This window comes from Neophocaena asiaeorientalis, unplaced genomic scaffold (assembly GCF_003031525.2).
Source record: "Neophocaena asiaeorientalis asiaeorientalis breed wild unplaced genomic scaffold, Neophocaena_asiaeorientalis_V1.1 scaffold152, whole genome shotgun sequence".
In the NCBI taxonomy this organism is placed as follows: Eukaryota; Metazoa; Chordata; class Mammalia; order Artiodactyla; family Phocoenidae; genus Neophocaena; species Neophocaena asiaeorientalis.
Window position 1 is genome coordinate 2258239 of NW_020185338.1, and position 144179 is coordinate 2402417.

The window sequence follows — 144179 nt, forward strand, 5'->3', positions numbered from 1 at the left end:
TGATCTCTTTACAAAGACAAGAAAAGCAACAATAAAAGGGGAAAGTGAGCAATTTTGAGTGTCACATTTTTTAAAAAAACATTTTCTTCTAAATATTTATATTCTTCAAAGAACATGATAGAATACATATAAAGGAAAGCTTGAAGATAAGCCCTGCTATTTGAAAAGATTAATGTCCCATAATGACGATATTTCCGTAATTTAAAAATAAAAAGTGAAGACAATTCAAATGGAAAAAAAATTGTGGTGTTGAAAAAAGAAACTATACCTTCTACACTGTAGACTCTCCATAAGTATTGGTTGATTGATTTTCTTGGAACTCAAAAGACCCCTTCACATCCAAGTTCTTCTTTCTACCTCTGTCCTAATTATTGTTCATTCATTCCTTCAATAAACTTTTATTGAGCTCATGGAAATGAAATTCACTAAACACTGTCAATATGAAGATAAATTTGATAGGCCCCGTCCTTGAGGAGCTCACAATTTAGTGAGCTACTTTTCTGACCACCAGAAGTAGCAGGTTTGGTATGGACTAGGACTGAAGTAAACTCAGAGGAATATTTTGTGGCATGCTGATTCACATTAAGATAAACCTGGGATACACTTTACAGTAAACCTAACTTCTTGGTAAATGGGGACTCTCCCTCCAGCATGAAAATAAATGTAAAAGTGACTTTAAAAGCTTAAAGCAGGGCTTCCCTGGTGGCGCAGTGGTTGAGAGTTCGCCTGCCGATGCAGGAAAAAAAAAAAAAAAAAAAAAAAAAAAAAGCTTAAAGCACTACATGCAGAAGCAGGTAAGCCTAAATATAACGACACAGCTATGTTATGGTCTAACTTCTTTGCAGCAGAATCAATTAGAGCTGAAAGGAAATCTGGAAATCATCTAATTCAATCCTCTCATTCGACAGAATAGAAAACTGAGGTCCAGGGAACAGAGGGGCTTAGCCAAGAATTTCCAATTTGTTAGTGGCACAGCCAGAGCTCTTATCTCACATTATGATCTGACTTGACACCAAGAAGTCATGGTACATATTTCCTATGCCATACACATTGCAAAAGAAATATGATGTACTGTTTCTTTGAGTAGGTATTTTTATAATGAGTTGCTCATTTGGAAGTTCAGATATTTGCTCATTTGGTAAACACCTTTAGAGATGACTACTAGCCGCCTACAGAAAGAAAACCACAGGGCTTCCCTGGTGGCGCAGTGGTTGAGACTCTGCCTGCTACTGCAGGGGAGACGGGTTCGAGACCTGGTCTGGGAGGATCCCACATGCTGCGGAGCAACTAGGCCCGTGAGCCACAACTACTAAGCCTGCACGTCTGGAACCTGTGCTCCACAATAAGAGAGGCCGCGATAGTGAGTGGCCCCTGCTTGCCACAACTAGAGAAAGCACTCGCACAGAAACGAAGACCCAACACAGCAAAAATAAATTAATAAACTCCTACCCCCAACATCTTCAAACAAAAAAGAAAACCCCAGCTTTTCTCCTTTTTGATCAAGGCTTTGAGTAAAAGCCTAAGAAGCAGCAATAAACAGCAACTGACAACTATAGCCTTAGATCAGAGAACAACTTTTACACTGGTACAGAGCAGACACCACTACAAGTTGTAAAACCTCAGGAAAGACCATTAATAGCATAATCTTGGAAACAGGAATATACAGTAGTTCAATCACAAAAATCATTAGATCATCCAAGTCATATTGTGTCAAAATCAGAGAGGATAAAATCACATTTAAATGAAATGGCAGTTCTAAGAAATCCAGAGGAATTCATTTTCTTAGCTAGATTCTTACAGGAGTGAGAATAACCAAGTAACATTTCTTCTCTGCTAACTTTCTCTGTAGGACACTAATGGGAAATTATGTTCAGAGACAACGTAGTTCCCTTAATTCCTATACCTTCCTTCAATTATACAATAAAGCTCCCCAAATGCTTGAGCCATCTCACACTACAGCATCAGCTCCAGAAGATGAGGTGTTACTATAGCAGAAAAACACGGGCTTGGGAGACAGACAACCTAGATTCTGTTCTGTGCTCTGCTCCTCAGTTGCTGTGTGACTGCAGGAGGGTCCATTGACCCTCCTGGATCTCAGACTGTTTCACTGTACAGTGAGGGATTAGAGAAACCCAGGCAGACTACACACTAGGCAGACTATGGTACCAGGTCTGGCACGTTTGACAGGTTATTTCACTAAGCCTTCTCCTCCATCTAGGAGAGTCTTTCCTCAGGACACAAGAAGCTCCCCGTCGGTCTACCAGGAGCTAACCATTGGCTCTCAGCTCACTGCCTGTTAAGTTACCCTCGTCTGTCCCGTATCCCCCAGGCCGGCTCCTGGCGCGCCCCCCTCAGGCCCCTCCTGCTCGGCCGCGGCGGAAAACCCGAGCCCGCGGGACCACAGGAGGGAAATGGAAAAGGGCCCTTCTAAAACAAAAGCGCCCACAAGGATGCTTGTCGGGCGGCTGGGCCTCAGCTCGTAAACAGGAAGGGTCGTCTCGGAGGCGGATCGAGTCAGGTTTTGGAGCTAAGGGGAGGTTTTTCTTATTTCACCAGTGGCAACCGTTTCTCACAACGTGCCGGATGAACCGTAACGAGCGCGGCCTCAACAGGCCAGGAGGCAGGGCGAGAGTGGTTTGAGATCGCCCCTCGGAATGCCACGTGCCACGGCAAAGGAACTCAGTATTGTTCTTAAAGCAACTCCTTGCTTCCCGTGCCTCCGAGGGGAAGAGAATAGGCGAGCCTCAAGCCTAAGCTTTTCAAGCGCGCGCGGGCAGGCGGGGCGGGGCGCGGGCCGAGGGCACTATATCTCCCGGCGGAGGAGCACACAGCAGCTCTTGCCTTCCACGCCCCAAAACGCGCTGCTCTGGAGCCGGTTGTTTAGTTGGCGCTGCCGAGGCTGCTTTCCTCATTCAGTTTGACAAGGATGCTCTGATTGGCCAGCGCGACCCTGCAGTAGTTGGCCGGAAAGAGTCGAGGCGCCTGATTGGCCGCGCCGCACCTGCAATGCGTCAAGCCGCAGTGGGCGTGAATGCCCGTGGCTGGAGGGGCAGCCGGCCGCCTTTGGGAGGGAGCGGCTCCGCCTATGGCCGCCATCTTTACTAGTGGCAGCCGGGACGTCCCGGACGCAAAGGGGTTTTACACGGCGCTTTTGGGCCAGTAGAAAAAGGCTTTGCGACAGAAGTTTTGTGGAGGGGGGTTCTTTTCCTTTTTTCCACCGAGGTGGGTTGTGTCGGTTTTGCTCAGGTGCCAGGGAGGTGGTGGGGGTAGAATTCGAGGGCTCACGGCTCAGGGCCGAGTGGCCATCTAGGAAGGAGGGGGTCTGACAGGACGTTTAGCCGCCGCTTCCCGAAGACCGCTGGGTCTGCGTTCTGTCGGCGAGCGCGGGCGCGGGGAGTGTGATTTGACTCCTCTCCATTTCTAGAAGCAAAAGGGAGATTTGCTTCCTGGGCATCTTGCTCGGGCTGGAAAGCAGTTCTGGAAAGCTCTCCCGAATACGTCATGGTTCTTGCTCATGCTGTGCGCCTGCAGGGAATGCGTTTTTTGTGTTTTAGAGCTGGAAGTCCAGTAGCCGTCTTGGAAACTATTTACCGGCTCCAGGGACAGTGGCCTGCAGGAGCAAAACGGAGCTTGCCTGACAGACATGCTACGAGATGTTGGCTGAAAATTATTTTGATCTTATCAGTTTAGTTGCCTTTTTAGGCAGCTAGTGTGTGTGTGTGTACGCGCGCGCGCGCATCCGGCTTTCATTCGTCTCTGATATCCACACCCGCAAAAAAGAGAAAAACCCTCTTATCTTTTACTGCAGCAGAAGTGGTCGTTGTTCAGGACTCTCTTCAGTGGATATGGGTGAAAAGAAAGACTATGTTCCCTGGGTGAATTGGAGCTGGAGAAACGGGAAAAGGCCATGGTTGTCTTGGTTTAGCGGGAGTGATGTCTCTGTTGGTTTTATTTGAGCTGCGTAGGTGCAAATTCGGTGCAGTGTGGGTATCCAAAGGTGAATTCTGGAGCTGCCTTGGTGTGGGTGTTGCCATGGCTACAGGGAGAGGTAGTTGGTGAGTTACGGGGGCCAATAAACCCAGCAAGGCCAGGCCTCTCCCTTGAATGAAACCTTAGTATTAACTATCCAAGTTTATGTATCCTGGCTTTCACCATTCCCATCCCGGTCCAAGATTCCTGGACTGATCGTTACAGGCACACGAGGGTCTTGTATTGATTCCTATATTGACTAATACAGGCGCAGTCACTGCTTTGTATGGGTTTTGTAATTAGAGGCTGCATGCGGGAGCATAGTTTTGGAACCATTGGCCATACAATTTGATGTGTAAGTTATTGCTTCTCTTACCTCATCATACCGAGTTTGAACATTTAATCATTGGCTTTTTATGCCTTTTCCCATAGGCAAACCATCACTTTACTTTAGGGTCCTTTCTGCCTAAAACTTACACTCCATTTTCCTGTGTATCAACATAATACCGGAGCACTGAGTTCATGGACATTGCAAAAGAAAGACAGTTGCAGCTTTGCATAATCGCCATATAGCAACAACCACTCGTGCCTTTGTGGAACACGCAGTAATTCAGTGTTCTTTGTCAGCTGCAGTGCTGGGAGTCCGCCACTTGGCTTGCTGTGTGAGGCAGAGCAAAGGACTACATCTTCCAGAGTCTTGGTTTCTTCTGTAGTATGAAGAGAATCAAGTCTGTTTCCCAGTCCTTGTGACGATTGCATGAGATGGGAATGTGCCAGCACTATGTAAATTGTAGAACTATTGACATAATGATATTCAGTTACTAAAGCATTTATTGAGTGCCAATAACTGTCTGACATTGTGAGAGGAAGATTTTCCTTCAGTATTTTCTGCTTTGTGGGGTGAACAGATTGACAAACTCAGATCTAAAATAAACCTTAAATGGCATAGTTTTTTTCTTAATTGAAGGCATAGTATTATTGTAGCCTTATTAGCATGCAGGCCAGATTTGAGGGCCCTTGGGGTGACTAGCACATCAGTTTGCCTTGGTCTTTCCTGGTTTTAGCATCAAAGGCCCATGTCCTAGAAAGCCCCTCTGTCCCAGGCAAACCAGGACATTTGGTCACCCTTGGACTGTTTTCATTCCCACAAGATGGGAGGATGAACAGAATAGGAAATGAAGATTCCTACTATGTAGAGGCGATTAGGTTTCCCTGCAGCTGGAGGCTACTGGGCTCAAGAAAAGGGATGTCCTTGTGTAAGGTAAGTGTGGGCTGACGCCTGAAACTCAGCATGTCCAAATTCAAACATAACTTTATCCATCTTTATTGTCCTTCCTTCTCTCAGTCCCCACACAGGGCCTGCCTGCCTGCCTGCCTGCCTGCCTGCCTTCCTCTCTTCCTCTGTTTTCTTTCTTTTCTATCTTTCTGTTTCGGAATTTTCTTATTCAGTTCTAATCTTTATCTCTGGTAAAGGCTCTCCTAACGATTTCGTCACTTTGGAGCACAGAAATTCTTTTTTATGCCATGGACCCCTTTGTCAGTCTGATGAAGCCTAATGCTGCTATGGTTCATTGCTGTATTCATAACTGAAGGCAAGCTACATTTCACTTAGAGGTTAGTGAAAAGAGATGTTCTACTTTTCCATCCAAGTTTATGGACCTGAATTGTCTCCATGTAGGCCAGGTTCAGAACCCCACTCCTTCTCCATTGCTCCATTGTAGTTCTCTTTCCACCCTGTCCTCTTTTATTCTCTTTCACCTTTTTTTTTTTTTAAATAAATAAATTTATTTATTTTGGTTTTGTTGCGTCTTCGTTGCTGCGTGCGGGCTTTCTCTAGTCGCGGTGTGCGGGCTTCTCATTGCAGTGTCTTCTCTTTGCTGCAGAGCACGGGCTCTAGGCACGCGGGCTTCAGTAGCTGTGGTGTGTGGGCTCTATAGCGCAGGCTCAGTAGTTGTGGCGCATAGGCTTAGTTGCTGCACGGCATGTGGGATCTTCCTGGACCAGGGCTCGAACCCGTGTCCCCTGCAATGGCAGGCGGATTCTTAACCACTGCACCAGCAGGGAAGTCCTACCTTTACATTCTTGCCATTATATGTCACCACCATAGTTCAAGACACTGTGGCTGTTTTCCTAACTATTGCAAAAATTGTTCTCCCACCCCTAGTTCCATCTTACACCCAGCTGATGGAGTAGTTTTTCTAAAGCACATATATGACTATATAATTTCCCTCCTCAACCTCCCATGGCTTCCTATGGCCTCTAGCCTTAAGTGCAGTTTCCTTAGGAATTCCTTCAGGGCCCTCCATAATCTGATCTTTCAGTCTTAATAATCTGCTACCCTTTGCAACTCCTAAATTTTGGCCGTACGAACTGTTCTTTAATCTTTGTGCTTTTTCCCCTCCATCTTACATTCACATTGCTCTCTGGGCCTCGATTTCTGATTTCCATCATCTCTGCCTAGCAGAGTTCTAACATCCTTAAAGACTTCAAATGCAAAGTTAGCTAAGATAACCTCTTCCTCCGCTGGACTCCCTCAGTGCTTTATTTTACCCTCTTCTGTTCTTACTGTCTACTTTATTATGAGTATTTGATTACTCATTCCATAAATGTTTTTCAAGTATCTGTTGTGAGTGTGGCCCTGTAGTAGGGGCCATGCGGATATAAAATAAAACTGATTCAAACCTTGGTTTTTAAAGGACTTGTATTTTGGGTTGGGAGGTAATGGTGAACCTAAGTAACATTTTTTTCAAGGTAAAAGAAAACAAGTATTTCAGGCATCCAGAGGGAGAACTCACTTTGCTAGAGGGATGAGAGAAAGCTTTGTGGAGGAGGTGGCATCCAAGCTAGCTTGGAGGATCAGCGACTTATATGGATGTACATGGGGAAGGCATTCAACACAGAGGGAATACCAGGAACAAAGCTACCAAGCTGAAAAGAGAAGGGTATGTTAGGGAAGGGGAAGAAGTTTCATCTGTTATTAAGGGGCCTCTTGGGAGACAGGCTGGTGGCAGGTTGGTTAAGGCTAGATAGAGAATGGCCACACATTCCCGGCCAGAAGATAAGATGATGCAGTTGCATGGAATCCATTGAAGAGTTTTGACAAGAGACTGACACAATCGTAGGTGAGTTCAGAATAATTATGTGGCAGCGAAGTGGGAGGTGAATTTTACAGTGATACTGTACACAGGGAGACTAATGAAAGCGATAAGAATGATGGCATATATTTATTGAGCCCTTACAAAATGCCGTGCAATATCCTTCCTTGCAATATCTCATTTATAGCTCACGAAAACCTTATTATTCACTCCTTTTCACAAATAAGGAAATTTAGGTTAGAGAGGAATAACTAACCTCTAAGTTACAAGAGGTTAGTTTTATAAGAATAACTTATCCAACTTCACCCATGGTGACAGAGTTGGAAGTTGAACCCATTTACTGTATGCAGTAGTTGGTCCATGAATTACCCTTAATCTGAAAGTGTTAGCAGTGGAATTAGAGGAGAAGATCCAAGAAATGATATATATATTTTGAATTGTCTTTATTATGTTTTGGCTGCATCAGGTCTTAGCTGTGGCATGCGGGATCTTTTGTTGCGGTGTGGGTTTTCTCTCTCTAGTTGTGGTGTGCAGGCTCCAGGGCACGTGGGCTCTGTACTTTGTGGCACGCGGGCTCTCTTGTTGAGGTGTGCGAGCTCAGTAGTTGTGGTGTGCGGGCTTAGTTGCCCTGCAGCATGTGGGATCTTAGTTCCCCGACCAGGGATCGAACCCGCGTCCCCTGAACTGGAAGGTGGATTCTTCACCACTGGACCACCAGGGAAGTCCCCGATACTTCTTAAACTATAGTATTTTATGTACTTTAAGTTTGAAGTGAAGAATGAAAAAGCAACAAATATCACTGTGGTTGGGCTGAACTCCTGGACTGTCTTGTCCAGCGTTGGTTTCATCATGTATCTCCTACGTATTTTTCTATATGAAGGAAATAAGACCAGTAAGCAAAATATGTTGTTACAGTTTTGCCTCACTTTACAAAAGCTCATGATATCAAAATGGGGAAAGGATATAGATGCTAGTTGGGCTTGGCCTTCTACTTGGACTCCTCAGAAACCTCATAGAGGAAAAGTGCCAACAGCAGTGGCCTGAAGGTGTACCAAGTTATGCTTCCAAATATTCCTGTTGATTGGGCATATTTCTGAATGTGAACTAGAATTTTTCAGTGCATTTGCCTTAGGGTGAAAGACCTTGGGTAGTACCTGCTTAAAGATATTTAATGGTTTCAGAGCACTGGAGGAGTGATTTTCCTATTCTCTGGTCAAGTCAGCATCCCCCTGGACCCCCACCGTGCCCCTCCAAAAAATACACTAGCAATAAGGAGGAAGAGCGTCAAGAACAATTGCCCTTCAAGAACCACTGGATTATTTTGTGTTTCCCTTGGTACCGTCTTCCCAATCACCAAAGACCATAAAAAGAAGAGTATTTATTCCAATCCCTTCTATTCCACCTCTCGCTACCCTTTATACTTCTGGTCTTTTCCTGATTATAGATGGCAAAATTATACGCTGTATATGTAAAAGATCCTTCAAACCTAGGAAAGGCTTTTCATCGTCAGTAGTTCTAGTATACATTTTGTAATACACTGACTACCTTTTTCCCTTTTGCTAATGTTCTTACATCATTTTGTGTGTTTTTTTCATTCTAATTAGATCATAAGTTCCTTAAAAACAGAAATTACCTTAAAAAAAATTCCCATCACCTGCACCGTTGTCCTGCATATAGTAATCACTCAGTCTTGATTTGTCATTTTTCTCCCCTTTTTTTCTGATTTTTCTAGTCAACACTTATCTCTGATGACAGCACTGAAAAGTTTAATGATACTCTAGAAAAAGGATATTCATTCAAGATTCATTCAACAATGTTTATTAAATTCATTCTGGATGTCAGATACCCTTGAATGTGAATGCTTATTACCCTGTCCTGGGGTCATGGTTATTAGTGGTTTGGGGGTCATCAACACCTTTGGGTGTCTAATAAAAGCCATAGAAACCTCCCAGAAAAACATACACAAAATAATTCTGCAACTCTTGTCATAGAGTCTAGACTTTCAGACTCGATCAAAACCAAAACATTTAAAATCTAAAAATCCTCTTCAGTGGGATGTGTTTAGGCCTTACCACTGTATGATCACGTATGATCTATCTATGTAGATAACTATATCCGTAGGCATTCATATGTAGTTTAGTTGATCAACTGTATACGTAGCACTAAGGGAACTATTGCAATACTCGAACTGATTGTTGTTTATAATCATAAGACTTTAAAGCAAAAAATGGCCATCTTTTTGCTACTGGAATTTGGGAGGCAAAATACATTATAGCATTGTTTTTTTCATTAAGGTAAGAGTTGTAATTCGTCACTTATGCAAGCATTTTTCAAATTATAATATGCCATATTGGTAAATCTAGTCTTTGAAGTTTTTAAGTTCTGGTCTCTCATTTGTTTTAAAGTCTGTACAACCTGAAATATATACAATTAAAGTCAGCTAAGACCTGGAGTACGTAAATAAGATTTTTCACAGAACATTTTCCTGTGAGATTTAGTACAATTGATGTTTTTTTTTGTTTGTTTTTTTTTTTTGTGGTACGTGGGCCTCTCACTGCTGTGGCCTCTCCCGTTGCGGAGCACAGGCTCTGGACGCACAGGCTCAGCGGCCATGGCTCACGGGCCCAGCCGCTCCGCAGCATGTGGGATCTTCCCGGACCGGGTCATGAACCCGTGTCCCCTGCATCGGCAGGCGGACTCCCAACCACTGCGCCACCAGGGAAGCCCCAATTGATGTTTTGATCAAAGTTTGTTTATTATCTTGAAAAAGTGTTTTCATTGAAGAGAATGAGTGGTGATTGCCTGAGTTATTTTCAGAACAGTTTACCAGTGGGTTTTTTGGTATTACTTCCCTTGTGCTACTCTTCCTAATTAACATCAGGTTTGCTAAATTTTATTGCAGAAAGACTGATAAAGAGAAACCCTGTCATCTGGAACCTGAGATTTATGAATTTGTGTAAAACTTGTATGTTTAAAAGGTGCAGAGAGGGAACACAAGCTGTCGTTTGAGAGTTCTTCTCTGTGTGAATAATTAATGATGGTATAACTGGATACCAAACAAAATTTACGAGTGTCTACAACTCTTTACCTCTACCTGGAAACTTGTTGCGATGATTATTATTTCAGGAAGACAAAGTTGCTGAGATTTCCCAAAAGGATGCAATTCCAAGTGGCCTTTAGGAATCCAGTATGACAGATTTCTTTGTTGCTGGATGAAGCCTATTTTAAATGGTAAAATGATCTGATTACAACATAAAGAATCTTCTACCCATAAAAAAGATCTATAGGTGGTGCAAGCATCATCAATATCATCAGTGAACATTATTGAGGTTCTTACCTGGGCAAGGCACTCTGGGAGTACCGAGCTTGCAAAGAATTACACATAGCTCTGCCCTTTACATTCTCACAACTAAACTATAACCCACATGCAGGCAGGGACCATAGTTTTATTTAGTTAGTTATTTAGTTAGTTACACTTACGTTTGCTTATACCCTCAATACTTACAACCAAGTCTGGCATATAATAGTTGCTAAATAAATGTATGTTGAACATCTGAATCAATAACTATTAAAATAGTTGGAGAGGAAAAAAGAGTTAAATGAAAGAAGAAAAGCTTCTATTTTGTAATGTAGCTTTTAAAAGGGAAAATACTACATATGTTCTTCTAAAACACCTTTATTATGTGATATTTGATACATATAAAATAATATATATAGTAAATGTAAATTATTAAGCGTATTAAAATAAGCCCCAGTGAATTCACCACCTATTCAAATAATTAGAAAATTACCAATACTGTGGAAAATAACTTGTGTACTTCCCGATGTCATCTTCCTGCCTCTCCCTCAGCCCAAACTGCATTCTCAATTCAGGGGTATTTTAACTTTGAGATGGATAAATCAGAAACAAGGATTTACAGAAGACAAATCTATGTGATTCTTTATTAAGAATTAATACAGGGCTTCCCTGGTGGCGCAGTGGTTGAGAGTCCGCCTGCCGATGCAGGGGACGCGGGTTCGTGCTGCGGTCCGGGAAGATCCCACATGCCGCGGAGTGGCTAGGTCCGTGAGCCATGGTCGCTAAGCCTGCGCGTCCGGAGCCTTAGGCTCCGCAACGGGAGAGGCCACAACAGTGAGAGGCCCGCGTACCGCAAAAAAAAAAAAAGAATTAATACATTCAGTAAGTGATTGAAAAATACATTTGTTAATAATCATATGGAAGATAATTTATTACAGGCTCTTTGAATACCATAAAAAAGTAGTAAGGGTTACTTCTGTGTGCTAAATCCTGGGGACATGAGAACAGCTTACCTATGCACTCAGAGAAGGCATATATTAGAGTTCACTTTTTTGTTTTGTTTGTTTTGCCTTTCCTTCCCTCTTATGGGGTAAAGTAAATTTTGAAATATCATTTTTTGGGGGAAATTTACTTTAAATTGCTTTTCTATTTTTCATGTATGTTTTCTATTTCATAGTCTCAAAACTGTCTTTAATCACTTGGGGTATGTTTTTACATCGATTCTTAGTGAAACTCTTCCTGTGAGTTGTCTGTGAAGAGATTTTAAGTTATAACACTGGTAAAGATTTACTAAAGCAGAACATAAAAGTAAAGAAGCAAGCCACAAACAGAATGGCATTATAGAAACATTTATCTTATCAAATAAGAATCCTTACACCAATGTTTACTAGGAGCATCCTTTTCTACAATACATAGTATAGTGTATTATGTCTAGTATCATAAACTCAAATTCCAGAGAAATATAGTATTGTAAATGAATAGGATTTCTTTCCAGAACAATTTTCCCTTCTCATTAATCTTTCTACATCTGGTTTCCATTGTAGTTCTATATGCAGCCATCAAACAAGTTGTCTTTCTGATTTCTTTTAATTTTTTTACATTAATTAATTTATTTTTGGCTGTATTGGGTCTTCCTTGCTGCCTGCAGGCTTTCTCTATTTGCGGCGAGCGGGGGCTACTCTTTGTTACAGTGCGCGGGCTTCTCATTGCGGTGGCTTCTCTTGTTGTGGAGCACGGGCTCTAGGCGCACAGGCTTCAGTAGTTGCGGCTCACAGGCTCAGTCGTTGTGGTGCACGGGCTTCGTTGCTCCGCGGCATGTGGGATCTTCCCGGACCAGGGCTTGAACCCGTGTTCCCTGCATTGCAGGCGGATTCTTAACCACTGCGCCACCAGGGAAGTCCCTCTTTTAATTTTTTACTTGACATAATTTCAGACTTACAGAAAAGTTCCAAGAATTGTACAAAGAATCCCCATGTACCCTTTATTTCCCAAATGGTAACATTTATCACATTGGCACATTCATACCTGTTCTCTTGTGCTCCCTCTTTCTTGTGGCAGGCATGATAGCCCTTTGTCCCTAAACATTTCAGTGTATAATTCTAGAAATAAGGTCATTCTATTACATGTTGCATAGCTATAGTAAAATTATCAAAATCAGGAAAAGGACATAATAACATTGTCCAATATTGTCCAACCTACAGTCTTCATTCAAAATTTGCAAATTGTCCCACTGCTGTTCTTTATAGAAAAGTAAAATCCCAGATCATGCATTGCATTCAAGTGTCATATCTCTAGTGTCACGTAATCTGGAATCCTTCCTCAGTCTGTCTGTGTTTTTCACAAGATGGACTAGTTTACAGATTTCTAACCCATGAATATGCTGAGAATTTTTAAGGAAGTAAGTATATTTCAAGTAACTGAATTAATCACTGTCAGGATATATAGAAAAAAGGTTTAGGCACTAATTATTTTATGTTACATTCATTAAAAAATTATGCCAAAGAGATGGTAGAGCAAAAGATGAGAAAAAGCAATTTAAAATTCTAGACATTTTCCCCCCTTCCTAATCCAATTCACTCTTTTTTACAGATGAGAAAATAGAAAGCAGACCAAGACAGATTAGGTAATTGGTCAAAAGTCCTCTAGCTCACCTTCTTGGATCTCCGTACTTTTCTCTATAGCATATAATGCTTAATGGAAAAAACTCAGTATAAAACTCTAAAAGTAGTACATTGGTTTATTTTTATTAATTCCGTCTACTGTGTTTGGTTTGCCCATAAGAATTCTGCCAACCAGTTGTCTCTATCTATTAAATATGTATCCCATACGATAGTTGTATAATAGTTGATATTTGATTTCTATTATAATGTTTATAATATAATGTTTTGTCACATAGAAGTTAAATTTATCTTAGGACCATTTACACAGTATTTAGGCAGTAGTGTGATAGTTTGTCTAGGACACAAGTGTAACATGACCTTAGGTACTTCACAGAAGACAGGGTGGGCTCCAGGCTGTGCTCTTAAGGAAAGGAACCTTTTAACCAGGTTCAGTCACCCTTGGTATGTGAGGGGGTTTGGTTCCAGGATCCCTGAGGATGCCAAAATCTGCAGATGCTCGAGTCCCTTATACAAAATGGCGTGATCTTTGCATATGACCTATGCATATCCTCCAATATACTTAAAATCATCTTTCGATTACTTATAGGACCTAATACAATGTAAATGCTGTGTAACTAGTTGCTAGTGCACAGCAAATTCAAGTTTTGCTTTTTTTGAACTTTCTGGAATTTTTTTTTTTTCCCCAAATATTTTCAATCTACAGTTGGTTGAATCCACCGATAACAGAACCTGAGGGCCAACTGTACAGCTGTAAGCTTTTCACCAGAGTATCCCTGACAGGATAGGGAACAGAAGAGATTTATTGCTGCGGGCCTGAGCTAGTCTACCCAATGCTACACATTTTGTTGAAACTTCATGGATTTCATGTTTAAAATGTATACATATTTCATTTCTTTCAATTAAGAAGATGTTGCACCTCCAAAACCTGTCTAAGAGATAGGACTTAACTACTCCCGTAGCTTCAAATACCACTCCATATCACCACACCCCAGTTTGAGAAACACACGAACAAATTTATGAAGAGAGTTGTGGAATTCCATGCTTGGGGGCCAGGCAGAACAGAGTGGTAACTCATGAGAGACGCTTTGACAAGTAAAAGGCAGTCTGTGCAGAAGTGCAGAAGTGGGGTTCGAGAGCAGTGAGATAGGGCAGAGCAGTTATATGGCCTTTGATGCCACCATGAGGAGCTGAAGAAATACAATGAACGTTAGGATTAATGCCAATTGGGGTGAAGAAAACCAGGATTCTGGGTCTCTCTCTGCTATTCCCTATGCCTTGTGACATTGGGCAATCTGGATTCTGGTTTCCTTATATGGAGAAAGGCAAGACTAAAATAGGTGATCGTGAGTTTTCTTCTGGCTGTAGTATTTTGTGATTCATTATGAGCTAATAGAATGCATTAGCTTGTTAATAGTTCCCATGCTTCATAATTTCCAAATTTAATCTGATAGATGCCCTTAATATTATTACTAGCCACACACTGCTGATAATATGCAATATTTATTTCAAGGCAACCAGTATACTTATACTTTTAAGGATATCACTATGAAATCTAGGCCTGCCATGTTATGGATCCTAAATGGTACTACCAAAATACAGGGTGGTATATCTGTTAGTGTCAGATGATTTTTGAACAGATCAAGAGAACACCTACTTATGTATATGTAGCTTACTGCCAAAGGAGTTTATACAGTATTTTGAAATTTATTTTCTTTGATAATTCTTAATTTAACTTCCTAAGAAAGAATCCAAGTAAATCTAAGTATCCCCTACCTCCAATTTTAATTGTTTATTGATCCCAATAATTATTTTCTAGACAGCATTTCATTTTCTAAATGGCTATAGGTAGTTCCTTTGCTTTTGAAATTGTTTGGAACAAGAGAATGGTTCTTTGAAGTGATTGTGGGGAAGTGCTTGCATGCGTATTGTATGAAAGCTGTGATCAGCTACTCCTCCGTGGTTGGGAAGTGTAACAGTCTCCCTTTTTTCTTTTTATATAGCTATAAATTATTAGAGTTGCTGGTTTCACATTGCAGCTAGGCTGAGTGTTTGTGGAATTCACTCCTTCTATCTCCTGCTGATGGACCTTAGCATTTATCTTCTGTCGTGTAAAGGATCCAAAACACAGAACTTTTATCCACAGAGAACATGGGAGAGTTAGTAGGAAACATTTTTCAGCTCTTTCAAAACTGTAACTTTAAAATATTGTAAATAAAAAAACCAAGGAAAAAGGACTGTGCTTCCTAAGTGAATTATGGAATTTGTCTCTAATTAAACTTTCTTTTGTCCAAAACAGATCCAAATAAAATTGTTATGCCTCTCTTCCCACTAACATATTTTGAGACACTGAAAATAGTCTAAGGATTGCTTTTGAAGTCCGTTCTGAAATTTTATCTGGGGCACAAGTCGTAATTCTTCTGTTTAATGTTGCTGATGAAGCTTTTTAAACCACACTCTATTTCCCACTGGTTTTCAATTTATTTTCAGTATGCTTCAGTATTTGTGGAGGTTTTAATCCCTTTCAAGTTGAAACGTGATTATTACAGTATAGAAGGCAGCATTTGAACATGGCTGACAGTACAAGCAATTGCTATAACTAATTTTCATCGGTATGAGTCCTTACAACTGAATCAAACAGCAGCAGCCCCTATCAGTTACAGAGAACAGTAGGGGAGATCTAGCTAAGTCATTTCAGTTTCTCGGGGCTCTCTTTTTTGCTGAATAGAGATGTTGGCTGAGATTACCTTCTTCCTGCTGCCTCTTGGAAGGTAAATGCTTTTGCTAATCATCTCATGATTTAATTATCAGATCTCCTTTCTTTAGAATTTTCTCTCTTGTTTTGACTAAGTCCTATTAATGACTTTCAGGAAAGAGTGTAAATTGTTATTTCCACGTTGAGCCCAATCAGAAGCCTGTGACCTCTGTATTTTTCTGCTTATTTTGGTTATATATTTTGAGATTTTTATGAACATTTAAAATGTTTTAAAATTCTGCTCAAAGTTAAAAGTTTTCTTTTTAGTCTGACTCTAATGGTTTATTTAAAACATATTTGAGAAAGCTTTTGGTTTTTACTTCCAGTTGCTCAATTTATGTCTCAGAATTTCTAAATCATCTATATTTGCTTTTACTCTTAAAATATACTGTCATTATAAAATTAAATGACTATACCACGTGCCAACAATATATTTTATAGAAATGAAATTGTTCACAAAAATGAGTCACTGTAGGAAAGATACCTCACAAATGACTGTTTTGTGAAGTTCAAGTTTCACTAAAAAAGGTAAAGATTGAAAACACTCTAATGCTTAAAGCTGGTTTTGGGGAAAGACTGCAAATGTGTAATGTACATGTTGAAACTTGTGTTAGATTTCAAAATTTAGCTTAATTTTACACCTGCCACAGGAATATTCCAGAGGTCATAAGTGCAAAAATAAATTCATTGCCAATTTTGTGCCTTTCACTTAAATATTCAATTAAGAAATTTTTTAGGCAATTACTTTTGGAAGAATAAGGTACCAGCGTAAAATTTAAATGGAGCCAGCTGGTTTTATAGAGTTCCATGTAATAAGATATATTAAAAAAAGCTTAAGTAGAATTGCTTAGTAATGGAATAATTTGGCTAGAAAAGAAGTAAAATAGATCATTGTTCCCATGAAAACTCAAGCATAAGTTGAGGTCACTGTTGGAAATTTTGTAGAATATATTTTTTCACTGGAGGGAGGTTGGATCAGACATACTCAAAGATCCCTTTTAACTCTAAAAGTCTAAGATTTCAGTAAACTTTAGACTAATCCTTTATATAACTAACGTTAACAATTTCAGAGAGTATGATGGGAGGCATTTTGAGGGGTGTTTAATCATTATTCTGGAAATATATCTGAGTTGAGGCAATGAAGAAAAATCTGTTTCCCTTTTTGCTGCCATTGAAGGCATGTTGACAGTAGAGAAAAAAAAAAAAAAGAACTCCTGTAGCTCTAAAAACGTTTTATAAAAGCAACTATTGGGGCTTCCCTGGTGGTGCAGTGGTTGAGAGTCTGCCTGCCGATGCAGGGGACGTGGGTTCGTGCCCCGGTCCGGGAAGATCCCACATGCCGCGGAGCGGCTGGGTCTGTGAGCCATGGCCGCTGAGCCTGTGCTCCGCAACGGGAGAGGCCACAACAGTGAGAGGCCCGCGTACCACAAAAAAAACCACAACTTTCTCTTCTATTTCTGCTGATCTTCAGCAAATCCTTTTTAATAAAATGTGAGGATCATTTCCTGTCATTATTGGGTTCTAAAGTTTGATCTCCCCAAAAAGCTGACTGTCCTTTGTGAACCGGCTGTGTGTGGTGGCCTGTACCTTGTGGGATCTGGATGTTGATCAATGGTGAAGACTTTTCCATTTTAATTCCAGCAGAAGAAGCTTGCGATCAGAACTCAAGGGCATGAGTCTTCCCTTTTGGGTGAGTCCCTGATACCCGTCCTCTCACTGTCCCCCAGCATCATCTAGTTGAAGAGGAAATGGTTCCCTGACTGCCAAGTGTCAGTGAAGCGCTGTGTTAAAGTTCTCTGGGAAGGGGTCTCGTCGACGCCTGGTGAGTAGTAATCTGGCAGCTTGTTTCTGGCCAATGGTAAACTGACCCTTAACAAAACTGTGACGTAAGAAAGGTTATTTTTTTACACCATTCACCTTGGTTCCCCTCATCAAGTCGCAGCTTCCATCTTCAGACATTCAGAGTCTCCTCGAGCTTACTTTCTGGTAAGGATGTTATTAATATGCTAATGCAAATTTAGGTTAATGTCTTATCTCTCTCAGGGATATGTGCATTTCAAACCTTTCTTCTATGGAATGATAGCATCAGCTGACAGCAGAGGTATTTCGAGGCCCTTCTGGAAATTATTATCATGTTAAACTATCTCCCAGCCTGTCTTCTTTTAAGGTCTTAGCCTCTAGTTCCATCTCCAGCATGCCCCTCTTATCTCTTTCTCTCATTCATTTATTCAACAAATATTTATAGAGCTTCAGTATGTATGATGTACTAGGCTAGGCACAGGGAGTAGCGCAATAAACTAAAGAAAGGCACAGTCCCTACTGCAGTGGACTTTATAGTCTAATGAGAGATTCTGTCAAATAATCATATAAATACACGTCAAGTTGTAACTGTGGTAAGTGCTATGAAGGGGAGAACAGAGTGCTGTGTATATCTAATAGGGACCCTAGCCAGGAGGTCCAGGACATACTCCGTGAGAAAGTCTGATTGAACTGAGTGGGAGTTAATGAGACAGAAGGATTGATAGGATGTATTGGTCTCCTAGGATTGCCATAATAAAGTACCAAAAATTGGATTGCTTAAAACATCGGAAATGTATTATTTCGTGGTCCTGGAGGCTAGAAGTCTGCAGTCAAGGTGTCAGCAGGGCCGTGCTCTCTCTGATGGTTCTAGGAGAGAATCCTTCCTTGTCTTATCTAGCTTCTGGTGTGTGCTGGCAACCCCAGGTGTTCTTTGGCTTGTAGATGTACCTCCCAAGGCATATGACTGCCTTCTCCCTTTGTGTCTTTATATTTCCTTCCCTCTGTACATGTTGGTCTCTGTGCCCAGATGTCCCCTTTGTAGTAAGAACATCAGTCGTATTAGATTAGGACCCACCCTAATGACCTCATTTTGTTTAACTTGATTACCTCTGTAAAGACCCTGTCTTCAAATAAGATCACCTTCTGAGGTACTAGGGGTTGGAGCTTCAACATATCTTTTTGGGGGCCACAATTCAACCCATAACAGGACAAGAAGAAGAGGAGTAGAAGAGTGTTCTATGCAGTGGAAACAGTACATGACATGGTCCTTTGGCGGGAGGAAACATGGCCTCTGTGGAGTAGAAAGTGAGGGGTTGTGTAGCGTGAGAGGAAGCTGGAATGGAAGTAAAGATGCGTGGTTAGGCCTGCGTTAGGGACTTTGGTCATAATGTAAGAGCAATGAAACTTTATTGGAGGATTTCAGCCGGAATAAGACATGATCAGATTTGCACTTTGAAAAAAATCACATGGGTTGGTGACAGCAATAGATGCAGGTATACCATTTAGGAAGCTACTGCAATAGAGCAGGTGAGAGAGGGAGGGACATCAAGGGAATTGGTCACAGAAAGTAAAATAAGTGAGCCTCGATGAGAAATTGGTTGTAAGATGGAGGAGGGAATGGTCAAGAATGATTCATTCCTAGATTTCTGACTCATTTGTCTAAATGCATGAATGAACCATGTTATGGGCAAACTTGTGAGTTTACTTTGGACATGCTGGTCCTGGGGTGCTCCTTTTAGAATCGTCAGATCAGCATTTGTAGATCTGGGGCCTAGAGGGAAGGTCCCAGCTGAAGATGAAAATTAGAATCACTGGCGTGTAAGTGATAATTGAAGGTGTGCACCCTGGTTGAGAGAGTGTCTACAGGGAGAAGAGAAGAGGGCCTAGGGCAATAGCAGAAAATAGGCCCACAAAGGAGATTAAGGCAGAGCAGCCAGAGACAGAAGAGGAAAACTAGGAGAGTGTGGCTTCATAGAAGCCAGGGGAAGAGGGAGTGGTCAAATACACCTCAGAGAGGCAAAGACTGTCCACTGGATGTAGCAATATGGAAGTGATTGGTAACTTAATGGAAAGATTCTTTGGGCTAGTGAAATGGAGGAAGCCAGACTGGAGGGGTGTGATGAGTGGGAGAAGGGCAATGAAGACAGTCTTTATAAACACTGACACTTTCCAGAAATTTGGCTGTGAAATGGTGGAAGAAGTAGTTCCTGGAAGCAGAGTGTAGGACCGTCTTAGCTCGGGCTGCTGTAATGAAGTGCCATAGACTGGGTGGCTTCAACAGCAGACATTTATTTTCTCACAGTTGTGAAGGCTGAAAGTCTAAGATCAAGGTGCCAGCATGGCTGGTTTCTGGAGAGAACTCTCTTCCTGGCTTGTAGTGGTTGCCTCCTTGCTGTGTCCTCACATGGTGGGAAGTGAAAGCGAGAGAGAACGAGAGAGAGCATGCAAGCTCTCTGGTTTCTCTTAGTATAAGGGCAGTAATCCCACCATGAGGGCCCCAACCTCATGACCTCACCTAAATGTAATCACTTCCCAAAAGCTCTGTCTCCAAATGCCATCACATTGGGGGCTTAGGGCTTCAACAAATGGATTTGGGGGGAACAAAATTTAGTCCATAACAAGAGAGTGTGGTTATTTTTCTTTAAATGGGAAGGCCTTCCGCATGCTGAAAAGTTGCAGTTGAGGGGTAAAGATTAAATAATTGAGCAAGAGAAGGGTAATTGAAAGCACGCAGCAAAAGAGGACGGAATAGAAAAAGTGGCCTTAGATAAAAGAGGAGATACTGTCTCACTTAACAGTACTCTGGGATTTCGTCCTTTGGGGGATACCAGCAGGGGTGTGGAATTGCACAGAACCACTTAACCTGTGAGTGTTCTCAGCTGTCAGGATCTCTCTCCTTAGGTTCATCGCTGCCCCACGCTGCTGCATGGAAAAGGAGCAGACTGTCAGTGTCTGCAGGTTTTAATACATTTCAAGTATCAAAGCAAATCATTTTTTCCCTCTTCTCACCCCTGGGCAAGGGTAGGGTGGGAATTGGGAAATAAGGTGACATTTTCTGGGACCAGACCTATAAAAGAAGCTGGTGGGGGCAGTGGCGTTTTCCTCATAACCCACTACATCTATGCTCCCTTCCCTTCTCCTGAGTACTTCCTTCATTAATAGAAATCAGCATCTGAGGAGCAGGGTCCCTTGGAGTGCTCTCCTTAGGACACCTGACAGGTAGGGGAGCCCACCGTCTTCCCTCCCTGAGGCTTCCCCATGCCCCTGCTCTCTCAGACGGCCCTCGGACTGGGCTGATGCTGCAGGCTGGGGCAGGTGCTTTTTATTCCAGTTTAATAGAATCTAATCTGGCACCTGCTATAATAAACATAGGAAGACCCAAAGGTCAAGCCTTTAGTAAATCAGTTTGGTAAGATACACCAGGTGGCAAAAGAGAGAATCATTTCCACTTTAAAAAATAAAACTTTGTGATTCTCGGTCACTTCAAGACACACCTTCTGTATTTTTCTTCTGAGACAGTAAAAAAAAAATTATTTCGTTTTTTTCATGCCATGGTCTAATCAAGTCCAGCCCAGAACAAAATCGGCCTGGCCGTCTCCGTGGGGGTGATGATTCTTTTTGTTGTAGTCATCATTTCTGGCTCCTTTTACTTTTTAAAATTCTGGGTTTAACTCGTCCTTAATATAAGCGTTCCTGGGACTCCTGTGTTTCCTGTTCTGTATTCCATTCTGCATTTCCCAGATTAAGCTTCGAGTCATGGGTAGGAATTTGTGGGCTGGCCTTCAGCTGCACCTGCTGATAAAGACTGAACCCCACTGTCGGGCAAGTCGGGAACATGCTGGCATAAATGGGCTTAGGGTTTCCATGAAAGTCTTCCTTTCTTATATGTTTATTTTTGTCTCTTGACAATATCGAATAAGCATTTCCTGCATTTCTCATTGTAAAAGATTTTTTAAAAATACAAAAGTACTTAGAGCAAAATGTAAAACAGCATCTCTGCCATCTCTCTTTTCCAGCACTCCCCCTGTCAATTCCATTTGTGATTTCTTTAGTGGAATTTGCATCTTTTCAAAACCTTTTCTCGTTACATATACCTAAATACTCTAAATATATACTATATATTATATATGTATATATATGTTTATTTATTTTATATATTTTTATATATGTATAAATACATATATACATATTTTGTATATATTACATTTTATATATAATATATATTATATATACATTATACACATTTATGAGGGTTCTTTTTACATTGACAAGATCAAATCATACATATTATTCTATGACTTGGTTTTTCATTTAATATGTTTTTGCAGTCGTTCTCTTTCCCTTCTCTCCCTCCCCCCTTATTCTTTTTAATCACTGCAAAGTATTCCATAATACAGATTTATCATTATGTAACCAACTTCCTATTGATGTTTTTGCTGATAACTGATAATGCTGCAGTGGTCAGTGCTTCCTTTGCATTTTTGTCCATGTGTGAAAGTATTTCTTTAGGTTAGATTCAAAGAGGTGGTATCCTGGGCATATGCATTCAGACTTTTGGAAAATGTCTGTGACACCCTTTCTGCCTCCACTTGTTCCCTCAGCTGGTGCCGCCCTGGAACTCCCTGTTCTGGTTTGACTGGTCCTCCTGGCTTCTCAGAGAAGGAGACAATGTCGGGGCTGGGGTCTGGGTGGGCAACATGGCCACCGCTGCTGGTATATTCCCTTCAGTCAGAGAACCAAGAAAGTTTAGAACTGTGGCAAAAACAGAGGATCTCAGGAAGTGCCGCCAACACAGGTGCAATCTTGATTTGCTTAAGTGGAAATTAACTTCTTCTAAGGCTTTACCCAATGATATAAGTTGAGATAACAGGCTAACTTGTATTCAGGAAAAAAATTAAGTTTGATTTCTCCTCTACACCATACATCATATGAAGTTTCAGATAAATCAAAAAATTTAGTAACTATCTGCTTTGGGAGGAATTATGACCAATTTTTGTTTTATTATTTTTGATTGTCTCTAGTTTCCGAATAGTTCACATATTTTTTTTTAACATCTTTATTGGGGTATAATTGCTTTACAATGGTGTGTTAGTTTCTGCTTTATAACAAAGTGAATCAGTTATACATATACATATGTTCCCATATCTCTTCCCTCTTGCATCTTCCTCCCTCCCACCCTCCCTATCCCACCCCTTCAGGCGGTCACAAAGCAGCGAGCTGATATCCCTGTGCTATGCGGCTGCTTCCCATTAGCTATCTACCTTACGTTTGGTAGTGTATATATGTCCATGCCTCTCTCTCGCTTTGTCACACACATATTTTAAAAATTATTTTTAAAGAATTTCTTGTTGGGACTTCCCTGGTGGCCCAGTGGTTAAGACTTCACCTTCCAAGGCAGGGGGTGCAGGTTCAATCCCTGCTCAGGGAGGTAAGATCCCACATGCCTCATGGCCAAAAAAACAAAACATAAAACAGAAGCAATATTGTAACAGATTCAATAAAGACTTTAAAAATGGTCCACATCAAAAAAAAATTTTAATTAAAATATAAAAAAAGAATTCATTATTTTCCAAGTACTATTTCTAATTCATTAATCTCTCTTCATCTCTTTATATCTACATATTAGAACATTACCCTCTTTTGTAGAGTCTCCTATTTGAGGGTCATTTTTTGGAAATCTTTAGTGAGTAGAGGTGCCAAGTCTTGCCTTAAAAATATGAAAGAGCAGACCTAGAGATAAGAAAACTTTTGTAACAAAATTGTATTATGATTTAAGACATAGACACATTGTATAATATGTAAATGGCTCACAAACATGCTCCTAGAAATACATTCTGAGTATATTTCTGGCTCATTTTTTACTACGTGTGGATAAATACTGTTGTAGATGGTCAGGAATATAACAAATATTAACACTACTATTTTAACTCCCCCAAATATTTATGGATTCTATTGTGAATTAAGAAAAATGATATCACTTTCAGTTGTTAGCCCTCCTTGAACTGGGAATTAGTTCACTCATGCAATTTATTTTTAATTCACTTGGTTTTACTCAGAATTGTTTTTCTGCAAATTAAAATGCTGCTCTGCTTGCAAAACAATATTACTCAGACACCCTGAACATGCTGACTCGCTCCACCTCTTATTCTCATCTTTGATCATAGCTGCAGGACAGGATAACTAAGCAGAGGAAGATGGTTGGATATCCTCTTCTCAACAAATTTTGTATAGCACCCACCAGGTGCCAGGCACCATGCAGCTCCCCACCCTCATTGCTCTCTCCCTTCATACCTACTATGTGCTGAGTGTGGTGTCAGACCATGAGGATCCCATCCTGAGAGAGGCAAACTTGCTGTCTGTCCTCAGGGGGCTTGCAGTGTAGCAGATACAGGTGAGTTCAAACTGTAGCTATGTGAGAGAAGTATGCTGGGGAAGAGTGAAGGGGAAAAGAGTAAGCTCAGAAAAGGCTGAGGAGAGGAGAGGAGTCTTGCTGGGAAGAAATGAGGAAATGCTTATCGTGAAGGGGAGTTCATCACCCTGGCAGCAATTTGGGAGAAAGAGAAGAGAGGAGCTGGACTAGGGCAGGTGATGATGGGACCCTGGACTAAGGGAACGGCAGTGGAGGAAGAGAGATGGGAGCAGACGCACTATGCGGTGAAGAGACAGAAACACAGTCTTGATGCCTGGCTTTGAGGGGTTAAAAAAAAGGAAAAGCCAAGGAAGACTCCCAAGTCACGAAGCCTTGGAAGTTGCCCGGGAGGGTGGGTATTGGTACTGTCCCAGGACACGACACAGGGACAGGTTTGGTAGAGATGAACAAACAGTTTGAGATTTGTGAGACCCTGGCTGAGTATATATCAGTCTGAAGGCAGTGGAGAGTCTGGACCAGAAATAGATTTCAGAGGCATCTCTACCTAAGAGCTACACTTAACATAACAGCTAGAAAAGAGCCTAATGTTTTAGACTCTTAGACTCCCAGTTTAATTATTATGTTGACAGAGCCACCCTCTCATTTCCATTATTTCAAATTATTTATCCCAAAAAGGAACATTGCCAGCAGTAGATAATCACAGCCCTGTGATGGCTAACTTTGAATTGTATCATCTGGGGAGTTTGAAAATGTAGATTCCTAGATCCTAACCCCAGAGAATGATTCAGTGAGTGAGGCAGAGAGAGACATTTCAGATATCCACCCTCCTCACCTTTTTTCTCAGCTCCTGGAAGTAAACGGGATCACGTGACGGGTTCTGGCCAACAGACTGTGAGTAGATGTGCCAGGAGTCACTTTGGTGGTCTTCTTCACCTGCCACATCAACAGCAAGAGGCTTTATCTCCACGGTGGAGCCACCAGAGAGAAACAGCCTGCGTCCCCAAGCCCCTGCTGAAAAGGAGATGCCCTGGAGGACACTCAGAGCCACAGCGGACTTTGCGTGAGTGAGAAATAAACCTTGCAAGGTGAAATCTCCAAGCTTCTAGGGTGTGTCTCTTACTGCAGCATAGCCTGGCCAATCCTGACCAATGCAGCCTGCCTTCTAGGGGGCCCAGAAACCAGTTTTATAAACAGGCACTATTGGTGATTCTGGGGCAGTGGCCCACTGACCACACTTTGTGATAAGTGACCACACTGACCTTTTGTGATAGTATGGGTCTCATGGGTACCTTAGAATCTTCCTCAACACCCAGAATGTTAGATCTTCCGTAAAGGAGGTTTGGCTAGCAAAGGGTACGCCCTTTGAAATGTTATTGGTGTATATCTTTTAAAGGAAGCATGATTCACCAGCATAATTAATGTATTGATCACTGTTTGTTGAGCATTTACTATGTGCCAGGCACAGCACTAAGTGCTTCACATACATTATCTCATCACCCCCATTGCAAGGCAGACAGGATTGTAGGAAGACATGGGTAGGAAGTGGTAGAGTGGGATTTGAGCCCAGTTCTGTCTGATTCCAAACTTTTGCTCTGACTCATATGCTCTCAATTTGCAGACTCTATCCTCCTGATGTTTTAGAGCTGGGGTCCTGCAGTTGAGGGTGACTTTAGTGCCCCTATCAGAATGACTTGCAAAGGTTGTGGTAATACTAAATGTTGTGTAGTATTAAATAGTAAACAGTTTCTTAAACCTACTTAATGATTTTCAGCTAAGCATTTTTCAGGCTTTTGAGGACAGCTATCTAGCATACTTTCAACTTTCCTAACACTGAATGAAGGTTTTTTGATTTCTAAGGGCTGCAAAGGAAGTTTGCTGTGGGGTTATAGTTCCTTCTCTGGGGATCCCAGACTCTAATGAATTTGCATATCAATAAAGCAAACTGATAACACCAATTGCTTGAAATAAATTCCCTTAACAGGTCTCTATGCATTGACCATATGTCAAAAAGTCTAAAAGATAGTCTCCACAGAGAAAGACAAATACTATATGATCTCACTTATACGTGGAATCTAGAAAACCCAAAGCCATGGAAACAGAGAGTAGATTGGTGGCTGCCAGGAACTGGGGTGTTGGGTGGTGATGAGATATTGGTCAAAGGGTACAAACTTCTAGTCATAACATGAATGAGTTCTAGGGATCTGTTGTGCAGCATGGTGATTATAGTTTACAATATTGTATATTTGAAGGTTACTAAGCGGGTAAGTCTTAAACGTTCTCACCATACACGGTCTCCAGATCAATAGTCTATATAGTTCATCCTCTCTTGATTCTCAACAACTCAAGTCTGCTTAAAAGCAGATCTGTCTCTTCTTATGATACTAGAGTTAAGGTAGGCCCAGTCTTCTCCCAAGTCATACAGTTTTGCGTTTGCTCCTTCCCCTGGACAGGTAACAGGACAAGCCAACTCATGGGCACAAAGAGAACAGTTATGGCCCACTCAAAACCAGAGCTCAGCTAATTCGTGGATGGCAAAGCAGGAGGCGGGAATGTTTAGTAATCATAACAACAACAACAGCAAAAAATACCTCGAAGACTTCTCAGTAAAAGGAACTGTTGTCCCAACAGACCATGGATGTGCTTTTTAAGATCTGTTAAATGTCAAATCAGCTGATAGGGTCCAATGTTGACAAGCATTCAAAAGGGCTTTTTCTTATCAAATAGAGAATCTTGTTGCAAAATCATTACCTACAGTCTACAGTAGTTGGTAATCTTGTTAGGAACGTTGACTAAAAGGCCCTCTGGATTTATTTTTCCCTTAACTTCTCTTCAGAAATGGGTAGCATGGAGGGAGAAGTTACCATGGGATACCATGACTGGGAAAGTGATTTACCCTGTTAGTACTAGAAAGGTTGGTTAGTTCGTTGATACAATTTAATGCCAACTCCCAGAGTAATTAAAAATTAGAAGAGTGATTTGGTGCAAGCTCATGAAATATCTCCAAGCACAATTTGCTCAAGTCCCATTTTCAAACGAAGGGTCCTGGAAGAAAAATGCCCCTACCGTTCCAAAGTGCCCCATCGAAGAACCCACATCTTGCCTGCAGTGCGGAGCCACAGAGGCAGGGATTTGTCCTGGGTGGAAAGTTCACCGAACATGCTGTGCTGACTTGTTGAAAATTACTGGTTCCAAAAGCCGTTCAGAAACCAGTAATTCTATTAGCTTGACTTCTGGAACAGTTGCCTACCTGCAGTAAAAAGTAATTACAGCTGTCCGCCAGCAAATAATCGTTCCAGTGTCTAAACGAATGGCGAATCTTCTCTGGAAGGAATTACTGTTCTTCAATGAGTCAGCTCAGACCATGTCTCCGCTTTGGTTGTGACGGACTGGGCCATCTGCCTAAACCGGTGAGGGAAGGGGAAAGGGCTGAGCGTGCTTTACTTGGTGGAAACAGGCAGGACAGGGACTTCACAAAGCTTATCAGCTGCAAGGCTTTTCTGAGCCAGGCAAAGCCCTTCATGAAGACACGGGCACCCGAGGCAGCTTTCAGGTCAAGGACTTGGCCTCTGACTGTGAAACTGAGTCCCTCTAAAACCGAGTTCCCTTACGGAGTTTATGATTAATGTCTCTATTCAAAACCTCGATCCCTTTCTTGTCTCCTCTGACCTCAATCCTATGCTAACCGAACACGAATCAGAGTCAGATGACAAAGATGGCTGTTCTCGGTAACATTGTTAATACAGTAAAATTGCTATTATGGAGGTCATCATTAACGTAAAGACTCAGAGCAAGATGAGCGCACAGATTCCTGAGCCGTGGACCATCTGGCCAGAGAATCAGAAACCAGAGACATCCTGACTCGCGAAACAACAGTTAAGAAATGTCACCGAAATGTCACAAAATGATTAATCCCAGTTTCTTTGTTCTTCCCCTTTAAAACAGCCCTAACTCAAAGACCAAGATGGAGTGGATCTGAGACTGGTCTCCCACTCCCTTGCTTGGCACCCTGCAAATAAACCCTTATTTTGCTGCAAACACTCACTGTCAGAGTTTGGTTTTCTGCACTGTGGATCTTGCTCTAGGACAGCTGCATCAAAAAACCTCTGATGCTCCAGCCTTTTCCTCCCATTCTTTGCCAGTGCTCACTACATTTACAATGGAAGGGAGCCTAGTAGACAGGAATCCCTGTGCCCACAGCTGGGTAACAATGGCAAGGAGTGTCCAGGTAGACCGTTTCCAGAGGAAAAGAAGGGGAACGGTTTAGCAAGGGCAGGAGGTCAATTTGTAAAAGGAAAATTTCCAGTAAATTGGAACAATGCTTTTCCAATAACACTCAAAGGTCCAGGCGCTCAGGATTCCTGAAGGACTGCAATATCACTTCTGAAAAGCCAGCTCTACTTCGGTTGGCATCCCCTACGTCATAACAGCTGGCAGAACTGGGATACAGCAGAACCTCCTCTGGACTGGAAGAAGATCAGGGTTCGGGCCCAGTTCTTAGATCTTCCAGGCCTCTGTTTCATCACATGTGCAGAGGAGCAGTTATTGTTGAGGGCTCTGACTTGGAAATTCTCTAGATTTGGGGCACAGTTGGGCTGTGTGGTCTGAACACTGGTGGGATGCTATGGGCAGCCAGCTTTGGGGATGACGGCTTTTAAAGGGCTCCTGTGCGTGGAGGTCCAAAGGGCATTGTTAAGCCCTGGGGGGAATTTATAAACTGCTGTTGAATTGGTAGAGAGTAGATGGTCTGGTAGAAGCCAGGCTCCATGGTAGCTCTGTGCCTAGAGGCTGGGTCTTGTGCAGCTGACCAAACTCTCGCAGCCCTGATCCCATCCATTATCCTCTGCAAATGAAGATGAAGCACTGGGGGAATGTTATATTGGTGAGCGCCTTATGAGGGATGGGCCCCGCCTGCCGAGCCACCAGCTTCCTGCTTGGTCTTCCATTTCAGTAACACCTAATTTGGCAACTCACAGTTGCCTGCAGTTGTAGCGTGGTTCTGTGGCTGTGCACCAGCCCCTGTTTTTTGTTCTCTCCAGCTCTAGTTTAATATTAATATTGACTCATGATATTAAACACCTAACTTAACTGCGGACACAGTTTCTCCTTAGAGACCAACAATATTGGTTTAGAATGTGTCGCAAGGAAGACATGAATTCTTTCCTAAATAATTATGCCCGGGGTTAGTTGCATAGGTAACAGTAATTAAGCAAATCCCTGAGATAGTGATTTACAAATTATTAATGCAAAGTGTATTTTGTTTCTCTCCACTGTAGATTTACTTTATCATCACATCCATGAAAAATGTTAATAGAAATATGTATTTTTAATATGCACCTATTAAGGATGTCATTTGACTTTTCATTTGCCGCTTTAAACCACTTTCAACTCCAGTGATTTTATAAATTACAATTTTTGAGGCAAAGACTAGGGAAATAATTCACCTAATTTTTGCAAAGTACTTTGTTCAAAATATTTTGCAGGCAAATTTTAACCTTATGAAACTCCCATTCCCCCATCAGATTATGTTTCGTTTTGAATGTAACATTCCACATTTGTTCGGTAAATATTCAAGTGAGCTCTTTGTGGAGCCCTGGGCTGGGCACCTAAGTGCTGTAGAAATTGAGAATAAACACTTGACTGTTTTTGCTTTTAGTTACCTTGGAGAGCTCGTCCTTTTTCAAGATTTCCAACTCCATGCAGACCTTTCCAGCTCTGTAAACCTCCAGGCCCACATCCCCTCTCAAGTATCCTGTCATCTGAAACCAAACTCCACCTCTAGGCTGGTCTTCGGCTGGGACGTGCCTTTGGCTGGGCCTTGAAGTGTGGAGGTTGAATGGGTGTGCGGAGAGAGGCAGGGGAGGTGTTCTAGGTAGCAAAGCAATTAATTAGGAATAAAACAGGTGTGGTGGCACTGCTCTCAGGCTCCTGTGGACTTGGGGGATGGGAGAGAATTAAAGCAGGTAAACCTTGTGTTCCACTGATGATCAGTGAGGTGGTGTCAGTGCACAGAATGGACTGGAAGGACCCTGGAGGCGGGGGGACCAGCCAGGAGGCTGTTTTACTGTTGCAAGTATACCATAGGACAGTATCGATGACAGTGAGAGACCATTTCCATCCTTTTGGATGAGAGGGTCATGGGCCCTTTGAGAATATAATGAAAGCTGTGGGTGTGATCCCCAGAAAAATATGCACACATGTACCACATATTATGTGTGATTTTGGAGGGTTGGTTCATGGGTCAGTAGGTGATTTGGGATCCCCAAAGGACACAGGAATATTTGCACAGTCTAACTGGTGGGAGTAAATAGGGAGACTCTGGGAAAGAAGGGAACACGTTTAGTTTCGTACAACAGGACAGGTTGAGCGGGGGTGTGCTCTGGACAACTGGACACCTGTCTGGAGCTGTGAGGGAAGGCCAGGCAGCATGGCTGGAGCGGGAGAGCTGAGTCATTTGATTCAATCGCAAGAGTTTATATTTTGAGAATGAATGCGTTTCCTGAATTAACAATAAGCAGAAAGCAATCAAGTATTTCCCAGCATAAATGCTGGGGGCACTATTTATGTGGGTAATCTTCCTAGAAGTGTTTGAGATCACTGTGATAAAAGCCATACATAAAGGAATAGACTCTAGGTGAATCCCTAAGTAAATTAGTTCATTAATATTCATTATGAAGCTTAAAAATTAAATGTAAGGTGTAAGACTCAAGATCAGGATAAAAGATGACCATCTAAAATTATAGTTATTAGGGACTTCCCTGGTAGCCCAGTGGCTAAGACTCTGCGCTCACAATGCAGGGGGCCCAGGTTTGATCCCTGGTCAGGGAACTAGATCCCACGTGACGCAACTAAGAGTTAGCATGCTGCAACTAAAAGATCCCGCATGATGCAACTAAAGATCCCTCATGCAGCAACAAAGATCCTGCATGTAGCAACGACGATCCTGTGTGCCACAACTAAGACCCAGCGCAGCCAAATAAAATAAGTAAGTAAATAAATAAAAATTTTAAAGGGTATAAATGCTTTAAAAAAATAAATAAAATTATAGTTATTAAAATAAGTTTAAGATGAACAGATACATCAAGATGTCTCAGATTTTCAAAATTGCTTTCGCAGTGTCTACAGGCTGCAAGGGAAGCAGTTGTAGGTCAGAATAGCATGCCTCCGCATCCCAGCTTCTCTGCCTACATCACCCCAGCTGGCAGCCAAAGCAGCAGCATCTTTTGACCCTGTAACCTGCACTCAAGGTGGGGCTTTTTGGAGACTGATCTCCTGGGAGCAGTAGGAGTAGAAGTGTGTAGAAGTAGGCTGCTCTCCCAGAAGAGATGAGGGAAGATGATACGGTTCGTTCCCAAAATATCCAGGGCTGCCATCCACTCTCTACAAGAAATCACCACTCTGATATTTGGATTTGGGGAATTCACCAGTTCTAACTGGAGCCAACGAGTCACACCTATTTCAGAGACTAAGGGTGGGACACATCCCTGAATCTTCCCTCAGTCACCCTCCCATGCTGTCACCACCTTCCCAAAAGTTCTGGAGGTCATTGGGCAGGCCATGCAGGGTCCTGAGTGGGTCTCAACTGGCACTGACCACAGTATAGCCATGAGCCACTCTGGCCAAAACTGAGCACATGTCATGACTTTCTTGGAACCTACACCATCTGTTCACTACAACCTATGCTAGGTCTCTCCATACAGGCTCTTCAGATAACCTGAAAGCAGAGACTTTAAAATGGATTTTGTGCACTGTTGGTGGGAATGTAAATTGATACAGCCACTATGGAGAACAGTATGGAGGTTCCTTAAAAAACTAAAAACAGAACTACCATATGACCCAGCAATCCCATTACTGGGCATATACCCTGAGAAAACCATAATTCAAAAAGAGTCATGTACCACAATGTTCATTGCTGCTCTATTTACAATAGCCAGGACATGGAAGCAGCCTAAGTGTCCATCGACAGATGAATGGATAAAGAAGATGTGGCACATATATACAATGGAATATCACTCAGCCATAAAAAGAAACAAAATTGAGTTATTTGTAGTGAGGTGGATGGACCTAGAGTCTGTCATACAGAGTGAAGTAAGTCAGAAAGAGAAAAATACTGTAGGCTAACACATACATATGGAATCTAAAAAAAAAAAAAAAAATACTGGTTCTGAGGAACCTAGGGGCAGGACAGGCATAAAGACACAAACATAGAGAATGGACTTGAGCACACAGGGAGGGGGAAGGGGAAGCTGGGATGAAGTGAGAGAGTGGCATGGACTTATATATACTACCAAATGTAAAATAGATAGCTAGTGGGTAGCAGCCGCATAACGCAGGGAGATCAGCTCCGTGCTTTGTGACCACCTAGAGGGGTGGGATAGGGAGGGTGGGAGGGATATGCAAGAGGGAGGAGATATGGGGATATGTATATACGTATAGCTGATTCACTTTGTTATAAAGCAGAAACTAACACACCATTGTAAAGCAATTGTACTCCAATAAAGACGTTTAAAAAAATGGATTTTGTGGGTACTTCTGGGCAGAGTGATTTACTTGCCAAGATAATTGTGACACTTTCCAGGAGCTACGTAACTTTTGGGATCCATTTGGATGGTTATGGCATAGGAAGTCTAAAAGCCCCCTGATCCCCAGAACTTGCAACAACTGGAATGCTGTTGCTTATTTATTTTTACAGCACTTGTCTCTTATCAGAAAACATCAAATGACCAGAGAGGTGACTCAAGCCAAGGATTCCAGTGTCTGGTCCTATTAGTGGATGAACCATCTTACTGGATGAACTGTAGCTCTGTGCAACCTTCACTGATGTTTGGAATGAGGACCCTGAGATACCTACCATGCTGCATCATTGAGAAATCAGACAAGAAATCCACCAGTTTTTACAGGTGTTATTTACAATAAGTGTTGGTGCAAAATAAGATTTTCTCCTTGACTTCCAAAAGCAACATTTCCAGAACTGCCTTGATCTGCTCAGCTGGAGGAACCAGGGCTGGCTTGGTGGGGACCTGTCCTGGGTAAGGGGCTCCTGGGGGGACTTAGACAGGCTTCATCAAAGAGCTGGGTTTAAATCAAGGAGAAAGCAGAAGACTGTGTTAAGAGCCAGAGAAACCATCCTAAGCATCAGGTACAAGGGTCAGGAAAGGCCATAAGCAGGTCAGACGGATGCTTGTGTGACAGACGGTGACTTGGGACCAGCCCTGTGCTGGAGGAGGCGATGGCCCTGGGGGGCGGGGCGCGGGGTGGGGGGGGACCTATTATAATGGGAGGTGACCAAAGGGATGCGGGCAGATTGACCAACTAAGAGATGCCAGAACAGAATGAGGAACATTCCAGAAAACAGAGGTTATATTTTTGAGACAGGAATAAAATCCTAAAATTAGAGTTCGAAGTCTCCTTGTGTGATGGGTATTTTGCATATCTATGCACAGGACTAATAAATGCTTATTAGTTACATGGCTACCCCTTGTCTCAAGCACAGGCTTCCTTCCGGTGTTTTGTGTGGTCTGGTCTCAAATTGCCTGGGTAAGCAAGGGGCTGCCCAGGCTTCTGGGGTATTTGTGGTGCAGGGTCTTGTCATCAGGCCCATTTTTTTGAGGCGATAACAGGTCTTTCCTCCCTCCCTTTGTCCTTCCTTTTGAATAGTAAAATCCCTCATGCCAGGTGAAAAGCCTCCCTTTCTGTTGGCGCATTTGAAGTTCCTGTAGGTTGAGGGTCATGAGCAGAGTAGGTCAAGCTGGCTGGAAGGAGCCTGGGCCCCATGTGGCTGTGGGCTTTTCACAGGCAGTGGCTTGCCGGTGCTGAGTCTGGACTCCCAGTGAGCCTGTTTGCTGCGCCTGTTGGCTTGTCAACCGCTTCTCCTGGCTTCTCACTGTGCTTCTCGCTCTTTTTTGATTGTGGGAGCAGTTCAGTGAGGCCCCCTCTAGCCTTTCCTCACATTGGCCTCGCCTTGAGTTTTCCAGCTGGGGCCATGTACTACATGGGATGCTCCTCCTGGGAATGACACAGGGTTTTCAAGAGATTAAAACAAACAAACAAAACAAACAAACAAAACAAACCCTGGGGGAATGTCATCCCTGTGTTATGTTCCTTCAGCCCTTAGAGCCCAGGGCAGGGATAGGAATCTTGTCAGTGTTGACTAAAAGAAATATGGAAAGAAGTCAGATGCACGGGACGCATTTAGGTGTTGGCGCAAAGCATAACCATCACTTCTGGCAGTTCTAAAAATTGATAGGACGATACGACATGTCAGTACTTTCAAAATCTCAGCCTCTTGCTAATACGCTGGATCCTAGAGATTCTTGCTTTTTAGTTCTGTGGATGATAATGGTTCGCCATGAACGTTTGCAGTTATTCAAGGGCGGGAGATCAGGTTTTCCTGAACATTCTGATTCTGAAAGCTTCACTTCCGGAAGGTCATTCATAAGCCCACTAACACGGAGCCCAGTGTCGCTGGCTGGCATGTTAGAGATGCTAATTTAGTTTTCTGTCTTTATTACGTGATCCCTTTTAAAAGAAAAACTCCTCCAGTACTATTCATCCAATTGCTCAGTCTCATGCCATGATGTATAAAGTTTTACAGTAATTGAAAAAGCAATGAATAATACCCCAGCCAGTATATAAATCACAAAGTTCATTAATTCAAAGCACTGAACATCAATTTGTAGAAGACTGTAGCACAGTGTAAAATAACATTACCTACAGTGTAAGAATGGGAAAGTGAGAATTAATTTTATTTTAATTTTTAATGCACTTTGCTCAAAAAAGATATTAAACATTAACATAATTTAATATATATGCTGGCATTTATTAAACCACTGATTCATGAACAAATTAAGCAACACATATTTTTTAAGTATTAAAGATTCAATAGTGATAATTAACTTGAATGTCAAAGAGGAAACCATTATCAGCACGTTCTGCAGAATCCCCCAAAGATTATGCAACCCATATGCTGAAGGATTGTGAAAGGTTGCAATCAGCTACCAGATAATCCCAGGAGAGGCTGAAAGACATTATGCTTTCGCTTGTTCTGATGAATCAGTTAGCTAAACGTTTGAGGATGGCAAAAAATCAGGAGATGAATTTCTGTCCTTGATACCAACTTTCCCTCTAACAGAGAAAGATCTATTTCTTCTATTTAGGCAAATCAAGCTGCATTATGGAGGTTCTGTCTACAACGTAACCATCACTAATGATGCAGAAGGGAGGGCTACACTGGGAATGTTGCTTAGTCTGAACGACCATCACCACTAGGTGATTTCACTTTTGAGGTCTTCACATTTGAGGGAGCTGCCTTGAATTTTGATTCTTTAAATACAAAAACTAACTCAAAAGAAGTAGCAAATTGAGATGATTTTTCACTAAAAGGAAAGAGTTGTCACTCTGGGGACTGAATTAGTGGATAAGCCAATCAGGGACTAAACCAACATACACTGTTACGTTGTTTTTTTCCTTGTTGTGAAACTGCACTTTTTTTGTGAAATTCCACTTGGTTGGTGTTGAAATTGTGCGTACGATTCCAAGTTGCTAAAAAAAGGAATCTATTGTCTTTGAAATTTGTCAACGTATTTGTCTATTCTAACAGGGCCTTTTGGCTTAAATTATGTAGTTTGATAGGCTACAATAATCAAGTTGAATGAGTGCCAGTGTCCACAAAACAGACCCATAATTTCTGTTGGTTAATTAACACTTTTTTATGTTCATAATTTTTCTGCAAATGAATCTCTTCCACTCAAGCTTGTAATCTGCCTCGCATCAGTGGCCTCCGCTGGTGCACCCTGTAGAGTCACTTTGGCTCATAGTTTGTAATTATTTATGCAAAAAATTAGCAATCAGAATTTGAAATGTATTTAAATAATCCTGGAAGAAATAAACTTGGGACAGAACCGTCCTTTCGAAAATAACTTTTTTCTCCTTTATTATAAAGGTTAAAATATTCATTTTATATTATTCATAAAAATATAAAATTGAATATGTATCTTTCTCAGAGCTCCGCTATCCAGATGCCACTTTGTTTATGTTGGGGTACATAAACTTTTTTTTGCAAATATACATATATATTTTCCCAAAAGTGTGGTCATACTAAGCCTATTGTTTTAAAACCTGTTAAGAAACATGTCATAGGGAATTTCCTGGCGGCCCAGTGGTTATGACCCTGCGCTTTCACTGCCGAGGGCAGGGGTTCAATCTCTGGTCAGGGAACTAAGATCCCCTAACCTGTAGGGTGCGGCCAAAAAAAAAAAATGTCGTGTATCGTAACAGCTTTCCATGTTAACAAGTATAAATTGGCTTCATCGCTTGTGAGGCTGCATAATATTTTACTTTCTGGACCTCTAGGTTGTTTCCACTTTTCACTATTTGTAATAGACTGAATTGTGTTCCCCCCAAATCCGTATGTTGAAGCCCTAACCGTGAATGTGACTATATTTGGAAATAGGGCTTTTAGAGAGGTAATTAATGTTAAATAAGGGTAGAGCCTTAATCCAATATGACTGGTATCCTTATATGAAAAGGAAACAAAGCCAGAGCAAAGCCACGTGAGGATACAGCGAGAAGGTGGCCATCGGCAAGCCAAGGAGGTCTCAGGAGAAACCAACCCTGCTGACACCTTGACCTAGAAGCATATCTAAGATAAATTTTAAGACAAATTTCATGAAAAGGGCTAGTTCAAAAGTATTCCCTTCAGCATCTCTTCTTCCCCTCAACCTTCTTCCCCTCTATTTTCTCTTCTCCTTTAACTTTTTACACGTATTACCAAATTTCCATCTAGAAGATTTCTACCGAGGTATCTTGCCACCATCAGCATGTAATAATATCTGCTTTCTGCACAAACTGGTATTTTCAGACTTAAAATCTTCACCATCATTTATTGTGGTGAAATTTGCATTTCTTTGACTATTAATAAGAATGCTATCTTTCTACCTGATTATTTGTAAATCTTTTGTGAATTGCATTTTTATTTCATTTTCCCCATTTTATCAGGGAGAGTCACATTTTCCTTATTCATTTATAAGAGCTCTTCATATGTCTTAAGGATATTAGTCCAGATGACCTAGTTTTTTTTTAAAAAAATAATTGCTTCTCTTTTTACATTTGTTTGTGACAGTTTTCTGTAGTTCAGAAGTTTAAAAATTTAATCTAGCAAAAATTATTTTCTTTTTGGAATTTCTAAATTTGGTGTCATGCTTAGAAAGATCTCATTTGACTCAAGATTTTTAAAATACCTATATTTCCTTCTAGTTTTTCATGTGTTTTAAAAATATTTAATCTTTGATACTCCTAGAATTTATTTGCTACTAAGAAGAGCTAGGAATATGATGTAATTTTTCCTCCAAACTAAAATTCATTTCAAGATCATTTATTGAATAATCCATACTTTCTTTACTGATATGAAATACCATATTTATGCTAGATCAAACTCTGTTTCTATACTCTCTATTCTATTATATCTACCTAGTTTTAAACCAGTGTCATATCCATATAAATTACAGTGGATTATTATAGCAATATATTTTAAATCTGGTAGAGTAAGTTTGTTGGACTATTTTAATTTAAATGGCATTCTCAGCTCTTATTACAAGGTTATAAACAATAGTCTGCATGGGATGAAGAAGGGCATTGCTATTACCAATTGAGTCTTTAATTTCATCTCTGCTGCAGTTATACTGAAAAAATATCTCTTTCATTGTCCCACCATGTCATCTTACGAGCATTATCTGCTAATGTTTGTGTTTCCCTTTCTGGATTATGAGATCCTTGAAGGCATCTTGAGTGATATTTCCCTCACTTGGAGTGATAGTTTATCACCAGTATAAAGCATAGTACTTAGCATGCAGTTAAAAGATAGTTTTGCTTTTTATTTTTTAAAATAAAAAACAAGGAGCTTTTTTTTTTTTTTGCAGTATGCGGGCCTACTCACTGTTGTGGCCTCTCCCTTTGCGGAGCACAGGCTCAGACGCGCAGGCTCAGCGGCCATGGCTCACGGGCCCAGCCGCTCCGCGGCATGTGGGATCTTCCCAGACTGGGGCACGAACCCGTGTCCCCTGCATCAGCAGGCGGACTCTCAACCACTGCGCCACCAGGGAAGCCCAGGAGCTATTTTTTGTTCTCCATCTTTTTGATAACTTTTTCATTTCTTTTAGTTGATTTTTTTTTTTTGCATTGAAGCATCATTTCAGTATTACCCCCAAATTCTCATAAGCTGTTTGTAACACAAACATCTGTTTGTAAGTTTTTTGTAAGACTATGGCTTGAATTAGATCATCCTTGCTTAATAAGCCTGCTTTTAGTGACCCTGTTCCAACAGATGTTATTAAACACTTACTATATTCTGTAAAAGGGTCAACCATAGGATCCTGTAGGGTGGACTGCTAGTAGCAGTGTCAAAGGAGACTGAATGAAGAAGAGTGTTTTGTTATGTTTTGGTCAAGGCTGAAGCATGTCTAGCCCTGTGTCTCCTCTCCCGCTTTTAGGTGGGCAACCCAGCGTAGCTTGAGAAAGAGGGCAGTGCAGTGGTAAGGGGATGGATCTGTGTGTGTGTGTGTGTGTGTGTGTGTGTGTGTGAAGGCAGCACCTTTACAATTGTACTTTTTTGATGGCACAGTGGGGTCTGTGTGGGGACTTTCATTCCTGTAGGAGACACTGAGAATTAACTAAAAATTTTCAAAGGGTTGAACCCTAAGAACTTAGCAAAAAAGAAATTGGAAAAATATAACTCCAAAAAAAATCCTCTGTCCTTATACCTAATTCAAGTTAGTGGCTGCCTTTGGGGAGAGGGTGGTTGGGAAGTGGGTTTGGAAGGGTACACAGGGAGTTCAACTTTATAATATTTTATTTCTTTTATTTAAATCAGGATTTTTCAGCCTCAGCATTGACATTTTGGGCCAGATAATTCTTCGCGATGGGGATGGTCCTGTGCATTTTAGGATGTTTAGCAGCGCCTCTGGGCTGTATTCGCTACATGCCAGTAGCATCCCCAATTGTGACAACCAAAAATACCTCTAGACGCCATCCAATGTCCCCTGGGAGTCCCCGCCCCACTGCGGAAAGCCACTGATTTATAATAGAACACAAATAAGCACAAATAGAACTAATTAATAGAAAAGAAGAGAATATTTACACGTGCTAATTGGGGGCAGGGGTAAGCACATAATCATTCGTTGTATTATTCTGTATCTTTAAACTCTTCCTAAAGACTCAAAAGAAAAATGTCTCTTTTTACTCTTTTTTAAAAGATCCAAATCTTTTAGCTTGTGATAATCAAAAGTGATGTTTCCAATAAACTTCTATCTTCATTCCATGATAGGTTGGGCTCATTCTTGCAGAGCCAACCCCGGGGGATGCTGCTCTTTGATCTGCTGCTCCACACAGTTATTTCAGAGATTTTTGGTAATTCATCTTCACTCCTGATTGCTGTATGTTGGCCTAGTTTATTGCTCCTGCCTGATTCCCAGCAATCCATAAAGCCCTCCCTTCATATTTTTCCCTGTCTAATCTACTCTTCATACTGCACAGAGTGATTTTCCTAAGACACAAATATGTGATGTCCCTTTACTTAAAATCCTTCAAAATCAGGTCCAAATTTCTTCCCAGGATGCAACCTTGTAGTGCGATTCCTATGCAGATCACCTGAAGTTTGCAGACTTACAGGTTGAGGGCACTGTCCCTGATAAGACTGCTCTCCTTCAGATTCCAGTCACAAGTTCAGGGGCCCCCAGCCTACCTGCACTTCTGACCAACTGGCTACAAATTCAGGGGTGCCCTCAGCCACCTAGAGCAACTCATAAAACTCTCAAGAAAGTACTATACTTACAACTACAGTTTTATTATAAAGGATGCAAATCAGGACCAGCCAGATGTAGAGCCTCCGTGCACTTTCCTAGTAGACCCAGGATGCACCCTCCTCCTTGCACATTTGATGTATTTGTCGACCAGGAAGCTCACTGGAGTCTTGGGGTCTCGAGTTTTATTGGGGTTTCATTACATAATATGATTGATTGAATTATCAGCCAGGTGATTGAACTCAGCCTCCAGCCTCCTTCCACTCCCTAGAGGTTGGCTGGCTCAAAGCCCCAACCCTCTAATCACATGGTTGATCTTTCCAGCATGACTGGTCTAAGTCATGACAGTCATGCTGGAAAGTCATCGCGTTAGCATAAACACAGGTGTGGTCAGGGGCCACCATGAACAGCAAAGGATCACTCAGTAAATGCCAAGGATTTAGTGTTTACCACGGAGAGACACAAGGACCAGACAAATTCTTTACTGTTCAACACAGGGCATCAGGGTTCTTCAGGACATGACCCCGGCCTCTCTCACTTCACTGCAGCTACACAGCCCTGGTTGAGAGTCCTTGAACACACCTTGCTGTTTTAGAAACTGGACTTCTGCACATGCTATTTCCTCTGTCTACCTGTGTTTTCTCCTTTGTCTAGCCAGGGAATTCCTTCTTATTTGTCAAGACGTAGGTGAGCAGTTCCACCTCTGTGGAGCCCTCCCAGGCAGAGTTAATCCCCACCTCCCCAGCTGCTAGTACTCCTTGTTTGTTTATAGATTATCTTTGCACTTTGTTTGTTGAGATGTCTGTATGTCCTGTTGGCACGTAATGTAGTGACTGCCGAGTGAATGTTTCATGGAGTTTTGCCTACATTATTTGAAGTTATATTTGTCTTTTTAGAAAGTGTCCTCTTGCCATTTTTTGCTGCCACGTTCGCCACGTCACCCTTCATGCTCCAGCACTGTGGCAGTTCCTCACTACAAACATCCTTTCTTGGCTACTGGTGGATGAGCTACCACTTAAGATCTTGTTGCTGACAATCCTGCCCGGCCATTCATGTTTTGGAAAACTCACGGGTAACACTGATGAGATGACACAAGAAGTAAGGTTTGCAAAATATCTAGAAGTAGAAAGTGGTTAAGTAGAATATTTCATTGGATGAAATATTATGCATCTAATGCATATTTATGAGGTTTGTAGTAAAACCGAGAAATGCTTATATAGAATATTAGGAGGAAAAGTAATCACAGTTATGATGAAAAAATATACCCATAAACTAAGACCCCAAAAAGACATAAAAGAAAGAAAGAAAAGGCCTCTGTAGAAATACTCCAAAATAGTATTTGTCTTTGGGTAATGAAAATATGGGCAATTATTCCCCATCTTCTTTATACTTTCCAGTGTTTAAAACTTTTTTTTTTTTGTATCAAGCATGTATTGCATGCTTAAAATGGTAGGAGGGGATAATTCCTCTCTGTACTCCTAAATAGGTGGGCACAAGGTGAAACCAATTTAATTTAGATACTTTCATTTGCAACTGGAAATTTACAGGTGAAAAAAAATGCACATTTTTGTTCTTTTTGGCAATGAGAGGAGGCAGTGAAAAGAGAGGCAAAGATGGGAATAAGAAGGGGAGGAGATAAACCAGCCACGCTTGCCCCATACTTAAAAGACATGCTGCCACAAGCCAGGAGAATCACAGGGAGAGAAAAGTTAATAGGAAAAAGGAGTTTTTGAATGGAAACTGGGACCAACCAGTTCTTAAAAATGTCACTTTCCTAGTCAAAGAAAGGCAGCCTGACTAGTGGGGATTTAACTATTTGCTTGTTAAAAATTACTTAAAAAAATAAAAGGCTTATGTTTTTTCACTGATCCCTTTCATTATCAGTATAACTTATAAAACATATCACTTTCTGGAAGAGTCTAATCATAACAGAGACTGAGAGTTCAGGGCATTTTGGGAAGAAAGGCTAGTTTAAGAGTAAGCTACACAAGAAAATTCATTTAACCTTTTAAAACTCTGGTTATAATCCCTTTTATCCAAAGCTCTTAGGCAATGCCCTCAGCCTGACCACATAACCTTCCTTATAGAAGAGTAAACCTGAGTTTCCTCCTAGAGACTCTTCTAAATGCTAACATCATTACTAAGCGTTGTTGCTGACACTCTTCCGTAATTTCTGCACCACTTCTCAAAACTTTACATATTTCAGACAGATTCTTGAGTATGTGAACTGCGATTAGGCATAAATAGGTCACTTTAGCCATGACTGAAGAACAGTTGCTCAGGATTGTGTCCACGTATTAAGGCATTCCAACCTAAGACATGCATCCTTCTTCCTCTTAAAAAAAAAAAAGGGAAAGCAGATCACAGCAATGAAATGGCTCAGGCTCTTTTATTTCCTTGTTGATATCTCTGGTTTCCAAAGGCACATTTTCTTTCTTTTACTTCATAGGGACCAGCAGAAAATTCCTTAAGATTGAATGAGTTGATAGACCGGTTTCTCCAGTTTGCCCGAGTTACTGGGTGAAGATTCCTTTCTTCTTAAGATGAAAAGAGTTTGCTTTTACATGTTCTTCATAGGCCAATGTTGACCATAAAAATAAAAGTCAGTTATTCAACCAGCAAATATGTTTATTCCGGGATAGCGGAGGAATTGCAATTCGGGACAAACAAGCTATAGCAAAAGCCATAGGCAAGTCCAATAAACAAAGGAGAAGAACATTATTTTATAGGGAAAAAGGAGGGCACTGGGAGTTTTTTTTTTAAATAAATTTATTTATTCAGTTAATTAATTTTTGGCTGCACTGGGTCTTCGCTGCTGCACGCGGGTTTTCTCTAGTTGCTGAGAGCGGGGGCTACTCGTTGCGGTGCACGGGCTTCTCATTGTGGTGGCTTCTCTTGTTGCAGAGCACGGGCTCCGGGCGCGCGGGCTTCAGTCGTCCCGGGCTCTAGAGTGCAGGCTCAGTAGTTGTGGCGCACGGGCCCAGCTGCTCCACAGCACGTGGGATCTTCCCCGACCAGGGCTACGAACCCGTGTCCTCTGCATTAGCAGGCGGACTCCTAACCAATGCGCCACCAGAGAAGCCCCAGAGGGATTGTTTTGAATGAAAATCCATTAGAGAAAGTGAGAGTTTGGGGTAATGATGGTTTCTCATCGGTTGAATTGCTGAGGTATTGGATTTCATGTAGGAGATGCAATGTACATCTTTTCCTGTTGGGGCCTCTAATTGATGGTTCCTTCTTGTTGGTGATTCTTCTGTTGGGGTCTGTAATCGACAGTTCTTCCTGTAATTGAGACTGAGTGGTATGTGCATGAGACCTCTCCTGCTTCTAGCCTCCCAAATCCATTTTAGTGAGGTTTCCCTCTATTAATGTTTATACCAGTTTAAAAGTCTCGTCATCATTGAAACTAATTGGAACACCTCTAGGCTCTGGGACTATGACCTTGAGTGTAGAGATGATGTCATTTATTCATTCATTCACTCATTCATTCTGTATCATATAGGACTCTTGGTTGTGAGTGACAGAAAGTCAACTGGAATCTGTTTAACTAAAATGAGGGATACATGAAAGGGATATTGGGCCGTTTTCCAGAATCCAAGCATAGACCCGAGGCTCCAGGGACAACTAGAATTGGAGTTCCGTACCCCTCTTCTCCAACTCACATCTGCTTTCATCCTTCTCTCTCTACAAGCAGGTTTCCTCTACTTGTCCACCAGCTCCTGGGCTATTCTATCTTGGAGTCCAGACACACAAAGGGAGACCAGCTTCTCTTTATCAGTTCTAGCTCCAAAATTCCTGGAAAAGAACTTTGCTTGGCCTGGATTGGGTCAGAGCTGTGTTGAACACTGACCAACTATAGACGTGGCCAAGTTGGGTCACATCCTTACCCTGACCAATCAGATGGGGCCAGGACAGTAAGGCCACATTGTACTAACATGACCACCCTGTGGATTCAGAAAAGAGGGTGCTAATTAAGCAAAACAAAAGGTGTCCACTACCTATGCATGTTTCTATAATATCCTTCTCCAAAAGTAAATGGGAATTATGTAGGTGCTATTTTGGCAACAAACAAGTACTGAGTACCTACACCTACGTACTTGGTGTCTAACTGCCTCCTGGCAATCCTTTTGTTCATGTTGTGTCTTCTATGACATTGTTTAAAGGCTGTTTTCTATGGTTTTCAGCCCCTACGTCATGCCCGCGTCTTTTTCATTCTTCATGGCCAGTCTGACTGCCCACTTTACTGAGATCAAGATTGCATAACCTCTCTCATCCAACTCTTCTGCAACTAAAATACAGCCCCTTTTCATATATCTCTCCTGCACAACCCCCCCCTGCCCCACATCTTTTCCTCCCAGCTTTGGAGAAAAGATTCACTCTTGTTGGTGTCCAAGGGTGATCAAGGTCTGTGAGACAGGCTAAATGAGAGTACATTAGAAAGTGTGACAGATGCTAGAACAGCAACTTATCAATTTAGAGTGAATAATCTCTACTACAAAGAATAACATTTACAAGTAGTTGAGCAGTGCATTCTTTTCCTTTAGTCAAGCTCCATACAAAACCAAATCATAATTTGAAAACGTTGGTTTATTCCAAGAAATACCCTGCCAAATGCACTGGAAATACCCAGATAATAATAATAATAGTTAAGTGAGTTAGTTTCATGCTCTCTGGGGTGGTTTTTCCTGTGCAAAAAAGACTATTCAAAAGTTTACTTTTATTTTTGTCTAATGGTAAAAAGTTTGTAAGGGTCCAGTGAACTATGGCCATGGGTCAAATTGGCCCACGCTGATTTGCATGGCCCATGAGTTGAGAATGGTTTTTACATTTATAAATGTTGGAAAAAATAGAAAGGGGAATAATATTTTGTGACGTGAACATTTTTGAAATTCAGATTTCAGTGTAGTTGCCACAGAGACCGTATGTCTTGCTATGTCTAAAATATTTACTATGTGACCCTTTTCAGAAAGTTTGCTGATCCTGGTTTAAAAGATTAGTGTTCAGTTTATTGAAACAACAAATTCAAAACCTTAATGTGTTCCTAAGCTTTTAAAAAAAACAGATGGTTCACATCTATGAAACTACCACCACCACAATCAAGATACAGAACATTTTCATCACTCCCAAGAGATTCTCCTTGCACCACACAGAATATCCCTCCTTCTACTCCCAGAGCCAGGAAGCCACTGATCCACTTTCTGTCACTATATATTAATTTGCATTTTCTAGAATTTTACATCAACAGAGTCATACAGTAAATACTCTTCTGTGTATGGCTTTTCTTACCCAGCATAGATTTTGAGATTCATTCATGTCGCTATGTATATCAGTAGTTTGTTCCTTTTCACTGCTATGTTTTTTAAAAAATAAGCTTTTAAATTTCCAGTTTAGAAATTTTGTATTATGAAACATTTCAATATACTTAACAAAAAAGGCCAAAATAGTGTATGAACCCCCATGTTCACATTACCCAACTTTAATAATTATAAACTCAGGGCCAATGTTGTTTCAACCATACCTTCACCAATTAATTCCCTCCCATATTTGAAGCAAATCCTAGGCATATACCATTTTACTTGTAAATAGTTCAGCATGTATTTCTAAAAGATATGGACTCTTTAAAAATATATATAACCATAACACATTTATCATGTCTATAAAGTTTGAACAATAATCCCTTAATTTTATCAAATATCCAGCCAGTGTTCACATTTTCAGCTGTTTTGTAAATGTCATTATTTTACGTATACAGTATGTTTGAATCAGAATCCAAATAAGATCTGTGCATTACTATTGGTCAATATGCCTCTCAAGTCTCTTTTAATACATGTCTCCATTTGGGTACTTGCTTTATTTTTTTCCCTTGCACTTTATTTGTTAAAGAAAGCAGGGGGCTTCCCTGGTGGTGCAGTGGTTAAGAATCCACCTGCCAGGGCTTCCCTGGTGGCGCAGTGGTTGAGAGTCCGCCTGTCGATGCAGGGGACACGGGTTCGTGCCCCGGTCCGGGAAGATCCCACATGCCGCGGAGCGGCTGGGCCCGTGAGACATGGCCGCTGAGCCTGTGCGTCCGGAGCCTGTGCTCCACAACGGGAGAGGCCACAACAGTGAGAGGCCCGCGTACCGCAAAAATAAAAAAAAAAACAACAACAAAAATCCACCTGCCAACGCAGGGGACACGAGTTCGAGCCCTGGTCTGGGAAGATCCCACATGCTGCAGAGCAACTAAGCCCCTATGCCTCAACTATTGAGCCTGCGCTCTAGAGCCCACGAGCCACAACTACTGAAGCCCGTGCGCCTAGAGCCCGTGCTCAGCAACAAGAGAAGCCACCGCAATGAGAAACCTGTGCATTGCAACACAGAGTAGTCCCCTCTCACAGCAAACAGAGAAAGCCCGCTTACAGCAATGAAGACCCAACACAGCCAAGAGAGAAACAGAGAGAAAGAAAGCAAGCAGGTAGTTTGTTCCACATGGTTTCCCAAAATCAGGATTTTGCTGATTGTATCCCCTGGTGGTGTTTATGATGTTCCTTTGTCCTTTCATTTCCTGAAAACTGGTTGTTGGATATAAAGGAATAAATGATTTAATTGAAGAATAATGTTCTTAAATGTTCAAGTTCAGATTACATATTTCATTTGTTATTTTAGCAATAATTTTTAGGGATCTTGAATAATGTTTGCTTCAGTTTATAAAGGTAGCTAATGAAACACTTCGCAATGTAATACAGGCCTCTTTGGGATTGGCAAATGATGGCCTGTGGGCTCACCACTTGTTTTTGTAAATAAAGTTTTATTAGAACACAGCCATGTCCATTCATTTAACATTTATTATCTCTGGCTGCTTTCCCAATACAGTGGCAAAATTGAGTAGCTGCGGCACAGACCCTCTGGCCCACAAAACCTAAAATATTTACTATCTGGCCCTTTAAGAAAAAGTTTGCTGACCTTGGCTTAGCATTTATGCATCTTATATAAATTTATAAACGTAATACGTTTTATTTCCTCTTTGGGTATTTCAGTTACCTGACAATACATCAATCTTCTTTAAGTATTAATTTTTACAAAGGTAATCAATTATACCTAAAAGTATGGTAAACTTTAAATTATTCGATGGTCTGAAACTTTGCCTAAACTTCATAAGATTTAGACTTAAAATCAGGAGTCTAAAGCAGCTACTCGATTACACACTTTTAAATTTTGCTTATAAGGCATCTCCTAAGCCAAATTCTCTTCCCCATCTGTAGTACAGAAAATATCTAATATGCCCAGATTCCTTCTTAGGACAAAAACGTTACTATTATGGCCCTGATTCTCCTAACCCTTCCACATTAGTTGCTCTTCTGGAATGGAAGGATACGAAGCGGTGGGAAACGCAGCAGCCAGGGGGGTCTGCTAAGGGAGGTGTCTGCTAAGGGAGGCGGAAGCTGTCCCGATTAACTGAGGGACCTTAGAGCCAGAGATTTTGGTAGAACCTGAAAGTTGCAGACTTTTGCTGCTCATATCGTCATACTAAGTCTCTTTTTGTAAGCAATGTGTAGAGGCCTTCAAAGCTTGAAGGGTGGGCTTCCCTGGTGGCACAGTGGTTGAGAGTCTGCCTGCCGATGCAGGGGACATGGGTTCGTGCCCGGCTCCCACATCCAGCGGAGCGGCTAGGCCCGTGAGCCATGGCCGCTGAGCCTGCGCGTTCGGAGTCTGTGCTCCGCAACGGGAGAGGCCACAACAGTGAGAGGTCCGCGTACCGCAAAAGAACCCCAAAAAAACAAACAAAAAAAACTTGAAGGGTGCTCATTTTGGACGCACACAACCTAATTCTCACACAGGTCTGCAGCTTTCACAAGAGTCCATCTATCCTTTGACTTGATTTGCATCTCCCACTCTTAATCTATTTCCTAACTAAAGATTTTTGAACTCCCTGGGACTCCACCACCCCCCAAATATATTTTCATTTATTTATTTTCACCTGCAAATACTTCACTATATATCTCTGATATATAAGAATTTAAAAAAGTAACCTCAGTGCCATTAGTACATCTAACAGAATTAATAAGAATTACCTGATGTCATCTAATATTCTGTCGACTTCTAATTTCTCCATCTGTCTCAAAAAAAGAATTTTTACAATTCTTCCAACCAGAATCATAATGAGGCCGTATATTGCATTTGGTTGATATATCTCTAAAATCTTTTAATCTATTTCAATCTCCCGCCCCCTTAAAGGTGTTGATTCGTTGAAGAAACTGGGTTGTTTTCTATAATTTCCTACACTCAGAATTTGGCTGATTGCTTCTAGGTGGTATGAGCTCTTTAAATTGTTCCTTTACCCATATATTTCTGGTAGCAGTCTTCATTAGATTCAGATTCAATTTTTTTAAAGTCAAGAATACTTCATAAGTGGGTAAATATATTTTCTAACCAGCAAAGACCTTTGAACTTGAGAAGACCTTGAATTCTTTTGTATTTCTAAAATATTTAAAATGATAAATTGATTGAAGTTTGGATATCTCACAAGGCTTTGAGTCAGACTTGCAGTCACAACTCACATAATAGCTAACTTGTATTAAGTGCTTTCCACGAGCCAGGCACAAGCCTAAGCACTTTACCTCTATGCTAATTTAACTTTCAAAACATTTTGCAGAAGAAACTGTCCACACAAAAAACTTAATCAATTGTCAATCTAAGAAAGAAATGGAAAGTTTTGTTTGAGCCAAACTGAGGATTATAATACAGGAGACAATCTCCCAGACAGCTCTGAGAACTGTTCTGAAGAGATACAGTAGGAGGCCAGAATGTATGTGATTTTGGTGAAGGGTTACATGCAAACTCTCATCTTTTTTTTTTTTTTTTGCGGTACGCGGGCCTCTCACTGTTGTGGCCTCTCCCGTTGCGGAGCAACAGGCTCCGGACGCGCAGGCTCAGTGGCCATGGCTCACGGGCCCAGCCGCTCCGCGGCATGTGGGATCCTCCCACACCGGGGCACGAACCCGTGTCCCCTGCATCGGCAGGCGGACTCTCAACCACTGCGCCACCAGGGAAGCCCCAAACTCTCATCTTGATAGAAGGTTACTGCTATTTGGGAGGAAAAGATATCTTAGTTAATGGTTTTAGTGCTTTTCTAATTATTGGAAGGTGCAAGAAACTGGGTTCATAAAATTTTCACCTGAAAATATCTAACTATCTGAGGGCCAGTTCTATCAGTTCTCCCAGAGCACAAAAGTGCCTCATCCTGATGCTTGCCCTGAATTCCTTTCAGGGATTCCTTTCAGTGACTGCAGTGGCTAGCGACTTGATTCTTGTAGAACTGGATGGTGGGTGACATTCTTTATTTTACAATCCCCTCCCTTTTGGTCTTAATTTTGACCAAGGTTTGGGAGGCATTTCGTGACCACTTTGTCCCGAGGTGCCGGGAATGCTCATTCCCAGGTCAAGCAAAGATTTCATTGATAGGCCCCTCAAGGTACTGTTACTGGACTAGGCCCCTTTATCAGTAACCAAAAGCCTCTGGACTGCCTGTCTTACTAGTCTTCTATGGTCCAGGAAATGGTTCCCTCTTGTTGCTTTTTCCCGTATCTAGAGTTACACTACTACAATCATTGATCTTATAGAACTATGTATTTGATCAATCACTTCAAGGCACCTATTCATCATTAATTTTATCTGAGACTCAGTCACACATTTGGTAATGCAGGAAACAATAATCTTATAGAATAGACAGAAAACAAGTAATATAGCTAGTAACATTAAGTTCATAAATATGTATTTAAGCCAAGAACTTCCATAGGTGTGGCCCAGTACTCTCCGCAGGTCGTCTGACCAGTCTGTTCTGCACCAATCACTATCTTTAAGGGAAATGACATATTGGCATTGTACATAAAGTTCACCAAAGATGCCTACACATACAGGGTGAGTGGTGGGTCATAGATGACCCCTTACAGGATTGAGAAAGGAATTTTATCTTCTGAGGAATTACCCAGCTGGCACCAGAAAAAGAAAAATTGATCTTTATGGCTGAGCAGGTATTTCTGCCATTGCGGAGGTCTGGTTAACGCATAATGCAGATGCAGGATGCACACTAGATGGGAGGGAGGAGGTACAAATGGGCAGAGAAAAAATTTGTTTAAATTTTTATCTTGCCTTAAAATACAAATTTTTATTTCATCAAAACTGAAGCTTAGGGCTTCCCTGGTGGCGCAGTGGTTGCGAGTCCGCCTGCCGATGCAGGGGACACGGGTTCGTGCCCCGGTGCGGGAAGATCTCACATGCCGCGGAGCGGCTGGGCCCGTGAGCCATGGCCGCTGAGCCTGCGCGTCCGGAGCCTGTGCTCCGCAATGGGGGAGGCCACAACAGTGAGAGGCCCGCGTACCGCAAAAAAAAAAAACCCAAAACCCCAAAAAACCCCTGAAGCTTAGGGAATTTGATTTGACTCAGTTAGGAAGCCATGATGTGAACTCTGGGGTGTAATCAGAATCCCAACTTCCTTGAACTTTCTGCTCTGAACAGTTGCACTTCCAGTCTCAGCATTTTCTGGTCCTCACAGAAGCCTGACGCTACTAATTACTGGGAAGTGGTCCCTTCCGCCCCTCCCCCATCACGCCCCGTCCCCTTTCATTCCGCCCCGCCCCCGCGGTTTGAGTACAAGCCAAAGGACCGACGGGAAAACTACACTTCCCAGAGTGCACACCGACCGCGAGGGCCTTACTACCGGCCTCGGCTTCCCGCCGCCATTTTTGTGGAGTGAAAAGGCGGTGTGGCTTGTGATCATGGCGCTGTTCCCCGCCTTTGCGGGTGTTAGTGCGGAGCCCGAGAGCGGGAGCCCCAGGAAAGGTAAGCACACAAAAGGGATGAAGAAGGTACTTGGTGGGCTTAGGGCGGAGTTTCTCGGGCCCAGGTCTCGCCCTTGCCTTGGATTTGTTTATTCATTTGTATCCCAGAGTTCTCCGCGGCGCCGCAAAGCCTTGTGGGAGGAGCAGCGGCACTCGTCCGGGTTTCTGGGCTGGAGTTGTAGAGTCCAAAAAGAGACAGACAGACCAGGAGAGGCCTCGGAGCCGGGACTTCCATGTAATCATATTGTTGAGTCCCGTTTTCTCCCCCCAGCCTCAGTTACTTCACCTGTAAAATGGAAACAATGGTACTCCACATCTCGGGGAGACTCCTGATGCAAATGCTGGGTGTTCTTATTACAGCTTTTTTCCTTCTCTGTTCTTATTTCTGAATTGTTTATTGGAGTCATATCTTTTGGCAGACCAAGAGCTAGAGAATTAGGATCCAAAGGCTAATCAAACACAGTTTCTCTCCAGATGGGCACAGCTGCTGGAAATAAGAACTAACGTTTATTTATTGAGGGTCTACTGTAGGTCAGGTAATGGCATTACATATTTTATTTAAGCCTTAAGCGTTCCCAGGTCTGCATTGTTAAAAGCTGTGGCACATAGTGAGTTGTAATTTAAAGTGATTAATCCTAAATCATGCCCTTATGTGGTAGAGTCCAGCTGTGTCTGACACCTTTATCGTATCCTGTCGTAATTCCTACATTTCTTTTTTTGGTATACTTCTCATAATTGTGAGTAATTTCTTATATAACTCGTATAATTTTGGTCATCCTTTACTAGACCGTAACATCCATGTAGTCAGAAACAGTGTTTGTCTATTCATTGCAGCATCGTTAACCCCTAGCACAGGCCCAAAGTGTAGTAGGTGTTCGATAAATATTAGCTGAATGTACAGACCAATAGTAAGTACTTAACAAAAAAGTAACAGTACATACAAGGTGGGATGTTATAGATGACACAGGTGAACCAGCGGAATAATGACTTCTGTGGGGAAGTTCAAAGAAAGCATTATATAGGAGCTAACTTTGGAGATGGGTCTTCAAGAGGGTAGATTTGGACAAAGAGATAGTGGAAGGGCATTCCGGGAACTTCAAAGGCACACACGAAGGAAAACATGAGACGTCTGCAAAAAACTGCAGGTAGTTCAATTTGTCTGGAAATGTAGAGGTGTAAGGAGGCACCTTGGGAAATATGGTTGGAACTGGTGATGAGGGATGGTACTGACTTGAATAACAGGCCAAGGATTAATCCTTTTATTTTGGGAGGGTGAAGTGGCAGGTTTACAGGGGAGTGTTGCTCTTGTCATTTATCTTAACCAGTGTTTATTGGACATCTTCTGGGTACCCAGCCTCGGGGTAATGATTGTAAAAGAGCTTTTTAAATTTATTTATTTTCGTTTTGTTTTTTTTAATTTTTATTTTATATTGCAGTGTAGTTGATTTAAAATGTGTTAATTCCAGGTGTACCACAAGATGATTTAGTTATACATATATATATTCTTTTTCAGATTCTTTTCCCATATAGGTTATGACAGAGTATTGAGTAGAGTTCCCTGTGCTATACAGTAGGTCCTTGTTGATTATCCATTTTATATATAGTAATGTATATATGTTAATCCCAACCTCCTAATTTATTCCTCACCCCCCACCTTTCCGCTTTGGTAACCATAAGTTTGTTTTCTAAGTCTGTGAGTCTGTTTCTGGTTTGTAAATAAGTTCATCTGTATCATTTTTTAGATTCCACATATAAGTGGTAGCTTATGGTGTTTGTCCTTCTCTTTCTCTGACTTCACTTACTACGATAATCTCTAGGTCCATCCATGTTGTTGCAAATGGCATTATTTCACTCTTTTTTATGGCTGAGTAATATTCCATTGTATATATGCACCACATCTTCTTTATCCATTCATCTGTTGATGATGGTCCTCCCACAGCCGCGGCCTCTCCCGTTGCGGAGCACAGGCTCCGGACGCGCAGGCTCAGCGGCCATGGCTCACGGGCCTAGCCGTTCCGCGGCATGTGGGATCTTTCCGGACCGGGGCACGAACCCCGTGTCCCCTGCATCGGCAGGCGGACTCTCAACCACTGTGCCACCGGGAAGCCCTGTTTATAGACTTTTTGATGATGACCATTCTGACCGGTGTGAGTTGATACCTCACTGTAGTTTTGATTTGCAATTCTCTAATAATTAGCGATGCTGAGCATCTTTTCATGTGCTTTTTGGTCATCTGTATGTCTTCTTCGGAGAAATGTCTATTTAGATTTTGTGCCCATTTTTTCTTTTTTTTTGATTGGGTTGTTTACTTTTTTGATATTGAGCTGTATCAATATGAGCTATATGTATGAGCTGTTTGTATATTTTGGAGATGAATCCCTTGTCGGTCACATTGTTTGCAAATGTTTTCTCCCATTCTGTGGGTTGTCTTTTCGTTTTGTTTATGGTTCCCGTTGCTGTGCAAAAGCTTTTAAGTTTAATGAGGTCCCATTTGTTTATTTTTGTTTTTATTTTCATTACTCTAAGAGGTGGATCCAAAAAGATATTGCTGCAGTGTATATCAGAGAGTGTTCTGCCTGTGTTTTCCTCTAAGAGTTTTACAGCATCAGGTCTTATGTTTTAAGTCTTTAATCCACTTTGGGTTTATTTTTGTGTATGGTGTTAGAGAATGTTAAGAGCTTTTTATAAAGTACTGTATTTAAAAAAATTTAAACACAACATTATTAGCCATAATGAAATTAACTATAATTCTTTAATATCATCTAATTGTCAATTAATGTTCAAATTTCCAGAGTTGTTTCAAAAATGGCCTTTTACAGTTGGTTTCTTCAAGTCAGTATCCAAAGAAATCCAACACTGCATTTTGGATATGTCTCTTAGGTCTTTTTAAAAAATATAAAACAATTTCTCCCTCCCTTCTATTTTCCCTTGTGGTTTGTTGAGGAAACTGCATCATTTGTCCTATAGACATTTCCCACCAAAGCCTTATGGTGTCATTTAACATGCTTCTCTACCCTAGCATTTCCTGTAAACTGGTAGTTAGATGTAGAGAGTTAATTAGATTCAGGGACAGTTTTTTTAGTTGAAAATACCTCATTGGGTGTGCTCTACACTTGCTGTTGAGCCAAATCAGGAAGATGAGCCGTCCAGGTTTCTCCCTTTTAGTAGTAAGATTGATCAGTGGATTCCTGGATGGCCTGATTGATCCATTATGAAGCTGCCCATCAGTCTTTCACCTAATGATTTTTGCAGCCATTTATGACTATTGCTTAGATCCACCATTTCATTGGGGTTACAAAATGGGTATTTTCCGTTTTTAGCATTCCTCCTATATTTATTAGTATCAGTTATCCTATAAAGAACTTTTTCTCAACACTGTTGGGATACCCCGAAACACTGTTGGGATACCCCGAAATACAGTTCAGGCAGGAAGGACAGGATGAATACTTGGTTTGTTCCTTTTGTCAGTTTACAGAATAACAAGTTTGGGTCTTGGCAACTTTTAGAGGTGACAAGTGAGGTGTTTCTCCCCCCACCCCCTTTAATTATGAACTGATGAATTTTTAACATACTTATATTTCAGTCCATTGCGAATACTGTTTTCTAATGCTCAAATTATCCCATTTTTGGCTAATGGGGCCTTGATCAAGTTGGGCCTGTGTCTTTTTAGCATAAACCCGTTGTCTTTAATCACTTCCTTGCTTTCTGCCCTAAAAGCTGCTCAGAGCTCATCGCTTACATGTTTTATTATGGCCTGGAATTGACCATTTCTCAAAGGAACCCTGGTTTCTTTTAGTGGAAAATGGTATGGGTATGTTAAAACCACAAATTGGATGTTGGGAATACTCATGGCACTGGGTTGTCATTACTTCTAAACATTTTCAATGGCCAGAACCAGAAAGAGAAAAAATACATCATGACTTCATACTGATATTTCTAATCCAAGTTTAAGATTATGAGATTTTTAATTGATCTCTTTGATTTACTATTTATATTCATTTCCTCTTATGCTGAAAATATTAGTTCTTAGTGTCATTAGTCCAATTATGTATAGGTCCAAAATAACAATAGTAATATGACTAATGCTGAATAGTTCACTATTTCTTTATGGTTCTCTTTGTCCTTACGCTGAATCCCACAGCCCATGTGCTGTCAAATTACTGTGTTTTAAATTCACTTGAAATAATTCTCTGTGTGGTTTCATTACCAATTTGATATACAATTAGGTATATTTGTTTTTAACTTTGGGGGATTGTGTTTTTCTTCTTTTTGATTTGGTCCCGTTTTGTAATGTTGTGAAACATTTACATGGTTCTAAAGTTGAAAATACGTATAACCTAGTTATTTTCGGAGAATAAACCTCCGTCTCAATTCTCCAACTTTCCCCTACAGTTTAGAATTATTAGTAATCAATGATATCCTTCCATTTCTTTCCTCCTTAACATGAGCAACTGCATTTCCGTTCTTTCTTTTTTTAAATTTTTTGTTTTTTTATTAAAGTATAGTTAATTTACAATGTTTCAGATATGCAGCAAATTGATTCAGTTATACATACATACATATATATATATATACTTTTTCCAATTCTTTTCCATTATAGGTTATTACAAGATATTGAATATAGTGCCCTGTGCTATACAATAGGTCCTCATCGTTTCTCTATTTTATATGTAGTAATGTATATCTGTTAATTCCAAGTCCCAAATTTATCTCTCCTCCCCCCTCCACTTCGGTTTCTTTTTTTTTTGCGGTACGCAGGCCTCTCACTGTCGTGGCCTCTCCCTGTCGTGGCCTCTCCCGTTGCGGAGCACAGGCTCCGGACGCGCAGGCTCAGCGGCCATGGCTCACGGGCCCAGCCGCTCCGCGGCATGTGGGATCTTCCCACACCGGGGCACGAACCCGCGTCCCCTGCATCGGCAGGCGGACTCTCAACCACTGCGCCACCAGGGAAGCCCACACTTCTGTTTCTTCAATGCATATTATTCTGCATTTTACCTGAAATCCCAGACATCACTCTACAGTGGACTGTAGAAGTCTTCCTCACTTCTTTTGACTGGTCCACAGAGCTCCATGGTGTGGATGTCACATACTTTATTCTGTGACATTTTGACTGTTTCGGGTCTTTTGCTGTTAAAAATAGAAGGACTGTGCTTTTGGCCTTACACTGTAAAATGTGATAAAAATGTAAGATGGTGTTAGTACTGGCGTGTGCAGAGTTTCAATTAAAAACAAAAACAAAACAGAAACAAACTCCTGGACAGGAAAGACGAGCAATACCAAAGCAAGTGAGAGAGGCTCTGTTCGCCGCTCTCTCGGTACTGTTAAGAGTTAGGCCAGGATTTAAGCAGGCATCACGCTCAGTAAGTGTTTTGGGGAGGCTAAATTCAGTAACATTCATTCTGTCAACAAACAGGTATCCAGCGCCTCCCTTGTGTTAGGAGCAGCAGAAAGACCTCAGTGTGTGATCCCTCCAATTCTCGAGCTTTTCTTTCTGCACCATCAGATTTATTAGGCTTGTCTACTCTAAAACATTGTTGCTTGGGGGTTGAATATTCAGACAGAGTTGGGCTGGAAGATATGAGGCATATGAAGCAGGTTATTATTTATATTGGGGGAAGAAACTACACACATTGTCTTTTTACCTGAAACCTGCTCTTCTTCCTGTGTGCACATGTCAGAAAATGGCACCACCATTCTCCCAGGCCAAAACTTAGACACATACCTCAACTTCCTGTTCCCCCCATTCAGTTCTTCATCCAGTCCTTCCAAATAACTCTTAAATTCGTTAGTTTCCCTCTATTCTCACTGCCACTGCATAATTTTCACCACAGTCATCCCCTGGATTATTACAATGGCCTTCTAAATAGTCACTCCCTGAACCACTCTCCACACCATAGCCAGAATTTTAAAACTACTTATTTAAAAACACTATGTGTCTCTGATATAAATCGTACCAGTGTTTTCTTAGGTCAGTCTCCCAAGACAATAGAAATAAAAACAGAACTAAACAAACGGGACCTAATCAAACTTACAAGCTTTTGAACAGCAAAGGAAACCATAAACAAAATGAAAAGACAACCCACAGAATGGGAGAAAATATTTGCAAATGATGCGACCAACAAGGGCTTAATTTCCAAAATACACCAACAGCTCATACAACTCAACAGCAAAAAACCAAACAACCCAATTGAAAACTGGGCAGAAGACCTAAATAGACATTTCTCCAAAGGAGACATACAGATGGCTGATAGACACATGGAAAGATGCTCAACATTGCTAATCATTAGAGAAATGCAAATCAGAGCTACAATGAGGTACCACCTCACACTGGTCAGAATGGCCATCATTAAAAACTGTACAAATAACAAATGCTGGAGAGGGTGTGGAGAAAAGGGAACCCTCTTATACTGTTGGTGGGAATGTAAGTTGGTCAGAAGGTAAGTTGGTGTAGCCACTGTGGAAAACAGTATGGAGGTTCCTCAGAAAACTAAAAATAGAACTATCATATGACCCAGCAATGTCACTCCTGGGCATATATCTGGACAAAACTATAATTCAAAAAGATACATGCAACCCTGTGTTCATCGCAGCACCATTCACAGTAGCCAACACATGGAAACAACCTAAATGTCCATCAACAGATGAATGGATAAAGAAGATGTGGCACATATATACAATGGAATATTACTCAGCCATAAAAAAGAATGAAATAATACCATTTGCAACAACATGAATGTACCTAGAGATCATTGTACTAAATGAAGTAAGTCAGAAAAAGAAAGAGAAATACCATATGCTATCACTTATATGTAGAATCTAAAATATGGCACAGATGAACTGACCTACAAAACAGAAAGACAGTCATAAGAGAACAGACTTGCGGTTGCCAGGGGAGGGGGGGTGGGGGAGGGATGGATTGGGAGTTTGGGGTTCGTAGATACAAACTATTGTATATAAAATGGATAAACAACAAGGTCCTACTGTATAGCCCAGGGAACTATATTCAGTATCCTGGGAAAAACCATAATGGAAAAGAATATTAAAAAGAATGTACGTGTATAACTGAGTCACTTTGCTGTACAGCAGAGATGGGCACAACATTGTAAATCAACTATACCTCAATAAAAAAAAAATTTTAAAAGACCACTGTGTGCCATTCACTGGTCTAAATGCTTTACAAATACATATTAAGTCACTGAATCCTCATAACCACCCTGTGAGGTCGGTATTATTGTCGGCGTTTTTAGGGAGGAGGAAACAGGCACAGACGCAGGATTTGAGCTCAGGCAATCTGGCTTCAAAACGTGTGTGCTTAAACACTACTCTTTGCTGCTGATCTTTTGAACCCTAGGCCTGATTTTGTCACCCTTGCCACAAACTCAAGCATTTCCCCATTGCTCCTAGGGTAAACACAAACTCTGATAGGGTTTTTTAGGCCCCTGAACCTCTCCGGCTTCATTTTGCTCCCCCCACCCCCCGCCCCCTCACTCCCAGTGGTCCAGCCATAGCAGCTCCCTCCTGTTTCCCAGAGAGTCATGCTTTCTCACTCTCAGGCCTCTGTATAAGCCATTTCCCCTGCCTAGATGCTTCCTAGGAGCATATTTGCTTACTTTTTTTCTCATCCTTTAGGTCTTATTGAGCTGTTCTCCCGGGCAGCTTTCTCTGATCCATACCTAGTTTGGACTAGGGAACCCAGCTGTGTGCTCTCATTATACCCTGTAACTTTTCTTTATCTTGGCGTTGTCTAATTGCATGTAAATGACTGCCAGTGTGTCCGCTCCCTGAGGGCTGTCCTGGGTTTGTCCATGCCTGGCTCTCAGGGAAAAGGTGCTGGATGAAAGGAGAAGACTTGGAGAGATTAGGCTTTTTGTTCCGAGTTGCACAACTAATGAACTTTAAAGCCAGTGTTTGAACGCACATCCTTCTGACACCGGCAATTGTATTATAAACCACACTGTGATATTGGAACTTTGGGGTTGTTTAAACATTACCTTTGGGATCCCTGGGTCTCTTCAAATTGTAGCTTAGCTCTGTGGAAAGGCTGACTTTGCTTGGATTCTCTGTACTCACCGTCTTAAATGCAGTTTAGTCATGTTTGCCAGTGCTGTTCGTACGAATGCTTGTGCTCTCAGATGCTGTCAGGAATCAAGTGTTTCCATCAAAACAAAGAGCTTGGCTCATTCTTTTTAAAGGAATAACCCCCTTCCCTAATATATATGCTGTAGAGCCCTAGAAAGGTCTTTTGAATTATCACTGAAGGGGTGGTGTTTCCCTCTGAGTTCACGTAAACTCACAATCAGTGCTATTTTGTTATACAGGTTTCCCCCACTATCTGAAGGTAGAGCAGCGTTCCGATGAAACCTGTCCTAAGCTGAAATGGTGTACAGTGAAGAAACAGTTACTTCAGGACACATCTTGCTAACGGATGCACAGAGTAAATCAGGATAAAGCACAGATACTCACAGACATAGTTCAAAGCTGTGGCGGCTTGACGCTGAGCTCCTTCCTGGGGAAGGAGCATGGTGAGGCCACTGTTGCTTCTTGGGGTGCTCACTGCCTCTCTGAAGGCTCGCTGCAAAACAAACACTGAAGGCTACTTTTGCTTTTTGCCTTTTTTTTTTTTTTGGTAAAAGCGAAAATCCTCTTCGGATTTTGGCTAGTGAAAATAGGTACTAGTTGAAGGTCTTTCATAAGAGGAAAGTGCCATAAAGTGAACTTTGGAAAAGCAGGGGAAAGCCTAATGCAATGGGGAATGGGTGTAGAACAAGGATATTTTATCCACCTGTGGTTCAAAATTTGTTTTTATTTTTTTACCTTTTTAATTTTTTAAAAAATTATTTATTTTTGGCTGTGTTGGGTCTTCGTTGCTCTGCGCGGGCTTTCTCTAGTTGCAGTGAATGGGGGCTGCTGTTCGTTGCGGCTCACGGGCTTCTCATTGCGGTGGCTTCTCTTGTTGCGGAGCATGGGCTCTAGGTGCGCGGGCTTCAGTAGTTATGGCACGCGGGCTCAGTAGTTGTGGCTCGTGAGCTCTAGAGCGCAGGCTCAGTAGCTGTGGTGCAGACTTTGTTGCTCCGCGGCATGTGGGATCTTCCCGGACCAGGGATCAAACCCATGTTCCCTGCATTGGCAGGTGGATTCTTAACCACTCTGCCACCAGGGAAGCCCCCAAAATTTGTTGTGTTTTTTTCTTTTGCGGTACGCGGGCCTCTCACTGTTGTGGCCTCTCCCGTTGCGGAGCACAGGCTCTGGACGTGCAGGCTCAGCGGCCATGGCTCACGGGCCCAGCCGCTCCGCGGCATGCAGGATCCTCCCAGACCAGGGCATGAACCCGTGTCCCCTGCATCAGCAGGTGGACTCCCAACCACTGTGCCACCAGGGAAGCCCCCCAAAATTTGTTTTTAAAATTTAAATCTATTCATGACAATTCCTTCTTCCCTCCATCTATAGTGGAATTGAATTAAAGCATTTTCACTAGTGATGGAGAAATAGAATTATATAGTAAACATATAATCGCAAAAAGCATTTCAGCTTGAAGTATTCAGTGATGATACATTATATTTTTTTCTGTAAAATTACACATGATGTGGTTTTTGTAGATACCTGCCTGGTTTTGTTAGGCAGTAGTTCTAAAGTGGTTTTTCTGCCTGATACTTCCACTTTTCTTCCCTTCTCAGATGTGTGTATGTGTATAGCAGGGTGCTAATTTCCAGGTAAGTTTCAACCTGTGATTTACTTACTAACCTACCGGGACAAAAGGTTTGTTAGCTAGTCACCTTCTCTATCTTAAACCCTAGGCATGTGGTATCCTGCTAGTCTTCTCTGTAACGTGTCACATCCTGCTTGGTATTAGCACAGTTATCTAAATACATAATTGGTATTTGTAAATTATTTGAAGATGTAAGTAAATATAGAAAAGGACTTTGCAATCTGATTAATAAAGCATCTTTTGATCTCAGATAACTTTCCAGGATTCTGTGTAATTAAAATTTAAGAATGCAAATGTATCACATGAACAGTTAATGTTATGATTAAGTATAAGCACCACGTGAGCAGGGACTTGTTCACCACTGTGCCTCCAAAGCCTGGAACGGTGCCTGGACACATAGTAGATATTCCATTCTTTAATGATTAAATCTGAATTTACAATGAAGACTGGAAGAATTATAAAGTAGTACTTTATACCTAGATAATGGCAGGCTTTTCTATTTTTCTTTTGCGGTACGCGGGCCTCTCACTGTTGTGGCCTCTCCCGTTGCAGAGCAACAGGCTCCGGACGCGCAGGCTCAGCGGCCATGGCTCATGGGCCCAGCCGCTCCGCGGCATGTGGGATCTTCCCGGACCGGGGCACGAACCCGTGTTCCCTGCATCGGCAGGCGGACTCTCAACCACTGTGCCACCAGGGAAGCCCCAATGGCATGCTTTTAACAATCAAATTTTTTCAGTTCTGTAAATTAGGTGCTGGGGGTACAGGGATGCAGAGATATGATTCAGATCCTCATTCACTTTACTTACTCAACAAATATTTATTGACTCCAGTTACTTTGTACCAAGGCACTGTGCTAGGAGTTGGGAATACAGGAGTGAATAGTCATGGCTCCTGCCCTCATGTTTCTTTTGGTTTGGGAAGAAGGGAGTGGGAGTGGAGGCAAGCTGGCAACTTGGATGCACGAGTTGTAAACCAGTTGGTATATTTGTTTGGCTGGAAGAATATTTTTGTCGTTTTCTTTTTTTCTGTTGTCACTCTCGATAGTGTCATAGTAATCATTACTCATCTGGTCCCTGTAAGGATTTGAGTTGTTGGCCTTTGGCTTAGAATATGATGGGAAGACTTGACGTGCAGATAATGAGATTACAATGTGAAGATTGCTGTCGTAGCCCCCTGTACGGATTGCAGGGAGACATAGGAAAAGCAGCTCCTTAGTTGAGGCGGTGAAGAGTTAGCACCATGGCATGGTTAGAGAGGGCGGGATGGAGGATCCCGGATCCAGGTTCAGATATGTGTGTGACTTAACTTCTTTGAGCCTCTGGCTATTGATCTGTAAATGAGGGAAGGGTATCCAGGCTGTGCTCCAGTGAGCCTTTGTGGACCTGCTCCCTCCCTGTGAGCCCCCAACAAGGGCATCCTGCTTTTTCTGTTCTGCATTTTGAACTTCTCTGAAAGATTGTACTTGAACAGTGAGTTCCTTGGCTAAGAAAGTTTGAAAATCTGTGGACTAGGTGATCTCCCAAATTTTTCTAGGCCTAACACCCAATGATTATTACTTTAATATTCCACACATAGTTACTAATATGATAGCCTCCCTCCTCCCACCCCCCAAAAAGCAGCAGCAACTTCTTATCAGGTAAAAATACCTTTTGTTCCTATAAAAGGTCATTTGATTGAGATGAAGGTCACTCAGAGGGTCAGTGATGATCTGAGTTCAAAACCCAAGAGTTTTAGTTCTTTATAAACTACTTTTTTTCTCTCCCCACAGTGGTCCCATATGGCAAAGCCTTAAATGCATCCTTTAAAAGCTTTTTTTGTACCTTCTGAAGGACTTTGGAGAGCTACACACTTTGTTGTTTTAACGTATCTATTTCTTTACATTTCCTCCAAGCTCTCCTCACTATCCAGATATTTATGTAAAAATATAATGGACTTCTTTGAGAGCATCTCTCCTTGCATATTGTTTGTTCCATTTTTTTCCACTTTTCCTTTGCTCATGATAGAATCCAATTATTGTGAAAATAATTGTGATCTCAGTGAGCAACAGGAACTGTTTTCACATACCTCTTGCCAGGAATTAGGCCCAAGGGAAGGGAACCCCACAGAAGGAAAAAGGAGACAATAGAAGAAAGACTGCATGAAGAATTCTTTTAACTCTTATTAAGTATGACCTTAAAAATTACTTGATCCCTTTGAGCCTTAGTTTCCTCTTCTGTACAATGAAGATTGTAGTACCTCCTATAGAGGGTTGTTGTGAGGATTAAAAGATGTAAATTAAGTGCTTAACCTGTTGCTTGGCCTACAGTAAAGCCCTTCATAAGCTAGATTTCCTCTCTTCTTTCCCTTTTTCCTCTGCTTTTCAATGTACCTTTTCTCTTTAGGAACTTTCCTTCCTTCCTTCATCCCCTCTTTTCCACAAATATTTATTAAACTCCTACTGATATATGCCAGGCATTGCTCTCAGTGCTAGGGATACAGCAGTGAATAAAATAAGGTACTGTATCATGGAGCATACATTCCGATATTCCCTTTTCACTAAGATGCAGTTACCACCAGGGACTAGAATACAGAATATATAAAGAACTCTTACAACTCAATAATAAAAAGACAACCCAGTTAAAAAATGGGGAAAAGATTTGAATAACTATTTCTATTGAAATATGAAGGACCAACAAACAAACACATGAAAAGATTCTCAACATCGTTAGTCACCTGGGAAATGGAAATCATAACCACAGTGAGAAAACAGCATACCCAGTAGGATGACTGTAATCTAAAAGACAGAGAGTAACAAGCTGGCAGTGCTGTGGAGAGATTGGAATCCTCATACCTTGTTAATGGGAGTATAAAATGGTGCAGCCAGTTAGGAAAACAATCTGACAGTTCCTCAAAATGCTGAACATGAGTTACCGTATGACCCAGCAATTCTGCTCCTAGATATCTGCCCAAGATAACTGAAAACATATGTCCATATAAAAACTTGTACCTGGATGTTCATAGCAACATTATTTATAATAGCCAAAAATGGAAGCAACCCAAGTGTCCCTCAACTGTTAAAGGATAAAATGTGGTATAGCCATAAAATGGAATTATTATTCAGCAATAAAAACGAATGGAGTACTGATACATGATACAGCATGGATGAACCTTGAAAACATTATGCCAAGCAAAAGAAGCCAGTTACAAAAGACCATACCTTGTATGATCTTGTTTATATTAAATGTCCAAAATAGGCAGATCTATGGAGAGAGAAAGTAGATTCGTGATTGCCTAGGGCTGGTTGTGGGCGTCGGAGGGCAGGAGGTGGGTGATGGGGAGTTGCTGCTCATAGGTGTGGGGTTTCTTTTGGGGATGATGAAAATGTTCTAAAATTATCTTACAGTGGCAGTTGCACAATTCTAAATATACTAAAAACCACTGACTTGTCCACTTTAAATGGGTGAACTTGTATATAATCTATATCCCAGTACCACTGTTAAAACATGTAATTAACCCTTCTCTCTTCTAACTTCAGCCATTTTGTGGGTCCTTTCTCCTGAGCATGTGATTATGCTGTGGCCTCCCACCCTAAAACAAAGCAGGACAAAATACACACACCACCGTGGGCCCCCTTGCTGCCACCATTCTTTTTCTTTCCTTCACAGCCAAGACTCCTAAAAGTTAGAAAATAAGTAATTTAGAAATAGTTCATCATAGAAGAGTTAGAAATTGATGGATAAGCAGAAAGAGGAAAAATTTTGGACATTTAACCTCACTGTCCAGAGATAATCATTATTAACATCTTATATAATTTTAGCATTAATTTAAAAAGTTGACACCTTCTGTTTTTATTTTCACAGAGTACTGTTATAAGGAAAAGCTTATGTTAAGTTACTGTACTAAGAACATTGGAATTTTTTTTTAAAGAAAAATATCTGAATCTTCTGGAATAATGTTAAGCCTGGTGGGTTTCTATGCATGATTTGATTTTTTTTTTTAACTTTTCACAATTGTTTAAATCAAACTTGGGGTCATTAAAACCTAATGCTTTGGAAGCATTCATGCTCATTAGAGTGTGGATGGAATACGTAAAGCCTAGTTGTATTTTAGGCCATGCTTATTACATGGCTTTTGCTTAAGCTACAGCCTGATATCACAAGAGGATTTCAGTTTTAAATATTTTAGAGTGTGTTAAAGCCCCATGCCCTATGAAATAACAATTTCATGGATTCCCTTCAGCTTCTGTGGACTGTTCAAAGTGTCTGGCTGACGTTGGCTGTGAATTAAGATGTCAGCTGGTAAGATGGATTTCCTGCTTTAGAAATCCTATTGAGCTAATTTCATTGATCTTTTCTCCTTTTTGCCCATGTGCAGAATTAGACTGGCTGAGCAACCCAAGCTTTTGTGTTGGAACCATAACATCTCTGAGCCAACAAACTGAAGAGGTCACAGCCTTTGTTTCTGAAGAGTCGCTACTGACCAGGTAGTTTTCTTGATAGGTGGATTTTTAGTCTTTGTCAGTGTACCATCTATAGCTTAGTTTGAATGATGCTCCATAGAAAACCCTGTGATAAAAGAGTTAAGTAAAACTCTTCCTTTTACCTGATGTAGTGAGGTAATCTTTGACTATTTTCCCTTATCTCACTCTTAACAGATTATCCTTTTTTTTCCCTTTCCATTGGAGTGGCAAGTACCTGACACAGTTACTGCCAGTAATTAGGCCACAAGGGAAATGGCATCATTGTGATTCTTAAGTAACTTTATTAACCTCATTAGTAACCTTTAGAATATTGTAATTCAGATATTTCTTTAGTTGCATAAAGATAGAAGTTGCATGCAAAAATAGAAGGATAGGATAAAACCTCATGAAAATTTTGGGGAAAGCAAAATGGCACGCATTTGTACCCAGCTTTGAAAGAATTTTGTTATAGATCACTGGATTGAGAAATGAGCTCTCTCACAAATATAGGCCAAATGGTCTCATTAATATGATGTACTCTAAAAGTGTAGGAAGCTTTTAGAAATTGAGAATAGTTAGTGCATGAGAGGGAGTAATGAGGAAGATCTCATTATAACTTTAAAAAACAAGGACCAGAGTTAAACCTTTTTTTTTTTTGGCATTAGGGTATGCTGGCATAATATGTAAGACTGAAAACAAACCTTTTATAGCATTAAAAAATACTGTATTTGATAAAATAACTGGTAGATTAATTTAAAAATATATAGCTATGAAGATATAGGTTTACAAGCTTAGAAATCTTAGAAAGATTAGAATTTCTTCGGCTGATGTTATTTTAGGTCCAACTCTTAAATCTTTAAGGTGAGTTGCAATCCAGGAAGGTACTGTATAATGTATGGGCACATAGTAAGTCTGTGTGGGCATTTATAGAATTTCCTTTTGCATATTTGTTTATTTGCATACTTACTTACATATTATTTCCCTAATTCTCTTTTGAAAATAATTCTAATGTTGCTTTTCCCAAACAGGAGTCCTCTGAATTCAGAGCCTTCAGATGAAAGTGACACTAACAAAAAGCCCAAACAAACAAGCAGAAAAAAGAAGAAAGAGAAAAAGAAGAAAAGGAAGCATCAGCACCACAGGAAAACCAAGAGAAAACGTGGGCAGTCACGTAGCAGTGGATCTAAACGTGGGCAGTCAAGTAGCAGTGGATCTGAGTCATACACTGATTCTGAAAAAGACATATCTTCCAGAAGCATCAGAAGCAGTAAAAAGGAATCAGAGAAACCGAAGTAGGTTTTCTATTCTCAGATACCTATGATTTTTCAAATCTTGATTTTTTTCTCCCTTGATCGTTGCCACAAGTTAGACATCTGAATGACTTGTTTAGCCACTCAATCAAAATAGAGTCAATAAATACCTCAGTAAAGTGGGAAAAAAACAAAAAGAGCTCTATCATTAGGTCAACATAAGAAAAGAAAACTTTCATTAAAAAAAAAATAGGACCATGATTTTATTTGAGAAATATTATTTAGACACAGTAACGATTGTGTCAAATCTGATTCAGACAAAAAGTCTACAGGATTTCTGAAAGGTGGCGGATGTGCCTTACAGTGGGCATGTGAACCAGGTCACTACTTAGCTTTACACGCTTCTGTAACGAGTAAGAAGAATGTCTTCATTCTCTTTCTTGATACGTCTTCCTTTCAGTCACTCACATCAGGACCCCTGTGTGCATAACACACACACACACACACACACACACACACACACACACACACACACACACACACACACACACACACACCTTAAGGTTAATATAGCACTTAAGAACAATCATTGCTTTTGTCCTTATTTCACATTTGTTTAGAACCACTGTGTTAAAGGTATAGAATGGCTCATGACCACAGCATTTCCTTTCCTTAGGGGCTTTTTTTCCTCCCCGTGTTTCGCTCTGCTGTCTACGCTGAGCATGGTGTTCCAGGTGTTCTACAGGTTGACCCCAGAGCAGGTGCTTTTCCTCTCTGCTTAATCTAACTTCCTCTTACATAGGGAGGCACTTTTCCCATGCGTGAGACAGGTGGTTATGTGGTGAAACTACTTGAATTTTTATTCCTCATTTAACTTTTTTTCTTTTCTTTGTTCATGTGGTCTAGAAGAGAGAAAATTTAAGTCCTGTCCAAGGCATACTTGAAAAAATTTAGTGCTGTTAAGACTTTGCGACTCTTCAGGGATTATTTGCTCTTGTGGTGTGCTTAGAAGTCCCATTGATGTCCGTGAGAGCTCTGGTCAGAGTGAGTCTGGAATCCGGCCCGTAGTCCCCAGAGAGGCAGACACCGTAGTCTTCCGGGACCCTTTTGTCAGCAGATCAGTGTTGGAGAATGCCGCAGTCCTCTGTGGCTCAGAGGACCCAGATTTATTTAGCCTTCTCTGTGTCTCAGGTGCTATCCCTGTAAGCCTAGAGGAGGAAGGAATAAAGGAGTCTAGCAGCAAGGTTTCGAACTTGGCTGAATTTCTGTGGGCGGGAACCACCCCACCTTGCTTGCCTTTGAGTCCCCCCAGCGGTTGGCACTGGGCCTGATGTGGAGTAAATGCTCATGTACGTTTTTGTTGCATGAATGAATGGATGAATATACCATTGATATTGTTGCTTTTTTAGTATGTCTTCAAAGCAAAATACATTAATTGCTGTGTGTTCTGAAGACTCATCTTTAACTATCTTTTTTATGGCTGAGGAAAATGAGTTTTAAAGGATTTCCTGAAACTGTACAGGAACGACCATAAGAACTTGAAAGATAGTTATTTTCAGCCTGTGCTTAACCACATCAGAGGTGATCTTTACAGCCTCTTGATAGTTTTATGATCCAGACAGCATTTTTAAGTCTGTTGATATTTTGTAGAATATCCCCATTAAGATCAGAGTGGATTGTTCTTGTCTTTTACTTTCTCACTACTCACTCATGCAGGGACGGTGGCCTGGAAGGATCGTTTGTTTCTGTACAGACAGGGAGTAAGATATTACTGAGTTGTGAGAGTCTTTCCGTGAGGTCAGGAAAGCGGCCTGGAGGGAGGGGTGGGTTGCATACCATATGGGACTCTATTTCAGGGTGATCGAGGGACAGCTTCCCCAGAGGTCACAGCTTATAACTGACCTTTGTCTCCTAGGATGAGCTCTTTTTCACCTTCGGGGGAGGCGCATCCTTCCTCTTACACAGCCTAGACCACAGCCTGCTTCCTGACCACAGTACCCAGTAGGGGAGGAATGAGGGCTTGTTGCTCCCTAGGGGTGGTCGGCAGCCTGGCCCTTCCCGCCCCCTCTCCGCACTGGCTTTCCATTTCTTTCTGGAATGCACCGATCTTTTTCTCTCCCTTTGCTGCCCCTTTCGGTTTTTGTCCTCAGAAAACCCTCCACAGTTGTTCTGGAGGGGAATGTGTTAAAAATCACCATGTGTTTTAACCCGAGATGCATCATTCAACAAATATTTATTGAGTAGCTACTTTGTGTCCCTGAAATACCATTCCCTTGTGTTGCCAGCCAAGAATGATTTAGAAGCCTTTAGAATCTTTATTTCTATCTGGGCAGAGCCGAAAAGCAAAGATGGAACAACACTTAATGGCTGTTTTGACTACTTTGGCACCTTCTTGTGTCAGCAGCATTATGAATTGATTTTCTTTAGAGGAAGAAAGATGTTAGATGCCAGAAAAAAACCTCCCTCTTCTGTGACTCCTAGGGAACTGGTTCCCTTTGTATCTGAAAGTCTGCCAAGTCACAAATTGGTTCAAAGGGATAAATAAGGGTCTTGTCTTATAGTGGACTCTCTGCCCTTTAGATAGAGGTCCGGACGTATAGGCAAAACACCCTACACAGAGCCCAGACTATAAAAACGAGACTTAGACCATAATGCTAAGTAGCACGCAAGACTGAAGCATTCAGAACTGTGGCTTTGTTGCCATTGTTGTTAAGTTTTTAATTGGAATAAATTATCTGAGCACTTTTCAAGAAAGTTAGGCAAAGTTAGGGCAGCCTTATCTTTCTCTCTTTTTTTTTTTAAAGAAACCTTGTTTATAAATATACTTGAAAATCAAGTTATAATCATTTAAATGAATTATTTTTTTAAAAAAGCACCTATGTCCTTCACTTGTATTTCTGGGAGAAGTTGACTTCATTTCTTGGTAAAGGGCCGCTTAGTGTTGACAGGTTTTGCTCTGTATTTTAAACCTTTCTCCAGAGTAGGAGTCCTCTCCCCATTTTTATGGCATGTACACATTTTATTTACTTAGGTGTGCTTGATGCTGTATGGAGTTTGAAGCGTGTAACTTTCACATTTCTGAAACATGAGATATGTAACTGGGAGATTTCTAAGTGCCTCTTCCCTTTCCTTGTTCGCCTTCCTTTGTCCCACAGTCAAGAAAATAATGCCACTGCTGATATTGGACGTCACTTTGTTTGGCTTGAGGACATTCAGGCTCTGACGGGAGAAACCTTCAGAACAGATAAGAAGCCGGATCCTGCAAACTGGGAGTATAAGTCTCTTTACCGAGGAGATGTAGCAAGGTATCCATCGTGATAGCGCTCCCTGGTTTTCCCTGGTGGGAGGGAACTTCCTTCTCCTCTGTGCTCTCAGCACTGTCTGTGTCTCTTTGCCTCCCCCCGCCCCCCATCGACTCTGTTGACTTTTATCCACTGTTAAGTTGTGTAAGCATATACAATAGAAGGTGAGTAATCTCACATTCTAAAATAAAATTTTAAACCTTGAGATCAGGACCCAGGTCAGATTAATCTTATTTAGCCATGGTGCTTGGCATAGTGTGTTGGCATAGTAGGTGTTCAATGAATATTTGTAGAATGAATGAACCAAAAAATACCTTGAAATAATTGTGACTATCCGTGAACCATTTGGGCTAATCTACATGCCGTTCTTAAAAGTTACAAAAGCCTTTTATTTGTCCACCCCTTGCAACGCACACGTGCCATTTTAAAAAATGACATTACCTGGTAATGACCTTTTCAAACTGCTTCCAGCATGCAGATGTCACCAGATAATCATAAAAACAGGTGATGGTATCTGCTTCAGTAATGAGTTTAAACTTTTCTAATCTGTCAATCAAAAATATTGGAATCCTCAGTAAACTCTTGAGACACTTAGTACTTTGTAAGAACAGTAATACACAGTCTCTATTCCCAAACAGCTTATGGGTAATGAAAACTGAAGGTAGAGATCATGGAATATACGGCCAAGAGGAGGCCTTGAAGATCATTATCATTCTTCATGGGCTAATTACTTTTTAAAGTAAATTTTCGTTCCCATTACTTCGCTGCACCTCCACATTTTAGTCACGTTGTCACTCGTTGACACTGTAACTCACCACATACGCAACTCCAACTAAGATTTCCTCTATGATGCGTTTATATCAGTTATTTTTTGGTGCATATTTGTATCTCCATACTGTCTACGAAAACCTCATGGCAGGGAGTAAATGACTTTAATATATAAAGTGTATTTGTGTATTTTTAGAATGATTTTAATGCTCCCTAAAGTCCTGTGCGGGTTTTTCATGCCACAGATGTGGGGATACACAGCAGATGCTGGCCTGGCATGAAGTATGTAGCATGATCCTGTGCGTGTTCTCTCACTGATGCTAGCCTGTCTGACCCTCACAGCTGCTCCATGAGGAGGGGGCACTCTGATTTTACCAACAAGGAAAGGAATCTCAGAGATGAAGTACCTTCTCAAGGTCATACAACCAGGAAGCAGGAGAGTTGGGGTTTAAACCTGTATTTCTCTGACTTCAGATGTTCTTCCACTGTCCACAAAAAGAGGAGATAGTTTGGGTGGTAGGGCATTTTCTAGGCTGGGAAACAGAAGACTCTGGTTCTCATTCTGACTTTGCTGTTGACTAGTAATGTAATCCCAGGCAAGTCTCTTAACCTTTCTGAGCCTCCATTTCTTCAGTTGTAAATTGGGAATTGTAACGCCTGCTGTGCCTTACACTCAAATATCAAAAATATTTGCTATGAAATTAGAAATTGGTGTGCAGATAGAAAGAATTATTATTTAGTAATAGATTGACAAAAGGAAAAAATATGAACAGAGAGTGGCTCTTGAGCCTCTGCTAATGAATGGCCCAGAGCTCAGGAAGAGTAATTAAAGACAACTTTGTTAATCTAAACTGCAAAGAGACTACTACAGAGGGCTTAGGGCATTGGTGTGATTTCCTAGTAAATTACTAAAACTTAAGTGAGGCAAGTCTTGCCCAGATTAATAGCTGTACAACTGTTAGTGTCCAGGTCTGAGGAGGTGTTGGTCCCATGGCACTCCGAGCTGCTCAGGGGATGTTGGGAATACTGTGTCAGGTACCGAATTTTCACACTTTTTAAGAGGGATACTGACAAACCAAGAGCATTGAGAGGAAGGTGAGCAGACACTTGGCTAAAGGCCATCGTGTGAGGAGGAGGTGAGGGCTTGTGGGTATTTGGCCCCTGTCAGGGATATGGTCGTCGTTTTGTAGGCTTTGTTGGACTGTCTTTTGGAAGGTGGGTTGGCAATGTCCTGTGTAACTTGGGAAGCAGAACCAGGACCAGTGAGGGGAAGTTTGGCTCCGCATGAAAGCGATCTAAGAGTGCGAGCATCCCAGCAGTGATGTGGTGTGTTTTGGAGCATTGTGGTAAGCAAGGGCCAGCTTCTAAAGTGAGTGTATAACAAGTCAGAATTACCTTTGGAAAATTCCATAGGACTAGTATACTGTCTGTCAGTGAAGTTCAGCTAGTTTTTTCTCCACTTTTGGAAGAGATGATTGTTTCTTTGGCTATATACCAGATGAAATAATTGGCTTAAGTTTAGGAGCCAAGTTGTATGAAATAATAATAATAATTTAAACTTATCTAGTCCTTACTGTGTGGCTAAGGACTTTACATATATAATTCAATTTTTTTTCTATTTATTTATTTAGTTATTTTTGGTTGCGTTGGGTCTTCGTTGCTGCATGTGGGCTTTCTCTAGTTGGCGGCGAGCGGGGGCTGCTCTTTTGTTGCGGTGCACAGGCTTCTCATTGCGGGGGCTTCTCTTGTTGCAGAGCACGGGCTGTAGGCGTGCGGGCTTCAGCAGTTGTGGTGCGTGGGCTCAGTAGTTGTGGCTCGCAGGCTCTAGAGCACAGGCTCAGTACTTGTGGCACACAGGCTTAGTTGCTCCGCAGCATGCGGGATCTAATTCCCTGACCAGGGATTGAACCCATGTCCCCTGCATTGGCAGGCAGATTCTTAATGACTGCACCACCAGGGAAGTCCCAGGACTTTACATATATAAACTTTTTTAATCATCCTAGCAATTCTCTGACATAAGGTAGTGTTATTATCCCTGTTTTACAGACAAGGAAACTGAGGCACAGTTTGTTTGTTTGTTTTTTAAAACTTGATCATGGTCACCCAGCTAGTAAATGGTGGAGTTGGAATTTGGACCTAGGCAGTCAGACACTCAGAAGGCATGTGTGAATTGAATTCGCCAAAGGAAAGACAAATTCATATTGTTCAGTCCAGCTTACTCTGGGGCTCAGACCCACTGAGTGGATTCAGGACAGAACTGGGTGTTTGATTTAAACATATTCTCTTCCCAAACCCTTTCCCTCTTTCTTTTCTTTTCATTTCTTTCACTCTTTCTTTCTTTCTCTCTCTCTTTTTTTGGGGGAGGTGACTAAGTACCTATATCTGAATTTATTTAAATTAGATACATGTGATATCATTCACTGAACCTCCAAACAAAGTGAGGGTCCCTACCTCTGGAATTATTCAAGTGAAGACTAGCTGATTATTTGGTAAGGATTTTATAGGAAAAGTGCCTTTATTTGGGGAACTATTGCATTAATCCTAGGTCCTGTCCAATTATTAAGGTTCTGTGATAAGTGATAAATTGTATAGAACCTGATATCCAACAGTAGGGAAATGGTTAAATAAATTATGACACACTCTTCCAATGAACCAGTTTGAAGCCAATAAGAATTGTATTTTCTAAAACTAATGGTATGGGGAAATGCTTAAAAGTAGGGAGGAAAGCCTGAAGCTATATATCAGCTATTTTAAAAAAGGATGTGTGTATGTATATATGCATATGCACATTATCTGAAAGTTGATACTTAATAATGTAGGCCAGTAGCATTCTTTTTTCTCCTTTATCATTTTCATCAAATTCGTTATAAAAGGAAGCTATTAAAATCAGTTTTACAAAATGCAGTTTTAAAGTCAGAAAGCATGTTTTAAGAGATTGAATATGTAAACTATTGTTCATTTTTAGTGAAAATAAAAGAAAATAGTAATTAAGGAAAACAAAACTAGTTTTTAACTTAAAATTTGTTTCTTAGGGGATGAAAGGCTTATATAGAGCTATTTTAGCCTATTTTATCTCATCACCCCTTTGCTAAAGTTGTTTGACTCATAAATGGAAAGGAGAGAGATTATCCAGAGGTAATCCAGGAGGAACTGGGAGAGAGGATAAAGAGAAAGGGTTTGAGAGAAAACTTGTGTGTGCAAGAGAAACTATTCCCCTAAAGTGGAATCCACCACAGTGGAGCAGTGAGGGAGGCACAGGCGAGCAGAGAGCTTCTCAGGTCTCTGCTGACAGTGAGGAAGGAAAGGAGGTGACGGAGCTGGACCAGGAGGAGGTGGAAGAGAAGTTCTCTGGGAGTTGACAGAAGATGGCAGCACCTCTCTCCCGTTTTTTTCTCTCCACAGCATTTTATTGTGAAAAAATTAAAAAATACAGCCAAAGTCGAAAGAATTTTACAGTGAGCACTCATATAACGGTGCCCTACGTTCTACCGTTGATGTTTCTGTGCTTGCCTTGTCACGTACGTGCCCATTTGGCTGTCTACCCACCCATGTTAATTTTCGGATGCGTTTCAGAGTAAATTGCAGACATCAATACACTGCCCCCTGAATACGTCAGTGTGTGTGTCATTGGCTAGAGTTCAGGATTTGCTTATTTTTTTCTTTTGATTTAAAATTCACTTACAGCGTAGTAATCCGCATCTTGATTTGCTGAGTTTTGACAAATGCATTTACCTGTGTAACCCAGACACCTGTGAAAGTAGAGGACGTTACTATGACCCCAAGAAGTTTCCCCAGGCTCCTTTCCACTCAGTCCACACCCCACCTCCCTAGAGAAGATTACCATTCTAATTTTTTTCCACCATCCATTAGTGTGGTCTGTTCTAGAATTTCATATAAATGGAACCATGTAGTATGTGCTCCATCGTGTCTGGCTCCTTTCACTCGGCATAATGCTTTTGAGTTTCATCCATGCTGTGGCATTTATCGGTAGTTTGTTCCTCTTTCCTGGTGGGAATACCGTACCACCATTCGTTTATCCGTTCTTCCGCTGACGGACACCTGGACTTTTTCCAGTATTTGGCTGTTACGGATAAAGCTGCTGAGAACATTTGTACACAGCTCTTTGTGTAGACCTGTGGTTTCCTTTTTCTTGGGTAAATACCTAGGACTAGAATTGCTAGGTCATAGGGTAAGGTCTGCATTTAGTTTTTTTAAGAAACTGCCAGACCTTTTCCCAAAGTGATTGTACCAGTTTACATCCCCACCAACAGCATGTGAGAGTCCCGGTTACTCCACAGGTCATTTGCCAACATTTGGTATTGTCAGTCCTTTGAACTTTAGCTGTCTGGTGGGCCTGTGCTGTATCTCACTGTTTTAATTGCTTTTCCTTGATGACTAACGATGTTGACCACTTTATGTGCTTATTGGTCATTCATATCTTTTGTGACGTTTCTGCTCAGATCTTTTGCCCACTTTTTAATTGGGTTGTTTGTATAACATACATACAGAAAAGCGTGCACAGTTTTCCTTAGCTTTTGTGCACATATTCAGTAATCTTGTGTTTAACTCTAGGGACGCCTACATGATCCATAAAAGCATTTCAGAACCCAGCCTCTTTTCCTGTAGAGTAGAAAATAGCCAAATGTAATTTTATTTGACATACTTTGTTTCAGGATTAAAAAAAGAATCTTAGACCTCTCTGTTATCTTAAGTAGGGACACAGGGCAGTACTGAGAAAAAGGGACTGGTCTAGGAGACAGATGACATAGTGTCACCTGAGGTCTCAGCGTCCTCATCTAGGAATGGTGTAAAAGAGGAGATGATTTCCGCCTTGCCTGTCACACATGATTGTGATGTTCAGATGACACAATGTATGGGACAGAGCTGTACAAAGCTGCAGGAGAATATAAGTTACTAAGATCTGGAAGACAGGCATGATCTTAAATTCATGAGACGTAAACAAAGAGTCATGTCAGAGGAATAAGTCAAACAGGCAGAAAAAGTTAGCAGCTAATCCTCGTACTTCTCTAAATAGAAGCAATTTGAAGGGAAGGTGAATTTGAATATGTGCAGTTAACTTGCAGAACAAAAGTGTGTCTGCTGGGCCTTCAGTCATTAGGATCCAGGGCACATGTTCTCTCAGTAACTTGTTTTCTTTTTCAAATATAAGATACAAGAGGAAAGGAGACTCCTGCCTTGGCATTAACCCTAGGAAGCAGTGTATATCTTGGGAGGGGACTTCCACAGAAAAGAAGCGGTCACACAAGCATGTCGAGCGCTACTTTACAAAGAAGAGTGTGGGATTAATGAACATTGACGGAGTTGCCATTAGCAGTAAAACTGAACCTCCCTCATCAGAGTCGATCTCATTTATCCCAGTGAAGGGTGCAGACGATGTGGTTTCCCCTGTTACAACCTGGTTGAACCCTCTGGGGATTTATGATGAAGCCACCACGCAGTGGTTACAAGGCCGGGGTCCTTCAGAGCAAGAATCCAAGCAGCCAGATTCACAGCCCAACAAAGAGAATGTGCTTCTCAAGGCCAAGGTGGAGGAGTTTAACAGGAGGGTTTGGGAGAATCCTCGGGATATTCAGCTGTGGATGGCATTTGTTGCTTTTCAGGTAAGTATCACTGTCCCAGTTCTCTTACCTTAGAATGACGGTCATAATTTGGGGCACTGATATACTCTGCAGTGATTTTTGAGCTCCTAGGAGGAACCCTGGTGCCGGGCCTCTAAAGATAACTAGAATTCAGCCCTTGCCTTGAGTTTACTCAAAGCCCAGTGAGGGAGGATAAATGCAATCTGGGGTAATAAATGCTATAACATCTAATTTGGGGATGGAATGAGAGGGTGACTTGCCACTAGGGAGTAAGAAATGGCTTCCAAGGGATGGTGAAACTTGAACAGAATCGTGAAAGAACAGTAGATGCTAACCAGGCAGGGGGAGGTGTTCCTGAAATACAAACAGCACATGCGAAGTGCACAGAACTGCAAAGAGGGGCTGCCTGTGGAATGACGTAGTTAGAGCTGTGTGCTCCCCTTCTGGAACACATGGATTTGTCTTCGTCCCACTTATCTTTTTGAACCACTTATATAATTATCATATTTGTCCTACATTTGGCTGTGTTATTGGTAAAACTGGCTCTTCAGAAAAGGTTTTCAAGACATTGCATGCTTTTACTTATTGATACATAAATCTAAGTTTAAAATGACAGAGAGTGGATAGGTAAATTAGGTGAACTAAACACAAGATCAAACATGTCTGAATAACAGTTCATTTTGAGAGCTGAGAAACCGTTTGGGGCTTATAAGTCACTCTACAAGCAGCCTTGAAATCCTGAGGGTCCCCCGCTTCCATTTGCATTTGTAAATCAGTGTTTTTGTTGTTGAGGACGAGGTCATGAGAAGTCCGGGCCTGTACGCCATCGAGGAAGGACAGCAGGAAAAGCAGAAGCGGTCCCTGAGGCTGGTTCTGGAGAAGAAGCTGGCCATTCTGGAACGGGCCGTGGAAAGCAACCCGAGCAGCGTGGATCTGAAACTTGCCAAGCTGCAGCTCTGCACCGAGTTCTGGGAGCCCGCCACTCTGGTCAAAGAGTGGCAGAAACTGATATTTTTACATCCCAACAATACAGCCCTTTGGCAGAAATACCTTTTATTTTGCCAGAGCCAGTTTAGCACCTTTTCCATATCAAAAATTCAGAGTCTTTATGGAAAATGCTTGAGTACTTTGTCTGCTGTTAAGGACGGCAGCATCTTGTCTCACCCCGAGCTGCCTGGCACTGAGGAGGCCATGTTTGGTAAGGAGATGATGACCAGATCCTCTTACGCGGGAGGAGCTGTACTTTCTTCTGGCTAACTTGAAAATGAAGATTTATTTTTGGTTTATTTTAGGAATGTCTAAATCGATAAAACTGATTTTTAAAAAAGGTATTATGACTCCTTTTGATAACAGGTTCTCCCCCTCCAACTTCTTGGTGGTGGGGCATTAGAGCCAGTAGGGTTCGGAAAATATCACCAGACTAGAAGTTCCAACTTTTCTACTTATTAATCAGGTAAATGTAGTCAAGTCTCTTAACTGCTTTGGCTGTTGGTGGCCTTATCTGTTGAGATGCCTGCACTGCTCCTCTGACCCATTATAGCGTAGGGTCTGAGGCACTACTGTGTGTGCGGGTTGCCCTGACTGGCTGGACATCACTGATAGGTATAGGTTTTTGGTATTATTATACTGTTACCATTTTTGGCAGGTCCTGAAGGAGACTAGAATATAAATTGTGTCCAGTAATGAGGCACGGGAGACTGCATGTTACGCAGGAGCTGGAGAGTGTCACTCTTGACTTGAATCCTGAGTTTGCCCTTCATGGGCTCTGGTGTGACCTTGGATAGGTTCCTTAACCTGTTTGAGCTCTAGTTTCTCCCTCAGCAGCAATAGTACAATACCTGCTTTACCTGATTGTTGCGCATGTCAGCTGAGATAATATATGGTGGGTCTAGCTCAGGGTCCGGCATGTAGCAGGCGTTTATTTGATCAAATCCCTGCTATCGAATAGTGCTACTAATTTCTAAAGATAGAAATATATTGCTCTAGAAAAAATAAGCATTTACTCCACTGACTTAAAAGAGTCTCATGTTTGATATCCTTTGTGATGAGCTCAAATAGCTTAATGGTATTTAGTAGATGGAATTGTACCACAGTTTAAATGAACTGAAATTTTCAAACATGGAACCCTGATTTGTTTACAGCGGACTGAGTACACAATGAAAATTGCTGGTGAATAATGCCATCTAGTGATCAGTTGAGTACAGATCTTTGCTTTCTGATAAAAAATCTGTGACGCCATCCTTTTCCTAGAATTTTTCTCGTATTAATGAGCTTTGAGTATTTGATAACCAATATTCAGACCATCCTCTTGCCTTATTTTATTGTTACTATTCGTACTCTGTGATAGTTTCACATAAAAATGAGAATCTGCTTTCATTGCGGTACTATTTGAGTCCTTTAAAATCAGGACGTGTATTGTCTCACAGCTTTGAAAATATTAAGTCACTAATTTCAGGGAAAAGATGTTCTGGGTGTTAAACTGCATGTCTGTAGGAGTTACGTTCTCTCCCTTTTTGGGTGTTAACCAGGGTTCTGCCCCTTTGCTCTCCCTGCCTGCAGCCCTCTTTCTTCAGCAGTGCCACTTTCTGCGGCAGGCTGGTCACTCCGAGAAGGCCGTCTCTCTGTTCCAGGCCATGGTTGACTTCACCTTCTTCAAACCCGACAGTGTGAAAGACCTGCCTACCAAAGGACAGGTGCGAGTCCTGCTTGAGTCCCCCCACCCCGTCTCCATCTCTCTCCCTCCCCCTCTCCCTCTTTCGTGGGGGTGTGTGGATAATGGGAGGTGGTGGTCATATTTTTAAAATATTTATATCCTTCTTTACATCAGTCCTGTTGAGGATTGTTCCTCAGAAATATTCTGGCAATGCAAGGAAAATTCCATAATGAAATTAGTGAAACATGGAGAGAGGAAAGACGATCCCTCCACCTCCCCAAATATAAAGATTCACTTATGTTCCTTTTTTTTCCCTTACTTAACTGCCCGTGTTTAAATGCTAGTTGCCCCCGCCCTCCAGGCAGGCAGTTGTCATGCCCTTTAAACTGTGGTCCTCTCTCTCCTGCCTCTGCACGCTAATCTGGGTCTCGTGTCTCTCCCTGCTTAACCTTTCCACCACCTAAAATCTTTGCTGGAGTTGCAAGTGGAGTTGCAAGCACATGTTGGTGCTTTGTCAACACCGATCCTAACTGGGGGTGGGTAGGGCTGGGGGGGGTGAGTCATTTAGAAGATGAGTGAACATTGCCAATATTTGTGATGTGAAGCAATAAAAAAAATTACCGTGGAACTATCCAAATAAGAAAACCTTCTTTTCCCTTCTTCCACTCAAGAAAACTCAGTTTTCTACTCAGCAAAGAGGGTCTGATGAGAGATGGATTGGACATCTGAATTTATGGTGAACTTTCAGAAGTCTTTGGTGACAGGCTGTGGTCTCCATCTTGTGGAGCTTTCATGAACTGCCTGTAAAGACTTTTTATCATCCTTATTTTTAACCTTTTTTTCCTAGACAAAATTGGGTTAAAGAATATTGGTTAGTATTGGTATAACTGATTATTAGTATAATAAGCCAGATAACACAGTTACTTTAAGACACGTTTTGCTGTTTGAAGCACCTGCTGTGCTGCAGAAGTGGTTCTTAAACCTCTCTGTGGAGCCTGGGGTGTGTGCTGGGGGTCAGGATCAGAATTTCCCTCACCCCCACCCCTCTGCTGACACCCTCTGGGGTGGGAGCAGTTGCTGATGGGCTTGGGGGGCGCTGCCCAGGACAGAAGCATCACCCAGGACTGGCCCACGCACTTGAGGCTTTAAATACTCTTGAGGGCATGACCACACCTCAGCTTAATACGTGTTCCCAGCACACGGTAGGGACCAGTGCTTGTTGGCACAGAGCTGAAGGTGGTGGGCACCCAGTGAATAAGAGGTCTGTAATTTCAAAGCATGTGTATGACAACTTTGAAGCTTTTGTTTAATGACATTCCATACCTTTGTAACTGAGAGACATTGTTACCATAAACAGAGTAGTACAACAGAAAACAGGCAGAGTCTGGGATTACTGGTCTGTCTTTCTGTGGAATAAATGAATAATTGGTTATAACCATTCATCACACTTTAAAAAAAAAACCATTCATCACACTTAAAAAAAAAAACAAAACCTTCTTTTTCTTGCCTGCGCTTCTGCCATCCCTTTTATAAGAGCAAATCCTGTAAAGAGGGAGTGTAGTCTTCGCGGTTCCCCTTGCCGAGGTGGCTGCCTGCACTCGGAGCGCAAGGGCCTGGCCCTCCTGTGGCCCTCCTGGATGCAGACTGGGGCTCAGGCTGCGTCGTCTGCCGCTCCTGCCCTCTGAAGCCTGCTCGTTCTTCTTCAAGAGGTGTCTTGCAAAAGCTTTCATTGAACAGGTTACTGGCTCACTTTTTTTTTTTTTTTTTAGTATTTATTTATTTATTTGGTTGCACCGGGTCTCCTTAGTTGCGGCTTGCCAGCTCCTTTAGCTGCAGCTCACGGACTCCTTAGTTGTGGCATGCCATCTCTTAGTTGCGGCACGTGGGATCTAGTTCCCTGACCGGGAATCGAACCCAGGCCCCTGCATTGGGAGCGCGGAGTCTTAACCACTGCACCACCAGGGAAGTCCCTACTGGCCAACTTTCAAAGTCCCGATTGTCAGGTGATGACATATTCAGTTTCCTGTTCATGGAAGTGTTCACGTTTGTTCCATAGGGAATTGCTGCTGCCAAACTGCCCCCACACGCTGCAGGCCTGGTGGCCAGATGACTGAGGCGGGGACCAGGCTTTACCCTGCAGGCCTGTTTGTTCGCTGGGTACCAGCCATGTTCAGCTGTCTCCCAGCAAACATTTATTGAGTCCCTCCTGTGTGTTGGGCACAGTGCCAGGTGCTGGGAATTTACTGTAATTGAGATGTGGTCCTGACCTCAAGAGCTCACAGTCTGTCCTGTTAAAACTTTGGTAATATAATATTGTAAATCAACTGTAATTCTATTTTTAAAAAAGACTTTGAATCTCCTTCCCCTCCAAAGGTCTTGAAAGCAACATGACTTCAGGTATCAGTTAGGGGGCCCAGTGGCATTCAGGGAACTGGCAGTGCCACTGTCCCTGGTCAGACTGGCCTACCAGGGTCAGAACCGGCAAATCGTCCCTCTCCCACCCAGCTGCAGGTCCCTCTTGGTGGGCTTGGCCGGTCTTTCTGTAACTAACCTCAGAGGTGTCGTCCCATCACCTTGTGCCATATTCTGTTTGTTAGAAGCCGCTGGGCCCACCCCACACTCAAGGGTGTGAATACTTCAAGGCAGCGGAGGGCCACGGGGGCCTCTCTTGGTGGCTGCCTGTCACACTAATTGTTTTTTCTGTTTTGTGTATCGTATATCTACTCCCAAGACTGATGACAGGCAAGATTTCAAGAATCATAAGCCCCTCTTATGCCAGTCAGCACTGATTTTGCCCAGTGACTTAGCAGTTCTGTACAAGGTAGGCTAACCTCTGTATCTTAAACCCGAACAGGTAGAATTCTTTGAGCCCTTTTGGGACAGTGGAGAGCCCAGGGCCGGGGAGAAGGGCGCCCGAGGCTGGAGAGCGTGGATGCAGCAGCAGGAGCGGGGCGGCTGGGTGGTCGTCAGCCCAGGTAAGGCGCCTCTCAGTTGAGATGCTCTGCCTTTTCCTTCCAGAATTTGTTTTCACGTCTTCACGGGTTATTTGTTTGTAGGTGTGAGCTATTTATCAGTAGCTTAAGAACACTGTGCAAACATCAAAGTGTCAAAAACTCATGAAGTAACTGACCTGGGAGAAAGACTGTTTCTTCCCCTTAGACATTTTAAAGCAGTTGACTGTCATCCCCTCCTTTAGTCCATACACTCTTGAGGGTTGAATTTCTTTCCAGAGGAAGTAATTTTCATTTTGTAGGTTGCTTCTGATTAGTAATTTTGTTACTAATCCCCTGCTCTCCCTCCTCCCATTTTTGTGTGTGTTTAAGACTGTCTTTTCGTTTTCTTGGCAATGTACAGACCAACAGGTTATTTGAAAAATACTTGCCTTTTCAGGAATACTATAATTATTAACTAGCATTTATACAGTAGTCATCCTAAGTGACTCCAGAGTATTTTCCAGATTTGTATTCTTCAAGACAGCATTGACCAACAGAAATATAATTCAAGTCACATATGTAACTTCACGTTTTCTGGTAGTCACGTTAAAAAAGTGAAAAGAAAGAGGTGAAATTAATTTTGATAATGTATTTTGTTTAACCTAGTATATCAGAACATGAACACTTCAACATGTAATCAATTTAAACAAATTAATGAGATATTTTGCCTTCTTTTTTTTCCATACAAAGACTTGGCCACCTCGTGTATATTTTATACTCAGAGCACATCTCAATTCAGACCAGCCACTTTCAGGTGCTTGACAGCCTCATACTGTGGCTATTGAATTGGACAGTACAGCTCTCAGCTATTCAGGAATTGCTTCACTTTCTGGTTTTTTGAAAGTGTGAGGGGGAGAGAGCCCAGACTCGGCCAGCCTCTTCTCACAGGTGTGACCTTTCTGGGCCTTGGTTTCTCCATCCGCGGCATGGAAGCTTTGGATTAGCTAAGGTCTGCGTGGCAGCGCAGAGCTCCAGGCCAGGTGGCATCCCCGCCTCCACTAAGGCAGGTTGGGTAATAGTGACCGACTCAGCATGGTTCTGTGTTTTCAGCTTGTTTTTGTTTGTTTCTGTGTTCTGTGAATGAGCAAGACTCTTAGACTGCGTGGAATCTACGTTCTAAAGTTTACCGTATTCTGCATTTCTATGAGGATGGAGTTCTCATAGCAGTGTCCAGAGACCAAGTTAACATTACTTCTCTGATAAATGTCCAAATGTCTGATCGTCACTCATAATCAGATGTAAAGTTAATTTTCTCAGAAAGGTAACCCCAGTGTTGAAACCTTGATTTTTAGTATCAAGTTAGGGACATACGTTGGTGCTAATATTCCTGCAAAGTTTCCATTATAGAGAATCTTCTACTGAATTCAATGAATTTCTTTCTAATGAATATAATGGGAGTACGCAAAACCCCAGCAGCATCAGGAGAAAGGTTGAAAGGTTCTTGTTTTCAGAAAACTAGTGGATAATTATTTTTGGTTTTGTTTTATTTTTAAGTTTTTGGTTCATCATGACAGGGCTGGCATTTAGAGAGTGGCTGGTGTTTCTCATTGATTCTGAAGTACTTCTTCATACGGTACAACTTACTTCTCCTTGCTTACCCTCGCTTCCTGTTAGGCTGTGATTGTTATGTATGTACATCTGTCCACAACCATGTAACTTTTTGAATTACTGATGTAATAAATTCTGGTATCTAAGTCTGATATGTAACTCACAGGGGTAATTTCTCTTATAGTAAGTTTCTCAGCGTGATTAAAGGATTACTTCAAATGTAGACCTTTAGAAGAAGGTGATAAATAGTTAAATTTGTTCTCTTCTTTGAGGAATTCAGAAGAGCATTGGGTAGAATATTGGGTTTAAAATGCTGGTACACGTATCATGCATTTCGATTTTTTGAGATTTTTGCTTGTTATTTATTTTGAAATACTTATAGACTCACAAGAAGTTGGGGAAAAAAATACACAGGGAGGTTTTGTGCACCCTTCACCCAGCTCCCCCCAGTGGTAGTGCTGCAGACAGTAGCACAGCCAGGAAATCGATACTGGTACAATCCACAGAGTTTATTCAGATTTCACTGGTTTGACAGGCACTCGTCTTTGCCTGTGTTTGTTTCGTACTTTACAGTTTTACCACATGTGCAGCTTCACGTAACCACAATCAACATACAGAACAACTGCATCGCCACAGAGCCCCCTATGCTGTACCTTTCTTGCCACACCTCCTCCCTGCTCCCCCCACTCCTACCACTGATCTGTTCTCCATGTCTATTATTATATTACTGTGTTATTTCACCTCTGTTTATATAAATGGGATCACATGGCATGTAACTCTTTTCAACATTTTTTTATTGTAAAACACACACAAAATCTACCATCTTAACTGTTTTTAAGTGTACAGTTCAGTGACATTAATTACATTCAGACACTTGTGTGACCATCATCACCTCTATCCATCTCAACTTTTTCATCTTCTCCAGCTGCAACTCTATACCCATTAAGTATTAACTCTCCATTCCTCTCCTCTCTCCCTAGCCCCTGACAGCCACCACTCTACTTTCTGTCTCTATGAATCTGACTATTTTAAGAACGTCATATAAGTGGAATCATTCAATATTTGTTGTTTTGTGATTGCTTATTTCACTTAGTGTAATGTCTTCAGGGTTCATACAGTATGAAGCATGTGTCAATATTTCTTTGCTTTTTAAGGCTGAATGATTTTCCATTGTATGTATACACCACATTTTATTTCTCTCTCCATCTATGGATGGACACTTGGATTGCTTCACCTTTTGGCAGCTGTGAATAATACGGCTATGAACGTGGATACACAAATACCTGTTTGAGTCCCTGCTTTCAGTTCTTTGGGGTATATACCCAGAAGTGGAATTGCCAGATCATATGGTAGTTCTGTGTTTAATTTTTGAGGCTCCATCATACTGTTTTCCACATCAGCTGCACCATTTTACATCCCCACCACCAGTGTGCAAGGGTTCCAGTTTCTTCACATCCTCACTAACAGTTGTTTTCTGTGTAGCGTTTTAAGATTGGCTTTTACTCACTTAGCAGAATTCCCCTGAGATCCGTCCACACTGTTGCATGTGTCAGCAGTTTCTTCATATTTATTGCTTAGCAGTGCCCATGGCATAGATGTACCACAGTTTGTTTCTCTGTTCACCCTCTGTAGGACAGTTGGATTGTTGCCAGTTTTTGGCTATTATGAATAAAACTGCTGTGGGCATTAATGTATAGGTTTTTGTGTGAACATAGGTTTTCATTTTTCTGGGATCAGCACGAGGAATACAGTTTCTGGGTCTTATGTTAAGTGCAGTTTAGTTTTATAAGAAACCGCCCAACTGTTTTCTGGGTGGCTGCACCATTTTACATACTCTGTTTGTTTATTTTTAAATATTGAACCTTACAGAAGACTCAGACTTTTTTCCTTTCCTATTTTGCATGTTCAGAGTTAGGAAACAAAGTGAAATAAAGTATAGGATATCTTGGCTTGCTTCTTTTTTTAAAAAAAAAAAAGTGAACATGTGTCATAATCATAGAGCCACTGGCTAAAAATTCTGATGGCTTAAGAAAATCTAAAGCAATGCTCTCATTAAATGTCATTTAGCATTCTAGAAGTGTGTTGTACAGTACAGTAGCCACTAGTGACATGTAATTATTTTAATTAAAATTAGTTAAAATGAAATAAAATTTAAAATTCAGTTATCCTACCACCTACATTTCAAGTGCCCAGTAAGTCACTTGTAGCTGGTAGCTATCAGATTACTCAGCGCGGAATTGGAACACTTTCGGCATCACAGAAAGTTCCGCTGGGCAGTGCTGTCCTAAATATGTGTCATTCCCATTTTAATGGCTGTGATAGCATTAACAATCATCTGATTTCACCGGCTAACCTGCCGTTTTTTTCTGGGAACCTGAGTGATTATGGGAGAGTCTGTAAATGCCACTGAGTGTCGCAGAAGGCTGGGCCTGGGTCTTACCTTGGCCTTCCAGGTGCCCACCTCTGTAGCTGGAACCAGCAGGTAGATTTAAGTGTTGATGGTGGCTTTGTTTGCTGGTTAGGTGTCTAGAAGTTTGATTCTTGCCTAGATGATGACGATGATGAACCAGAAGACGACGACCAGGAAATTAAAGATAAGACTCTGCCCAGGTGGCAGATCTGGCTTGCTGCTGAGCGGTCCCGAGACCACAGACACTGGCGGCCGTGGCGCCCTGAGAAGACCAAGAAGCAGGTGGAGGAAGACTGTGAGGACCCGGAGAGGCAGGTGAGCGCTGTCCCCCGCGGGGTCTTTGCTCTGCTCCCGTTCCCCTTGGGGTTTGGCTCCCTGGAAGGAGTCTGCTGGGCTCTCTGGGCGCCTGCCTGGCTTGGGAGGTTCTAGCCTGCTCCTGCCTACGGAAACTCCCCTCTTTCCCGGAAACCTGGGAGACTTTCACTGGCTGCTAGTGATGGGGGAGCATCGAGGCACTCGACCTGATAGTTCTTGTCGCCGAGGAGGAGGGTCGGCTCTGGTGGTCCCCCTTCTGGAGATTGTCTTCCGGGTTATTCAGTTAATTTTTCACACGGAAGCCTGGGGGCTCAGGGTTTAAAAGCGTGGAGTCACTGTCCTAGATTCTTCAACTGTGTCCACTTTCCCCACCCTACTCTTGGATCCTTAAAGATGGGTGGGTGGGTGTGACTCCGGAAGACAAGAGGGACAGGAATGTAGAGGCCGAGTTGGGACGGTGGGTGTCCAGCTCGTCTTGCTGGGGAGGAAGTAGCATCTGTTGCGCACCTGTGCTCGCCAGGCGCTCAGGTTACGTCCCTCACGGCTGCTGCGTGGCTTGGCGCCTGCTACTCTGCCCAGTGGCCAGCAGCTTTGGAAGTTTTACATTAAACGAAGGAGGAGATTCTCTTTTGATACCTGGAATTGAGCCACTTTGACAAGATACCTACTACAGTCGACCCTTAAACAACGAGGGGGTTAGGGGCACCGACTCCCCCAGGCAATTGAAAATCCGAGTATAACTTTGCAGTCAGCCCTCCGCATCCGTGGTTCCACAGCTGCGGATTCAACCAGCCACGGGTCACGGGGTCCTGTGGGACATGTTTAGTTAAAAGATCTGTGTGTAAGTGGACCCGCCCAGTTCAAACCCGTGCTCTTCAAGGGTCTACTTTGTGCTGCTTGGCATGCGACAGGTCACAAGTACAGTCTGAGAGGTTTTACAGCAGCAAGGCTCCTGAGCTTTGACCTGCTCGCTCCCTACAAATCACGTGCCGTGAGAGTGGAGACTTTTCCTGTTTCTGTCACTGCTGCGTCACCGGTGCCTGGACGAAGCTTGCCCAGTGGTGAGCGCTCAGTTCATAGTCCTGGATGTGGAGAGTATTTATTTGATGCCAGAGCTTCGGCTCCAGGCAGAGGGATCAGCATGAGTGAAGGAACCAGAGGGCTGGGGATGTTCGAGGAGTGGCCAGAATGAGAAAACAGAATTGGGAGGAAGGACGGAGGTGGCCTCTGGGCAGGAGGGAAGGGCCAGCGCCCAGGCGAATGGCTGCTCATGCAGTGACCTTCGACCTTCTGAGGCGAGCCTGCCCGTGAGGTCCCCGCCCCGCCAGTTTTCAGGCAGGGTGGGTGGGCTCGGTCTTTGGTGTTTGATGGCTTTACAGAGTTCATGGTTACCCTTCAGAAGTTAGTTCTCAAGGCTCAGCATTTTGGCGTTTCCCGGAAGCTCATTTCTGGAGCAAACTACTGCCGTGAGCAATTTCTTAGATTTTTTTCTCTAGTCAAAGCCTGGAGGAGAAAAAGCTTTCTGATTAGTTGATGGTTTTGATGAGCTGAGTCCCAGGTAGTCCACTTTTATTGTGCTCGTGTTTTGATTTCCTCTTTGCTGAGGGCCACAGAGACCAGTCAGATAGGCAGGGCCTGAGACACAGTGTAGTCCCCGGGGCCTTACATTCTAAAGTTATTACGCGAAGTCAGCTACAAACAGTTGCAGTCAGTATTGGGCTCTTACCATTGTTTTCAGCGTGGTCCGCTGCTCCTGCAGTTTTCTTTTTACTGTGCTGCTGTTTGTGTATTTTTGAGCGTATTTTTCATTTCCTGAAGCAATTTTATACAAAGAAACCACAAAGTAGTAAAGTTCTTCTATCTTAAAATAAAAATTCTTCACAATTGTAACTTATCAAAGTAACTAGAAAAGCAATTTTGTGTGTTCTCAGAAGTGCATGTAAAAAAAAAGAAGTGAATGTGATTTTAGATTTCCTGTGAATCCGTTAGGAGACTTTGAAAGTTTCCACTTTGGTGTCCCCTCCTGTGGAGGATTCCCAGGACGTGTGAGACGCTGCCGGCACTGCAGGACCCCTGGCACTCACCCTCCCGCCCTCAGCTTGCCTTGGGAGGCCTCTAGCTTTTTTGCGTCTTGCAGACAACTAGCTCCTGTCTGTTTAAAATTTAATTTGAATAATGTTGACTCATAAGTATATCCCTCTAAAAAGAATTGTGGAAAAAATTGTGAAGGCTTTTTTGTTTGTTGCATTCGGTCACTTGATTTTGTCTTTGTTGCAGGTGTTGTTTGATGATATTGGACAGTCTCTGATCCAGCTTTCCAGCCCGGATCTTCAGTTTCGGCTGATTGCAGCCTTTCTGCAGTTCTTGGGTGTGCCTTCCGGCTTCAGCCCTCCGGCCTCCTGCCTCTATCTGGCCATGGATGAGAACAGCATCTTTGACAATGGACTTTATGATGAAAAGCCCTTGACTTTTCTCAACCTTTCATTTTCCGGCGTCAGCTGTGTCGGACGCACGGACCAGCTGGGTTGCCGGCACTGGACCAGGGGTCACAGTCGAGAGGGCGAGGAGTTCATCCGCAGCATCTTCCACCTCGTGATGCCTTTGTTTTCAGGGAAGGAGAGGTCTCAGCTCTGCTTCTCCTGGTTACGGTACGAGATTGCAAAGGTAACTCCAGCCTCCTCCTCCCCTGTGTGAGGACCTCATTTCCCGTCGCTGTTTGTCAGTGGGATGGCCAGGCTCTTGGTGTTCTTCAGGGCTCTGGGCCACAGCACCTCCTCCTTTGGGGACCCAAAGGCACCGGGTGTGCGGCTGCCCCTTCTGAGGGGCCACGGGGAAGAGGAGGAAGGTGGGAGTGAGTCCAGCGCATCAGTGAGGGGAGCTATTTGTTGTGTTGACTCTTTATTACCGGATGTCTGTGATTATGTGAGCAGTTAGTGTTAAGGACCAAGCTTAAGCTTAAGCCAGGTTAGAGGATTTAGGGGCTTATTAAAATAGATAAAATAAGCTACTTACTTATGCTGCTCTTCATTATCTGCTAGAAGTTCATCTAGGGTTGACTCCTCTGCCCTCTGCTGGCCACCGGTTAGTATTGAATTATAAAACCCAAAGTTCTGATGCTTTAATTGCAGGTTGCACACACCAGGCTGTATTATTAAAATAGTGCCTGGTAAAATTTGGTGGTCATCTATCTTTGGAGAAGAGCATGTGGAGTATATAAGCCTTCTTTGTAGGGATTTCAGATGGAAACCTAGATGTGTTCATTTGGGGGCTCCTGTGGCCCTGGTGGAATCCTGATTTGTTTCTCAGAGAGCCTAAGTGTTTAGCAGACCCGTGATAAAGGAAGGCAGTGAAGGCACCTTGTGCGGCTTTCTGCAGTTGACAGCACACAGGGATGTCTTTAATATCACAGAGCACTTGGAGTCATTCTTTTCTTTTTACCTTTAGGTCGTTTGGTGTCTGCACACTAAAAACAAGAAGAGATTAAAATCACAAGGAAAGAACTGCAAAAAACTAGCCAAGAATCTCCTCAAGGAGCCCGACAACCGCAACAATTTTTGCCTCTGGAAGCAGTATGCGCATCTGGAGTGGTTGCTCGGCAACACAGAGGACGCCAGAAGAGTTTTCGATACAGCACTCGGCATGGCAGGGAGCAGAGAACTGAAGGACCACGAGCTGTGTGAGCTCGGTCTCCTCTACGCCGAGCTGGAGGTGGAGCTGTTGCCGGACGTGAGAGGGGCCGCCCCAGCCCGAGCCATTCACGTATTGACCAGACTGACCGAGGATGGGGCCTACGGGCCCTACACCGGGCAAGTCTTGGCCATTCACATTTTGAAAGCTCGGAAGGCTTATGAACACGCGCTGCAGGACTGTCTGGGGGAGAGCTGTGTCTCCGATCCAGCTCCCGCCGATTCCTTTAGCCGCCTGATTAGCCTGGTTAAATGCTTTATGCTCTTCCAGTATTTGACCATAGGGATCGACGCTGCTGTGCGGATATATGAGCAGGTATTTGCGAAACACAAGGTCTCTGTTTCCGCAGAGGGCCCTGGTCTGGAGGGCAGTGCCAGCCCCCCGAGCCTGAGCAGTGCCCTTGAGGCCGTCACCCTGATGCACACGAGCCTGCTTAGATTCCACATGAAAGTCGCCGTCTACCCTCTGGCTCCTCTGCGAGAGGCTCTCTCGGAGGCTTTAAAGTTGTATCCGGACAACCAGGTTCTTTGGAGGTCGTATGTACAGATTCAGAATAAGTCCCACAGTGCCAGTAAGACCAGAAGATTCTTCGATGCGATCACCAGGTCTGCCAAACCCTTGGAGCCGTGGTTGTTCGCAATTGAAGCTGAGAAAATGAGGAAAAGACTAGTGGAAACTGTGCAGAGGTAATTACAGAGCATCTTGTCTGTGTGTCCAGAAACCTTTATGCAATGCTTGCCATGTTCCCACCACCCAGTCGGCCTCCAGAATACAGAAGTGAATGCGGCCTGGGCCTGGAACGCCTGCCAGGGGGTTTCTCCGTGTTGTAGAAAAACATGGTGAAAAAGGAATGAGAGACTTGCAAGTAGCAACACCTTTCGTCAGAGGCTCCTGTGGCTGTCTCCTTAGGCCGTGCTTTTTGGGATCCCTGAGCGTTGCTTATGGTGCGTGAGTGGTGACTGCCAGGTCTTCAGGTGTCTGAGAAGGTGTAGTAAAAGCATGGGGGTGAGAGCACAGGCTCTGGAGTTGGAATCTGGAGTCAAATCCCAGCTCTTCCACTTAGCAGCTGTGTGATCTTAGACAAGTCAGTTCATGTCTCCAGTAGGTGCCCCCTTCTGTAAAATGGGAATAAAGACCTACCTCAGAGGGCTGCTGGGAAGGGTGAGTACCGAGCACAAAGAGAATGCAGGCTAATTACTAGCCTCTGTTATTATTACTGACGATAACAGTGTCATGTTTTAAATGTTTTGGGGTTTTTTTGGATACAGTATTTTATATCTGAAGGTTAAACGACAGGCTTGGGAACATATTGGCTTAGGCATCATTGTTCCTTCCAGAAGCTTTGTTGTTACTTCACTGTGACCTTAGAAATCGAGTGTTCAGAATTGCCTCTGAATAGTATTTCTTTCTCTTTTTTTTAGTAAATAATTTTAAACTTTTATTTCCTTCCTTTCTTTCTTTCCCTTCCTTCCTTCCTTCCTCCCTCCGTCCCTCCCTCCCTCCGTCCCTCCCTTCCTTCTTTCTGCGTTGGGTCTTTGTAGCTGCACGTGGGCTTTCTCTAGTTTCATTGCGGTGTGCGGGCTTCTCACTGTGGTGGCTTCTCTTGTTGCGGAGCACAGGCTCTAGGTGCGTGGGCTTCAGTAGTTGTGGCTCGTGGGCTCTAGAGCGCAGGCTCAGTAGCTGCGGTGCAAGGGCTTAGTGGCTCCACGGCACGCGGGATCTTCCCGGACCAGGGATCGAACCCGTGTCCCCTGCGTGGGCAGGCAGATTATTAACCCCTGAACCACCAGGGAGGTCCAGAATAGTATTTCAGTTTACTTGTTTTTTACTTCTTCCGTCAGGATTTTATTCACTCTACTTTCAACTGAAAGGTCTTTCTTTCCCATACGGTAAAATTTGCACTCTGCTGATGAAAGGGTAGGTTTTCCTTAGAAAACAGAGAAGCAGGGAGTTTGTGTGCCTTCTAGGCAGACCCGGTGTGGCGGAGACACCACAGCACCCTCGATGCTGGCTTCCTCTGGCCCTGGAGGAGCCACATCATACTATATCCTGCACCCCCGTGTCCCCAGACCTGGCCGCAGCACTGCCTCCGACCTGCTCAGATCCAGTTGTCGCTGACGTCAGCTGTCACTGACGTATCTCTTCCCACTGCAACGTAGGTATGGGAAGTTGTCTTGGAGTTACATGAGCTTCTGTCTTGCAGGGTAGATGGTAGAGAGGTCTACGCCACCATTCCCGAGACCGGCCTGACACATCGGATCAGAGCCCTGTTTGAAAATGCGATGCGGAGTGACTACGGCAGCCAGTGCCCCTTACTGTGGAGGATGTATTTGAATTTTTTGGTAAGAAAAGATGCGGAGTTTTTGTGTTTATGCAGAGCTCTGCCTCCTCCTTCGTAAGTGAGCGGTGCCGGTGTCCAGCAGCCCGCACCCCTCTCAGCCTTGGCTCATCCTGTGGGCGTCCTGGTGGGATGACGTCAGGTCCCTCAGGATGTGGGAGGGGTCACAAGTTGCCTTTTCTACTGGGGCCTTTGGTAGAACGATAGCGAGGAGTGATGCCTGGGCTGTTCGGTGCAGCAGAACGTCACGTGGCTTTCTCCTAGTTGATGTTGTTGAGTCAACAACTTGGAAATGGTCTAAGAGCTTTCATTTGAAAGAGACCTAAATATGTTGCTGTTCTGCCTCTAAGAATTTCCAGGTCCTGATTCTGTTTTGTTACTAAAAGATAAGATTCAGTCTGGAATGTGGTTTTTAAAATAGATCTTTCCAAAGCAACTTTGTTTTCACTTAAAAGTACCGCAGAGATTGAATGTGGTGAGACGCCGTTTAGTTTTGTTAATGTGTTGTGCGGGCTGAAAGGTGGTTCCTGGGCTTCATTCCTGGAGTCTTGAATTGTCTTTGCCTTTGCTTAAAGGCTTGGCATTGGGCTGGGCTTCCTTTACTATAATACATCTACTGCTAAGTTGCATGCTTTTTTAGAAACAATCTTCTGGGCCACTTGAGTGTTGTTTAGCTCAAGGCTATTGAATCATATCAGAGTGACCGCCATTGAATATTGTACCTTTCAGAAGTCAGGAGTGACCTTCCTGAAAAAGAAGATAAATATTTCTCTCTCTGATTGTTTCCATAGGATAATTTCTCAGAAGTTGATCAAAGTATTTGAACGTTTCCCATTGACATTTGACAGAGTCGGGTGTAAAGAGATACAGAGAGTGTAAGTTAGGGGTTAGGAGAGGTTTGGGCCTCCCCCATCCTCTTAGAGTCCAGAATTCATTGGGGAGCACCTCCCCTGACCTCTGAAAGGCCTGAGTAGCAGGGAAGGACAGATCTCAGGACAGCACACCCAGGACAAACGGGCACAATTTTGTGGGCAGAAGTCGGCATCAAGATGAATTACCAGCGAAGTTTCTGTGTTTTTAATGTTTATTCTTCAGACTCAAAAGCTCAGATTTTACGTCTTGACTCCCTTGTGTGAAATGGAAACCTTGAGAAGTCCAGACGCCAGCGTGGTGTCCGTGGGCACGCGCGGCCTGGACGCGGGCCCTGCCTGTTACCAGAGGAGGCCACTGGGGTGCAGCAGGAGGGCTGGGTTCCCACTGAGCTTCACCCCCGTGGTCAGGCCCTCACTGAAGGAGCGCGCCAGATGCTCCCTAATGGTTCCGGCGCTAACACTCTGGGAGTCTAAGCCAGTGAAAGACTCTAAATTTTAAAAGAGGGAGAGCTTGCACACTTGCCAGTTTAACTTCTCCGGTCTTTTTTAGGTAGAGACAAATAGGGTGAAGTGCAGACTTGTAGTACTTTCACTGAGGATCTGCCATGAGCCAAGTCTGGGCGGACTGTAGACAGAAAAATTCTTGTTGACTTAGAGAAAAAGCCTGGGACCATTAAGGAATGTCTGTCTTTTTGGAAAGATTAGCATCAGACCAAGAATTAATTAGAGCAGTGAAACTCCTAGCAGTTTCTGAGGCATCTGGGTGAGCTCCTAACGCTTTGATAAACTCAGTGAAAAAATCAAATTAGGGCCAAAATGTGAGGTGTAGGCTCTGAGTGCCAGGAGAGGGCAGGACGCCGTGGGGCCACTGTGGAAGGGTGTGGCTCTGGCTCCCTGGAGGAGAAACGGTCACTACCACGCTTTCACCTGGCGTTTAACCCTTTCATACCTGATGCAGCAAAGGCGTTTTCCAGTGGCCGACCGATGAAGGAGATAGCAGAGGGCAGTTCTCATTTGAGGCTAGCCAACTTACGTACCTGGATTTGCTGGATTCCAGGGTTAACTGTGAGTCTCACAAATACAATGGTTGAGAAAGTACAGGAGTTTTTCTTCTTTCAAGAACAAAGCCTTAAGTGTAGTTACTATTTTAGCAGAGGACATTGAAGTATTTTGGTGTGTGAAAAAAGGACAGCTCACACTGGCTTCTTGGGTATAAATTCAGAGGTCCAGCCTCAGAATGGCCGAGGCTCATACCAGGGAGGGAGGCAGGAGTCCCCCGGGCCACGCGGCTGACTCTGTTGGTGGCACTGGGAGGGGGTGAGGAAGGCCTGCGCCTTGCCGGCCTGAAGGTTATCACAGATGCTGGTTACAGCCCGGAGTTCCAGTCTTCCTGACTGTGGGAGTTAACGTGAAAGATCTGAAAAGGAGGCGAGGCTGTCCTTGGTAGATAGAGGTCCTGAGCTGTGGATAGGGGTCTCTTGATGCCATCCCCCACGTTTCTGAGAGGTCGGTCAACAGCCCTCACCGGTCTTGTCTGGACACCATGCCCTGGCTGCCTGGTTGGCAGAGCCAGCGTCCACTAGAAAGCTCTGCTGTGGGAAGGGGAAGTCTGGCGGAGGTGGGTGGGCAGGAAGCCCAGGAACAGACTTCAGCTCTGTGAGCTCGGCTTGTGCCTGTTCACAGCTGCGGACGCCCGCCTGGGGAGCTGCCTGGTGGGTTGTGACTCCCTGGAGGAGGGACAGATCCCTCCCCGGGACTTGGGAGAGGCCCGGGGATATGGAGGGGAGGACACACGCTGCTCCGGCTTCCACAGCAGGTGTGGAAAAAGCGCCTGTCTGTGAGTTGATACAAGATATAAGGATTTTATATCAGTATAAAAATGTGCTTAGATTAAAAACGTGCTGAATATCTGCATGCTCTCAGACTGAAATTTTTGATGCGAAATTTGCTTTTGATAAGGTTACTGATTCAGTAATCCTGGTTACCTCATTTCTGTAAGATAGTTTTCAAGAAATGGCAAAGTATTAAAGCAAATATTTTCTCTGTGTAGTTATCACCCTCACCTCATGCACAGGCCTCGTTCTAGGCACTCTTAGTAATGCCAGGCGTGATGGCCCACAGTGATGGAGGAGATGAAAACAAGTCAGAAGTGTTAAAGGTCAACTCCAGGCGCACTGAGACACAGCAGTGGCCCCTGAGGGCATCCCGTGGTACATGGACCCATACCACCCATCAGCCACTGTGGCAGTGCCCCGGGTGGATCAGTACCGGGATGGCCTTGGATTCTCTTTCGTCATTTTTGTATTTCTTCCCCTTGCCTCAGGTTTCCTTAGGAAATAAAGAAAGAAGCAAAGGTGTGTTCTACAAAGCACTTCAGAATTGTCCTTGGGCAAAGGTGAGTTCTAAAGGCCATGGTCTCTTCAGATTCCCAAGGACCTCCCTGCCAAGCCTCATCCAGTCAGTGTCATGGGGACAGGGCACTTCCCAGGCCTTTCCATAGTCAAAGTATCCCCTTTGGAGACGGAGGGGCATTTGTGTCCTTTCCCTGCACTGGAGCTGGCGTTTCATGGAAGCGTTGCTGTAGGCGGCTGGTGCCCAACATTTGCCCAAAGCTCAGCCCAGATGCTGAGAGCGTTGGGATCCGCGTCCCAGCTCTGCCCTGTACAGCCCAAGTCAGGAGACGTTCAGAGACCAGACTGATGGTGACCGCAGTGTCTGCCAACAGCTGCCGGCCCCACTTTGGAAAGAGAGGGTCTCACTTTGAGTTTACTCACTTTCCCTCTGCTTTTGAGTTCAGCCCTTCCTGAAGCACGTCAAGGTGTTGCTGGGTTAGGACAGCAAGGGGAGCGTGGGCTGTGGCGGGGCAGCTGGAGGGAGCGGCCGGCTGACGAGGATGTTGCTCTCCGGCCCCAGGTGCTGTACCTGGATGCCGTGGAGTACTTCCCCGATGAGATGCAGGAGATCCTGGACCTGATGACGGAGAAGGAGCTCCGGGTGCGCCTGCCGCTGGAGGAGCTGGAGCTTCTGCTTGAGGACTAGAGACTACCAGGAGGGTAGTGGGGTGTGCCTCCGAGGCCTCGGCGCCGGCCCCGTGGGAGCAGGAGATACCAGAAGAGACGGCGACACATGCGTGCGAGTGTGTTAAGACCTCTGCCTTTGGAGTTTCTTTCTTGATAGTTTGTGTCTGGGTTATGGGTCTCTCACCTCTTGTACATTGTGTGTGCAAATGACACAAAAGCCATCGTTTTGCATATTATATATGTATGTGTATATATGTGCATAGACAGGAATCATGCTAAGTGATAAATGAACCTGTCATGGTTGGTGTGCGAGTTCTCGTTTGGTCCACTCTTCCCCTGCCCAGCCAGCGCCAGCCCTGCTGGGGTGAATGTACCTTCTCGGTTGGCATCCTTGGTGGTCCTGCCAGGTCTCCTGGGTCTTGCAGTCAAAAAAAAAAAAAGTCTAGTTACTCAATACTAGGACTTCCTCTCCTGGGCTGGTTAGCAGATTTTACCCTTATCTTCAGACCAGAGCAGTGGGGAGTCGTTTAAACCTTGGTATTCTCACCTGTATCAAATGTGTTAAGTTCTCATTACTCCCTGAACCCTATTCAGTGACGTCCTCGACTATGGCCTGAGCAGCCAGCATCGCTTGGGAGCAATGTAGACCCTCAGGCCCCTCCCCAGCCCTGCTGTCAGAACCTGGGCTCTAATAGGACGCCCTGTTAGGGGACGTCGTGTGTACGTTACCGTGTAGAAAGCACTGCCTGAACAAATAAGGACCCCGCTGCCGGGGAGCTCACCAGCAGCCAGTCGTGGAAAATGGAGCGAGCTCCTTCCTACCAAACCCAGTGCTGCCTGTGACACGTGCCAAAGGTGGCTTTCAGCGGTATTGGCCACGCTCTCGTTTTGATTTCCAGGCACTGAGTTACATTTGACTGAGAGGAAATTGCTTTATCTTCTCTGAGGTCCTGCTTTTTAAAAAGTGGACAGCTTCTCTCTGGCTTTTTTTTTTTTTTTTAAATCATGCTCTCTAGAATTGCTGAAAGCATATTTCCTTGGCACCTCATCCAGAAAAGCCAGTGCTGTGGAATAGAATTTTGGCTAGAAATCGATGGACACTGGTTGGGAAAAAGCAGCAGAGGGCAGCACAGCTACAGCAGCGGTCCCCGACCTTTTTGGCACCAGGGACCGGTTTTGTGGAAGACAGTTTTCCCACAGAAGCTGGGGTGGGGGGGAGGGAGATGGGGGAGGATGCTTCACAGTTTTCCCACAGAAGCTGGGGTGGGGGGGAGGGAGCTGGGGGATGATGGTTCAGGCCCCAATGCGAGCAATGGGGAGTGGCAGATGAAGCTTCCTTCACCTGCCACTCACCTCCTGCTGTTCGGCCCGGTGGTTCCTAACAGGTGGAGGCCCAGGGACTGGGGACCCCTGAGCTAGAGCACTTTCTAAAGAGCATCTTGGAGCACCCAAGGAAGTTGGCCAACCAAGTGGAGGCTTTCCTTGATCTGCCCCACTTAGAGGCTTTGAGATGGGACTGTTCTGAAACGAGAGGAGAGCAGGAAATAATAGACAAAGAAAAGGGAAGGGGAAGCTTGACACATTTCTGAACACTCTTGGGAGGGATCAGGTTCTGAACCCGAGAACAAGGGATGGCAGGGCTGGTATGGGACTCTTCAGCCCTGCCCTTTTGAGGTCTCTTGTAGGAGCCTCAGTCTCTTAGCAACAGCGACACCTCCTTCCTGCCTCCAGAGCCCTGAGAGCCCACATGCTCCACCGACCTTCCAAAAGGGAAGCCACGGCTGTAGGGACTCCTCAGCCCTTGTTGCTTAAGCAACAAAGATAGCCGGCTATTTACGTATGCTCGTTGCTTTCCCATCAGCTGTTGTTGAACAACTGCCACCAGCTCTGGGGGTGTGACGGGGCAGCAGGTATTGAAGTCTGCAGTCCTTTTGGTCAGCCAGCTTCCTTAGCACCGAGATCCATCGGCTTGCTGCTACTGAGCAGCCGGTGTGGAGGGCCCAGAAACAGGATTCAGTGTGTGTTTGAGAAAGAGCACGCTTTATTGGCAAGAGAGAGAGCGCTGCACGCGGGCAGCACACGAAGAGGGCCAGACGGGCATCCTACACGTCACATTCAAAAGGTACGCGGGGTGCTGTGCTAGTGAAGATCAACCACCACGTGGACTCCTGGGCAACTTCCCCCACCTCACACCTCAGGGGGTCGACACACTTCCAGCCTTTTCCTGGAAGGCAACTGTGGTCCACTAGAGATAGAGCCCCTCAGGGGTGCCTTCTTGTTTTTTATAAAGGACATTTTCTTTAGACTTTTTGAAGTCTTCATTTGTTACTTTCATCCTACGTTCCCTCAAGGCCATCAGACCAGCTTCCGTACAGATTGCCTGTAAGAAGGAACAGTGTGTTCAGAAAGTGAAATACTTTTTATTCTAACAATTCAGAGAGTGCTATTTTGAAATCTGGTGTAGGCACCCAACCTAAACACGAAGTTCTCAAACCATTTGGGAACGATTCGATTTTTTAAATGTTTTAAACATTCTAATTATTTCCTCAAAGGACCTGAAGTGGCTTAAACTGGGAATATTTCACTAAGGAAGAGGACTGGCTCGGGTTCCAACCCCCGCCGTGTGGCCTGGCAGGTCAGTAAGTTCTCACAGCCCTGCTTTCATTAAAGGCAATAATCTTCCTAAGAAATAGATAAAATTATAAAATTATTCCAGAAATTTAGAGCCCACATAGAGTGTACATCCATTTCATTTACCTATAGTCAGAAGAGAACTTGTATTTTCTGGTTAAATATTTACAAGTTTTAGTACAGTATTTATTCTAATATATTTATTTTCTCAACTACTACTTGCCAAAAGTAGAACAAGAACCCAAGCAACATGATATGGTAAAAACACAATCCTGGCACTGACAGTTCTATCTGGTTATGGCCTTTAGGATATTTATTTCAGATGGTTCAGAAGAGAGAGTGTTTCTGCATACAGAGAGAAGAAACAGATAAAAGGGTAACATTTGGTAAATGGGGGTGATGAGTATGTGGGTATTTTTGTTGCAACTTTTTTGAAGGCTTGAAATTTTTCTAAATAAAAAGTTGGTGCAGAATTTTAAGGTAATTTAAATTTTAAAAAGAGAGATTTACTCCCCAACTGAGACACTAACCTAGTTCTATAGATGCCAGGGATACGCAGTTCAGTGCAGGCACCAGCGTGAAACAGCCTGTGTGTGCCGCCCCTACCTAACCATGGCATCAACCCAGGTCCTCCCCCAGAAGGCAGGCTGTGGCCGTATGCAGTGCTGCCAGGCCTTGCTTTAAACTCTGGTCATCTGGGAAGACACGTCCAAACTCATACACACATATGATAAAACAAAGAGGTACAATCCAGCCCAGGTCCTCACCTTGATGTCGGCACCAGAGAGGTCATCTTTAGCCATGATCAAGTCATCCAGGGTTACGTCGTCTGCTAGTGTCATCCTGCTCGTGTGGATCTGAAAGATGCGCTTCTTCGTCTTTTCATCGGGCAAGGGGAACTCGATCTTCCTGTCGATGCGGCCTGTGGGTATAAAAGGCTTTCAGTCACACTCCTGGGGGCCCCGGGAGAGGCCTTAGTCTCCACATGAGTGGTCTCAGTCACACAGTGTCCTATGGAAGGAGGTCCAGATCTTAAAAAGTGAACACTCATGTCTGTAGTTTGTAAATATCAACGTTTGAATTCATCTCATTTACGGAATCCTCTCTGCTCTGGTACTTTGGGAAACAAACGAAAGGAGAGATTCCTAAATGGCACAGTTAGTGGAAAAGGACAGATCAATCATGTTAAAAACATTACAAAAGACAGTAAGATTAGCTACTGCTTCTTTTGGTACTACCTGAATGTAAAAAATGGACCTGAGCTGTCATATTTCTTAAAAAAAAAAAAAAAAACACAGGCGTCTGGAGGCTAAAAGGGCCAAAGCTACACAGGCTACATCACGATTATCGCAAGGGAACACAGTGTTGGTGAATTATTCTAAGTTTCCAGGCAGTATTTGCCTTACACGTATCATTTATATTCTCCCCAAAGTGCTCCTAAGAAATACAAATCCACATAGGACCTTCATTCTCCACAATGAAACCAAAGCAAATGTGACCTGGTCTGATAAGTGCTGGGTCCAAAGTCTCTATCCGGTTTGTGGCCATGATGACTTTCACGTCTCCCCTTGAATCAAAACCATCCAACTGGTTCAACAGTTCCAACATTGTTCGCTGAATTTCTCTCTCACCACCGGAATTTGAGTCATACCTTTGGAAAAGAAGTGAGGGAGAAGTGAAGATCCAACTGATCTTCCTGTTAAAGGGGATTATAAAACACAGCTCTGTCTCAGCCTATATGTCACACCCTCCCAAAGCCCAAGATAAACAACACATTATTTTCTTCGTAGCGGTTTTCATGCCTGAAATTATGTGATTTACTCAGTCTCCACAATTGAGCTCCTCAAGGGCAGAGACTCATCCTCATGGCTGTGTCGCCAGAGTCAGGGTGGTGCCATGCTCAGAGCGGGTGCTCAAGGCATGGCTACTGACTGACCAATCAACTGCCGGGTAGTTGTTACCTGGCACATGGGAGAGCAGAGCCTAAAGAATCCATGGAAGCGACCCAGTACGGACTGTGGCAAACCAACATGCAGGCCACGTAGGGAGTGCCCAGCGGTCGGGCGTTCTCAGAGAAGAACCATATGGTTTTTACCTCTAAATAACACAAAAGAGGTAAGAGAAAGTCTACCTTTTCGTCCCAATAGCATCAATTTCATCAATAAACACGATGGACGGTGCATGTTCTTCAGCAACGCGAAACAGTTCCCGAACAAGTTTGGGCCCATCACCTAGGTACTTCTGAATAAGTTCAGAGCCAACGACTCTCAAGAAAGTGGCCGAGGTTTGGTTTGCTACTGCTTTGGCTAGTAAGGTTTTACCTATTTTAGATTGAAAGAGGAAAAGGGGAAAAAAAACCTCAAGTGCTGTTTTAACTTTAAAACCCTCATTGTCACCTTAAAAAGACATCAAGAATGGGAGGATCCCTCTATGAAAAGCATTCTGTTCTCCAAAGCAGACAAGAGGAAATTCAAAAAAACCTAAAAAACATTTTGATTATTTTTAACCATCTTCCTAAATTCATCATGATAATGTCAGAAAATACTTTTTACTGCAAAGTTGCATATAATATTAACCTGACCTATGCAACCAGGGTTAGAGAACCAAACTCAACTCCTACAAAACTATCAGTGATGAAAAAAAGGCCCGGAAGCCCTAGGTTTGACCGAAGGACACATAGTGTCCCTGAGCAGGGCCTGCAGTGCCCTGGGGCTTCCTGAAGACGTTGCTGTGGGCTTGCCCCAGGGCTCAGTCAGCTGAGCCAAGACCAGCTCCTGATGAAGCCCACAGCTGTGAGCTGCTGAAAGCTCGAGACTTTTCTCCTTGTGGTGTGCCCTTACGGGACGTTCCTCACTGATCTCACGGAAGACCTGACATTTCCAACCCTGCTTTGTTCCCTGATATTCCTCCTTCAGATCAAGAACAAGAGTAAGCAAAGAGTACCAACTTGAGAACTTTCGAGCTCAAGACCATGGCCCCTTTGATGGTGAGGGCTGGGCAGTCACCTCAGGACACAGAGGCAGTTAGAGGCAGAGCTGGCAGAGGACCACCCTCAGGCCTGTAAGGGGAGGGGAGGAGGCCGGCAGGCGAGTGAGTGACACAAAAGATTTCGTGCAAGCGGGAAGGAGGACAGGGAGTTAAGCTCTGTAACAAGATGGGGCAATGGCGTTCCCTCAGCCGGGCAGTCAGAGTGGCAGGTTCAAATGCCTATTAGAGGGCTGGACTGCTTCCTGAGAGCATCATTTAAGGATGGCTGACAGAAGACCAAAAGGACCTTCTAAGTGGATGGGATCTTACAGTCCAGAAGCAGCCAGGTTCAGCTGCCGGGATGTTCAATGGCCAGAGGGATCCCTGAACCAGTCTCCTCTTCCTCCCGACAGGGCTGACACCCGGTACTCCACTCCAGCCCTTGTCAGCACATGTGCCCCAAAGAAGGCTCACAGCTGCGGGTCAGAACGCCTGTGTTCCAGCTCCAGCCCTGGTACCAGCTCAATTCCCAGAGTTAATGGGGCCTTGGGCTAGTCGCTGGCCTCTCTGAAACTCACTTCCCTGTGCTATAAAATGACAGGCTACAGTAGCTCCCTGCCTCAGGGTACAGCTGGCTCCCTGTCCCTCCAGCGTGGGCAATCCTCAGTACAGACCCTCTTGGCAACATGGCTTCAGTTCACTCAATCAAATAACCTCTCTTCCTTTGGAATTTACATAGCAATGACTATACAACTTACTCAGGTCAACTTACTGCATAATGAACCAGATACGTATATGCATTTTTATCTTTATCCATTTATTCATCCAATGGTAGACTCATTCAGTACCTGGACCAGGAGGATGAACCTAATCTGAACAGCACAGGATAGCTTTTAAAACAGTGGTCCTCCACCAAGGTGCTGATGCTTGGCCACACTCCAGATGAACAGATCAGAATCTTCGGGGATGGGAGCAGCCATCAGTATTTTTTAAAGCTCCCAAGGTGATTCCAACGTACAGCCAAAGTTGAGCACCCTATTATTTTTATTTTTTCTTACAAAATATTTTCAACAGACTCACATTACTCTTTAAAATATTTAAAGGCATTATGTTTTACAACATATAAATCTAGCACATTTGAGTATACAACAGGTGTGCTGGGGAGCTGGAAATGCATTCACATCGAGCCGGCATTTGGGGTGCCTACTGGTGTTTACCTTCTGTTGTAATTCCTACTGTTGTTTTTAACACATGAACTCTGTTGCGTCTACGATTACAAGCCTAAGATAGTTCAGTTTCTTAGTACACCGATTATACACAAATATATACTTTCATGCAATAGGTATCTTTCCAGAGGAGCTGCTTATTCAGAAATGTCCAAAATGCTGCTTAGAGCACATTTTCAAACTAAGGAAGTGTGGCATCCTCACTCAACAGCTAAGTCATTATAACCAGCTAATGCTGCTGCTCAAGAGATGAGCTCAGTGCCTGGAAAGTGACCAGCACAGAGCGCACATACCTGTGCCAGGTGGACCATACAGAATGACCCCCTTAGGGGGCTTTATACCCATCTCTTCATAATATTCAGGATGAGTGAGTGGAAGCTCCACAGATTCCTAAAGAAAACAGACACTTGGTAAAAATAAAAGGCTTTCTTACTGAAATTTATCAGATTCATTCACTGACATCATGGGTACATCTCACTTTCAACAAAAATAAGCTAAAATTTCAATTATTCTTGTTAGAGACAACGTTTGACTTCCACAGAGGACCTCTGTCCTACCTGAGCTCCCAGCACTGATCCCCTCTTCCTAATAGCACCCAATTTCCCTTTCATTTCCCAGTAAAAGTCAACCTTGAGTAACATTTAAGCCCTTCCTGAGCAAAAGAAACTTAAAGCTAAAATTCACCCTTTTCAATGAAACCGCAGGCAGGAGCTGGCAAGATTTTCTGTTGTGACCACCAAGGGACATGATGGCTATTTCCCAGCTGTCTGAGAGTCACCAGTGGAGATCTGTGATCACTCTGAATGACCTCCCTGCAGATGAAAGAACCTGCAGAGGGCTGGCCCACCACATGCCCCTGACCCCAGGACCATGGCAGGAGCTGGGGTTAACGTTCTAGACGCCAGCACTGTGCAAGTGTGTGCCACTCACCCTACCCCCAGACATCACTGGAGGTTTCTGGATAGCCACAGCTGAAGTCAGTACAATTGGAAACATGTTCACACAGATAATTATTAAACATTACATGTAAAAAGTATTAAGCTGCTGCTGCTCCAAGAACTATCATACAATTTATACTTACTTCTATTACCTAACTCAGTATTAACAACACAAAGCACCACCACTAGTAAGGTCTGAGTCAGTCACTGGCCTGATCAGTAAAGAAAAAATAAAACACACAGAACAACTCCACGCGCCCTAAATGAGACGGCAGTTAAGAAACCAAAGGTCTAAAAAGCCAGAGCTCAGGACTTCCCTGGTGGTCCAGTGGTTAAGACTCCAAGCTCCCAATGCAGGGGGCCCAGGTTCAATCCCTGGTCAGGGAACTAGATCCCACATGCATGCCGCAACTAAAGAGCCCGCATGCCACAACTAAGACCTGGAGCAGCCAAGTAAATAAATAAATATTTTTAAGTAAATAAATAAATACATAATAAAACCCCAGAGCTGGTTCCTTGACATACCTTAATTTCCTGGATTTGGTTGTCTAACCCCCCAATATCAGCATATGTCTCCTGGGGGGCCTTTTCCACCTTCATCACTGTGACCAAGGGATCCGTGTCATCCATCAGCACCCCTATCACAGCATGCACCTAACAGGGAACATTAAGCTTTAACACAGGCGTGTAAGGTTCACACAATCCACTTACAATGAAATGGCAATCACAGAATTTTCTCTACCCTTTGGAGTGCTCTGGTGATCTACTTCCATGGGACAGGGGGACGGATCTGCAAGCAAGAAGCAAGCACTCCGACGGGCTTTCTTAGGCTATCAACTTACCTTGTGGTTGAGCAGGACCGAGCAGCCCGGTTCCAGCAGATCCTTGTCTACAAATGAAAGAATGCTGACATAGTGTTCTGAGCCCACAGACGTAGACACGATGGCATGATTGTCATCAATGATCTCTTCCAAGGTTCCTACCGACATTGGGGTCCCCCTCAGATCATCCACCTTTGATCTTTCTTCCTACATAAGAGTAGGCCAAGAAGGAAAAGCAGATTAGACCTAAAAAGTAGACGATGCTGACAGTTCACTAGATTCACAAAGCAGTTGGTACTTTTCAAAGGCAGCTAAGGATGTCCCTGGTAGCGCAGTGGTTAAGAATCCGCCTACCAATGCAGGGGCACGGGTTCGACCCCTGGTCTGGGAAGATCCCACATGCTGTGGAGCAACTAAGCCCGTGTGCCACAACTACCGAGCCTGCACTCTAGAGCCCGAGAGCCACAACTACTGAGCCCGCGTGCCACAACTGCTGATGCCCGTGCGCCTGGAGCCCGTGCTCCGCAACAAGAAAAGCCACCGCCATGAGAAGCCCATGCACCGCAACAAAGAATAGCCCCTGCTCGCAGCAACTAGAGAAAGCCCGCGCACAGCAACGAAGACCCAATGGGGAAGACCCAACGCAGCCACCAATCAATCAATGGATGAATAAATTTAAAATAAAATTTTTTTTAAAAAGGCAGCTAAATAATAATTCATTAAAGCCAGAAAATGAATTTCATTTATTCATTAACAGTTTTAAGTACTAAGTAGAATTCAATTGGTAAAAAAAACAAGTTACAGTAATTTCTCAATTTACCTCTTGCTTTTCTTCTAAAGGCTTCATTTGTTCCTGATTTCTAATGAATTCTTCCTCCATGAGAAGATAGTCTTTAATTCTCTCTAACTTCAATAATTTTAACCGGCACTGAGTGTGAGGTGTCACTGTAATTAAAAAAGAAAGTTTTATTATACTTGGAGCTTGAAGTTTGCAATTAATTCGGTTCATCCTTAAGAACAAAAAGAAGTTAACACTTAAACTTAGTTTAGTTGGACAGACACTGAAAAATTCAAAGTTTGGTGACCCGAAGTAAGCAGGTGCCTAAATGCAAAGGGGAGAGGGATTTTATGTATTGGATTGGCCAGAAAGTTCTTTCGGTTTTTTCTATAACATCTTACAGAAAAACCCGAATGAACTTTCGGGCCAACCCAATAATAATGGGGATGAGGCCTATGACCAAACAGATAATATAAATGACATGTGGTAACTGTCTACAAAGAAGAAAAAACTCTTGACCACAAAGGTAGTTTGCTTTGGTCTATTATTCCCCACAGGTGCTAATGAAGATAGCTGCAGGTGCTGTCCGGTCAGTACAGGTTGTTGCACCCTAGCTGTAACACATACATTCATTTATAGGAGGATTATGAAATACTGGGGATATTAACATACGTGCAAACAGTTTTTCCCACACTCGTATGTTGTTTCTTTTGGCCTAAAGTCTCGTGCTACATAGGACTTTTAACATTTATATAGACAACTTTTCTTTTGTAGTTTCTGGGTTTCTTGGCTTCTTCAAAAGGTTAAATGTATTCTTGGCTTCTTTATTTATTTATTCTTTATTTATTTATTTCTTGGCTTCTTCAAAAGGTTAAATGTATTTCTGAATTTTCATTTATTTACTTATTTACATATGTATATCTAACTCATCTGGCAAAGAGCAAGGGGTCTAATTTCATTTTCTCTCAATAACAAATAAAAGATACCAGCCATTTATATTAAATAACCCATCCTCTTCCACAGAACAGAAATGTCACCTTTACCACATATTAGTTATCCATAACTTGACTCTGTTTTTGAATTTTATATGCTTTTCTGGGGATCTGATGATCTATTCTCTATCAGTACCATACTGATTCACTACGGTAGGTTAATGGCACATTTTTTTACTGTCTGACTCTATTATTAACCAAGCAATATTTTAAAAATTGTTTTATTGCACCTAAGCAGGAATAGACTTGTTTAGATGATAGATGAGGATGGCGGAGGTATTCGAGCTGAAGCCTGAAGGGATGAGAAGCAGGCAGCCATGGGAAGGACTGGGGGAAGCAAAGGCCCTGATGCAGGAGATTCAAAGGACACGAGGCAGGGCAGTGTGAAGAACGACACACAAGGGGAGTGCAAGAGGCTGAGGATGGAGCAGTGGGCTGGGTGAGGTCACCTGATTGAGTTTTATTCCTTGCTTGGTAGGAAGACATTGAAAAATTTTATGTGCAGGCATCGCATGCTGTGAGTTCCAATACACTAAATTCCATTTCTTCATGAAATAAGTGTATCTTATCTCTAAGGTAACCAAGCTCAACCTGAGTTTTCTAATCTAACCCCGTACTCTAATACACTAGACGAGCTGGTTATTTAGAGGAAATTAATGGAATTTCTTAAAATGAATAACAGTCGTATCCTGTGTATACTGTTAAAACCAAAATATAGCTTTTATTCCAACCTAGAGAATGCCCCACAAAGTCACAGACCTAGAGCTTCAACCACGCCCTATTTCCTGTCTCCACATTCAGACCTCTAAGCTACACACACAGAGATAGTCCCCCTAGGAATCGGAACCATGTCATTACCCAGGGGCAGTTTGCTGGCAGCATCTGGTCCCTTTGTTTTCTTCTTCTTTTTCCCCACTCTAGTTGGTACAGGAGGTTCATATTTCTTTTTCTTGTCCTTGAGTTTTTAGAATAGTAAGGAAAAAAAAAATCACACAGAAATCATATTAAAACACAAACTTACTTATGCGGGACCATCATCTATTTTCAGGTAATATAATTTTCCTCATCTTTTAGGATGTTATTAAAGACTGTCCTAAAAAAAACCCCAAATCTGTTTTTACATTCCTGCAATGTTAATATGTGAATGTAACTGATCTTTCTTTATTATAATACACACTGATAGATCATTCAATAAGGAACAGAAGTCAGAATTCAGAATAATATGCCAGAAGTCTGAGGTGAAATGATTTGACACAAGTCTTCACACCTAAGGATATTAAACACTAAAATCATAGGCAATTTATTTTAACACTTCTGTAACGTTATTAATTTTACACCTTTAAAAATCATTAATTCCTAAATACCTACGTGACAGTCAATAATCTTTTGTAAAACACGAAAAGGGTATTGTATCTGTAGGCTAGGCTGGTTAAAGGAAGAGATAATTTATTTTGCATTTTAAAATTCATGAATCCCCAAAGAACTTCTCAGCTGAGATCTGACATTTTTCGCAATTTACTCACATGACAGACATATCTGGCTTCTTATTTATTTACCTTGTCATCCTTCTTTCCACCTCCAGGACCATGACCACCACTCTGACTCTGACCCTGAAAAAAAGAAAAAAATTAAGACAGAGGTATAAATTCAGAATATGATCACTTCAAAAAATCCTTCTTATTCTTCTGCGATTCTAAGACACCAACACTTCCCCACATTTTAATATTTCTGAACTCAAGATATACCCTGCAGTCAACGTGTACATTTAATGTGGCAGAATTTCTTTTTCCTGGAAAGCTGTTAGATCAGTGGTGCACCTTGCCACAGACTGCATCTTAAATCAAGGACAACTCTATTAAGAAACAGATATAACTAATGTGTCATTATGAGACTAAGATCTTAAGACCGCCCTTTCTTGAGGGGAAGGCATAGAGCCTGACACTCTCTAATATAAAACTACCTGGCTGAGGCCACCAAGAGCGTATTTCATGAAATTGGGCCATGAAAGCTAAATCATTTAACCTACTCAACAATCACTTGTCAGTCACTTACTCCTTACTAGCATCACGCCAAGATCCAGGAGACTTTCCTTTCAATGGCAGCTTAAATACCTCCCATCCCTAAAGCCTGGAGCGCTCGGGCAGGTCCTTCTTCCCAATCTAAAATGTTGAATCACCTTAAGCTACCAAGAACTTAGTGTATTAATGAGTTCAGTGGGATTTCTGACTTTAAAACAGACCCTTCAGTTACAGGACAATGTTTCACACAGAGCAGTGTCTCAGAAATGACGGCATTTGAAATGAGCAATAGTGAATTTACTTGACTAGAGGGGCCCTCTGTCCCCTCAAATCACTTCCTCTAAATTAATACAGCACCAGCTTCATTATCAGGACGAAACAACCCTCTCATCGTTACCTGAAAGAGTTAAAGTCAAATCTATTTCCCAACATGCAGGATTCTTAAAACTTTGCACTTTATTCTGAAGAAGGTAATTCAAGGCTCTGAGAAATTTTGGGAAATAGAATTAGTTTTATTGCAATAAGCCGTCCAAATTGCAGGCCTTTCACAATCAATTACACCCCTAAGGAAGTGTGCTGTTGGCTGGGGCAGCTGACGTCTGAGATGTTTACGATGCGCCTAAGTCTGTAGTAGACGTTCTCCTTCACTACCGCATTAATCCCGGACAATCCTTCAAGGTAGGGTTCATTACTGCTACTTTCTAGATGAGGAACTGCAACAAGCCTGAGAACATGGGCTAAGGAAATAAATGTATCCAGGTTTGAATTCCGACTTCATTCCTAATAGGCTATGTGACCTCAGGTAAGTCAAGCCACCTCTCTGAGCCTTGGTTTCCTTAACTGTAAAGTGGGGATGGTATTAGCTCCTATTTGTTGCTGAAAATGAAGTAATACACGTAAAACACTTCAAATTTGCATGACTCATAGTACCTACTCAATACAATATCATCGGTGAATAAGAAATGTCAGGGTCAGGATTTTGTCAGTCTGGTTATAAAGTCTGGGCTCTGAAACAAATCCACTCTGGTTCAGGTCCTCACTCTCTCTCCTGTCCACACCCTGTCTCTGTTTTGTCCAGGCCATCATATCTTATTTGGGCTCTAGTCTCCCAACTGAGATTTCCAGGTCCAGTTTCTTCCCTCACCAATCCAATTATTACCGCCTACAGCAAAGAGTCGATCCTTTAAATCTCCTCGGAAACCTTCAACTGCTCCCTAACATTTAGAGTGTAATGTCCAAACTCTTTAGCTTGGCATAACTGGCCCTTGCCAAACTGGCTGCAACTAACTTTTCCCAGGTTCATCTACCTTTCCCATGATCCTACAAGTCTGGCCCCACTGGAGGATGTTTTCCTGAGTCGGTCCTGAACTTCTTCATGTCTGGGCCATTTATGTGATGTTTCTCAGCCTCAAATAATAACAAGTATATGCGTTACACTATATGCCAAGCAGTGTGCTAAACATTCTCAGGGTATCATATCATTCTATTCTTACAGACGCTATGAGGTTGACACCATCATTACCCCTAGTTTACAGATAAGGAAGTGAAGGCTTAGAGAGATAAAGTGACTTGCCTGTTGTCACAAAGCTGTCAGAGAGGTAGCCAGGAATCACACTCAGGTCCACGGGACACCAATACCTGTGTTTCTCTACTGCCCGGATAACTAGTACCTCATAGCAAAGACCCACAGGGTTTGTGTTCTAGCACAGCTGCTTACCCTGTCTCAGTTTCCTCTAATAATAATTACCTCAAGGGACTGTTGAGAAGAATAATGACCCAATGCTGGAGAAGTACCTGCCACGTGTTTATCATACCTAGAATACTGCTACCGCAAAGTCTTTCTAAGACCTGTAAGACTGGTCGGGACTTCCTGCTGTTCACGATACAAGCCAAACACACTCCCATCTCAGGCCCTTTGCACTTGCTGTTGCTTCTGCCTGGACCAGTTTCCCTCAGGTATCTGCATAGGCTACTCTCTCATTTCATTTAGATCTCTGCTCAAATCTCACCTCCTCATGGGGACTCGCTGACATCCTATGTAAAACAGCCACCCTTCCCCATCCTATCCCCTTCTGCAGAACAGCCCTAAGCGACGGCCACCCGCCCCGACGTCATATCACATATCCCTTCCTCTATTTTTTGTCTGCCTTCTTGAGAATGTAAGCTCCAAAAGGCAGAGACTAGGTCAGTCATGCTCATCCCCTGGATCCCCAGCGCCTAGAGCAGAGCCTGGGCCCTCCCTCCACCAGCATCAATCCGCGAACTAATGAATAAATGCTAGCTGCTTTTATTATTACTAGCGCACCACGGGACCTTTCCCTCCAAGGTCCACCTGTTAGAAAGGCATCTTAAGGCCTCCGTCAAATGCCTCCAACTCCGGGCGGTATCCCACGACTCGCTCTCCCTCCTCAGGAGGGGGCGAATCCCTCCCTCCGCTCAAGCCGCACATCCCTCCACTTGCGCGGCTCCGAAAGCCCTCGTCCCAGTTACTCGAGCAGGCACCCGCCGAAACACCCCGCGCCGGTTGGCAGAGCCCTGGCCGGCGGAGGAGTGAGGCCGGGCCACCTGACCCGCTCCGCCGCCCCCGTGGCCCGCCTGGGGGACCCTCCGTGCCCAGCCCCGGCCCCGGGGACCCGGGATAAGGCCCGCCCCAGGAGACCCGGACGGCGGGTGGACCGAGTGCCTCCGGCAGCCGCCTCGACTCCGTCGCACCGCCACTACCAGCCGAAACCCTTAGTCACTCACCATCTTGCTTCGGCCGCTCGAGCCGCAGCTGCCGGAAGTGCACCGCCTCGGCGGCCCGTCAGAGGCGGAAGTTGACGAGGGACTCCACGGGGGCCGATAGGAACCAAATCCCGCACGCACCAATGAGCTCTCAGGGCTTGTGCGAGCGGGTGGGCAATGATGCGCTAACTTACAAGCGAGATTTGAGCCTTATATTTAACTTGAAAAAAATTTAATCGCAGTTATTAGGTTATTGTCAACAACTTAAGACAATGACCTCGACTGTCAAACTAAGACAACTGTGAAAATATAATTTTTTTAAATATGCAAAAATCAATCTGGGAAGACCTTTACTTACTTCTCCAAGAACTGGACTGGCATTTGGAACTGAGAAGTTAACATATACTTTTGCACCAACATTTAAGCTCTGATTTGGTCTCTGGAATTAATCTGCTCATCTGAGAGGCTGTCTCATGAATCATCTAAATCTTTTTTGGTTTTTTTTTGATGACTTGTGATGATGCCAAATGTTGTCTTAAAAGTCCTCATCTTGCACCCAGTTTGTAAAGTTCGTTATTTATTACGTCCATCAGAACATTAGAAAGATGGCAAGCATCCTTTTAGCCTCTGGAAACTTCCATAACAGGTGCTCAAAATGCTGCATCTCGCTGAACTGGAGAGATGGATTTATTTGTCTGATTTCCACCCCATCCCCATCCAGATTAATTTAGGCATTTTAATTTTGAAAGTCTAAAAATATTTCCCTAACACGCAACAGGAAATTACTCTTTCTATTTCATCACTAAAATACTGTAATAGAAAGTCTTGACACTGTCAAACTTCACTAACAAATGTGGCATCTACATGATACATGAAATGATGTGATAGGTTAGGGGCAAGACAACTGTCCCTTCAGGAATGCGGAAAGCAATTCCAGAGTTGTGCAGAATGTCTAGGAAATCTGTGTGTTATCTGAAGAAGTACAGTGCCCCTGAGATTGCGTCACATTCAAAGAATATAGGCTAATAGTGAAAACTTAAGAAGTTATTCAGGAGTATATTCATTTTAAAAGACTTCTTAATGCAGAGCAAACATGGTCCTCTCTTTTCTCCCCATCACGGACCCTCTCAATATTCTCCACCCAGCTGACAGCCATCAGTGTATGGGAAGAAATCAGAATGTTTTCGTGCTAAAAATGAAACTAAATATAAATCTTTTTATTTTAGATACTAAATACTAAATCTTTTATTTAAAAAAGAAGAGCAATTAAACAACAGGCAATCAGCACAAGGGTTAAGGGTGTGGGCCCCCACTTCAGGTCTCCTTTCTGGCCTTCTCACTAAGGAGCTGTGTGGTCTTAGTAAGCTGTTTAAGCCCTTTGTGCCTCAGTTTTGCCATCTGTGAAATAGGGGCCTTAAAAGTTCCTCCCTCGATAAATTAGGAGCTTGGGATTAACATACACACACTACTATATGTAAAATAGACAACCAACAAGGACCTACCATATAGTGCAGGGAACTCTACTCAGTACTGTATAATAACCTATACTGGGAAAGAATCTGTAAAAGAATGAATATATGTATATGTATAACCGAATCACTATGCTTTACACCTGAAAGTAACACAACATTGTAAATCAACTATACTCCAATAAAATTAAAAAAAACAAAACAAAACAGAGTTCCTCCCACACAGAGTCCTTGTTTGAGGACTAAAGTGCCTACAACGGTAAGCATCAGCTACAATTATTAGTAGTAGTGTTTTTAATACACGAATTGCTACTAGTTTCCTTGTTCTGTGCTGTATTAAATGGTCACATATCCTTCACAAAATTTATAACCTATTGGTACAGAGATCTTCAAACACGTTTGCCTACACGTGTCCTCAAAAATACTCTGCAGGGCTTCCCTGGTGGCACAGTGGCAGGGCTTCCCTGGTGGCGCAGTGGTTGAGAGTCCGCCTGCTGATGCAGGGGACACGGGTTCGTGCCCCAGTCCAGGAAGATCCCACATGCCGCAGAGCAGCTGGGCCTGTGAGCCATGGCCGCTGAGTCTGCGCGTCCGGAGCCTGTGCTCCGCAGTGGGAGAGGCCACAGCGGTGAGAGGCCCGCGTACCAACAAAACAAAACAAAACAAAAACCTCTGCAAAACCACGTATTGTGTGACACATTTCTAAGTTGGCATCTAAACTTCATCTTAAGTTTTAAATAGCTGCATGGAATCCATTCATCAGCACATTTGAAGTCTTGATGTTTTCCTGCTATCCAGTGGAATCTAACTAGCTTGATAGCTTGATATCTAACACCATCCATTTGTAAGTTATGTACACAGGTTCTTCTTTAGCATTGAAAAATTTTCTCCCCATGATATTGCCGAAAAGGGATTAATATCCAAAATATATAAAGAACTCATACAACTCAACGACAAAAAAATAAACAACGGATTAAACCACAATGAGATATCACCTCACACCTGTCAGAATGGCTATTATCAGAAAGACAACATACACCAAGTGTTAGCGAGGATGGGGAGAAAAGGGAACCCTCATGCACTGTTGGTGGGAATGTAAATTGGTGCAGCCACCAGGGAAGACAGTATGGAGGTTCCTCAAAAAATTAAGACCAGAACTACCACGTGATCCAGCTTTCCCACCTCTCGGTATTTATCCAAAGAATATGAAAACACTAATCCAAAAAGATACCCCCATGTTCATGGCAGAATTATTTACAAAAGCCAAGATATGGAAACAATCTAAGTGCTCATCAACAGGTGAATGGATAAAGAAGATGTAATTGGTATACATATGTATATATATAATGGAATTCTACTCAGCCATAAAAAGAGATGAAATCATGCCGTTTGTGACAACATGGACAGACCTTGAGGGTATTATGCTAAGTGAAATAAGTCAGATGGAGAAAGAAAAATACCTTATGATTTCACTCATATGTGGAATATAAAAAGCTAATAAACAAAACAAAAGAAAGGAACAAACCAAACAAAACCAAACATATAAATACAGAGTAGTGGTTATGAGAGGGGAAGGGGCCGGGGGGGGGAAGGGTGAAATGGATAAAGGGGATCAACAGTACGGTGACAGATGGAAAATAAATTTTTGGTGGTGAGTATGTTGTAGGGTTAAAAAATTTTTTTCTCCTTGAATTCACATTTCCATCCCACATACTTTTATCCTCATGTCATGTATTTCTGTGCTTGAAAATATGTTATTGATCAATCTCCCAAACATCTCTGTAAACATTTTATACAAATTAGAATTTTACAATGTATTTTATTTTCTGTCTTTAAGGTGCCATGTGTTAAAATGTTTTCTAGATTGAGTTATTACAAACTATAACTAGTACACACTTGGTCAAAAGTATATATTATAGTTTGTGATAAATTAATTTTTAGGAATTAAAAAGCAAAGGAAAGAATTTAGTAATTAAAATGTCACCCAATTCTTTAAATCCTTCTGTGTCGTATATCCCAAATCACATAGTGATCTATCAGCAAAATCTATTATTAATGATAATTTGAATTAAGTCTTTCTTCCATGTGATGGCAAGGAACTAGAAAACATTGGGTGTACAAAAGGATTTACTACTCAGTCATCAAAGCCGTTTACTCTCAGTTTCTGGGAAATGCACCCAAAAGGCTTTACCATGACACATCAAAAGATTATCTATTATCCTTATTACTCCTTCACTCAGAAACCCCTTATTTAAACTAATAGCCTCAAAGAAAGTTGGGAAACATTTTAACATCATTAATTTCATTATAGCTTTGGAAATATTGTAATATTTTTTACGAGATTTTTTTGTCACATAACTTCTTTAAATAGATCTTGTCAAAAACTGTGGTGCATCAGGGATTTGGAATATTCTATTTATGAAAAATGTCTAATTGGCAAATAATGCTCAACTTCAAGCTATTCAGCCACATCAGAGTCGGAAGGAAGTACTGCAGCCATGGTGCGGCGTTCTGAATTTATACATGGGGAAACAGGCAAAGTGGGAGTGATGACAAGTTTCGTTTGATGACCTGACCTCTATCATAAGATGCATCATTCTTTTATTTATTTATTTTATTTATTTATTTTTGGCTGCACTGGGTCTTCTATGCTGCGCAACTTCCCTTCAGAGTTGCCTCCTCAGCTAAGTGGGCTGCTTGGCGTTACCTGAGAACCCCTGTCTCAGTACTGGCTGCCTTTGTTCTTGCTGGTGTCAGTCTCCTTTAGGTGCTGTGGTGAAAGAATAGTCTGAAAATCCTAACCACTGGCTGTTTTGTGTCCCAGTTTCCAACATCGCCTTTTACCTTTTGCCCTCTCCCATTCTGCCGGGCTCTCCTGGACCCATTGCTCCAGGTGAGGGATGGAGGGGTTGGCGCAGAGCAGAGAAAATGGAGCCCCTGCTTCCTAAGCCAGTGTCAGAAGCCAGCTTCAAGGGGGCAAGGAAAGATCTCAGGACCTAGAACATAGATTTGATAGAGTCCACGTGGATTAAGAATGAAGTTTCTCCCCAGGCTGGTGGGGAGGGTAGTAGGTGCAGAAGACAGGAAGGGAATCTGGGGGTAGGAGTGGGTGTTCAGAGCTGGGTTCCCAGGGACGGTGCGGCCTAATGGGACACTTGGGAAAGTTCTGGGGCAGCTTTTGGTCCTTGTGATGAGGAGGAATGTAACTGGTATTTGGGGGCAGGGTGGGCAGGGACACCCCACACAATGAAACATCCTGCATTCACCAGGACTCTCAATACCTTACCGCCAGGCATCTTTGTGGTCTGAGGATCAGAGCCTGGAACCGGACTCTTTCTGCATCAACCATGAACTTTAACCATTAAAGTGACTAATTTTTCTTCTCAAGGCTTGATTCTTGCTGTAAAGCCGAAGCCCTTGGGAAGGGTTTAAGCGTCATCTGGACCTTGGTGTGGAAGGAAGTTCTGCTATTTGGTGTAGAAGGTGAAGGGAAGCAGGCGGAGGAAGGGGTGGAATGTGGCAGTGCTGGCAGCTCAGCTGACCCAACGGGTGAGGCCACCGGCCCAAGGGACGGTGTGGTGTAGTGGGAGGGGCACTGGCCAGGAGTCAGAGACTTGGGGTCAGGTTCTGGCCTTTTCTTTACCTTGTGTGTGACCTGGGGAGAGTCCCTTCCCTCCTTGGGCCTTACCTTAAAAAAAGCACACATACATTTTAAAAAAAATAATAATGAGAACAGTCTGGAAGCTGCTCTGGAAGGTTAAGCAGAGCTACCCTGTGACCCAGCAATTGCACTCCTGGGTGATGATGAGAGATGAAAACATAATACATTCACACAAAACCTGTGCATCAACATTCATAGCAGCATTATTCTGATGGAATAAAATTATTTTTAAGGCATGACAAGAAACTTTTTACCCATAAAATTCTCTCTGCCCGTTTGGGCCACTACCCCTACAGTGTGCACTGTGTATCCACATTATGCACTAACCAGATCCCCTTGGAAGACACAGGAATGCCTGCTCAACTGAAAAGAGCAGTTTTCTCCTGGTGCCAGCAAGGTAACTCCTTAGGAGATAACATTCTTTTCCCAGTCCTGGAAAGGGTCACAATGACCCACTACTGGCCTTGTACGTGTACGTGCAGATCTGGACCATGTAAACTGTCAGTATGTTACTTTGATGTATAAGGTTTTGTCTCGAAATCAAGACTGTGCTTTGACCTCTAACGGGTGGAACAGTCCTCAGAGCTTTCTGAGAGACTGCCTCCAAAGTTATAATCCTCAAGTCGGCTGGAGTAAAATTCTCCATTTCTTTCTTCAATTGACTATTAATTAATTTCTCATCAACATTCATAATTACCAAAAAGGTGTAAACAACCCAAATGTCCACCAATGAATGGATGAACATGAGGTGGTATATATCCACACAGTGGGATAGTATTCAGACGTAAAAGAAATGAAGTCCTGACACATACGACATGAATGAACCTGGAAAAAATTATAAGGGAAAGAAGCCAGTCACAAAAGACCACATATGCTTCCATTCATATGAAATGTCCATAATAGGCAAATCGATAGAGACAGAAAGTATATAGATCCGTGGTTTCCTGGGAATGGGTGAGGGGTATGGGGATTGACTGCTGGTGGGTAGTGGGTTTCTTTTGGGGGTGGTGAAAAGGTTCCAAAATGTATCGCAGTGATGGTTGTACATATCTGTGAAGACATATAAAAACCACTGAATCGTACACTTTAAGTGGATAAGTTGTACGGTTGTGAATTATATCTCGATAAAGCTGTTTTATATATATATATTATATATATATGTATTTTATATATATATATATATAAAGGAGTGGGTGGTGTAGAGTAATGGTTAAGAGCAGAGACTCTAAAGCCGGGCTGCCTGGGTTTGACCACCAGTGTGCCACTCACACAGCATGTCAGTGTGTGACCCCATGCATCAGTTTCCCTATCTGTAAAGCGGGTGCACTAACCGACCCTACTCACAGAAGTACTTAAAATAACAAACTAGGTGACATTTGTAGTACATAAAACAGTGTGGTAAGCAGTTATGTTTGTTAAATTATCTTTTTTAATAAAGGGTTTGGGTTAAATGACTTGAAGTTTGATAACCTTCCAACAAGAAGAAACCCCAGAGTTAGCGCCCAGGCTGCTTGTTACTGTCGGTGTGTCTCCCAAGCCGGGGGACTGAAGGAGGAATGAACGGCGGCCAGTTTTCCGGGTGGCTGAAGGGTGCATGCAGTTCAGAGACTCACCAGCAGAGGGGGCCGCCCAACGAAATACTGCGCAGTGGTCGTGCTCGAAATGCCTCGTGGAGCGGGACTCTTGCTCCTCCAAGGCGCCCGGAAGGCGCCGGGCCGCTCTCCCTTGCTCTCCCACTCCTCCTCATTTCTGCTCCCCTTGGGCCCTTGACCCCACGGCATGAACTAACGCTAAAGACTTCGGAGTCCGCTTAACTCTCACCCAGTGCCCCCTGGCCACCTTCTTCGACTTGGGCTCACATGACTTCACAACAATGCTTTGAGTTTCATTTATTACCCCCAATTTGCAGATGAGAAATTGGAGCTCAGAGTCATTAAATGACCTGCTCTAGACCATACAGCTGATGCGCAGTCAGGTCTAACTTAGACATTCCGGCTCCCAACCTTTATTTTCATCGCCTTTTTTTTTTTTTTTTTTTTTTTTTTGCAGGAAAAACCAGAGGGTTTTAGGACTGGGATGCAGCCTCAAGTTCACATTCTACACTTCCCAGACAGTGGATCAGTGCCTCAGCCAGCCCTTGGGGGGCCCCGTGACCTCTGCTTGGGGACATCTCTGCCTGGCTTCCTCCTACTTAACTTGCAGATCTCAGCTTAGATACTTTGGGTAACCACTCAGAATCCCAGAGTTGGTAGGAAGATTATTATAAGCTGAAAACATTTGAGAGTCAACAGATGCGGAAAGAAGCCTAGGAGCTTCCCTTATCTGACTAAAAGCAGCAACTTTGGGGAAATGAGGCTGCCATGAATTTCCTCTTGGGGCAGTTTACTTCCAGGAGAGAGACCAAGAGTAAACCAGCCACAAATCCTCCCTCTGAGAGAGTTCTATGGCCCCGAAGAAGACAGAAAGCCAACTCAAACCTGCATAGACAAATATCATCACAACCTTTCTTATCTCCCATTTGTTCTCCTGAAATATGTTTGTCTTTCCTAAAGAAACCAATTTGTTCTTCCGTAGAGGCCTTTTCTCCCCCCCTCCCTTTACGCTACTAAATTAGGTATATAAGCCTCTAACTTTAACCATTTATTGAGCGACTACTTCTTTTGTTACCTCTCATATGCATATGAGTAAACCTTTTCTCCTGTTAATATGTCTCTTGTCAGTTTAATTCGCATGTACCCACTCACTTAACCTTAGAGGGTAGAGGAAGAGTTCTTCTTCTCCCATAACAGCATCCACCTCAGAACATTTCCCTGGCCGGCAGATCTGATCCCTACCCCAGCCATATCTTCTCATCCTTCTCTTCTCTGAGCAGAATCCCCCAAGAGTTAGATGCTTGTCATTGGAAACAAAAGTTTACAATTCTCAGACACTGTCTTCTGGGTGCCACATCTACTGCTCACCCCTGCATCCCTGTATCACTGTATCCTGCTCCAGGCACTTGGTGGGGCCTCCTTAACCATTTACTGGTTGAAGGAAGGTACTGCTCAGCTGGGAGCAGTTCTGCTGCTCTGCAGTGGGTCTGGCTAAATACAGAGGCATTTAAACGGAAACCACTTCTACTTTCCTCCAGGGTTTTCAAAGTTGGCTCCTCGGGCTTCTTCCCCACCTTGCCTTCAGACAGGTTCGGGATCATCGTCACCTAGAAGAAGCCTCAGCGGACCCGGCTGCCCTTCCTGTTTCTGTCTGATTTCTCTCCTTTTCGCAGCAGGACTGGTGGGACCGCTGCTCCATGCCCCTGCAGTTGATTTCTCCTCAACCTTCCATCTGCCGTGTGCTTTCCGTGACCTTCATTCTGCTGACCCTGTCCATAACATTTTTTTTTTCTAAATCTGGAAATGCCGTATGTTCATTACAGAAAATGTTAAAAACAGAGAAAAAAGTTGAGAAAAACTGAGCGAATACAAGTCAGTTGCTGTTCTACCACTCAGATGTAACCCCTTTAACATTTTGGTGTGTTTCCTTAAGCTGTTTTTTCTATGTATAATAAATAATTAAGCAAAATCGGGAACATACTATGTATTTCATGTGACATATTTCCTTTTTACTTAAAATATTATCACAGTTGTTTATCATGAATATTTCCCTCATGTCATTAACTACTCTTTGAAAAATGATTTTTAATGACCTTTAATATTCTATTATATAGGCTTATTCCTTCACTTATTTTATGAATTTACCTTATGAACAAATATGAAATAAACTCATTTATTGAACATCTGCTATGTTCCAGGCACTGTTTCAGGCGTTGAGGAACAAGTCAGACAAACACCCCACACTCATGGAGCTGACCTTCTCACGGGAAAGAGATTTACGATAGAGTGATACTTCGGTTGTTGGATATACCATCATTTATACCAAGCTGGTATTTTTCAGCGTTTATGCTGCTTTCACATTTGAGAGTAGGTGCTCTGTGTCAGAAAGACCTGAGCTTTCCATTGTATTATGTGCCTTTGTTAAGTTAATCTCTTTACGCCCCAGTATCCTCATCTATGAAATGGGTATAAAAATAGCATTTGCCTCATTGAGGTAAATAACACACGCAGAGCACTCAGCACCTGGTAATCACTTAACAAAAGTCCGCTGTCATTATCATTGCAATGAATATGGAGAAATCTGTGTGCCTCGCTTAGTAATTTCTATAGGATAAATTCCTAGAAGAAGAGTGAGTGGGTCAAAGTTAGCATTTTTAAATATTTTGCCATTTTGCCATATTGCAAGTCTGCACCAGGCTGCCCTCCCAACAGTAGAGGATGAGGGTGTTGGCGGAATGTGCCCTAGAGATGTAAGGACCATACCCGGTGGCCTTTGGGTCCCTTGTCCTTAATTCTACGCTGCTCTGTGCACGTGATACCACTGACCTCCATGCGATTCTCTCCCCTTCACCTCCCTGACATGTATGTACACTGTCTAGGCTGGCCTCTCGCCCTTAACTGTCCCTCCTCCGGTCCCTCTAATTACAGCCATTCACTAGAGTCAGCCTGGCCCATTGGCTGCTTTCCCTACATCCTCCCCGAGGAGAGTCCAGGACTTCAGCCAGCCCCTCTGTGAAGACAGCTCCCACCTCCTTCCGCCTTCTTTCCTGCGTTGTTTATTTTACCTGGAGTTCATGGAAATTCTTGGATCTGTAAGTTGATCCTTTTCACCAACTTTGAGGTGTTATCAGCAATTTATATTTCAAAAAATTTTTTCTGCCTCATTTTTTTTTTCCTTTCCTTCTGGGACTGCAATTACTTCTACGTTGTTACACTTGATATTGTCCTAGATCTCAGAGGCTCTGTTCATTTTTCTTCCCTTTTCTCCCTGTTTTCTGGATGTTTAATTTTTATTCATCTTTCTTTAAAGACACTCATTCTTTCTTCTGCCCATTGAACCCACCTAGTCAGTTTTTTGTTCAGACTAAATACACTTTTAAATTCTAGAAGTTCTTTTTTTTTTTTTGCAGTTTGCATTTATCTGTCAATATTCTCTACTGTTGACTCATTACTAACGCATTTCCCTTTAATTATTTGAATATATAATCGTGAATGCTCTGGAGTCTTGTTCTGCTAAATCTCATGTGCCCACTCAGAAGTGAGCGCAGGTCACACCGTCCTGTTTCTTTGCAGGTCTAATAATTTTTTTATTGAAACTGAACATTGTGAACAACATGTGGTATCACTGTAACATTTCTGGCTTCTCTTTTGTTCTTCTGAGGGTTCTGGCGTTTTGTTTTTGTTTCTTGTCTTTTTTTAAGTAATTAACTCAAACTGCAAAATCTGTATCTCTTGGGATATGTAGCTGCTGATGTGTTTCCTCAAAGTTTTTGGTTTTTGTTTTTAGAGGCTCGCTCCCTAGGGGTCTCCCTTGCAGCTGCATATTTTAAGTGGTCAGTAGAGGTTCTGTTCAGACACTTCACTACCCTCTGTAGCCCAAGCTGTGTGGGGAATGGGAAATGCATTCATAAGTGCAGAATTTCAGAAGTCTCTTCAGGCTTTGAATTTTCTCTGGGTTCTCTGGGGTCCCCCACTCGCATGTGTAGCTGGGCAGTCAGCCAGGGATTGTGGCGTTTGCTATTCAGTCTTCCTGGCTCTCTCACTTCACTATCGCTGTGTTAGCTTTATAGCTGCTCTGCCACCTGCCTGGTCCAGACACCACCTCTGGCTGAGAAAACTGCAGGTTTTGCCACCTGAGCTGGGGAGGGGGTGGAACACCCCACTCAAGAATGCCTCAAACATGGAGAAAAGGGAACCCTCCCCTCCTTCACTGTTGTTGGGAATGCAATTTGGTGCAGTCACCGTGGAAAACAGTATGGAGGTTCCTCAGAAAACTAAAATAGAACTACCATATGACCCAGAAATTCCACTCCTGGATATTTATCCAAAAAAACCAAAAACACTAATTGGAAAAGATATATGCACCCCTATGCTCATAGCACTATTTACAATAGTCAAAACATGGAAGTAACCTGAGTGTCCATCAACACATGAATGGATAAAGAAGATGTGGTATATATATATACAATGGAATATTACTCCGTCAAACAAAAAAAGAATGAAATATCACTATTTGCAGCAACCTGGATGTATTTAGAGGGTATTATGCTAAGGGAAATAAGTCAGACAGAGAAAGACAAATAGTGTATGATATCACTTACATGTGGAATCTAAAAAATAAACTGGTGAATATAACAAAAAAGAAGCAGATTCACAGATACAGAGAACAAACTAGTGGTTACCAATGGGGAGAGGGAAGCAGGGAGGGGCAATATAGGGATATGGGATTAAGAGGTACAAACTATTATGTATAAAATAAGCTACAAGGATATATTGTACAACATGGGGAATATAGCCAATATTTTACAATAACTATAAATGGATTATAATCTTTAAAAATGGTGAATCACTATATTGTACACCTGTAACTAATATAATATTGTACAGCAACTAAACTTCAATTTAAAAAAAAAAGAATGCTTTGAACTTGCCTTCCCACTCCATGAAGGAGCTGTGCTTTCATGAGTAAGCACTTCTCAAGCTATTTGCCTCTGATCATTTTCCAGGGCCCTGTGATGGTCATTTTGATAACTTTGTCCAGTTTTATATGCATTTCCTGAAGAAGGTACTCACCTCATGCCACCACTTTCAGAAGGAGAATCTCTTTTGTCTCTTTTTCAGTCCTGAGATTTAGTCTTAAATCCCCAGCTGCCTCCTGGACATTTCAGTTTCTTCTGGACCTTCTCTCCCCACTTAGTGCAGCATGTGCTTCTCAGCCCCTGGGCTTTTGAGTTATTCAGGCTTGGGTTCAAATCCTGACCCATAACCCTTCCTAGCCACATCCTCCTTAACCTCTCTGAACCTCCATTTCCTCATAAAATAGGGATGATAATACCTCTTCCTCAGATCTTAGTGAGAATTAGATAAGACGTGTCACGAGCTTTCACACAGTAATTATTTAATCAATGGTAGCTACGTTTTTTTAAAAAATTAAACTCTAGGGCTTCTCTGGTGGTGCAGTGGTTGAGAGTCCACCTGCCGATGCAGGGGACGCAAGTTTGTGCCCCGGCCCGGGAAGATCCCACGTGCCATGGAGCGCCTGGGCCCGTGAGCCATGGCCGCTGAGCCTGCGCGTCTGGAGCCTGTGCTCCACAACGGGAGAGGCCACAACAGTGAGAGGCCCACGTACCACAAAAAAAAAAAAAAAAAAAAAAAAAAAATTAAACTCTAAATTTTTAGATAATTATGGATTCACATGTAATTATTAGAAATAATACAGAGAGACCCTGCATACCCTTTACCCAGACTCCTCCAATGCTGACACCTTGCACTACTGTACTACAAGATCACAGCCAGGATCTCGAGAGGGACACAGTCAGGATGCAGAACATCCCGGTTGGGATCCCTGTACAGCCACACCCATTTTGCTCTCACCCCCGCCCCCTCCTTAACCCCTAGCAACCACCCATCTGTTCTCATTTCTGTAATTTTGCCATTTCAAGAATGTTAAATAAATGGAGTTATATAGATTGTAACCTTTGGGGATTTTTTTTACTCAGCATAGGTGTTAGTTTTCTAGTACTGCTGTGGCAACAAGGTATCACAAACTGGGTGGCTTAAAATAACAGAAATGTATTGTCTCTGAGTTCTGGAGGCTGAAAGTCCAAAATCCAGGTGTCGGAAGGGCCATGCTTTCCCGACGGCTCTAGGGGAGAACCTGTCCTAGGTCCCTCAGCATCTGGCGCTGTCACCAATCCTTGGTGTCCCTCGGCTTTCAGCTGCGTGACTTCTGCCTCCATTATCCCGTGGCTTGCCCTCTGTATCTGTGTCTTCACCTGGCCGTCTTTTTATAAGGACGGCAGTCCTAGTGGACTAGGGCCCCCCCTCCTCCAGTGTGACCTCATCTTAACTATTACATCTGCAATGATTCTATTTCCAAAGAAGGCCACATTCTGAGGTCATGGGGGTTAAGACTCAAACATATCTTTTTGGGAGGTGGACACAATTCAATCTATAACAACACAATTTCCTAGAGATTCACTATTAGTGTTTTTTAAAATCCCCTTATATAGTAATTATCTGTTCATGTATCTCTCTCCTAATAGATTGTGAGCTGTAAGGTCTTTTCCATCTCTGTGTCCCCAGCAGCACTTCTGGTATACAGTAGGCACTCAGGGAATAGGTGTGGATAAAGGTATGGCCAAGGCCTCCCCAGACCCATGGTGTCTGTGCCACACCCACCAAGCCCAGTAAGGCCCTCACCAGCTGCCATTCCCAACGTCACGGCCTCCGGTTCCTTTGTTCCTCTTCCAAGCCATCTCCTAAACTCTTTCCATTCCCCCTTTGAGTTCTCCCTAGCCTCAGTCTTTCTCTCTTTCCCCATCCTATCAGGCTCTTAAAGCAAGGATTGAAATGGAATAGAAAGTAGAGAGGAAAAAAAACATGGCTGAAACTCAGTTATGAAAAATAGAACTCATAATTAGGAAAATAATATATAAGGACATTTAGGGTGTAATGGCATCCCACATACATTCTAAAAGTGAACAAAGAATGAATCAGACGTTGCTTGCTTGGAGGTGGCTTCCTAGAGTGATTTCTGCAGCAAAAGCATAAATGACAGTGCCATACTAAATCCTTCATGTCCCAGTTGATTTTCATGGCACAATCAGAAAGGTCATTCTAGCAAAAATGTTTGACGGCCTCCTGGACTCTCAAAATTCAATCACTCTCTTTCTACATGTCACCACCCGCTTGTTGAAGCTCTTGTCCTGGAGTGTTAACTGGTCTGTCCTCACCACATCCTCCCTGGACCAGACCTTTGCTTGAGACACAAGCAGCTCTCCAGCATCACTGTCCCAAAGTCCAGCATCGTTGTCAAGATTCAATGTTCTGCTCTTGCATCTGGATGGCAACATCTGACAATCAGACATGAGCAAGAGACTGAGGACAAAGCTATGGACCCCGTGTGCTGGGAAGCGGAGGTGGTGACTGGGTGGCACTGGTTTTATAACGGCTGAACTCATTAGTAAAATGGCAGCGTTGCTTCCTGTAGCCTGGGACTGTTGCTTGCTGGGATAACAAACACCTCCATAATGAAGACCCCTCTGATCCCCTCCACAGGGATTTGTGGTCCAAGCTGCCAGCAGGATGGACCCGCCCAGAGGTTCACCTTAATCAGAGCAGGAGTTCAGAGCCTGGCTTTCCCCAGCCCACCTTGGTTCACAGCTTAGCTCCTCAACCTCCACCCAGCTGGGTGACCTTGGGCAAGTCACCTGACCTCTTTGCTCCTCAGTTTCCTTCTCTGTAAAATTAGGTTTTAAATGAGATAATGCACGGGAAGCCCACAGTGTGGAGCTTAGCACATAATAAACACTTATTGTACATATCCTGTGGTTCCAGCTGACTCATTTTTTCTCATCTGCTCTGTATACAATCTGGCTTCCAGGCTCAGAGACCTACCTACATTCTGCAAAGAACTGTGCTTATTCATTCATTTGTAAGGGGAGGTGGAAGGTGACAGAAGTTAGGAGAAACCCTAAAACTGAGAACAGCAGACAACGAGTCCTTCCACCTGCTAAGAGAGGTACCAGATACACCCTTGCAGGGCTTGGTCCTATCAACTCCCATCAGCCACCATGATGGTGCCTATAAAGGAATTGGAGAGAGAAGGTCACACCTGGAAGCAGAAAGTACTTTGGATTTTCTCTTCCCCCTCCCAAACCAAGTGAGCAAACCCAAGCAGAGTCACCCCTAGAGATGTGGGGCTCCCCGTCAGAAAGGGGATGAGTGCAGGTTCCCTGGCTGCAGGTTTGCTAAGTTGCAGACATATGGGGGTACCAGGCTGCAGCACGTGAGAGTAATTTTGGTGGGAACTTGACATGTATGCCTGTAGTTGGGGGGCCCGTGTGGGAGGGTGACTGGACCAGCTTGCTGTGGCCATTGGAAGAGGGGGCAGCCTGATTGTTGCTCATCGTGGAACAAGAGGATGCCACAGAAAATAGCTGGCTTGAACCTTCAGTGGATCCCAACCAAGAGGCGTCTGCCAGCATGTAGGAACCCCAGCAGGGGGAGTCTGTGTGGCATACCCCCAGGGGCAGGAGGGGGGTTGTTCATGAGAGGTCAGCTGGAGAATTTGAAGCCAAAGTCAGGGAACAGAGCAGTGTGGAGGTCCTCATGGGGAGGCTCCACAGAATCCCAATGTGCTTCATGAAAGTATTGACATTTTGACCAGTCTGTGTCAGACAAAAGAGCATGGCAAATAGCCCCAGGTAAGACTCAGTTCTTAAAATAAGATAATATCACTTCCTTGGGGAGCATTTGTAAGCATGAGGAGGTATTTTTTGTTGGCATAATGATTGGGGGGAGGGGTTGTCCTGGCATTTAGTGGGCCAGAAAGCTGGACATCTCATGATGCCTGAAACAGTCTATCACAATGAAATGGCCCTTCAGAAATGCAACACACTCCAGAATCACAAAAGACACTAAATAGCCAAAGCAATCTTGAAAAAGAACAAAACTGGAACTATCATGTTTCCTGATTTCAAACTATATTACAAAGCCATAGTATTCAAAACAGCACAGTACTGGCATAAAAACAGACACACATATCAATGGAACAGAATAGAGAGCCCAGAAATAAAGCCATACATATATGGTCAAATAATTTATGGCAAAGGAGCCAAGAATATATCGAGTTGGCCAAAAAGTTCGTTTGGGTTTTCCCATAACAACTTACAAGACAATGGACAAAGGACATCTTCTTCAATAAATGGTGCTGGAATCCCTATCAAATTGCCAATGGCATTTTTTATGGAATTAGAACAAAAAAATCTTAAAATTTGTATGGAGACACAAAAGACACCGAATAGCAAAAGCAGTCTTGAGGGAAAAAAACAGAGCTGGAGGAATCAGACTTCCTGACTTTGGACTATACAACAAAGCTACAGTAATCAAGACAATATGGTACTGGCACAAAAACAGAAACATAGATCAATGGAACAAGATAGAAAGCCCAGAGATAAACCCACGCACCTATGGTCAACTAATCTATGACAAAGGAGGCAATGATATACAATGGAGAAAAGACAGTCTCTTCAATAAGTGGTGCTGGGAAAACTGGACAGCTACATGTAAAAGAATGAAATTAGAACACTCCCTAACACCATACACAAAAATAAACCCAAAATGGATCTGAGACCTAAATTTAAGACTGGACAGTATAAAACTCTTAGAGGAAAACATAGGAAGAACACTCTTTGACATAAATCACAGCAAGATTTTTTTGATCCACCACCTAGAGTAATGGAAATAAAAATAAAAGCCTGTGCTCCCCAGCGGGAGAGGCCATAGCGGTGAGAGGCCCACGTGCTGCAAAAGAAAAAGAAAAACAAAACAACCCAATCCAAAAATGGGCAGAAGACCTAAATAGACATTTCTCCAAAGAAGACATACAGATGGCCAAGAAGCACATGAAAAGCTGCTCAACATCACTAATTATTAGAGAAATGCAAATCAAAACTACAATGAGGTATCACTTCACACCAGTTAGAATGGGCATCATCAGAAAATCTACAAACAACAAATGCTGGAGAGGGTGTGGAGAAAAGGGAACCCTCTTGCACTGTTGGTGGGAATGTAAATTGATACAGCCACTATGGAGAACAGTATGGAGGTTCCTTAAAAAACTAAAAATAGAATTACCATACGATCCAGCAATCCCACTACTGGGCATATAGCCAGAGAAAACCATAATTCAAAAAGACACATGCACCTCAATGTTCACTGCAGCACTATTTACAATAGCCAGGTCATGGAAGCAACCTAAATGCCCATTGACAGACGAATGGATAAAGAAGTTGTGGTACATATATACAATGGAATATTACTCAGCCATAAAAAGGAACGAAACTGGGCCATTTGTTGAGACGTGGATGGATCTAGAGACTGTCATACAGAGTGAAGTAAGTCAGAAAGAGAAAAACAAATATCGTATATTAACTAATATATGTGGAACCTAGAAAAATGGTACAGATGAACCGGTTTGCAGGGCAGAAATTGAGACACAGAAGTAGAGAACAAACGTATGGACACCAAGGGGGGAAAGCCAAGGCGGGGTGGTGGTGGCGGTGTGATGAATTGGGCGATTGGGATTGACATGTATACACTGATGTATATAAAATTGATGATAATGAGAACCTGCTGTGTAAAAAAAAAAATAAAATAAAATTCAAAAATAAATAAATAAATAAATAGTGCCAGGAAACCTGTACAGCTACATGCAAATTAATGAACTTGACCACTGTCTTACACCATACACAAACATTAACTCAAAATGGATTAAAGATTTGAATGTAAGACCTGAGACCTAAAACTCCTAGAAGAAATCATAAGTAGTAAGCTCCTTGACATTGGTTCTGGAGATGATTTTTTGGATTTGACACCAAAAGCAAAGGCAACAGGCTTCCCTGGTGGCGCAGTGGTTGAGAGTCCACCTGCCGATGCAGGGGACGCGGGTTCGTGCCCCGGTTTGGGAGGATCTTGCATGCCGCAGAGCGGCTGGGCCCGTGGGCCATGGCCGCTGGGCCTGTGCGTCCGTAGCCTGTGCTCCGCAACGGGAGAGGCCACAGCAGTGAGAGACCCGCATACAGCAAAAAAAAAAAAAAAAGCAAAGGCAACAACAACAAAATAAACAAGTAAAAGGACTACATTTTCTATGAGCAGGGCCAGCTCATCACCCGCTCTGTTCGTCCCCTTTTGTGTCTTCCTCGCCCCTCACTGGTCCCCAGATGACGCCGTGATACATGCTGGGAATTATTCAGGGATGACGCCAGAGCGCAGTGCCTGACTTAAGGGCTCACGATGAAGGGAAGGAAATGAGGTGCAAATGTAGTCACAGGTGCTGCCCTGTGACTGACCGCTTCCCAGCGCCAGGCACTGGGCTAAGCAGTTTGTCTGCTCCATCTCACTGAATCCTCCCACAGGCCTGAGAGATGGCTGCCACCATACCTGCTTTTACAGGCAAGGAAACTGAGGCTCTGTGCAAAGCTGCCCAGAGGAGTTGGGGGGGGGCGGGGAGTCGCGAGGGGGTCACTGCCGGTTAAGGGTGATGGTGAGTGGGGCTGGGAGGACCTCAGGAGAGAGAACATCAAGGAGGAGAGAGTTAGGAGGAGAGAGAGAAATAGAGATAGAGAGAGACAGACAAAGAGACAGAGAGAGAGACCACGTCGGTGACACAGGAGCTCCTGACAGCCAGAGAAAGCAGAATCACACACGGATGATTCTCAGAGGCCACAGCCCCAAACGAGCTTTGCATCTAGAGGGGGATTTTGTAGCTGAGACAGGAAAAGCTTTCTTTATGCTGTTCAGCAAAAAGAGATTCCTTTGGCCTATAGTAATAATTACAGCTGTTTATGAAGTGCATTTTATTATCAAAAATAATAATAACAGTAGTAACAACAGCTGCCACCTCTGTCCAGGGCCTCCTCTGTGTTGGGTCTAATGCTCACAGCAATTTAGAAGGTAGGTCCTCTCCCCACTATTTACAAATGAGGAAACTGAAGCACAGATGGTTGTATAACTGGCTTAAGAGACACAGCAGTGAGTGGCAGAACCGGGACTTGAATTCGGGTCTCCTGATACTTAGAAAAGGGTAACAAAGGATGGTCAGAGTTTGAGCAGTGGAGAGGCCCCACTTTCACTCCCCCCACCATCCCTCCTTGGGGACCCAGGCCAGGCTCCCATCACTGCTGTCTGGGTGGGGTTCCAGGCTCCCTAGGGCCAGTGGCTGGGGGCTGGGAAGGATCCCCTTGAAGGTCCAGCTGACCTTGCACCTGTGTGCGGGTGCTGGGGTGCATTCCACCTACGCCCACCCACCTGCAATGGCACCCATCTGCCTTCTTCCTGCTCTATTCTCCCAGGGCCACTGCTGGAAACGTTTCTGGAGCTTTAACTGCATGTGGAGCTGAGCCGCAGTCACTCTCCTGCTCTGAGTCCTCCCTGTAATGGGCTTTGTGTTATTTCCAAACCAAGCAACCAACTATCCATCCAACCATCCAACCACCCACCCGTCCATGACCCAACTACCCATCCATCCATCCATCCATCCATCCATCCATGACCCAACTACCCATCCATCCATCCATCTGTGACCCAACTACCCATCTATCCATGACCCAACTACCCATCCATCCATCCGTCCATCCATCTGCCCACCCATCCATCCACCCACCCACCCATCTTACATATGTTTATGGAGCACATACTACATGCCAGGCACGATGCTGGATACTGGGCTCTCAGCAGTGAATAAGACCATGAGCTCACCCTCATGGGAGGGCATGTTCTGGTGGGGAGATACAATGAAGATGTGAACCTATCAATAAATACTGTCAAGGTAGATGGAGGGCCAGATATAGGCTGTTGGTTCTTAGCTCCATTCTCTCACTTCCTTTTTCCCAATGACGACAAAAAGAACGATGATGACAACAGGAATAATAGGTGCCCTGTGCTGATTGGTCACTCTGGGCTGGGCCTTTTACCTGCATTAACTCATTGCATCGTCACAACAGCCCTTTGAGGTTGTGCTACTATTATCCACATCTTCTGGTTGCAGAGAAACTAACTAATTAGCCCAGGATCACGCAGCTTGTAAGTCAAGGACTGGAAGAAATGAAAACCCAGGCTCCCTGGGCTCCAACAGCCTTCCAACATACCCTCTCCCCAGCCTTTGTGTGACTCATCCCTCCGATACACCTTTAACCACACCCTCATCTTCTAATGCACCTTCTTTTGGTGGCTCCTATTTACAAAAAAGCCTACTAAGTGCCAGGCAGCACCTAGATACTATATGTACATTATTGTTTTTAATCTTCCCAAGAACTCTTCTTAGTAGGTATACTATAGATAGGGGAACTGAGTCTCAGAGAGGCTAAATAACTTGTCTCTGGTCATATGAACAGTAAAGAATGGAGCTGGGATTGGAACCTTGGACTGCTTGATTCCAACACCTGTGATTTTTACCATCTCACATTGATCCTTCTTCTGGTGAACTCTTTCACATCTGTCAAGACCCAGTCTAAATTAACCTCTTCATAAAGTCATCCTTGACTTTGAGGCATAGATTTTCCTCTTCTGCACCCCCTTTGTCCCTTTACTGTGTTATTACTTTGTGATTATTTGTTTACTTCTTCATCTTTCTCCTTAGGTAGTGAGCTCCCTGAAGGTGAGGCATGTCCGGCTTCATGGTAATCTTGCCTCTTCCTCTAGAGACTGGGGCTCTGTGCATTTAACTTCATTTCTGGTTGTAAACTAATTTAAATTGTTAGCCTATTTGTCCATTTATTTCTGCCATTTACCACTAATCAATTAGTGTGGAATGGGGACTCTGCCCCAGTGGAGCTCAAGGAACTAGTGTTCTCAAGGACAAGTCCAGCCCTTAGCAATACTGTGGACTCTGCTTCAACCAATACTTCCCCCTCCACTGTGGGCACCAAAGGCTCTCTGGCTGTATCTTTCCCCTCTTACTGGGGACACTGACTGATAAACATTCACCCCAAATTAAGCTTCATGGAACCCTGTTCCTCAGGGACCTGCATTCAATCAAGAAATAAATAAGATTGCCAGCACTTGGAGCAAGGCTGTGGTGTAACTTTTGTGGTCCCATTCCTCTTAAAAAAAAAACCTATTAAAATTATATTTGATGATTGCATTGGTTCAAAGACAAATACAATCCAGGGTGGATTATATTCAGGTTCTTTCTTTCTAGTACGTTTTCCTTCCTTCCTCTCTCCTTCCCTCCCTCCCTCCCTTCCTTCTTTCCTTCTTTCCTTCCTTCTTAGACAGGAAATACAGCTTTATTGTGGAAAACTAGACTTGGAAAAAATAAGAAACAGCAACAGGATGTTTAGCCCATCTATTTACAACACACAGGGGTGAGGGTTCCCCATGCACAGCTGTACTGTTCTCCCTCCTTCAGCCTCAGATGTATTTACCCCCTTCATCAACAACCATTGCCTTTCTCTAGCTCTGACCTTCCAGTGACCACAAAATCGACACAACTCTTCAGGGTGATGTCCCATCATGGAATTCTGAGGCACTGTCTCCTAGTCGCTCCAGCTCCCTTCCCAGCCTACGGCTCCCACAGAGCACCCTGGGGGTCCCTGCTCAGTGGAGGGGGCTTCAGTGGGCATTGTGGGGGGACTTCCAGCATTGACTCTCCCCCCAAACATATAACCCCAGTCTAATTGAGAGAAAGCACCAAACTAACCCAAACTGGGGGACATTCTGCAAAACACCTGACCAGTACTCCTCAAACCTGTCAAGGTCTTGAAAAGGAAAGCAAGCAACGGCTGAGAAGCTGTCATAGACCAGAGGAGACCGAGGAGACACGATGACTAATTTGCAGTGTGGGACCCTGGCTGGGATTCTGGGGCAGAAAGAGCGCATCAGTGGGAAGACTAGTTTAGTTAATAATACTGTATCAGTACTGCTCTCTAGTTTTGACAATTGTGCCATTGTTACGTAAGCTGTTAACGTTCAGGGAACCTGGGTGAGGGGTATTTGGGAACTTTGTACTATATTTGCAACTTTTCTGTAAATCTAAAATAATCCTAAAATAGAAAATTTATTTTATTTTTTGCCCACGCCTCGTGGCATGTGGGATCTTAGTTCCCCGACCAAGGATTGAACCCTCGCCCCCTGCAGTGGAAGCTCCGAGTCCTAACTACTGGACTGCCAGGGAAGTCCTGTAAATTTATTTTAAAAATAAAGTATTAAATAAAAAACCTCCATTGGCAGGACATTTTTTATGACCTTAGATTTTATGCTTTCCAAATGGAGTGTTGTGAACCAAAAGTTCATCTTATAATCTGTTGAACGTCAGGTTCTTTTGACGACTCTGGGCAGCTTCTAGCGTTTGGAGGCAGAAAGGAGCTGTGCGCCCCTCTGCGCCCCCATGGCCACCACCAGGAGATGAGTGACAGTGAGAGCAAGTCCCCTCCAGATTCTGCCAAACACACAGACATTTATTAGTAAACAGCCTGGATAGTCTCACTAGCGGTTGGAATTTCAGGAAAGGTGTCTCTCTCCATCTCAGGGACTCACATCTACCCCATGCATGAAAGCTTTGAGTGACAACATGGCTCACAGGTAAGGGCTGTGGTCAAACTAGACTTCCAGAGGTTTCCCCATCATAAGGGCTCACCAGTGTTCATACTTAATCACACAGTGGGTCCCGATACTTCACCTGTAATTCCACCAACCAAAGGATGCTCTGTCATTCCTTATGCTCGTTAGACACCCCTGCGGAGGTGTTACAGGTTTGGATTATCTTGAGGGCGCAGCCTTCCCCACTACACTTCTCATACTGAAGTATTGACAAATATAACAGGGAGAGAAACGTCTGCAAAGAGAGTATCCCTTACACAGGCTGAAACTTGCTTTGCCTTTTTCTCTACCACCAGCAGGACGAGTGACATCAGTAGAGCTCTAAGCAGGGTTCCACAGGGTGGGAGTAAAAGGCACGTGGGTGGGTGAGTGTAAACCCTGGAGGATGTTCGCGGGATGCACAAGGAAGAAGAGGCCTGGAGGAGGGGTGCCCAGAGAAGTAGGACAAAACTGTCAGCCAGGCTAGCAAGGACACAATTTCAGGGAGGCCGTGGACCACAGAGCCAAATACGCCAGGAGACAGTGTAAGGTCTGCGCCCAAGTATCCATTGCCCCTGGCAACATGGATGCTGTTGGTGACCATATCTCGTGGGCGCTGGAGGCACAGCCTGTGCTGCAGCGGGACAGAGGTGGGTAGAGAAGAGGAAATGGCAGCTTCAACTCCTGCTTGGGGAAGCGTGGCTCTGAAGGGAAGACGAGAGCCCAGGTGGCAGATCAAAGGAATTTTTTTGTTTCTTGTTTCTTTTTTACTTTATTTATTTGTTTCTCTGGGAGTGACTCAAGCACAGTGCGGTGGTTAAATGCAGTATGTGGTTAAGTGGTTCAAGTTTTGGCACCAGCCAGACCTCCCTCTTTATTCCTCTAACTTTGGGCACCTTTAATTCCTGTAACCTAGGACAAGTCACTTCTCCAAGCTCCACTTTCTTAGTTGTAAAACGGGGCTTCTAATACTTCCTAGGTCATATGGTTATTATGGGGACTGCATAAAATAACATCTACAAGGCGTTTAGCACAGTGCCTGGAACACAGCAAGAACTCAGTAAGTGTTGGCTGTTCTATTGGTGGAGGGAGCTAGTAGAAGAGATCAACTGTGCAGAAGGGAAGGGGTGATGACTGAACCCAGTCCCTCAGCCAAGTCTCCAAGTGTCCCTTGGCTAACGCAGAACCTAGAGATCTGTTTTAAGGCTGGCTACTGGACCTTCTGCCCTGATGAATGTTCTATGTGGAGTGTGGTCAGAGGGTATAGAAGGACAGGGGCTGGGACTCCGTCAAGCTCACGGAACAGGCTGTAGGAACTGGTTTGGGACCGACATGCTGATAAATAGTTATTTAATGAACGTCGATATGTAGGGTGGAATTTGCTCTAAGACTTCCTTTCATTATTTCCTGGCAGCAAGGTTTGGTGGAGTACTTAACTCTTTTTCCTCTCAGAGCTTTTGGTGGTCTCCAGCATCTAGCACAGAAAACATAAGAATTGTAAATGACCAAACTGGCCCAGGTCAGGCCACGGGGAGGCACCAGAAACGGGCTTTTGAAGTGAGGACCAGGAAATTAAGAGAATGGGAGAAGTGGGGGATCACAGGGGCTAAGTTGAGATAAGACAATGGAGAGTCCAGGGTGGAAAAGTTGTAACATCTGCAGGTCAGTCTCTTCATCTAGTTAGAAGTGACAGCCAAAGATGGCTCAGTGGCTGAAATGCAACCAAGTGTCTGGACCAAAAGGGACCCCTGGAACTGCCCTGCAATAGGCCTGTCACTACAACGTAGACTCAGAAACTTATCAAGTAACTTAATTACGACTGTCTGGGAGTGGCATCCATTATACTGAAGGTTCTAATTAAGGATCCCTTTAAGCAAGCCTTTGAAAATGGAACTGATTGGAGTAATGTTTCTTAAATTTTTCTGAGAGCCTCTGAGTAAAGAGGCCATTTCTGGAGATGAAGAACAACTGTGCTTGCACTCCCAGCCCAGTGAACAGATCCTTGAAACGTTCAACAAGAAGCTACTGTTGGCCTCACACATGGGGCTTCAAACCATACTGTGATTCAATCCTCCCGCCCCCAACACTAATCTGAGAAAAAAGCAAAACAAATGAAGCAGGAAATATTTTGGATCAAAAACAATTAGACGATTGTAACTGGTTATTCCCGCCCCCAACCACTTCATATTAGAGAAAGATCTTTCCCTATAGTATATAATGGCATCCTTCTCAGCAATAACTTAAAATAATTCTTCTCCTTTGTGATGCTAATTAGAGATATTTATTAGATTCAACGATAGGCCCTTTTCACATTGAAGGGGCATAATTCAAAAGAGGAGGACAGTGAAGAGAAGGAAATATTATAATTCTTCATAAATGATGAGAAGAACTGGTAGTTCCCCAGAATAATCCAGGAGAGGATGAGAAGGTGAGGCAGGAAGGTGCATTAGTTGGGGTGTTCCAGAGAAACAGGACCAATAAGAGATAGATAGATGATAGATAGTTTGATAGATAGATAATAGATAGATGATAGGTAAATAGAGATATGAAGATATAGAGATATAGATACAGATAAAGAGATTTATTATGAGATGTTGGCTCATGGGATTACAGAGGCTGATAAGTCCCACAATTTACTGTCTGCAAGTTGGACACCCAGGAAAGCTGGTGGTGTAGTCCAAAGGCCTGATAACCAGGAGCTCCGAGGGCAGGAGAAGATCAATTCCCCAGTTCAAGCAGTTAGGCAGAGAGCAAATCCAACCTTCCTCAAACTTTTTGTGCTACTGGGGCTCTTGACAGATAGGATGGTGCCCCCCACATTGGAGAGGGCCATCTGCGTTGCTCAGTCTATGAATTCAAATGTTAATCTCTTCTAGAAACACCCTCACAGACATACCCAGAAATGATGTTTGACCAGATATCTGGGCATCTGGCGGCCCAGTCAAGTTGACACATGAAATTAATCATCACAAAGGAGAAGAGGGAGAGAGAAGCCAGAAGAATGGTGCCTGTGTGCTTGTGGGAGCACACACAACAGGAACCACACATGTGTTCACCCAGGAAGGCATTTAAGGACCTATTTAGAAAAAAACACTAGTTTAGACTGTTAAGAATCTCAGAGCCAGAAATGACCACAAAAGCAATGGCTCCCCTAGAATTCATAGCAGTCTTGGGAGTAGGGAGGGGAGGGCTTTGAACTGATCTTTTTTTTTTAATGTGCTTTTTTATTAAAACTTATTTTTATGCTGTGCTGCACGTCTTGTGGGATTTTAGTTCCCGAACCAGAGATCAAACCCGGGCCCTCGGCAGTGAGAGCACGGAGTCCTAACCACTGGACAGCCAGGGTATTCCCTGAACTGATCTAGCTCTTCGGGGACAGAGAAATCCACCTTAACACCCATCTAAGCATCAGACACCAGTTTTTTGACAAGTTCCATATTGTGGAATAAACGCTGAAGTCTGTGGATCTCCTAAGTCTGGACTGTGCCTTATTCATCTTTCTACCTCTAATGCCCAGCGTAGCACCTGGCAGATGGTAGATGCTCAATCTATATTTGCTAAATGAATGGTTGATTGAACGAACATAGCAGCACACAGATTTGGCCCTAAAATGCCATAAACTCTACAGTAAAGCCAGTCATTCTTGCTTAGACTCTCTTTCAGCTTTAGTAACTCATATTTAATCAATAATTTAAAATTCATTTAAGGGTCTATTTTAGAAGTGTTAACTAGGAGAGACAGTGCAGAGTGGCTGGTCCAAAAGGCAGAGTGGTAGCTGAAAAAGAGACAGCTGCCAGGATGACCCTAAAAGGAGGGAGACAGTAACATGTCAAGAACAGAGTCAAAGTTAGTTCCTTTAAGAGCTTACTCTGAGCCAGGAACTTCTGGTCATTTTGCAGACATTAAATCTTTTCAGCTGTGCAACTCTGCTGTAAGGTGAGTATAATTATTCTGTTCCACTGATGGGGAAGCTGAAAGTCAGAGAAATTAACAAAGTTGCCAATACACAAATAGAAATCTGTCTGATTTTCCCACTACATATTACTGAACTCATTTTATTTTGTATTTTTATTTTAATTCTTGAATATTTAAAAACAATAGATAACTACAAAGAAGCAATTAAGAGTCAGCCATACGAAAACTCAGAATTAATTATTGTTAGCATCTTAAGTATATTTATTTCCAGGTTTATGCCTGAACAAAATTTCAGACATCTTTTTAGGCATCAGAATATGGATAACTAAACAGATGGGTAAATGGATGAATAGATAGCTGTAGAAAGAAATGCTATTGCAAAAATGCGATGAATCTATATATGACATTTAGAAGACTAATTACGTTTAATCTTACTTGAACTTCATAGAAGTAACTGACAAGAAATAGAAGAAATCATTAAACTTCAAATAAATGTTTCTTCTTTTCAAGAGATATTTCTGAAACGATCCATGTAAAGTAATGAAAAATATTGAGGTTGAAATAATTGCCTTCCTTCCCATCCTCCCTCTCTCCCTCCCTTCCTTCCTCCCCTCCCCCCATCCCCTTCTCTTTCCTCTTTCTTTTTTAACTAGATGTTTCTCTCATAGATTCTTTGTCTTGTCTGATTGCTCTGGCTACTGCTTCCAATATTATGTTGAATAGAAGTGGCTGAAGTGGACATTCTTTTCTTGTTCTTGATTTTAGAGGAAAAGCATTTAGTCTTTCATCGAGAATGATACTAGCTGTGGGTTTTTCATATTTGGTCTTTATTAGGTTGAGCTGGTTTCCTTCTATTCCTAGTTTGTTGAACGTTTTTATTATGAAAGGGTGTTGAATTTTGTCAAATACTTTTTCTGCATCAATTGAGATGATCATGTGTTTTTCATCCCTTCATTCTGTTGATGTGGTGTGTTATGTTGATTGATTTTCACGTGTTGAATCATCCTTGCATTCCAGGAACAAATCCCACTTGGTCATGGTGTATAGCCCTTTCAATATGCTGTTGAATTCAGTTTGCTAGTATTTTTTTCTTTTGAGGATTTTTGCATTAATGTTCATAAGGGATATCGTTCTATAGTTTTCTTGTCATGTTCTTGTTGGGCTTTGGTATCAGGGTAATGCAGCCTTGCAGAATGAGTTAGAAAATGTTACCTCCCCTTCAACTTTTGGAATAGTTTGAGAAGAATTGGCATTATTTTTAAATGTTTAGTAGATTCCACCAGTGGAGCCATCTGGTCCAGGGCTTTTCTTTGTTGGGAGGTTTTTGATTATCGATTCAATCTCTATTCAGGTTTTTTATTTCTTTGTGATTCAGTCCTGGTAGAGTGTATGTTTATAGATGTTTCTGCATTTCACCTAGGTTATCCAATTTGTTGCTATACAAGTGCTCACAGTATTCTCTTATAATCTTTTTATTTCTGTAAAATCAGTAGTAATGTTCCCAATTTCATTTTTTTATTTTAGTCATTTGAGTCTTTGCTCATTTTTCCTTAGTCAATCTAGCTAAACGTCTGTCAATTTTGTTGATGTTTTTGAAGAACCAGTTCTTGGTTTTGTTTATTTTCTTCTGTTGTCGTATTGTCTATTTTATTTAACTCTACTTTCTTATTCCCTTCCTCTGCTAGCTTTGGGTTTACTTTGTTCATTTTCTAATTCCTTAAGGTGTAAAGTTTGGTCATGAATTTGAGATCTTGCTTCTTTTTAACGTAATCACTTATAGGTATAAATTTTCCTCTTAACTCTGCTTCTGCTGCATTCCATAAGTTTTGGTATGTTGTGTTTTCATTTTCGTTTGTCTCAAGATATTTTCTAATTTCCCTTGTGATTTCTTCTCTGACTTATTGGTTGCATAAGAGTTACTTAATTTACACATATTTGTGAATTTTTCTTCTGCTATTGATTTCTAGTTTCTGCTATTTCCTTCTGCTATTGATTTCTAGTTTCATTCTGTTGTGATTGGAAAAGATACTTTGTATGATTTTAATCTTTCTGTTAGGACTTATTTTGTGGCCTGACATATGGTGTATCTTGGAGACTGTTCCATGTGCCCTTGAAACAAATGTGTGTTCTGCTGTTATTTGGTGGAGTGTTCTGTATAAATCTGTTAGCTTAACCCACTTTGTATCTAATTTAGCAATTTTATTCCAGCATCTTTTCTTTCACTGTGTGTGTGTACATACATATGAATTATGTATCTCCTATCATCCTTTGAATGATTTGTCATCTCTCATTTTTTCTTTCCTTTTTGTTCCCTCATTGAGTTAAAGGTATCTTCTATTTTAAAAATCTTCTATTTTTGCTCACTGTATATTTGCATGAGAATTATGATTTTAATTTTTTGAAAATTATGTTTTGACACGTGGATCCAACAAAGAAGAGCATGTTTTGTGGCCTCCATGCAGGACGCAAGGCATGAATGTCTAATCTCACTTTCCTACTCATGCTCTTCTCCTGAGGCTGAGTGAGGACCAAACCACCTCTCTCCTGAGCCAGGATAAAAATTTCAAAACAAATCTTACAAAATATAGCTCAGGGAAAAGTAAAAAATACATAGAAACACAGAATTTATATAGCAATTTATACAGCATTAATTGAGTACTTCATGCAGTTCTCTCTTGTAACAACTATGGAAGCAACTAAATAATACTCATGACTGAGCATCATCCCAGACCGACTGAGCCAGAATCCCTGGAGACAGGAATGGGGCATCATATATTTTTTAAAGCTCTCAAATGATTCAAGTGTACAGTGAGAGAAGAGGATGCCCTGTTGAAGGAAAAAGGCTAGAGGAGACGCTACAGACAGCAGCTTTCACTTTCAGCAGAGGATAGAATTTTCTGTTCTCTCCCTTCTTCAGTCTCCCAGCTGAATTAGGGAAGGGAAGGATCAAAGGTGCTCTCCTCAGGGCTCTCCCTCTGATTTAATCAGAGTCCATTTGGAGATGGAAACCACACCAACAATCTGAACAGGGAAAATTTAACAGAAGGAATGGTTACCTGGTGAAAGGTGTTAACCACTCAGAGGGGGAAGGAGGATCTTAAGCGTGCAGATGTAGCAGCTGCAGAAAGCAGCTACCGCCCCCAGAGCAGAGGGAGAGTGGCTGAGGGGGACCTTGGACACTTAGAGGAGTGCTCGCCCCTCCCTCAGAGCTGAGGTCCAGACCCCTGAGGCGAGAGTGTGCCATTTTGGGCATTCTCTCTGAAGCTTAACTGGAGGGGATTTCAGGGTTTAGGATAGTTTCTAATTTTTTTCTGCTTTAGGCTCTGAGGTGTTTAATAGATGTGATGATGGTTGGTTTTATGTCAACTTGGCTTGGGCAAGGTACCCAAATATTTGGTCCAACACCAGTCTGGATGTTGCTGTGGAGCTACTTTAAGAAGAGATGAACCTTTATATTGGTAGATTTGAGTAGAGCAGATGACTGTACAAAACGTGGGTGGACCTCATCCAATCAGTTGAAGACCTCAAGAGAAAAAGACTTAGGTCCCCGGAGGAAGAGGGAGTTCTGCCTCTGGACTGTCTTTGATCTTCAGCTGCAACATCAACTCTTCCCTGGGTCTCCAGACTGTTGGCCGGCCCTGCAGATTTTGGACTTGCCGGTCCCCACATGTGCATGAGCCAATTCCTTAAAAGAAATCTCTATGTATCTACACAACCTATGAGTTCCGTGTCTCTGCAGAACGCTGGCTAATACAACAGGCTGTGGCCTGCCCATCTTCCCCAGGTGGTGCCTCTCAGCTCATCACTCTCCTCTGTCCCATCTCTCTTCTCCAGGAGCACGAGGTGTTGCTGCTGTTTGCTACCTTCCATTTCCACTAGATGGAGCTTAAGCGACTCACGGACAGTTTAAAGGGTCCTTGCGGTTAGTGTAAAATCCCGGAGGACCCAGGGTGACCAAGAAGGAGAGAGATTCTAGTAAAGGAAAGAGAAGAGTCAGGGCAGACTCTCCTTAGAGGAGGGAGAAAAAGAATTCCAGAAGAAGATGAGCAAGCAGCTGCCTTCAGCTCTAGACTTGTTCTCACCCCTGACTTCCTTTGCACATGGGAGGTGCTCTTAAATACTCAGTGTTGGCTGCAGGACACAGTCTCTTTCCTTACAGTCATGATCTTCCTTCTCCCTTTCTCACCTACCTACGCCTTCAGCAGAGAGCTCTTTACTGCTCGTATCCATTCTCCCGGTCCTAGCTCCCAGCCCACCTCTTCCATGCGATCTCCCTGACTTGCTAAGTCCGCACGGACGCTCATCCCTTCCTGGTCACCCTGGACATGTTTCAGAGACTTTGTCTTCAACCCTTAGTTATATAAAGTGTGTTGAGTGTGTCCCTAAAGTCAGGGACTGACTGCCTGAGATTCGCTCTGCACCTTCAAAGCAGCTCACACAGGTCTTGATACTTACTAAATATTAAACTGACTTAGAAGAGCCCGCGAGAAAGCAGAGATGAACATTTCCATTGCACATGGAGAAGCAGATGGGGTGGTGCCCAAGTTCCCACACGGGCCAGAGAAAGTCAGGAATAAATCATGGGAACGGGTGCACCATGCAGGTTTCTGACCGTCTCAGTGGCCATCAGCCCAACCAAGCTGAATGCACGAATCTTTGCTGCAACTTACAATCTCAGGTGTCCACGAATCTTTCTCAGCAAACCCGAGGCAGCTCCTGCACCTTCCTTGAGGCGATGTCCTTTCTTCCTCCCACCTAACCCCACAAAGCAGTGGTTCTCGAACGTTAATGTGCTGAAGGACTGATTTTTACGGGGATGGTGGATGCATATTCAAATAAAAAATGCAGATTCCTTGGTCCCACCCATAGAGGTTCTGATTGAGAAGGTCTGGGGAGGGCCTGAAAATCTGCATTAAAAACAATCTCCCTAGGGGATTATAGTGATTTTTGAGGAGGGTAGGACATACTGGACGCATGGCTCCCACTGGCAGGGAATTCTGTAATAACTTAAATTCCAAGGCCAGCTGCTGGGAAGACTAAACAAAATTCACTCAGCAAATGCCCTAGGAACACAAAGAAATCTACCCGAGGACAACTATGAGATGATATAGTTTTTAAAATCCCTTGCAAACAAAAAAGCACCATCTTCTGCCTAAATCCAGAATCATTACCTTCATCTAATAACTTGCAGGGAGCAGAGTTTCCAGAGTAGTTATTTTAGTGTCTGGGAAATTCAAAATGATTGGCTCTGAGATACAGAAGAAATGAATTTCTGGGAGCCACTGGGATCTGGCAACAGCGGAACAGCCTGATGGGGATGCAGGCTGGGTCCCAGGGAGGGTCTCTTTCCCATCCTTTATAGCTCATGCTCAGGAAAGCACTCTTTACTGGAAAAGATTGCCTGAAAAACTTGTTAAAATACAGACTGCTGGGCCCTACCCTCAGAGTTTCTGATTCTTTAAGTCAGGTTTGGGGCCTCAGATAGTTGCACTTCAAACTTCCCAGGTGCTCCTGTTAAGGCTGCCGATCTGAGGACCACACTCTTAGAACTACAGCTTTACAGCGATGGCCAAGACCTGCTTAGGATGTGAGAACTGAACTGGAATCATGGGTGAATTACGCTCAAGTCACAGCCCACGCTGAGCTGTGACTGGCTGTGTGCAAACTCGAGAAATTCTTGGGTTTTTTTCTTTCTAACTTCTTGAGATAATTTTAGACTTACAGTCAAGTTGTAAAAATAGTGCAGAGAGTTTCTATATACCTTTTATCCAGCTTCTTATTTAACGTCTTACATAACCATAGAACAATCATCAAAACTGAGACTGTAACCTTGGTATAATACTATTAAGTAGACTACAGAATTTATTGAATGTCACCCCGGTTTGTCCACTAAAGTCTGTTTTCTAGTTCAGAATTCAATGCAGGATCCCACACGCATTTAGTTGTCATGCCTCTTTAGTCTTGTCTTTCACTGGCTTGAGATTTTTGAAGAATACTTGTCAGTTATTTTGTAGAATGTCCCTCAGTTTGGGTCTGATGCTTTCTCATGATTAGACTGAAGTTATTGCAAAGGATGCTTTAGGTGCTGCTCCCGTCTCGATGCATCATTTTAGGCGGCTCATGTTTTGTGACATCATGGTGTCACTGGTGACGTTAACTCCGCTCAACTGATTAATGTGGTGTCTGCCAGAATTGTCCACTGTTAAGTGACTAGTTTTCTTTTTGTAATGACTAAATATTTTGGTGGTTGGTGGAGATCCTTTGAGACCGCAAATATCCTGGTTCTTCTTCAACTTTTACATCACTAATTTTAGCATCCATCTGTGGGTCTCACCTGCAGCAATGACTACTTTGGTGTTCTAATGGTAATTCTCTATTTCCCTAATTTCCTCTCCATTTACTAAGTAGAATTCCTCTGTTTGGAAGAGTTGTTCCTTCTCTCCCATTGTCTTAAAATGTTAAAGAACTTTAAAAAACATTTCTTGAAGGGTAGGTTTGCTGGCAATGAATTCTCTAAGTTTTATTTTGAGAAAGTATTTATTTCTCCTCCCCTTTTGAAAGATTTTTGATGGATACAGAATTCTGGATTGACAGGGGTTCTTTAAAAAATTTCAGCATTTTAAAGATGTCATACTATTGTCTAATGACAGCCATGGTTTATGATGAGAGATCTGTTGTAATTTTTATCTTGTTCTTGTGAATGTAATGTTCTTTTTTTTCCTAACTGCTTTCAAGATTTTTTGTCTTTTGTTTTCTGCAATTTGAATATGATATGCCTAGGTGTATGTGGTGTGCATTTGTGTATTATGTATGTGTGTGTGTGTGTTTATACCTAAAACTTGCTAGGCGTACTATGAGCTTCTTGGATCTTGGCTTCTGTCATTAATTTTGGAAAATTCTCAGCTATTATTTCTTCAAATATATCTTCTGCTCTGTTCTCATTGTTTTCTCCTGGGATTCCAATTATTCATGTGCTAGCCCATTTGATATTGTCCCAAAGCTCTTGGATGTCATTTTTTTTTTTTTCATTCTTTCATCTCTTTGTGGTTTAGTTTGAGCAATTTCTATTGGCCTGTCTTCAAGTTCATGGATTCTCTTCTTGGCTGTGTCAGTCAACTGACGAGCCTGTCGAGGGCACTGTTTATCTCTGTTGCTATGTTTTTTATTTCTAGCATTTCCACTTGCTTCTTATAGTTTCCATCTCCCTACTGAAATTATCCATCCTATGTTGCCTGATGTCCACTTTTTCCTCTTGAATCTTTAACATACTAATGATAGTTATTTTAAATTCCCTGCCAGATATTTTCTAACATCTGTTTCAAATCTGAGTCTGGTTCTGACGATTGCTTTGTCTCTGGGGGAAGTTTTCTTTTTCTGATGTTTCTGCCTGCCTCATAATTTTTTTCTTGAAAGCTGGGCATCTTGTGTATGTCAGCAGAGACTGAGGCAGAG

At 42.9% G+C, this 144179-nt stretch overlaps 2 protein-coding genes and 1 long non-coding RNA gene across 8 annotated transcripts; 2 read left to right on the forward strand and 1 right to left on the reverse strand.

Moving 5' to 3' along the window:
* Nucleotides 1-3134: 3134 nt before the first annotated feature.
* LOC112393896 (uncharacterized) lies at nucleotides 3135-30680 on the forward strand. 4 transcript variants are annotated; one of them, XR_003002053.1, is made up of 6 exons: nucleotides 3135-5230; nucleotides 17377-17557; nucleotides 23700-23926; nucleotides 24750-24965; nucleotides 26356-27312; nucleotides 29559-30680. It is a non-coding gene; the product is annotated as an uncharacterized LOC112393896 (long non-coding RNA). The 4 variants fall into 4 exon arrangements; XR_003002051.1 differs by lacking the exon at nucleotides 29559-30680 and having other exon boundaries at nucleotides 26356-29549; XR_003002052.1 differs by lacking the exon at nucleotides 29559-30680 and having other exon boundaries at nucleotides 17463-17557; nucleotides 26356-29549.
* A 19729-nt stretch (nucleotides 30681-50409) lies between these two features.
* NRDE2 (NRDE-2, necessary for RNA interference, domain containing) lies at nucleotides 50410-95725 on the forward strand. 3 transcript variants are annotated; one of them, XM_024736290.1, is made up of 14 exons: nucleotides 50410-50514; nucleotides 64573-64681; nucleotides 65686-65949; nucleotides 69063-69212; nucleotides 75148-75598; nucleotides 76370-76775; nucleotides 78137-78270; nucleotides 81085-81205; nucleotides 85321-85496; nucleotides 87774-88160; nucleotides 88941-89869; nucleotides 91387-91525; nucleotides 94717-94788; nucleotides 95307-95725. In XM_024736290.1, the coding sequence occupies exons 1-14, from the start codon at nucleotides 50451-50453 to the stop codon at nucleotides 95430-95432; spliced, it is 3528 nt and encodes a 1175-aa protein (XP_024592058.1). In that variant the 5' UTR covers nucleotides 50410-50450; the 3' UTR covers nucleotides 95433-95725. The 3 variants fall into 3 exon arrangements, 2 of the variants coding, with proteins under 2 accessions (XP_024592058.1, XP_024592059.1); XR_003002046.1 differs by lacking the exon at nucleotides 91387-91525 and having other exon boundaries at nucleotides 95307-95382; XM_024736291.1 differs by lacking the exons at nucleotides 94717-94788; nucleotides 95307-95725 and having other exon boundaries at nucleotides 91392-91521.
* Nucleotides 95726-97432: 1707 nt separating this feature from the next.
* On the reverse strand, nucleotides 97433-110574 carry PSMC1 (proteasome 26S subunit, ATPase 1). The gene is made up of 11 exons (XM_024736317.1): nucleotides 110530-110574; nucleotides 107323-107376; nucleotides 106625-106721; nucleotides 104817-104941; nucleotides 104018-104203; nucleotides 103701-103829; nucleotides 102531-102627; nucleotides 100176-100365; nucleotides 99544-99695; nucleotides 98812-98966; nucleotides 97433-97793 (listed from the first exon to the last, which is right to left on the reverse strand). The coding sequence occupies exons 1-11, from the start codon at nucleotides 110530-110532 to the stop codon at nucleotides 97659-97661; spliced, it is 1323 nt and encodes a 440-aa protein (XP_024592085.1). The 5' UTR covers nucleotides 110533-110574; the 3' UTR covers nucleotides 97433-97658.
* Between the last annotated feature and the right edge of the window lie 33605 nt (nucleotides 110575-144179).

What these genes read in the sequence shown, in the direction of transcription:
- NRDE2 (XM_024736290.1), top strand. Translation starts at nt 50,451, where the DNA reads ATGGCGCTGTTCCCCGCCTTTGCGGGTGTTAGTGCGGAGCCCGAGAGC. An exon ending in GGATGTATTTGAATTTTTTG is followed by an intron (nt 91,526 to 94,716) that starts GTAAGAAAAGAT and finishes CCCTTGCCTCAG; the next exon opens with GTTTCCTTAGGAAATAAAGA. An exon ending in AGAATTGTCCTTGGGCAAAG is followed by an intron (nt 94,789 to 95,306) that starts GTGAGTTCTAAA and finishes CTCCGGCCCCAG; the next exon opens with GTGCTGTACCTGGATGCCGT.
- PSMC1 (XM_024736317.1), bottom strand. An exon ending in TGCCAGCAAACTGCCCCTGG is followed by an intron (nt 104,942 to 106,624) that starts GTAATGACATGG and finishes TTTTAATTACAG; the next exon opens with TGACACCTCACACTCAGTGC. An exon ending in CTTTAGAAGAAAAGCAAGAG is followed by an intron (nt 104,204 to 104,816) that starts GTAAATTGAGAA and finishes ACTCTTATGTAG; the next exon opens with GAAGAAAGATCAAAGGTGGA.